This window comes from Pseudonaja textilis, chromosome Z (assembly GCF_049901715.1).
Source record: "Pseudonaja textilis isolate UNSWEBS1 chromosome Z, rPseTex1.2, whole genome shotgun sequence".
Lineage (NCBI taxonomy): Eukaryota > Metazoa > Chordata > Lepidosauria > Squamata > Elapidae > Pseudonaja > Pseudonaja textilis.
In genome coordinates this window covers 36,627,488-36,771,666 of record NC_142008.1, presented here as the reverse complement: position 1 = coordinate 36,771,666, position 144,179 = coordinate 36,627,488, and the positions used below count along the sequence as shown (strand labels likewise).

The following is a 144,179-nucleotide window of genomic DNA, read 5'->3' as shown; positions in this document are numbered from 1 at the left end:
GCTGAAAAATAACATTTGGCCTAAGTCAAGAGATCAATATTCAACCGTATGGATCTCTTTTTGCTTCTGAGTTGAAGGAATGTTCAAATTAAGCTTTTATGATCCTTGTTTGCTTCATGAAATATATTGGAAGGGAATGGGACATAGGATAAAAGGGTGGTAAAACTATGTTTGAAAGTAGCCAACAGAAGCTGAATGTTGTAGGGGTTGTGTGGGGAAGCATCAGACAGGAATTCAGCCCCTCCTCATATCTGTCAGCCATTGTTCAGGTTGTTAGCTATTTTGGCTGATTAAGATCTCCAAGCCAAAGACTGACTTGAAGACATCTGGGCTAAAGAGTCTAGACTCCTACTTCATCTGTCCCTTTTTTCACTCCGGGCAACTGATCCCTGGCCTGAAGAGACAGAAAGTAACAAGAAGACAAGTTCTGAGTGATGGTTACAACATCTTGTTTTCCTGTTAGCTGGTAAAATTGAGAAGATATGGAGAAGTAGGCCGTGTCAAATTTTTCAACTTTCAATTTCCAAACATTAGGGGTGCTCAAACATTGTGACATGCCTTGGAGATTGTAAAGATATTTTGGTTACTTTAATTTAATTTGGGTGTACTTTGATAAATAACTCCATCAATATTATAACTTGTCAGATCAGCAATTCCCCAGCAAGCAATTCAGATCAGCAATTCTCCAATATCATCAAAGGAGAACATTACTCTGTGTCAGTAAGCCAGGTGGAAGATATCTTGATCATTTCACTCCAGAGAAAGGCTCAAAAACACAAAAACCTGCTCAAGTGATTGCAGATAATCTGGTATATTTCATGAAGAAGAAAAGCTTGAAAGCCATTGGAGGAGATTCTACAAATGTTAATATTGGCTGTGGAGGTAGTGCCATGCACTGGGTAGAGGTAAAGCCAGAACATCCACTCTGAGTTGATTAACCAGTCTGAAGGTGTATACAAGTCATCTCTGCAAACTGACTACTGCGGAAATAAAGAAGTTCATTGATGAACCACAGTGGCCCCGTCATGCTCAATCAATAGAGAGATGTGTGAAACAGGTCACAGAGGCTGCAAGCAGAGTATGTACACACAAAAAAATGTGAGGGTTATATTAGAGGCCAAGAAACAAGTCAATGGCTGATGTTGAAGAATGAATCAAAATTAGACTTGATGAAACTTGCATAAACATTTTTGTAATTCAGATAATTGCTTTCTGATGTTGGTTATGACTGCATGGATTATTTTTGCTTAGCTAGATAAGATTCATGCAGAAAAAACTTTAATTTTTATAGCACAAGGTGTAATTTTGAGAAGATCAAGTATTTGTGGGGTATATGATCAGACATGGATTTAACATACCAAGCTAAATGTTGTATAATTGCAAAAACAACAGCAGATTTGAATTATTGTAAAAACACATTTTTTAGAATCCCCTCACTGAAAAAATTGCAAAAATTAATTTTTACTCCATGAAATGAGATAACAATTGGAGAAGGTAGTCTTTCCTGAAAGAGAAATAGGAACTGTCCTCCAGTTACAGTCCAAAACGGAGCAATTGTGTTGACACAAGGATAAGAAAAATCCATGCTGGTTTTATTTTCCATTGACTAGCAAATTGGAGGAGAGCATTTTTATCTAAGCCAAGGGGAAGAACCCTTGCTAAATTACTGATTCTAATCATGTATCAGAAAACAGAACCACCAGACTTATTTACATACCTATTTTTAACATCTGGAATGTTTATAAGAAAAACCAAACACAAGTGATGGTATCTTAAGAGCAACCTGGGTAAGCTGGAAAAGAATTTGGAAATGCCCAGAACAACTTTAGGCAGATTTCAGGTTTTTTCCCATCTGGCTTCAAATTCAGTACTGATTCAAATGGGATAATATTAAACTTTGCATATATTTCAACACTCTTCTAACACATTTTCTGAGCTAGATAAGAACAACTAGAACTCTCCGCATATATCTCATATATGGTGAATGTTTTGCCCATCTTTGGAGTTTTATCAGATATTTATGGGGACAGATTCTAATCAAGTTTCATGTTCTTTTATTGACTATAGTACAATTTTAAATAAATTGAACATGCAACTTTTTCTATTTAATGAGATAACAACACAGTAACTCCAGAATCCACTTCAACATGAATATCATGTAATCTTAACTAATTTTCTGCATTGAACATATTAATTAATGTTGATTAATGTATGCGTGTCTTGGCCTTCTGTAAAACTGACAGTAGGCAAAAAGGCTAAATTTTGCCTAATACACTGAGGTAGGCTAAAATGTGGTTATGTTGTGCCACCAGGTTTTCATAGTTGTGAACAAAGTCATCATGAGAAACCATAATAAAGTAGAATTTTGGGGGAAAAATATGTTATGTGAGTATAATAGTTATGGTTGTTCTGTTCAGTGCATTCAGTTCAGTCTGCTATGTAAATCAGCTAATCAGTTATCTAATTCTAAACCAAGCAGACTCTATAAGTAAAATTGAAGTGTTGTGAAGAATCATTTATTTTTTGGAATATTTTTAAGGAGCATCATCATTTTCATATAAACAAATAGTGATCTGCATGTGATAATCCATTTTTTGAATTTATTTTTCAATATTAATATTCTGTGAGGCAAAAAGACACAAGAATACAAGATAACAGCCCAGAATAATATATCTCAACATTCAATCATATATTACATATAACACTTAACATCAATAGATTATTATTAGCATGGATATAAACTTGCTAGAACTAATAAAAAGTAAATAATTTTGTAGCTAGTAGTAAGAATACAATAAACTCCTTTAAATTAGAATCACCTGCCTAAAATATATAATAATTCCAACTCTCTTCTTCTTCTTCTTCTTCTTCTTCTTCTTCTTCTTCTTCTTCTTCTTCTTCTTCTTCTTCTTCTTCTTCTTCTTCTTCTTCTTCTTCTTCTTCTTCTTCTTCTTCTTCTTCTTCTTCTTCTCCTTCTCCTTCTCCTTCTCCTCCTCCTCCTCCTCCTCCTCCTCCTCCTCCTCCCCTCCTCCTCCTCCTCCTCCTCCTCCTCCTCCTCCTATGTTAGAATAACCTCTTCCAGTAAGGCATCATTTTCATAGGTCAAGTACATATACTTCCTTCCCATCTATAGCACCTTCTCCAAAATTCTAATGTATTTTGGCTAGCGGGGTCCAGGAGGAAGACCTTCTTTGCTGTTGTTCCTGCTCTATGGAATATCTTGCCCCTCGATGTGAGGTTGGCCCAAACCCTCCTATCCTTTCATAAAGTCATAGGGCCCCACTGCGGAAGCAATATAATGGAGGTGGTTGATCGAGGAACAACAGATCTCACCTCCCCCGTTCTGCCCCTGTCCTCCACATGTGTCCTTGATTTTTAATTCTTGCTTTTAATTTATTTAATGTTTTAATGGATATATTTCTTTGACTATAAGCTGCCCAGGGTTACCTTATGGTAAGATGGGCAGCCAATAAATTTGATAAACAAACAAACTATGGGCAATTTCAGCTTATCTAGTTGGAATTAAATGCTGATGACATATATTAACTATCTTAACTGGAATCTTATATTCTTTTAGTTCCAAAGCCAACTTTCTAAGCTTAATCTTTCTGACCCCCACAGACATGCCAACCTAGTGTTATTTGTTTGATAACAATGCTGATAGGAATGATCAAAAGTAGCTGCAGCACAATTATTGTATGCAAACAATAATATAGGTATTCCTCAGCTTACAACCACAACTGAATCCAAAAATTTTGTTGCTAAGCAAAACTCATAACTAAGAGAGTTTTGATCTTTTTATGACTTTTCTTGCCACAGTGAATCACTGCAGTTGTTAAGTCAATAACATGAATGCAAAGTGAGTCTTGTTTCCCCATTGACTTTGCTTGTCATAAATAGGAACCAGTTGCCAAGCAATAAAAATTTGAACATATGACCATGGGGATGCTGCAACAGTCATAAGTATGAGCAACAGTCATGTCATTTTTTCAGTGCCATTATAGCTTTGAATGGTCACTAAATGAATGGTTGTAAGTCAAGGACTACTAGTTCTGTATATACAGTGAAAGATTCAATCATAAAATAAACTTACATAAAAAGTGAAGTAGATCAGTTTAGAGAAAAAAAACAGCAAAGAGTATTTTGACTGGCAATTTTATATGGCCTTTTTGTTAGAAGAAAAGACTGAATTAATGATTTCTGGATTTGGGCATTAAAAAGAGTTAACAAAGATGAGAAAAAGAATAAGATGACAATTACTCAACAAAAAGAAAAGTAGAAGGCACTACTGTTTTTTCTCTCTATTTTTAATCCTTTTCTTTTTCATACTTTTTCATACTTTTGTTTTATTTATCTGTACTGCATTGAAAAATTCTAATTTCAAATCAATTATAATATGAATGAATGAATGACAGGATATACCACTGAGATCTTCTAAAGGACAGGAGGTGGAAAGGCAATACGTAGTTTAAGCATAATCCTTTTGCAAAAAAAAGGAGAACTGAAATTATGAATGATTCAAATATCTGAATAACATATTTTCTCAATTCATTCACATTTCTCTTCATTAGCAAACATTCTTCCTCTATCCTTATCCTGACCCTATCTATTTTCAGTTTTCAGGGACAATGTTACATGTTCCTGTTAGGCAATCAGGTTTATACACAGTTGGGCAAGGCATGAATTACGCTACTGTTGCTATGAAGAGGGGGGGGAAATATTAACCAGTAAGCAGGAAATGCAACAGCCATTCTAGGAATATAGGATGTTGCTTCTACCAGTGTATAATTCTTGTTATCGGGGTTAGATGTAGGCTAAAGCGGGCATTAGGCACCAAATTTTAGGCGGAATCAAAATTTATGTATTTATTTATTTGATTTGATTTGTCAATTGCTTACAAGATAATAGATATGAGTATAAACATGAGTAAGAATACAGGAAATAGGTACGAATAAATTGGGACAATAGGACAGGAATGGTAGACACGATTGTGCATTTATGCACATCTCTTACAGACCTCTTAGGAATGGGGTGAGGTCAATAGTGGATAGTTTAAGATTAAAGGAGAGGATGTAACAGAGTCAGGAAGTGCATTCCAGGCATTGACCACTCTGTTGCTGAAGTCGTACTTTCTGCAATCAATTTGTATCTGTTGCGTTCTCTTGTATTTTTGTGGTTGAAGCTGAAGTATTCATTGATTGGTAGGACATTGTAGCAGTTAATTTTGTGTACTATGCTTAAGTCCAACTGTAGGTGGCATAGTTCAAGGTTGTCCAAGCCCAAAATTTCAAGCCTGGTGATATAGGGTATTCTGTTGCAAGCAGAGGAGTGTAGTACTCTTCTTGTGAAATATCTCTGGTCTCGCTCAGTTGTATTAATGTCTGAAATACAGTGTTGATTCCAGACAGATGAACTGTATTTGAGTATTGGTCTACCAAAGGTTTTGTATGCCCTAGTTAGCAATTCTATATTTCCGGAGGAGAAGCTTTGTAAAATTAGATTTACAACTCTTAATGCCTTTTTGGCAATGCTGTTACAATGAGCTGTGGTGCTTTGGTCATTAGATATGAGTACTCCGAGGTCCTTGACAGAGTGAGGGTTGTCAATGAGGCCATATCCACCTAGCTTGTATTTGGTGAACTGATTTTTTTTACCAATGTGTAGGACAGATCATTTGTTGGTCGAGATTTGGAGATGCCAATTTTTTGACCATTCAGACATATAATCAAGGTCGCTTTAAAGGACAGTAGCATTGTTGTTGGTGTTGAATAGTTTTATATCATCTGCGAAGAGGATGTAGTTGCTTATAAGGTGATCACAAAGGTCATTTACATAGAGTATAGGTCCTAGAACTGCCTTGGGGGACACCGCTGTTAACTAGAACAGGTTTGATATAGCACTCCCTATTCTTACTATTTGTTGACTGTTTGACAGGAATGCAGTAATCCACTTATGAAGGGATCCAGAAATGCCGTAAGAGTTTAGTTTTAACAGTAGTTTGTCATGTACCGCTGAATCACGGCTTTACAGAAGTCTATGTAAATTGCATCTATTGCTTTATCCTGGTCAAGTAGAATAGTCCATATGTTTTTGCAGTGTAGGAGTTGTAGATTTCAGGACAATTTTTCCTGAAACCAAATTGTTTTTTTGGAGAGTAGGCTGTTTGACTCTAAGTGGGGGGTGATGACTTGGTTAATAATTGATTCCATGACTTTGCATGTGACATAACACAGTGAGATTGGTCTATAGTCAATGTATAGGTTAGTATTTCCTTGTTCTTGGAGTCTTTTGAGCTCAGAGCATAGTTCGCAGGATCGTACATATTGCTGTAAGGTTAGGTCAGGGCGAGAATGAAGGTTCTTATGCTTGGTGTTGCTCTTGATGAGTGAGTGTATATTGTAAATGAATTTTCATTTGCTTGATTCATTTTTGAAAATGACCCTGCAGAAACTGTTTTTGAACTCTGGGCTGATGTGGGAAATGTCAAGTATTTCATCAGGGGAGAGGGTTGATGCTTGATAGTCACTGATGATGTTGCAGACATTTATGATGTCATCATTGTCATTGTTGTCATCTAGACCAAATAAGATGGCATTGGGACGTTTCCATTTGCACTCGACAGCTTCCTTGATGAAGATTGTGATATCATTATTCATTGGATTTGTGGTTTTTTGTGGATTGGGTTCTGGTTGGGTTGTTGAGTAGAGATGTAGTTTGTAGCTATTGGATGTTTGGTTTTTTTGGCTTATGTCTTTTTTTTCATGGCTAGTTAATCTTGCTTTTATAGTGTGCAGGGATTCTACTATGGTGTCAAGGAGTGCTATTCGTGTTTCTATGGTATCAACTCTTTTGAACAGGGCAATATATTTGTCCAGTTTGGGTCTGCACGGTGGGCAGAAATATGGAAATGCATGGTTGGATGATTCTAGGAATTGAGCTAACTGCTTGGGTAATCCCAAGCAGCCATGGTGAACATAATTGCCACATAGGGAACATTGGATGGAATGTTCATTCGCCTTTAAAGTTTCTTTACATATAAGCCAGGAGTCTTATGGTTCATTGGTGGGGATTTCTTTCTTTTTGGGTTGTGGATTGGTTTGGCGTTGGATTTATTTCCTGGCATGGCGGGTTTGTTGAGATGGTTCATTGATTAAATTGTTGAATCAAAAAATTGAAGAGATTTCTGAAAAATAGAATTAAAAAAGTGAAATGTATTAACAGTGCGCTCCATGAACCATCCATCAAGGACTAAATATAATTTTGGATAATGATGATATAATAACAATGGGTACTAATGTAATTAAAATTACTTATTGTGTAAATCAGGTGAAAATGTCTGAGAAAAGGAAAAAAGGCATTGGACAACTAAGATTTTACTTCCTGAATACTTTGGGGTGTATTTTATAGATTTTGGGTTGATAATGAACCTGTCACAAAAATAACCTGTAATTTGGTTACACTGCACTTAGGAAAACTGTTGTTGAAGCTTATCCAGTACACCAAGTATAACTGCAATACGTATGCAGGTCTAAAATTAGTTCTCTGTTGTTTTGAATGCAGCTTGGATATACCAAGTATTGTTGTTCCATATGTGAATAAGATAGCATTTAAGAGAGTCATATTACATTAAAAAGAAATATCCATTCTAAAAGAATTTGATTCCAAGACAAAAAATTGTGGCACATGTACCACTTGTTGACTTGACAAAATATTTTTGCCTATGCTTCATATAAAATGTGGACTGATGAAAGCAACAAGAATAAGGAAGATAAATAGATATTTCCAAGAATAACTGATACCAAGGTTTAAAAAAGCCATTTTCATTGGCACACAGATCAGATACATCATCAGTGACACATTGTTCGAAGATCTGTTAGTGGAGCCAGAGAAAATTTCCTGGAAAGCATTCAATAATGTCATTCAGAATTTTTTTGGCATCATGGAACACCAAACTACATCCAACTGGTTGACAAATTTTTTACAACACACAATCTTGGATGCAATATGTCAGTGGAGATAGATTTTTCTGGACAATTCTTTAATTCTTCTTCCTCCTTTCCTTAGAGAAGTTGTCTATAACAGCTTCTCCCATCTTCGTGACTTGGTGGTCCTAAGGGAGTGGAGAGAGGAACCGGGTTGTATGAGAAGCAGGCTGGAGTGCACGTGGTTTGCCAGCATAAGCAGCAGGCTGGCACATACACACACAAGTGCCCTCTGGCTTGCTTGTGCAAGTTGAGCTGTAGTCATGTATGCGTGCTCCAGCCAGCCACTTACATAGCCCAATTCTGAGTAGGTCATGGTCAATAGTGATCCAGGGCTTGGGGGTTGAGGACTCCTGGTCTATGTCAGTTCTTGGGCTACTACTTTATACTGTTTTGAGGTTTTATTGTTCCTTAAGAACTCCCATTGGGCCATCATTTCAAAGATATTTCATTATCAGAGTTGTCAATGCCTTTAACAATGGAAGTTTCAGGGTTCCGCCCAATGCCCCAATTAAATCATGAGCCTCAGGCCAAGCTTCAAAAGAAAACCAGTTATTTATTAGGAGCTTCATGTTGGCATGGACCAAGTGAAGCCAACTCTGACCTCACTTAATTCGTGCCTTGGCTCTGACCCTGTTTCCCCCTCCCCCAAAGGTGTGTCATCAGTCAATGAAGCAATTTTGCGGGTTGTAGAAATCAGTCCCTTGCCACTGTGGATCTCTGTAGAGATGATATTGACATTGCCGGCTGAAGTGCTTTGTTTTGACTGAAATGCAAGTTCCTTGATGCAGCTGCGAGGCTCACTTCCCCATCCCGCTGCCTATGGCAATTCAAGAGCCAGTCAGGAATTCTTTATGAGTTGGCAGGCAAAGCTTCTAATGCAAGGATATCAAACTCAAGGCCCATGGGGTTCTTAGATCTGGCCCATGGGACTTCCCTGGAAACAGCAAAAGACCAGCCCACAGTGCCTCTGCCAGAGAAACTGGAGCTCAGGAGGGCCATGTTTTCACTGGCAGAGTGCTGGAGGAAGCTGTTGCAGCTGAAAATGGGTGCCCGACATGAGTGATATCAAACTGGCCATGCCTTCTGGCTATGCCCCCCACCCACAAGGTCAAACACAACCTTGATGTGGCCCTCAATAAAATCAAGTTGAAAATAGCCCATGTTGAATTGTATAGTACAGTCAACAGAAAGTTCTGACCATATGATAAGCAATAAAATGTTTTATAATAACTTTGTGATATACATGTTTTATAAAAGTTCAATTCTACAGGAATCATGGGTTCTAGATTTTAGATGCATTCTATAAATTAGCCCATTTTAGGTACCTTGGTTCAAAAATTGTTATCTTACAATGCACTTAGATTTATATACCACTTCATAGTGCTTTTACAGTCCTCTCTAAATAGTTACAGAATCAGCATATTGCGCCCAACAATCTGGGTCCTCATTTTACTGACCTTGGAAGGATGGAAGGCTGAGTCGATCTTGAACCTGGTGAGATTTGAACTGCCAAATTGCAGGCAGCCAGCAGTCAGCAGAAGTATTGTGCAATCATACACTCTAACCCAGTGGTGGGATTCCAATTTTTTTTACTACTGGTTCTGTGGGCATGGCAGGGGAAGGATAGTGTAAAATCTCCAGTCAGAGGTGGTATTCGCCAGTTCTCCAAACTACTCAAAATTTCCTCTACTGGTTCTCCAGAACTGGTCAGAACCTGCTGAATACCACCTCTGCTCTAACCACTGTGCCACCGCAACTCTTTAGCTCAATTAAAGGTTATAAACAGGAGAGTTTTAATAGGATATAGATAATGAACAAACAAAATCCTATCCATGCTTTATTTTTTATCTTGGATAAATATATATACACATGCTGTATAAATTTACATTACTTTAGTTTGTGATGATTACTTTAGTTTGTGACACTGTGATGATGTTTTCTGAGATACAATGACACTATAACAGTAATGATTATAAGCTATAGTTATATAAACTCTCAGGTAATATAACTCTTTCAGTCTCTGTTGTATTAAGATATATATGATATTTTTCAGGTCCTATCCTAAGTGGGATAATATAGATTATTTTCTAATTAATATTAATTATGTTCAATATAGTTTATATAAAAGTAAGTGTGGGTGTTATATTAAGACAATATGTATTAAAAAATATGTTAAAAAATCAAGGATCTCAAAGGAAATTGAATGAAACATTATTTCAAATGTTTTACATATACAGGTTACTGTTTCTCTTGGGAGCTCTAAATTTTGATGACATTTAAAATCAATATTACTGTGGGAATCTCATAGACTTGTAACAGAATTCTTTTTCTTTAATTCATTCCACTAGAGGGTGCTAGTTATTACTTCTTTCAAAGGCAAAGAAGGAAGCCGCACATTTTTTTCTAACCAAAAGACAATTCTACGTTTATAGTAATTGTGTTCTGTCTACATGTTATATAATTTAAATCATGAAGTTGTGCAGGATCCACAATATTTCACAATTTTTGCAATCTATAAATCAATTAGACACGTGCATAAGCGCACCAATCGTGCCTACTGTCCCTATCCTATTGTTTCTTTTTATTTTTCTTATACATATCCATCTCATGTATTCATAACTATGTTTATACTTATACCTGTTAACTTGTAAGCAATTGACAAATAAATAAATAAAGTTTCCTTTTGAAAGGAAATGCTAATATCTAGTTTCTTAAAAAAAAAAGTAATAAAAGTTTGATTTGTACAACCAAACCCATATAGCATGAACATTATATATCATATGGGTTCTGTTTCTTGAACTGTGGCCACAATGATGTGGTGATAATGTCGAAATTATTCCAGGATATTTTAACTTTATATCTGCATTGTCAATGTACAACCAAGTTTTGGTAACTTTGCATATGATCCTTAAGGAAATGTAGTCACATAACATTTTTAAAACCTGATAAAATTGAACAAGCTTTTGTTCAGAGAGCCAATCCAGCAATCTATGTGGTAGCTGGAAGTAATGGGACATGAAACATCTTTTAGTCCTAGATTGCTTTTTTCTTCTTCTTTTCATTCTAATACTATAGAGCTAGATTATTATTTATTTATTAAATTTTTATGCTGTCCATCTCTTCTATAAGATGACTGGGCAGCTTACAAGTTATTATAATTATTATAATTTACAGCAATAGATTATTTTATTTTACTAGGATAAATGGCATTGTTCTCAGTATACCAAATCTCAGTTAGTGTTTACAAAACATATCATAGTAGAATAAGAGTGTGGCATTTGTTTCTTGTGTACACTAAAGGCAAAGTAATCCATTCTAGTAAACTTCAGGGATTAAATTCAGTTAAAAATTATTCTGATACATTGATTAATGCTATATATCTTGTCCTTCAGGAAAAAAAAATCAGAGAAGGAAAGAAGCTTTTTCATTATCAAATTCACTATCAAAGTATAAATGCTGACCAAGGGCATTGACAAATAATGTCCATTGTTAACTGCTGGACCAAAGTCCTGGATCCCAGAGCCCCACGGACTCAAATCCAGTCGGTCTTACCAGAGTCCAGTCAAAGCCTGTTGTCCCTCATCCAGGCCCTCATAACCTCCAGGCACAGCAAAAGTGTGGCCACAACATCACTTGGGTCACCAAGAATGGAAATATAGAGTTGATATTTTACCAATGCCGTTTTTATCCTTCAGTATTCTGATGTACTTGCAATATTTGATGCCCACTTATTTTCCTTGGTAAATAGAGTTTGTCAACATCATTGCAAGGATGAAGGGCATGATTTATTGTTATTATTTTTCTGGTCTTCCTGTCTAGTTAAGCTGCCATCAAAAAAGTATATACTGCAACTGCCATTATCATCTCATGTTATGGATGGGAGGACAATGAGAGAGGTGGCAGAGGGCTGGTTGTTAGAATGACTGCACAGCTTTGAATTGAAACAAAGGGGGATAAATGTTAGATATCTTTGTAAAACTGGGGTATTAAAGGAGGTTGTGGATCATAGTTTCTATGCAGTGGTGGTATGCTACCAGTTCGGCCCGGTTCTGCCGAGATGGTAGCAACTATGAGCAACGGAGACCGAAATGGTTCTCTCTGCTGCTCTGCTGTTGGGCCCACCCACCCACCAGGGCTCCCGTACTCACCTTTATCTTCTACTTTTGAAGCGCAGCTGCTTTGAGCAGCACAGAGAGTGCTGCACAGCAGCTGCTGAAGCAACCAGAAGAGTGCAGGCTTGCAGGAGGTGAGTTGGAATGCCTCTGTGCCTACGCAAACACCTCTACATCTACACAAAGTATTTTTAATATTTAGAATTTATTTGATTTGTCAATCACTTACAAGATACAGGTATAAGAATAAATATAGTTTTGAATACACGAGATAGATACTTCTAAGAAAAATAAAATAAACAATAGGACAGGGATGGTAGGCACGATTGGTGCATTTATGCACGCCCCCTACAGGCCTCTTAGGAAGGGGATGAGGTCAATAGTAGACAGTCTAAGGTTAAAGTTTTTGGGATTTGGGGAAGAAATCACAGAGTCAGGTAGAGTATTCCAAACATTGACCACTGTTGCTGAAGTCGTATTTCCTGCAATCAAGTTTGGCGCGATTAACCTTGAGTTTGTATCTATTGTTTGCTCTTGTGTTGTTATGATTAAAGCTGAAGTATTCATTTGCAGGTAGGACACTGCAATGTATGGTTTTATATACTATATTTAGATCGGATTGGAGGCGGTGTAGTTCTAGGTTTTCTAGGTCTAGCATTTCAAGTCTGGTGGCATAAGGTATTCTGCAATGAGTAGAGGAGCCGAGAACTCTTCTTGTGAAATATTTCTGGACTTTCTCAATTGTATTAACATCAGATACATAATGCAGGTTCCAGATTGATGAGCTGTATTCAATATAGGTCTAGCAAATGTTTTGTATGCTCTAGTTAGTAGTGTGATGTTACCAGAGAAGAAGCTATGTAGGATTAGATTTACAACTCTTAATGTCTTTTTGGCATGCAAAGTGTGTGCACATGCACAAAGCGCACCCACCAAGCCATGCCCACCGAACTGGTGATAAACGTTTTTGAATCCCATCACTGTTTCTATGGCACCATGCCCCTGGGACAGTGTGATATCCCATAAAAGAGTTTTCCTTTATTCTTCTCCAAAACTGGAGTGAGAAGAATATTGAATATGAACCATGGTGATGCAATGGTTAGAGTGCATGACTGCTATTTCTGCAGACTGCCAACTGCCTGCAATTTGGCAGTTCAAATCTCACCAGGCTCAAGGTTGACTAAGCCTCCCATCCTTCTGAGGTGGGTAAAATGAGGACTCAGATTGTTGGGGGCAAAATGCTGACTCTGTAAACCACTTAGAGAGGGTTGTAAAGCACTGTGAAGCCATATATAAGTCTAAGTGCTATTGATATTGATATTGAAACAGGTTAGATTTTCTAAATTTAGGAAATAGAAGTTAGTATAAATAAGAATTCAAAACATTTTTTGTTTATGAATATAGCCATGAAAGAACATCAGATTCTAACAGATCTTCTAGAGACACAAATCCTTTGTCTTAAAATTGATTTAGTTTCATCTGGTTCTAAGGGTAAATCTGCATCACAGATGAAAACCATTGTAATTCAATTTCTTCAGGTTATATTTTTCCAAGTGGTTTTTAAACTGTCTGCCCAATCCAACTGGATTATTGAATAATTTAGCTAGTATGTAAAACATTTATCCAGAGAGTGGGTTTGGCTTTGCTGCTTTCTGATGGAACATTGTATCTGGAATCCAGAAAGAGAACTGGAAGATATTTTTCAAAGATTTGGTTTGTATTCTTTCTGGAATAGCTGTATTACTGTACAATCCTAGTTAAGCCCAGATAGCAGTTCTGTCAGAGGTTTTGTTTCAAATTAATTACAGGTATGAATTGTACTTTCAAGCAAAACAATTAACCTAATAGTTAAATTTCCTTATTGTTACATGAATAATCCAGGTGAATATTTGGGCTTCCAGAGGCTTGAAAATCTACAGAAATTTCAGATTTTATCAAGTTCAAAAATTTAATATGTTTTAGCATGCATTTTGCTGATGTGATTCTATAGAATAATTGGATATGCTAGCAGGACAATATTTTTTAACCTTTCTTGAATATTGGAATTATAAAAACTAAGACTCAGTCTATGGAATTCTGGTGAAGTGATATATTGTTTAAAAAAAAAGAAGCCAGCACTGGGAGCTACAACTCAACATTGCTGTTTATAAATAATGAAAGCTTTCCTGCTTAAACCAGGAAAATGATTATGGCTTTAATTTCTCCTTAATGTCTCCTTCTTGCTCACACAACAAATACTGTTTCACTTTCCAAAGAGCCCTCAACTCTCTCACAAACTTACAGGATGCTAGCCATATAAATACAGATGGATGCTGGTAGACAGAGGCAGAATTTCCCCTCCTTATTTTCCTCCCCAAAAACTAAGCCCAAGCATATAGTCTAGTTAGTAATATGTTGACAATGGCTACCTATATGACTTAATTCCAGAGAGGCAATTGAAGTTTTTTCCTGGAAGGGAAAAACAGAATTGAACAGTCACTTTGTTGGAAATAAATCTATGAATCTGGAAGTTGACTGATTTGGAAGAAAGTCTTATCTCTGGACAGAACTGCACTTTCCACAAAGAGCAGATTTTCGGTTCAAGGTTTCTTTTAGATCAGGACTGTCAAACTCGTGGCCTGTGGCCTGGATGCATCGTGTGCTGGCCCAATTTAGCAAAGGGGGAAAAGGTCCTGATATGTCACACGAGTTTGACACCCTTGTCTTAGATGAATGGCTCCTGATGGAAGAGCAGATGATAGCTGTGGCCATGAAGAGCATTGAAACTTGTGGGAGCAACTTCCCCACTTTTGCCAGCCTCCCCACTGACTTTGCTTGTTGGAAGCCAATGATGATCATATGATCATGGACTGCTGCAGTCATCATAACTGTGATCCAGTTGCCAAGTGCCTGAATTGCAATCATATGAATGTGGAAATGCTGAAACAGCTGCAACTTTGAGGACCAATTATAAATCCCTTGTGTTCAGCACTGCCACAACTTTGAACAGTTGCAGCACAGGTAGTCATAAACTGAGGACTACCTGTATATCTTATTCCTTATATCTCTGTTTTTGATTTCCTACTTTTGTATAGGAGAGTCAGTTTGGTGTAGTGTTTAAGGCATCAGGTATAAACTGGGAGACTGTGAGTTCTTAGGCACAAAGCTAGCTGGATGACTTTGAGCTGCGCTCTCTCTCTCTCTCTCTCTCTCTCTCTCTCTCTCCTATAGAAAGTGGACTTGGCAAACCATTTCTGGATGCCTTGCCAAGAAAATTGTAGAGGCATGCCAAGGCAATCACTAGGAGTCAACACTAACTAGAAGGCACCAGCTGCTGCCCCCATCCAACTTTTGTATAATGCTTTCACAATGCTAAAATAAGCAAAACTTTTAAAAATACTAACGAGAAAACTCTGCCAAATTTATTAAAAAGGGACAAAAATAATACATTAAATAAATGCTTTCATAATGTATATTTTTAATGAAGGCCCAGTAGGAGAGAGTTTCTGAACTGAGGCAGGCTTTTGGTTTTGGAAAAGTGGGGGAGATAAGATTTGGCAGTACAATTTCTTAATTAACTGAACTATAAATAGAAAAGTATCCTTTTCTTGCAAGGACTACTCTTATTTAATATTAATTGTTGATGTGGTTGTTGTATATAATATTTATTAGAAAATCTCAATTTCTAATTGTTAGTATTAATATTATATAGTAATGTACCTCTACACGCACACACACACACATGCCATTTCCCTCCAAATAAGATATATCCTGAAAATAAGCCCTAGCATGTTTTAATGTGTGTGCCCAATAGAAACCCTACCCCCAAAACTAGTCCTACTTAAGAGCCTGTATAGCCAGCCACCTGCCATTCCATCTAGTTGCTCGTGGTGCCACAGCCATGAAGCAAGACAGGGAGGTGATGCTCCTCACTGGCTTACCTCAGGATCCCCACAACAAGGCCATCCACATCTGACATCTGCCTCACAGTGGCAGCATGTGCAGCAGGAGCCCATGTGGCTGCTGGCTCACTTCTTCTGCTTGCTTGCAGCAACAATGAAACAGGAGGCTGAGTGGTGTGCTGGTGCCTTAGCCTCAAGGTGAAGCATAGAGGGCCTGGCTGCGGCGGCCCTGAGGTAAACCAGTGCGGAGAGCATGGGGCAGATTCACCCCTCCTGCCTTGCAATGGTGCCATTGGTGCTCTGCATGGCCTCCTGCTCCATTGCAAGCAAGTAGAAGTGGGTCTCCCATATCTGAAAAAAAAAAAGACACCCCTTGAAAATATGCCCTAGTTGCTTATTTTCTTTTGGGCCCCAAAAGAAAATAAGACCTGGTCTTATTTTCATGGAAACCCAGGTAAACACACATGCACATATAAAAATACTGAAATCACTAACATATTTCCTTCCAAATACTCACAATTTTTATATAAATATGCATATGAACGCATGGAAGGATGACATCAAAAATTTGTCGTTTATTCAGCTTAAATTTTATAGTCAGTCCTATTTTTTTTCAGTCCTGAGAGTCTCAACTAGAAGCTAACTGAGTCCCTTTTTGCCTCCTGTTTCATTGCTTATCCTTCCATGTAGAGCCCTGGGGAAATAATGTTTGTGTCTTTTATCCTGTAGATTTAATTGCTTGAATATATCTGTTGCATGTTGCTCAATACCAATGACATATTTTGTAACAATTACTAACAGAGTATGTCCATTGACAGCAAGTAATTTAGAGCCCTAGGATGTGAGCTGAAAGTTTCTCTCCTGCACTGAAGTAAGAGATCCTGAAATATTTTAATTGAATGTTCCTTATAATTAAATGTAGGGCTTTCATTACTTTTTGTGTAAAATGCAATGATATCTATGCAGCTTTCATTGTCTTGGCAGCATGCCCAGTCCTCAACACACCTTCATCTTCAGTGCCCTGATCAAATTTTAGCTAAATTTACTGTAGTTAATTTTCTAGTTAACTTTATGTAGAAAAATTAATTTCTACCTGAACTTGTGGGAAGTTTCTTAAATACGTATGTTTTATCTATTCTAATCTTATGTTTGAAGTGGATATAATTTTGGTATTAGTCATATTAAGTGCAGGAATCATTTATCAAATATCTGCATTTTTCAAAACCTCATGTGCCATTGTCTGTCTTTTTTATTTTACAAATAAGAAGAAATACCCTTTTTTCTGCATCAGCTGCAACTTGAAGAAATTGCTGGTAGTACTTGAGCTTTAGTTCTGGAACTGTAAGACTTTATTTTCTTCCCCCACTATGTTTGAACAATCTCCTTCATACTCAAGTTTGAAGCTTGCAGAATTCTTTTCTTTTTATTTTTAGAATAAAAGTTTCATATGCATACTTTATTTAGTTTTGTGAGAGTATCTTGCAATTAGGCCCTTGCAAATAATAGAAATTAGCTTCTTGTAGCCATCTTTTTTATTTATTTTATTTGGTTTGTCAATTGCTTATAAGATAATAAGTATAAGTAAAAACATAGTTATGAATACATGGATACATATAATAAAAATAAAAATAAAAGAAACAATAGGACGGGGATGGTAGGCACGTTGTGCACTTATGCACGCCCCCTACAGACCTCTTAGGAAAGGGGTGAGGTCAATAGTAGACAGTCTATGGTTAAAGTTTTTGGGTTTGGGGAAGAAACCACAGTCAGGTAGAGAGTATTCCAGACATTGACCACTCTGTTGCTGAAGTCATATTTCCTGCAATCAATTTTGGTGCGATTAACCTTGAGTTTGTATCTATTGTTTGCTCTTGTATTGTTATGGTTGAAGCTGAAGTGTTCATTGACAGGTAGGACATTGCAATGTATGATTTTATATACTATACTTAGATTGGACCGAAGGCGGCCTAGTTCTAAGTTTTCTAGGTCTAGAATTTCGAGTCTGGTGGCATAAGGTATTCTGCAATGAGTAGAGGAGTGGAGAACTCTTCTTGTGAAATATTTCTGGACTTTCTCAACTGTGTTAATATCAGACACATAATGTGGGTTCTAGACTGATGAGCTGTATTCAAATATTGGTCTAGCAAATGTTTTGTATGCTCTAGTTAGTAGTGTAATATTACCAGAGAAAAAGCTACGTAAGATTAGGTTAACAACTCTTAATGTCTTTTTGGCTATGTAGTTACAGTGGGCTCTAGCACTTAGATCATTAGAGATGAGTACTCCAAGATCCTTGACAGAGTTTGGATCATCAACAAGGTCATGATTATTCAGTCTGTATTTTATTTTCTGATTTTGCCAATACGTAAGACAGCATTTATTTGTTGAGATTTGAAGTTACCATCTGTTTGACCATTCTGATACATAGTCAAGGTCTTTTTGAAGGGTAGCAGTATTGTCTGTGGTGGTGAATAGCTTTACATCGTCAGTGAAGAGAACGCAGTTGCTCTTAATATGATCACAGAGGTCATTTATGTAGAGTATGAAAAGAGTTGGTCCTAGAACACTGCCTTGGGGGACACCACTGTTGACAGGTATAGAATTTGGTAGGATGCTCCCAATTTTGACCATTTGTTGTCTGTTTGACAGGAATGCTTCTATCCAGTTATGCAGGTGTCCAGAGATACTGTAAGATTTTAATTTTATGAGTAGTTTGTCGTGTACCACTGAATCAAAGGCTTTACAGAAGTCTATGTAGATTGCATCTATTGCTTTGCCCTGATCAAGTTGTGTAGTCCACATGTTTTTGCAGTGTAAGAGTTGCAGATTGCAGGATAGTTTTTTTTCTGAAACTGAATTGTTTATCAGAAAGTAGGTTGCTTGTCTCTAAGTGGAGGATAATGGATTGGTTAATAATTGATTGCATGACTTTACAGGTGACACAGCATAAAGAGATTGGTCTGTCATTTTCAACTAGGCTGGGGTCTCCTTTTTGAACATGGGGATGACTGTGGCTAGTGACTATAGTTTTGGCAAGGAGCTGGTCCTGAAAGATTTTTTCAAAGATTATGCTTAGAGGTTTGGCTATGGCAGTGGATAGCTTTTTTAAGAAGTAGGCACATATTCCATCTGGTCCAATAGATAGAGATAGTTTTAGACAGTGTAGTGCTTTTTCAACATTGTCTACTGTAAAATCAATATGTATTAGATCAGTGGCCCCCAACCTTTTTTGTGCCACGGCCCAGTACCGGCATCACGTAATGATCCACGGCCCGGTACCAGCATCAGCATGCATGACAAGGCAAGGCGAGCCGAGCGACTGGCCAGCCAGCTGTCCCCCACTTCCCTCCGCCACCTTCAACTCCTCCTTTGTACCTTTGTCGATGGGCTTCACTTCGGGACAGCTTCGGGGCAGTTGCTCGGCTCACCTTGACTTGGGTGCTGAAAGAATCCTCGCACCTTAGTTTCATTCAAAGCCCCCCCCTTCGGTGAAACTAAGATGTGAGGATTCCTTCAGGACCCAAACGCCGCTTTCCAACCAGAAAAGCTCACCCAGAAGCACTTTCTCGTCAAACAAGATGGTGGTGCCCAGCAAACCGGCGGCCCGGTAGGAAAGGTTCCATGGACTGGTACCGGTCCGCGGCCCGGTGGTTGGGGACCCCTGTATTAGATCATTGTAGTTGTCTGTGGTTCGACTAGGAAATACTGGGCATGATCCATTGCTATTTACAAATACTGAGCCAAAGAATGTGTTACAGAGATTGGCTTTAATAGTGTCGTCGTTGCATTCTTTACCATTAGGTCCTTTCAGGGGTGGGATGGACATTGAGTCTTTTAGTTTGAAGAGCTTGAAGAGCTGCCAAACCACAATGTGCATCAGCTCTGAGTAAGATAGCTACAGCATGACATTTTGCTAAGTGTAACTATCACTGCCTTCAGTTGCTGCAATTGATCTTTAGTACCAATTCTATGAGCCTTAACTTATTAAATCATCTAAAAATTATCTAATCAGCATGTGAGAGCAAGAGCTAATAATTTGCATATGGAGTTACAACACAACAACTGCATCTGATCCTGAATCGTATGATAAATCAGTAATCTGAGAAAGGAAAACCCACTAAATTCTCTACTAAACCCAGTTAGGGTTAGGGTTAGGGTTTTAGTCTTAAAATGATATCCAATTTGGAATAGTTTTGAATGGTATTCTGGGGATCTCTAGAAGGGATTTACCCATCTTTTATCAAGAAATAGTTCCCCATATGGGTTTTTACTCTTCTAAATTTCAAATCTTTATAATCATGTTAGAAATTAGCTAAAACTTAAGGATTTATCTGCATAGTCCAGGATCATTTTCATGAGCTACGCACCAAAAATGGGTTCAACAAGTTGATAAGCCATCATATGGTCCAGTTGAAGCCAAGCAGATAACTTTCCCTAAGTCAGGGCTGTTAAACTCCTGGCCTGCAAGCCATATGCATCACATGCTGGTCACACCCATGCCTGGTTTAACAAAGAGGGGAAAAGTTCTGATATGTGACGATGTGAGTTTGACACCCCTGCCCTAAGAGCATCACTTCAAGATGTCTTCACAGGCCTTGTCTGAATAGATATACCCCCATTTTCCTAGGAAAGTATTATATTTCATGTTAAAACTGTACTAATTTCACTCTACCTCAACAGCCAGAACCCCAACCCTAAAAGTTGTAAAGATGTGTATGTACTCAACGAACAGAAGTTCTTGCTACAGTAAAGGGTATGCATTGAGATTAACATTCAAATTAGATTAAATTAAATTAGATTAAAGTTAAAATACAATGATCCTCATCCATTCTTTATAACTAGCTAAAAACTTTAAAAAGAAAAAAGGAGGGTTGAGGATTTGTCCACACCTAAGAAGGATTTGAGTACCCTTGATCATTATTAAGCTTCATTGTCATGAGAATAAAAAAAATTATTATACTATTGTTATTATTTTGATCAGCAAGATATACTTTGATTTTGGAAAATATTTTAATTTAACTATCTCTTAGAATAATTCAAGAAAGCATCTATCAGGCTGTGAAATATTTAAGAAGTTTATCAGATCTAGATATCTTGACCGCATTAATGTGATGTCTTGATTTTTCCATGAAATGAAACATCAGTGGAACAGAGGTTTGTGCACATGAAGCAGCTTAATTCAAGGTTGTTTCTTGTCTAGCCACCTGGGTGCTTGACCTATTTAGTTTCATTTGTTTAAATTAGTAGCAAAGAGCCACAATTATTGCAGGTGTTGAGAACTTAGAATGGTAAAAGAAGTACACATGGGCAAAAAGTTATTTCTCCTCCCTTCCCTTTCCCTTTTGAGATGTTAAGCCAAAGTTCCCTGATTCTTATCTACAGCTTGCAGAACTCTTTGAATGAGGTCATCCAGGAAATGTAATCAGTCCTGTATCATTGTCACTACATCCTAGACGTTTGTATTGTAGAACACTGCCTGCTTCTATGACCTAATTTACTACACCATTAACACATCTGTTTTAAAAGTTACTGCATACAACAGACATACCATTATATGCCCTTTCCCATACTAATATTCCAAACCATCAACTTTTTGCCTCATGAAAGTAAATGTCAAAATTAGTAGAACAATGCATGGTAGCTGTTAGTTTGTCCTATGTTTGAATGGCATGTTGAGGGATTTCCTCCCAAAATAACTGCATAGATCCTACTTTTAAAAAGGATGAAATGGGTGACTTGAATCTTAAGACTCCCAATTTGCTCCTGATGTCCCCAGTTAAAAAAAAAAAGGTTTCCAAAATTTGGGTGGGTTTGAAGACAAAAAAAGGAAATCTGGAAAATGCCCTTGGTATTTTTTTACATCCCCCCCCAACCCCAGTATTGTGGAAACTTAAGGAAAACTAGTGTGTGGGCGGGGTGGGAATAATGGGAAATCCCAAGTTAAAAAAAAGCACCAAAGTTGAAATCCTGGCATTACTTTTTATAATGCATTTTTATTACTGCTGTCCTGCCATTCCCTCAATGTACCAAAAAACTCCATCAATCATCCCTGTTTTAGAAAACTTTGAAAGGTTTGGCAAAACTGTCTCACAGGCTCTCTATTTTATGTATCTGCACAGACAACACTCATAAAAACTGCCAAGCAGAAAAGCATCATGCTAATAGATAGGGACAACTTTTAAAATATTCACCCAACTTTTCTGAACACTTGTTTTCAAGCTTAGCAACTTTAAGGCATGTGGATTTCCCACGCTGGCTGAAAATTCTTGAAGTCCACATATGTTGTATTTGTTTAGGTTGCGAAATACTAGAGGCTCTATCTAGAGACTGCCTTAACAATTTGATTACAATTCCTTCTCACATTAGTAGGCTTTGCAAAATATCCCTTTCATAAATTTTGTATAGCCTACTTCTTTTACTAGAAATGGACTGAAGATAGAATCAAGATCACATGAAATGTTAGTACTGCTTTATAATGCGTTGGTAAGATCCATACTTGGATTCTTGCATCCAGTTTTGATTCTGTGATATGAAAAAGATGTCGAGACTCTAGAACAGTGAAGGCTAATCTTTTCAGCACCGAATGCTCAAAGCGTGCACATCTGAGCGCACCCTCAAAATGCAATGCACTTGCATCCCCTGTGCATGTGCCCTGTCCTGCCATGCGCTCCACCCTCTGTGCAAGCATGGCAGACACCTGAAGACCAGCTGCCTGATGGGAGGTGCACATACATGCATGGCAGAATTGATCTGGGGCGATGGCTCACGTGCCCACAGAGGGGGCTCAGCATGATACTTCTGGCATGTGTTCCATAGGTTCGCCATCATGGCTTTAGAAAGATTGCTGAAAAGAGTAAGAATGTTTGCAGGAATTGGGTATGTCTAGTCTAATGAAAAGAAGGACATGTAGCAGTCTTTCAATATTTGAAGGGGTGTCACAAAGAAGAGAAAGTCAGTTTATTCTCCAAAGCATTTGAAGGCAGGACAAGAAAAATGGTTGCAAACTAATAGAATACAGATCCAACATAGAACTAACGAATTATTTCATGAAGTGAGAATAATTAATCAGTGGAATGTTTTGCCTCTAGAAATTGTGGGTGCTCTATCACTGGAGTTTTTAAAGAGATTAGACAGCCATTTGTCTGAAATGGTATAGATCTGCTGCTTGAGGTGGGGGTTGCACTAGAAGACATTCAAGCCCCATTCCAACTCTGTTATTTATGTTTCATATTTATTATGAAAATAGAACCTAAATGGGTAGGAGCCCACTGAACTCTTCATGTGGAATACTGAAGGATAATTAACATAGGTTAATCCCTATTCAAATCTAAAAAGCAACAAGAGTTATAGGACATAAAACAGCTTTGTTAAACTGTGGTTAAATATAATGCTAAATTAGAATGCCAGTTTGGCCAAGAGTTTAAGGCAACATGATAGAAAATGAGAGTTCAAGTTCTACCTTTGTCATGAAAGTCAGCTGGGTGACTTTGGTGATTCTCTCAGCCCAACTCACTCATAAGATTGTTGTTATGAGGAAAATAGAAGAAGAAAGGTATGTTGGACCAACTTGACTTATAGGCAGGGGTGGGTTTCTACTGGTTGTGTCCACCTCTGTAGAACCGGTAGCTCTGAAGAGCAGCAGACATAGAACCGGTTCTATGTCTGCTGATGTTTTTGCCCACCCGCCCACTCGGGGTCTTACCTGATCTTTATTTCCTGATTTTTCAACTTCAGCTGCCGAACGAGGCACAGCTGCAATTAAAAAAAAGCAGGAAAAGAAGGCTGTTTCAAAGGCTGCTTCTCTGCACGTAGCATGTTGATGACAATTTACAGGCGTGCAGCTCGCAGCGTGCAGGGAAGCACATCATAAATCACCGAACCTCGTAAATCTCGAACCGGTAGCTAACCCTGTTGTATCCCACCCCTGGTTATAGGTAACCCGCAACTTATAATCATTCATTTAGTGACCATTCAAAGTTACAATGGCACTGAAAAAAGTGACATAGAACCAATCCTTGCACTTACAACCAATGTAGCATCTCCACAGTCACATAATCAAAATTTGGGTGCTTGACAACTGGCATGTATTTAAAATGTTGCAGATCCCAGGATCATATGAGTGCTATTTGCAACCTTCCCAGCTGTCTCCTGGCAAGCAAAGTCAATGGAGATACCAGATTCACTTAATGACCACATGATTCACTTAACTTCTGCATAATAATTTGCTTAACAACCACCTCGCTTCACAACAGAAATTCTGGTCTCAACTGTGGTTGTAAATTGAGAACAATCTGTAAAAATAATAGATGGGATACAAATAAATAAAAATTGAACATATTTAAGCCAAGTTTAATCTTTCTGTAACCTAGATCTATAAGCAGAAATGCTTTACCAAGCAGGTTTCTGAAAAACTCTTTCAGATTTTCTAGCAAAAATGCCATATTAATTATCATTTCAAGATCTTTTTGCAATAGTCATTATGCTTAGTTTTGACTGTAAGGGCTAGATGTTATCTGATAGCATTAACACTAGGAATGGATTCAATACACAATCAGTCTCTAAGGACTAATATGACTGATAAATAGCCTAATTTAAGGGTTTTCTTGTTCCTCCCCTTCTCACCTTTTAAGTAGTATTTTCTTGATTCAAGAGCAGCTAAAATGAAAAAAACGGAGTAAAAGGAAAACAAGAAATAAATAATTCCAAGTAATATCTTGGAATGATAATGTAAGAGTGTTGGATTTCAAAGCACATGCAAAGGTTTCTAGAAAGCTAGACAAAGTGAGAAAAAAAATATCTCTGGCTTCCTGACTAAATAAAACCAGGAAGACCCTAAGTAAAGTAACACCAACTCTCAGTGGGAATAAGAGAAAACGAGCTCTTTAGCATAAATATTTATACCACCCTCTTCTTTAAGTATCAGAAATCAGACAATGATTCAGAAGCTAAATTTTTATTTTTTTACATTACCATCACCTTGTCTTCTGTCTTTTCAGAAACAAGCTCTTCAAATTCAGAGTTATTCTCAGTTAAATAAATACAGTATTGTACAAGTTTTTAAGTCTGCACCATTATAGAGATTCAATATACTATATTTTTTATGAATTGTTTTACTTGTAATTAAGTGTATAACTTGAAAGGAATATCTAAACAAACAAGTAGATAAAAAGAAAGCCAAATAAAAATTATTGTAGAATACAGGACTGTGTAGGAAGTTAAAACCCACCCCTCTTCTAGAAAAATAAAATATTCTAGGAAATATTAAAAGGATAGAATATTTCTCCAAAAAGAGAAGTAGAAACTCAGAGAGGCAGAAACTCACCCCCACCTTTGTTAATGGGCCATTAAGGCCTGGGGCAGCCTATTCTACATAACAAAGATCTACCTCCTTCAGGCAGAGCCATTTAATTGCCCTTCATTGCACCACCAAGTTTCAACCAAACTTAGCACACAGATAACCCACAAAGCTAGCTATGACTTCTGACAGCAACCAATCAGGATACTCTTCTTGTGTCCCAGGAAGTTCAAAGCCAGAGAAGGTAAAAAAAAACAAACAGGGTCTCTCAACATTCCTTCCCTTTTCTTTGCCCAAGTGCTCCACAGCATGTGATCTTGTCCACCATAAACCATCTTTCCAAGCAGCCACCATGTTTCCAGTGTCTTTCTTCCCACTTGGAACTGAACCCAGAAGGATATTTCTTCCAACAACTGTAATGGACAACATCAAATTGGGCTACAAGGTGAGAAAACTAGTATTTGGGTGGGATTTTTGACGTGTTGTATTATTAAGCATATTTACATATTTACACGTGGTTTTAATTCTCTGAAGGTCCCAAAGAAACTACTTCAGTATCTTTCTTGGAAGCAGTTCAATGCAAATATTGCCCACAAATTCTATAACTGATTGGAATGCTTAGGAAAATTGCAGATCAGTTAGAAGGAATAGGGGAATGGGGATACATAAAATAGAAACCAGGGCCTTCTCATTAAACAATGTATCAGTATGTCATGTTCATACAACACACAATGTTATGATTTCTTTGGATTCAGCATAGTGTTCAATGATTGTATCATGTTTTACAAATCACAGTAACAGCTGTGCATCTAATACACCTATATGTTGTCTTTCAGTAGCTTTTGATTCTTTGTAACTATAATCCTTTAAAAACATACTCTGAAGAATATTAGCGACTACAGCTGCTTTGAAAACTGTTCTTGGCTATTTCTGCAAGCACATTAATCTTTGCTGTCTGTGAAAGTGTATCTACACATGCACTGATAAGCAGAAACAGCTTCTGAAGACAAGAAGAATTCCTTGCAAAAAAATGGCCCTTAACTGGAGAAGTACTTTATTTGCCCCAATGCATCTTCAAATGTGCCCACATAGACCTAATGGTCCATAGTTCATATACTCAATCTGGTTTTGCAAATTAACTCATCACACCTGAACACCAGGTGTTCAGCTAAACTATTTTAGTTAGTGATGTACTTAATGCTCTATTTTTCCCAGCATTCTAGCCTTCATTTCTTTACAATCATCTGGATGGTATCCATACAGTCAATATAATAACCCTGATAGTTGTGTTTCATTTAATAAACAATAGCTAAATACTTAAGAGTCTGAAAACCCACTCTTGTAACTTTTATCTGTGTACTGCTATGGTTTTACTGACTGTTAATACTATTTGCAATTCTCCTGGGAAGACGTGTATTCTGAAGAGTAGCACACCAAGAAGCCACATCGTACTACATTCAGCACACCACTGCTCCTTCCGAGCCCCTTCCTTTGACTTTTGTTTGTTCCCGTCATAGCAGTTGAGGAAAAACAGCGTCAAAAGGGGAGGGGCCACGAGAGTAGCGAAAGGTGGAGGCCATAAGAAAGATTGGGTTCCTGGCGCATTATCTGCACCTGAGTGGTAAACGCCTTATCCTGAGTATTTTGGTTAGGGAAACCGACCTTCTCGCACAATTTGATTTTCGGGCAGGTGGAGAGCAGTGTATATGCGGGTTTCTTTCTCTTTTCCTTCCCAATTCCCGTGAGGAGAAGGAAGAGGAGGACGCCACTGTTGCTGGTGTGGCCAATTCATTTGCCTGAAAGTCGTGTTTTGCATAACAAGAGAAAGGTGTGCGTCGTGCATGCCCGGGGACAAGCATTGAAGCAGCGGGGGAGGAGGCTTCTCCGGCAAGTAGCATGCATGGCTGGAAGCTCCGTTAAGATGCAACCTGCATGTGACAGGGCCGACTCGCTGCTCCATGACCGTAACGCCACAGACGCCAGAGGCCAGGAGCAGCAAGTGCAGTTGCGGCAGAGGCTGAGGGAACTACCGACGCTCCTCCGGAGTGGACTCACGCTGCGGAGAAAGCGCTCAGACGGCGGAGGCCGGGTGAGTGAACGACGCCGGGGGCCGCGTGCTCCCAAGAATTTTCTCCTCCCTGTTAACAGAGCTTGGCCTCAGCAAGCCGGTGGGTGACTTGGTATCCAAGGGAGAACCCTCGTTTTTATGTGTGCTGTGAGGCATTTTGCACTTTGCTTATTTTTAAAGTTAAAAAAGAGCCCCGACACGCAATTGATACCCTGCTATTTCATGCATAACTACTACGAAAATAAAATAATTGGCATTAGGAATGGACAGTAATGATATCTAGTAAGAGGGACGTATTCCAGCCTTTAAACCGCCATAAGGGAAGTCTGCTTTAATCCACGTGAGATGTGCAAACATGTAATGTGTGTAGCATGTAATGTTTGAGGGGAGGGGACTATTGACCTGAGTTCTGTGAAATTAGGCATCCGCGACAGCAATTGGAATGGAGGCCATGTTGCCGGGAAGATGTGAAGAGATAATGCAGTTCTTTGGGAATAATAGTTCACTCAAGAGCAGCAAGGTTTGCAGCTGTGGGTTATATGCATCACCGAATTCAATGAAATTGTATCCTAAGTAAACATAGATTGTATCCAACAATGTAACATTTTTTTTAAAAAAAAGAATGGCCTTGAAGCTTGGGCTGGGAGAGTTGAAACAGCCTTAGAGTTCAATCAATTTATCAGGGTAACAAGTTTCACCTGGCTATATAGTTTAGCATTTCTAGTCAATTTCTTGATTCAGTGAAATATTTACTGTTAACTATCTACACTAAAATAAGCCACTTGATCTGTGAGGTACATCAGTCAATATATATATTGATATCTTTCACTTATTTACAATTTAACTTTATATATAATTGCTAAGGCTATCCATTGCAAAGGTTAGTCTTCCTAATCAGACCCAGGCCTCACATAGAAGCATGTGAGTTGGCCAGTTTGAAGAAGCTTTAATGCAAATATTAAAGAATATTCATGGATATGGGCAACATACCTAGAATTAGGAATTGTAGCTGGTTGGTACAGTCAGTATCCCTAGTACAGAAGTAGCCTGAAGCTATTAATTACTAGTTTTGTATTTTGCTCCACAATTGTGTATGCCGCATATAGTTAGTCTTAGATTACTACCACATTTGAGCCGAACATTTGTTGCTAAGTGAGATGTTTGTTAAGTGAGTTTTGCCCAATTTCATAACCTTGTTTTGCCACAATTAAGTCAATTACTGCAGTTGTTAAGTGAATTTGGCTTTTCCTTTGACTTTGCTTGTTTAACAGTTGCAAAAGTGGTTACAGGACAGCAGGAGATATTCCAGCCAAGCATCTGAATTTTAATCACATGACCATGGGGATGCTGCAACAGTCATAAGGGTGAAAAATGGTCATAGACTTTTTTTTTTTAGTGCCATAATTTCAAACAGTCACTAAACAAACTGTTGTAAGCATATATTTTTTCTAGATCTGATGTAGTTTTCCTGACATTTCTGGACAAAAATGAGGATGTAGAGTTGAACTTGAGATTTAAAATTGAACTTGGACAATCAAATCTCTGGAGCCACATCTTTTCCTTCTCCCCTAGATGTAGCAAGCATGTGTTGCACTGTGCATTATTAGAAGATTATCCTGTAAGAAAAATGGAGGATATCTCCTAAAATGATGTTTCCTGTCAGCAGTTTGAATAGGCATTTCTAATTAAACTAAGAATTGAAAAAAGTTTCCTATTTAGATTGAGAAATCCTTCAGAAGAGGGTGGTGGAATAGCTGTAATTTTGTAGACCTCTTGTTCAGTGTCATTAACTGAGTACCCATAGTTAATAACAAGCAGTTGTAATTGCACTCAAAAGCCAACCTGGCAACAAGTGCAGTTTATATACCAATAGTAATACCCAGCAGGTACCATTGTTCTTCATGTTGCAGCATTCTGAACTAGTGGTAGCTTCCATGTGATCTTCAAGGGCGCCCTATGTAGATTGTATGGCAATAATTCTGTCTTTAGGTGACCACATATGAAGAGCCTCTCAACTGAGCAAAGGATACTCCAGGAGAACCTAGACAAGGCCCACCTGGCCACAGCTTTCACCTATCTTTCAGCAGTAGCTGCAAGTCCAAAAGGACCCCCAATTATTTATTTATTTATTTATTACAATTATATAGCTGCCCATCTCACAAAAATAAATTCGAGTGGCATTCAACAATGAATTAAAACAATACATAAAAATAGTCATTGTAAAAATTTCACACAAACATTAAAAAAATAGAAATGGTACAGCACAGGAGAAAGTAATTATCAATCACCATGATGGAATTATCATTTCACTGATCCCCTGAGACACCAAGGCCTGGTGACAAAGCCAGGCCTTGAGAGGTATAAACAGCAGGCTTTGGGTTAGCCTCACTTCAGGGAGGGGATAATATTTTACAAGGTAGGCCCGTAGCAAGTTGCCCAACAGTGTTGAATGTGGAAGATGTAGCCTGATCCAAGATCAAGAATGGTAATATCCCTGACCCCTAGAGAACCAAATGGTCATGTTAGGATTGAGCCAGAGTTTTTTTGTCCATTCAAATTTTGTCCATTCATTCTTATTTGACAGTATTTCACTATTTAATGTTCTGTCAAGTTCTCTTACAAGCCTGTATGTTTCTGTATACATAAGAGTTATTTGACTGCACTGTGATATAAGGTAAACATTTTCTTTGAATATTATTTGCTCACATGAATGATATGTGATTGCCCATCCACATGACAAAGAGCTATAAACATAGGGGGTTTGGGGTTAATTTCCGGACATTCCTTTATCCAATAAGCATAGACAGTGGAGAAAGGAACACAGGCGATGGTACAGTTTTCATTATCTCTAAAATGATGCCATACATGAATATATGGAAAGAGTCTTATCAGATTGGTGGGAAAGATTATTTTCTGGTATTCATTATTGCACTACAGTAACGAATATAAGAAAGTACTCCAGAAGGTACATTTTTTCCAGAACAACTTTTTCTTTCAGTGGAAAAAATGTGAGGAAATTTGTGCCTTGATCCTTCCTTCTGAATCTGGATGTAATTGTAAGCTTCTGTTGATTATATTTGGCTTGAAATATTATTAATAAATCTAAAACATACATAGGTAGCCATGATCTAAGCTGTTGCACAGCCATATCTCTTTTCCCTTATTTTTATTTTGTTCTGATCAAAGAACACTCCTGGAAAGAGTTTTAATAGGAATGTATTCTTACTCTTGTAAGAAATTGCCAGGATACTAATTGGGATTCAAGACCTTAATGGAACTAGTAATCTGTAAAAGAATAAATGGGAAATTATTTTGTATAAACGTAAACCACTGTACTGCACGGAGAAAAATTATATTCATGAAAGCTTATGCATAAATTTCAGGAATATAATGAAACTTTGTACAGTAGAACAGTACCATAGAACAGTAGACCTGTCAACATCTTATTTTGAAAAAGATGATTCCTTATTTAGAAGAATCTCTTCTAATATAAAATGAATTTAGACTAGCACTAGTCATTATCAAATTGGCAGGCTGCAGGCTACTAAAAAGATTCTTAGACCATCCAACTTGGATTGGAGGTGACTGATGAGGAAGAGAAGGAACAGCTGGGTCCAGTGCCTGACACGTGAATGTGTAGAAGGCAGAGAAGAGGAGAGCAGTGGAAATGTGTGGGCTGATCCTTGGGAAGGAAGAGCCACCACTGCTAACAAAGTCCCACCCTAGCTGTGCTGTCCCAGCCAGTCTATGGGAATTGGATAGTTACTTAGGAATTACGAGCTATCACCCTTAAGGGAATGGTAAATGTAGTTAGAGGTATCCTGGGAAATGTAGTTCATGTCACATGGCCACATCTATAATCCCAATTGGTCACTAATTTGACCCTCGATGGGTTGGGGGAGTTTTTTCTCACTTTGCCTGAACTCCAAAAGTCCCGGTGCGCAGCCCATTCCTGCATTCCAAGCGCCCAGGCCAAGCTGCAGCTGTCCCTCTCTTGCCAGTGCCATCTCCAACAATAGCAGCAGCAGCGGCGGGAACCATGGAAGCATTTCAGCTGCTTCTCGGGTGGGGGAGCCACCTCTGTAACTTCCATGGTTCCCGCCACTGCTGCCGCTGTTGTTTCAGATGCCTCAACAAAGGCAGTAGCAGCTGTGGCATACCTCAAAGTCTACGGCAGAGAGAACAACGTATATGTCGGATTTGTCATGGGAAGGGCAAAGCTAGCACTGCAAAAAGTTCATACTATACTGCGGGTGGAACTTTGTGGAGCGGTGCTGGCAGCAGAACTATCAGACACAATAACGAAGATGATAGGTCTTCCCTTAGAACCCACCACCTTCTATACAGACAGCAGAGTGGTACTGGGTTATATCTACAATGAGAGTAGATGCTTCTATGTCTATCGTGAGCAACAGAGTTGAGCGGATCAGGAGATCTTCTAAACCAGTTGCAGTGGCGATATGTTCCAATGAATCAGAACCCTGCAGATCATGTGACAAGGTCTATTCCTGCATCACAGTTATCAACTTCTACCTGGCTAAAAGGCCCCGGGTTCTTGCGGTGTACAGACGCCTTGAAGCCAGGCACACCTGATTTGTATGAACTCCTAGATCCAGATAATGATGGTGACATTCAACCCCTAGTCAAGAAGGTTGAACCGGTTGTCTGCCTAGCAACGATGTTCCAACACGAGAAGATAGGTCCCTTAAAACCAGCTTGCTTTAAACAATTCTCCCAATGGAAACTTCTCGTACTGGGAATAACTGCTCGTCCACACAGTCGTCTGTCTCCTTGGTCACCAGAAAGGCTTCAAGTCGTACTTTCCAGACCACTGTACTCATGCTGAGAGATGAATATTGACGAGTGTACAACAAGATGCATATCGATCGGAATACGGCTGCCTGAGTGTGGGGAAGCCCATGCTACAATCTAGTCCACTTCTGAGACTGAACCCCTACCTCGACAACTAGGAGGTACTGTGAGTAGGAGGTCGCCTACACAAAGCAGAAATAGACCCACCAAGCAAGCACCCCATCATCCTTCCGGTCAATCATCATGTAACAAGGCTGTTAGTACAACACCACCACGAATTAATCTATCAAGGTCGACACTTCACAGAAGGTGCCCTCAGAGAGAGTGGACTCTGGATCGTAGGCGCCAAAAGATGTATTTCAATTGTTCTGCAGTCTTGCTTCCGTTGTCTCAAGCAACGAGGCCAGACTCAACACCAGATGATGGCTGACCTACCACCTGAGCACTTGAGCTCTGAACCACTGTTCACCATTGTAGGCCTTGATGTATTCAGCCCTTGGTATATGTATGCCCAATGGACCAGGGGTGGTTAAGCTAACAGCAAATGATGGGCAGTACTCTTCACATGCCTCAGTATTCGAACGGTCCATATCAAAGTCATCAAATCTATGGATGCCTCTTGCTTCATCAATGCCCTGAGAAGGTTTCAAGCCCACAGAGGCCAAGTCAAGCTATTCAGATTTGACTGTGGAATGAACTTTGTAGGTACTTGTAAAGAACTACAAATTGAAGATAGCATTCGCCCTGACTCGCCATTCGACGGCTACCTTAAAGCTAACAAATGCACATAGATATTAAATCCTCCCCACGCATCTCACATGGGAGAAGCGTGGGAACGCATGATTGGAATAGCTCGTCGGATCCTTGATTCGATGCTGGCGAAAGCACCTAAACTGACACATGAGACTCTGTCTACCCTTATGGCAGAAGTTGCAGCCATCATAAATGGTTGACCTTTAGTTCTGGTCTCTTCAGATCCTGAGAATCTGACTATTCTCACTCCAGCTGCCTTGCTAACTTAGAAGATGGGTGATTGGCCCGCACCGTTAGGGAACTTTGATTCTAAGGACTTATACAAACAACAATGGAGACAAGTTCAACAGCTCGCCAACACCTTTTGGAACCGTTGGAAGCAAGAGTACTTGTCTGCCCTACAAGATCACCATAAATGGAAGACCAAAGAACCGAACCTCAAAGAGGGAGACCTTGTCTTGCTGAAAGACAAGGATGTGCATCGCAACGCGTGGCCTATGGGACTTGTGCATCAAACCCTGCCCAGCTCTGATGGGGTAATCCACAAAGTCAAGGCCCTGAAAGTGAAGTCGTTAGACTCCTCATGTGACCAGCGGACTTTCACTACGAAGTTCTACACCAGACCAATCACCGACCTTGTGCTGCTGTGGAAAAAGGCTGAATTTGAAGATTGAACCTCAAGCTTTTCATGCTTTGCTTTGTTTGATGCTTTATTAATGTTTACTGTTTTTCTTAGTTACATAGCTAACTGTTTATCTTAGTTATATACACTGCTCAAAAAAATAAAGGGAACACAAAAATAAGACATCCTAGATTTGAATGAATGAAATATTCTTATTAAACGCTTTGTTCATCGCATAGTTGAATGTGCTGACAACAAAATCACACAAAAATTATCAATGGAAATCAAATTTAGCAACCCATGGAGGTCTGGATTTGGAGTTACACTCAAAATTAAAGTGGATAAAAACACTACAGGCTGATCCAACTTTGATGTAATGTCCTTAAAACAAGTCAAAATGAGGCTCAGTAGTGTGTGTGGCCTCCACGTCCCTGTATGATCTCCCTACAATGCCTCGGCATGCTCCTGATGAGATGGCAGATGGTCTCCTGAGGAATCTCCTTCCACATCTGGACTAAAGCATCCCCCAACTCCTGGACAGTCTGTGGTGCAATGTGGCTTTGGTGGATGGAGCGAGATATGATGCCCCAGATGTGCTCAATTGGATTCAGGTCTGGGGAACAGGTGGGCCAGTCCATAGCATCAATGCCTTTGTGTTGCAGGAACTGCTGACACACTCCAGCCACATGAGGTCTAGCATTGTCATGCATTAGGAGGAACCCAGGGCCAACCGCAATGCACTGACAAGGGGTCTGAGGATCTCATCTCAGTACCTAATGGCAGTCAGGCTACCTCTAGCAAGCACATGGAGGGCTGTGCGGCCCCCTAAAGAAATGCCACCCCACACCATTACTGACCCACTGCCAAGCCGGTGATGCTGGAGGATGTTGCAGGCAGCAGAATGTTCTCCACAGCATCTCCAGACCCCGTCACATCTGTCACATGTGCTCAATGTGAACCTGCTTTCATCTGTGAAGAACACAGTGCCAGTGGCGAATTTGCCAATCTTGGTGTTCTCTGGCAAATGCCAAACATCCTGCACAATGTTGGGCTGTAAGCACAACCCCCACCTGTGGACGTTGGGCCCTCATGCCACCCTCATGGAGTCTGTTTCTGACCGTTTGAGCAGCCACATGCACATTTGTGGCCCGCTGGAGGTCATTTTGCAGGGCTCTGGCAGTGCTCCTCCTGTCCCTCCTTGTACAAAGGCAGAGGTAGCAGTCCTGATGCTGGGTTGTTGCCCTCCTACGGCCTCCTCCACGTCTCCTGATGTACTGGCCTGTCTCCTGGTAGTGCCTCCATGCTCTGGACACTACACTGACAGACACAGCAACCCTTTTTGCCACAGCTTGCATTTATGTGCCATCCTGGATGAGCTGCACTACCTGAACCACTTGTGTGGGTTGTAGACTCTGTATCATGCTACCACTAGAGTGAAAGCACCACCAGCATTCAAAAGTGACCAAACCATCAGCCAGAAAGCATAGGAACTGAGAAGTGGTCTGTGGTCACCACCTGCAGAACCACTCCTTTATTGGGGATGTCTTGCTAACTGCCTATTCTTTCAACCTGTTGTTTATTCCATTTGCACAACAGCATGTGAAATTGATTGTCAATCAGTGTTGCTACCTAAGTGGCCAGTTTGATTTCACAGAAGTGTGATTGACTTGGAGTTACATTGTGTTGTTTAAGTGTTCCCTTTATTTTTTTGAGCAATGTAGTTATCTGCTATTCATGGTATTACTGTCTACTGCTTATCTTAGTTTATAGTTAATTTTTTTTCTCTTCCTTTAATAGTGGAATTTACAATTCCAGGTGGGGAATGTGCTGTCCCAGCCAGTCTATGGGAATTGGATAGTTACTTAGGAATTATGAACAATTTTTTTTTGGAAATATTCTTTTTATTTGATCCTAATAAGATTTTATCTAAATATTGTAATTTGCTATAGATTCCAAATTCTTTGATATCTTGTTTGTATCTGCTATGGATTTGTATATATAACCACTGGTCAATTTTAAATCCCTGTTCCTGTAAATCCTGTCGAGTTCTTAATTTTCCTAGAGGGTCTAATAAATCTTTATATTTAGTCATTTTTGTTATATCCAAATTGTTGGGATGAACCATTGCCTCCATTGTTGAAAGCCAAATCGGAATTTTTAAATAATGTTTTTTGCATATTTTTTTCCAATTAGTTAATAATGAATCTCTAATAAGGTGTCTATGAAAATACGACTGTTTAGTTTTCCCCACTTCCCATAGAAATGCATGCCACCCTCTCTGAAGATCGTGCCCTTCTAAGGCTAAGGTTCTTTTATTGAGTAAATTAACCCAGTCTTTTAACCATAATAAGTTGGCTGCCCAATAATATAATTTCCAATTTGGGAGCGCTAGCCCCCCCTCTACTTTTTGCATCTTGTAAAGCCTTAATATTGATTCTAGCTTTTTTCCCTTGCCAAATAAATGTAAGTGTTACCTTATTTATATCTTCAAAAAAATTTTTTGGTAATTTAATTGGGATTGTCTGGAATAAGTAAAGGAATTTTGGTAGGATGTACATTTTGATCGTGGCAATCCTGCCCAGTAGAGAAAGCTGCAGCTTATTCCAGGATTCTAGGTCTTTCTTAATTTGCTGTAATAGTTTATTGTAATTATTCTCTTTGGGCGATTTACTATGTGGTGTTAACCATATGCCTAAATATTTGACCTTTTTTGTTGCCTGTATCCCTATGGTTTTTTCTAATTCTTTCCTCTGATTCTCTGTTAGATTTTTAGTCATTAATTTTGTCTTATTTCTATTGATCTTTAATCCTGCTACTGAACCAAATTGATCTAGTTCTTTTATTAGGTTATGTCCTTTTTCCATGGGTTCCTCTAGGAAGAAAACCATATCGTCTGCGAACGCCTGTAGTTTATATTCCTCTGCTTTGACCCTTACTCCTTGGATTTCAGAGTTTTGTCTTATCCGCGTTAACAGTGATTCTAAAGCAAGTACAAATAGGAGGGGTGAGAGGGGGCAACCCTGGCTGACGCCCTTTTCAATGTTTAATGGGCCTGTTTGTTCACCATTAATTAGTATGTTGGCCTGTTGGGTGTTGTAAATTGTTGTGATAATGTTCTCGAATTTAGTGCCCAGACTCATGTTATAGATTTTTGTATTAAAAAGTGCCAATGTAGATTATCAAATGCTTTCTCAGCATCTAAAAACATGAGTGCAAATTGTTTCTCTGGATGAACTTCATAATATTCTAAGACGTCAATAATGGTTCGTAGATTATTTTTGATTTGGCGGGACGGAAGGAAACCATTTTGATCTTCATGAATGTATAAATTTAAAACTTGTTTTACTCTATTCGCTATAATTGAGGTAAATAATTTATAATCAGCGTTTAAAAGTGAAATTGGTCTATAATTGTTGATATATCGGGCATCTACATCCTCCTTCAGAATTAATGAAATCAACGCCCCCCTCCATGAGTCTGGCATTTTGGCTGCCAAAAGTATTTCATTAAACACTTCCAGCATCAGTGGCCCTACTAACTCTATTGTAGCTTTGTACAATTTTACTGGAATCCCATCTGGACCAGGGGATTTATTATTACTTTGGTTCTCCATTGCAGATTTCAACTCAGACCATGTAATATCCTTATTTAATAATTCTTTCTCTCCTTCCCTATTGTTTTATCATTCGTATTCTCCAGATAAGTTCTTATTTTGTCTTCATTGATTTCTTCTTTTTATATAATCTTTGAAAATAGTTTAATATAATATCCTTTTTCTTCTCAATCTCATGTTGTGGTATGCCTTTCTCGTCTATTAGTTGGTGTATCAGTCTCTTTTCTTTTTCTTTTTTAAGTTTATAAGATAGCCATCTTCCTGGTCTATTAGCATGTTCAAAATAATTTTGTTTGGACCTTCTCAAACTAACTTCTATTTTATCTTGTTCAATTAAATTCAGCTTATGTTTGGCTAATATTAACTGGTTTAGTATTCCTTGGATCTTAGGGGTTTTTTGTAATTGTATTTCTAAGTCTTTGATTTGTTTTTGTAATACGTTTTGTCGGGCATAAGTTCTCTTGTTTCTCATAGCATTATAGGAAATTGTTGTACCTGTTATAATTGCTTTCATAGTATCCCAAATATTCTGTTTTGAAGTTGTTTCATTATTATTATCTTTTAGGAAATAGTTTAGCTCCTCTTTCAGCTTATTGATATACTCTTCTTCATTTACTATTTGGGTATTTAGTGTCCATCTTTTTTTTATTCCTCTCCTGTCTCTCCAAATTAGCTGTATTGGGTTGTGGTCAGCCCATTCATTTGGTAGGATTTTAATTTCTTTTATTTCATTAGCCAAATCCAAATCCATCCAAGCCATATCTATTCTAGTCCAAGTCTTATATGGATTGGAATAGTATGTAAATTGTTTCTCTTCCAGGTTCCGTTCCCTGTTGCAATATCATGACACATCAGTAGGAAGTCACGTACACAGAAAACCCAATACACATACAATACACATATAGGGCGACATTGTGGAACAGCAACGTGCAAAACGTGAATTGGCTATAGCATAAGGTGTAGCCATATATGGCAATATTCCCTATTCCTGTCTAACTTCCTCATGTGTAACATAACCCCCCCCCCTGCTTGCTGCATAATAAAAGAGAGGTGCATAGTACCATCTGGGCTTCCTCTCACTGAAAGAAACCTTTGTGTCTCTGTCATCTTTGCCGCTAAGAGGAGCCCGCCCGGACAGTCTGCCCGGGTGCAGGTCGTCAGCTGACTAACTCATCCCGGTAGCGGGACCCGCAACGCATCAACGGGGGACCCCGACGTGATCGTCTCAGTGATACGTCCCCGACAAAGCGCGATTCTTGTCTAGGAAGGCGCTTCCTTCACTCCTGTACTACACACCTGGAATAGGCTCGTGCATTGTAAGTATGGGCTCCTCACTTTCTCAAGTTCAGCTCAAGCATAGGGATGAACTTCTCGCTTTAGTGAAGAAGGCAAATTATTTGCAGAAGGCTAACGGCACAAATGTATATCCTCTGTCAACAAAGCATTTGAATGACTTTTTGAGTTATGTCCAACAACACTGCCCCGCGTATCCCACGGAAGGCACTCTTAAACGTTCCTCTTGGGAACGGATGGGGAAATGGATGCATGAACCACCCAGGGCTCCACCTCAGATTATTTGTTCTTGGCGTGCCGTTATGGCCGCCCTTAATATTCTCTTTCCTGATGATTCTATTCCGTCTTCCCCAGACCCACCTTCCGCTGAACTCTGTCCTGTTGCTGCCTCAGCACCTCCGCCCTACTCCACCCCACCCCTTGACTCTTCTCCGAACCCCTCTTCTCCATCGCCTCCTTCCGCCGCGGCGACAGATCCTCCCATCTGTAATGCCTTTCAATCAGCTTTGGCAGAAGGAAAGCTATCTGCGGATGATCTTTCTTGTTTCCCTATGATTCTTCAAACCCTCGCTGCCGGGGGTAATCCTGTCCCTCATTATACCCCATTGGAGTGGACTTTGTTAAAGGAATTAAAAACCGCTGCTTCTAAGTATGGCATCTGATGCGTTGCGGGTCCCAGTGCCGGGATGAATCAGCTGACGACCTGCACCCAGGCAGACTGTCTGGGTGGGCTCCTCTTGATGGCAAAGATGACAGCGACACAAAGGTTTCTTTTGGTGAGAGGAAGCACAGATAGTACTACGCACCTCTCTTTTATTGTGCAGCAAGCGGGGGGTTTACACATGAGGTTAGACAGGAAGAGGAAACACTGCCATATATGGCTAATCCTTATGCTGTAGTTGACTCAGGTTTTACACAGGAACAGCAAACATTGCCATATATGGCTAATCCTTAGCTGACTCAGGTTTTACACAGGAACAGGAAACATTGCCATATATGGCTAATCCTTAGCTGACTCAGGTTTTACACAGGAACAGGAAACATTGCCATATATGGCTAATCCTTAGCTGACTCAGGTTTTACACATTGCTGTTCCTATAGTGTCGCCCTATATGTGTATTGGGTTGTCTGTGTACGTGACTTCCTACTGATGTGTCATGATATTGCAACAGGCATCGACTCCCTGTATACCCGCCAACTTTTAGCCAACATTTCTACGCATCATCTGGTTCTCGCTTCAGAGTGGAAAGCTATTGCTTCTATGCTTCTCTCTCCCGCTTGGCTTGCCACCTGGCACAATGAATTTCACCTCGGTATTAACGCTGCTGCTGCAGCCGGACTACCAGCAGGAGTTACTCTCGATCATCTCTTATGCCAAGGTACGGTGCAAAACCCCGCGCAAGAGATCACTATGGGAGTGGGGGGGTACCCGATTATGAGGGAAGCTGCGCTAAACGCCTTTAAGCGACTCCCTAACACCTCGCAACCTACTCACTCTTTTACTTCTATCCTTCAAGGACCCTCTGAACCCTATACCTCCTTTATTGATCGTCTCACAGATGCCATTAGCAGGCAGGTGGATAATATTGCCACTCAGAGCGAACTTCTCATGCGTTTAGCCGTTGCTAATGCTAATGTGGATTGTCAGAAAATTCTCAAGCTCCTTCAAGCCTTGCCAACTCAAAATCTTGCGGATTATATTCGCACGTGTCAGGAAGTAGGCACGGAATCTCACCGCACTGCGGCTTTAGCTTCAGTTCTTTCTTCTACTCTTGCTTTGTCCACCTCTTGCCTGAAGGGAAATTGCTATAATTGGGGAAGCCTGGCCATTTTCGTTCACAGTGTGCGTGCTCTCCGGTGGTGGCGGAGCCCTCGTGGCGCGGCCAGCCCCGGTTCCAAACCAAAAACTGTGTGCCCGCGCTGCCAGCTGAACGGTTTCCATTGGGCCAGCCAGTGCCGCACCAATCCCCGCCCGGCTCAGCAACAGCCGGAAAACTAGTTTCGGGGCCAACAGCTAGCCCCACTCCAAAGGCTGTACCTACTTCCTTGCCAGTCCTTCTATCCGAATCCATTGTCTATGAAGATCCTGGATCTGTCGTCACCCTTCCGCTGACCGTAACATTACCTGTCCCTTCACAGCACCCTTTGCTGATTATTCCTAACTCCATCCTGACTATTGAAGGAGTGGTGGCAGCCCCGTTCCTCTATGATGATCAATCTTTAGCGAATCTTTCCCTGGCCTGCATAGGGGACCGCCCCTTCTCAATGGCCAAGGGTTCTATTGTCGCTACTCTTGTCATTCTTCCTCCCCCCTCTGATTTGTTAGCTTTGGATTGCCCAGTGGAAGGAAATAAGCCCATGATGACCGTCCAATTAAATGGTCGTCTCTTTACAGGGTTGGTTGATACAGGCGCAGACGTTTCCGTCATCCGTACCTCTGAGTGGCCCCCTACCTGGCCAACCAAAGAATCCCCCTCTGTCCGGGGAGTCGGCGGTGTTCAAACGGCAAAGGTCAGTTCTAAGTGGCTTTCTGCCACTTCTGCTGGCGTCTCCACTACTGCTTACATTCAACCTGTCATCCTTCCTCTTCACGTTAATCTGTGGGGACGGGACCTTCTCTCTCAATTTCATGCCACGCTAACCATTCCTTAGCCAATGGCAACTCTTACCCCTCTCAAACTTCAACTCAAATCTTCAACTCCAGTCTGGATTGATCAATGGCCACTACCTGTAGAAAAACGATCAGCCTTACAGGGTTTAGTCAAGGAACAACTTATTTTAGGTCACCTCGAACCATCACAAAGTCCTTATAATACTCCTGTCTTTGTCGTAAAAAAGAAATCAGGGAAATGGAGGCTTCTTCAGGATCTAAGGGCCATTAATGCCATCCTCCAACCCATGGGGGCATTACAATGCGGCTTGCCCAATCCTAATATTATTCCTCATAATTATGACCTCATTATAATTGATCTGAAGGACTGTTTTTTCTCTATACCTTTGAATAAAAGTGATCGCCTCTTGTTTGCATTTACGGTGCCAGAATATAACAATGCTAAACCTACCGCTAGATATCAGTGGAAGGTTTGACCCCAGGGCATGCTGAATAGCCCAACTATGTGCCAATACTATGTAGACCAGGTTCTCACCCCCTTTCGAGAAAGCCACCCCTCATTTTTAGTATATCATTACATGGATGACATTTTGATAGCAGCTGAAGGGCCAAAAGGCACCGTATAAAAAACCATTCCTGAACTCACACAGCAACTCACCACTGCAGGACTTCATGTAGCGCCCGAGAAGATACAAGCCCATTATCCCTTCCAATATTTAGGCCATAAACTCTTACGAGCTACTGCTTCACCAGATCTTCCTCTTATTAATCTTCCCCCTAGCCCCACACTGGTGCAACTCCAACAGTGTTTGGGTACTATCAATTGGGCCAGACCTTTCCTGTCCATCTCTACTAATGACCTCTCCCCATTATTTTCAGCTCTTACTGGCTGTCAACAACCAGCCCAGAAAATTCCACTAACCAAAGAACAGAAAGATTGCCTAACCAAAATTAACCTGGCTTTAAGAGAACAGTGGGTTGACCGCATACACCCAGATGTACCCGTTTCTCTAGCCATCCTTCCAACATGTGCTCTTTTTACAGCCATATTATTACAAATAGTCTCCTCCCGCAAGCGTATTACGATCATTGAATGGTTGCACTTACCGCACACCCCTCGTGCAACAATCACCACAAAACCCATGCAAATGGCCCTATTAATTCAAAAAGGCCGAACACGTCTCAAAGCCCTCATGGGCATAGAACCCAGCACTGTATACGTTCCCCTCAAACTACATACTTGGGAACAGCTCTTTCAAAATTCAGAGGATCTCCAATACGCATTAGCTGATTGGGTCGGATCAGTATCATGTCATCTGCCAGCTGATCCTCGCATTCAAATTATAAAGACCATACCCATCACTTTTCCTTCACCCCTCTCCACAAAACCTCTCTCTGAAGCTTTGACCATCTTTACTGATGGTTCCAAGACCATTGGTGCCTGTACTTGGCTGGAAGATGGCCAATGGCATTCCTGTCGTACAACGCTTCAGACCTCAGCTCAAAAAGCAGAATTAGCGGCCATCATCTTAGCCTTGGAAAAATTTTCTCACATCCCAATCAATCTTATTTCTGATAGCTTGTATGTCACTCAAGTAGTATCTCACATATATGGCTCTTATCTTTCCCCCTCCATGGAGACTTCCCTTTTAAAACTGTTTTCTTGCTTACAGCAGCTCATTACCGCTCGTCAACACCCTTTTTTTATTGCTCACATTCGGAGCCACCAGCACCTTCCGGGATACCTCTCCGAGGGAAATGTCAGAGCCGATACTGCTTGCCAACAGGTTTTTGCTGCTCAAACACAACCTGCCCCCTTAACGGCAGGAGAAATTCACGCTTATTTTCACCAAAATAAAAAGGCTCTGGTCAAACAATTTGGCATTACCATGGCTGAAGCAATTGCCATCATCCAACAATGCCCCACATGCAGTCTCCAAGCGAAAGCTATCCCTCAAGGGGTTAACCCCAGGGGACTTCAGGCGTGCGATACGTGGTAAATGGATGTTACTCAGTACCCTCCTTTTGCCCCATGGAAATATCTTCATGCTACCATTGATACTTATTCAGGATTCATATTGGCCACGCCCCAAAGGGGCGAAAATGCAAAACAGGTAATCAACCACTGTATTCGAACCTTTTCAGTGTTGGGATGTCCAAAAATATTAAAAATGGATAATGGACCTGCCTACACAAGCTCCGCTTTTTCGGAGTTTTGTCATCATTGGTCCATTAACCACAAATTTGGAATCCCTTTCAATAGCCAAGGGCAAGCTATTGTAGAAAGGGCAAACCAAACGCTCAAACAAGCCCTTGATCGGTACACGGGGTCAAAAGGGATTAGTCCCCCCAACCTCCTGACACTGCAATATCTGTTAAACGTCTGTTTGTATACTCTTAATTTCCTCAACCTCACTGGAAACCCTCCCTCGTCTGCTATGTCTCGTCATTTCACTAAACCCTCTCTCCCCACTGCAAGACCACTTGTCTATTACAGGCAACTCCCAGATCCAGCTTGGAAGGGTCCTGCTGAACTTATCACCTGGGGGCGAGGCTACACTGCAATTCAGTTACCTGAAAAAGTTCTCTGGATTCCTGGTCGCTGTGTGCGCCCTTGCCACACCTCCCCACCTGATCAGCCACAACCCAACGCAGACCCTCTGGATCTCCACTGGCTGAAGCTCCATGATGAATAACTGCCTCTTCTTCCTCACTGCATTATTTTCTTCCTTTTTCCTACAAACATTGCCTGCAAACCCCCTCAATCTACATCAGCCAGTGAAACAAACTTGGACAATATATGATGCCTATGATCGCGTCTTATTCTCCATTAGCAACACCACTCACCCATACACCTGGTGGCCTACCCTCAAAGCTGATGTCGGACAAATATTGGTAGGCCTCACCGCCTACATCAGCACGACCGAGATACCCACACCTTCTCCGGGATTCGTCCATCGCTATCGATTTTATATTTGCCCCGGACATAAGCAGACTCGCGAGAATATTCGCGTTTGCGAAGGCCCCGCAGACGCCTTCTGTGCCGCTTGGTCATGTCTCTCCACCGGTTCTATCTCCTGGTCGCCACCGATCAAAGACGATTATATCTTTGCCTTCCAAAATGGTTCTTGGCATCAAGCCATTTGCCCCTCAGGGGGCACATGGATTCCATGTAATCCCATGTATATTTTGTTTTCAGCAGGAGGGAAAAGGCTGACTACGCGGTGGGAGGCAGGTTTTACCTGGGGAATCCGGATCTATGCTGATGGGTACGACTATGGCAATACCTTTACCATAAAACTCGTCATTGAGCGGCCCGCTATCCAAGTAGGTCCCAATAGAAACATATCCCTGGTAGAATATCATCCAGGCCATACAGTTCCTCAACCTTTGCTATGGTTAATAAACTCTAGTAACCTCCTCCTCAATGCCAGCAACCCTGCAATTACCAATGATTGTTGGCTGTGTCTTAACGCAGGCCCCCCTTACTATGAGGCCGTCGGTAGCACCACCAATTTCACTGCCCAAAACTCACCTTCATCTTGTCGCTGGTCACAAGGTACTCAAACCATTGGTAACATTATAGGGACAGGATACTGCCTGGGAAATGTACCTAACATCACAAGTCATCATTGTAACCAGACTTACTTATGGCTCAATGGTACTTCAAGAGCACTTTGGAATACCGGAGGGAATTTCACTGCTGTTTTTCAGAACTTGTATTTTGTTCCGGACAACAATTCATGGTGGGCCTGTGACACTGGCCTCACCGCTTGTGCTCACGGCCCCACCATCACTCAAAGGAATGGTTACTGTGTTCTTGTTTCGATAGTCCCAAAAATAACTTACCACTCCGGCCAAACTTTTCTGCAGGATAACACCAATTTTGCTCGTCCTAAGAGAGAGGTAGTCACCACCCTTACCCTTGCTGTATTGCTAGGACTAGGAGCTACAGGTGCTGCTACGGGAATTGCCGGTCTAGCAGTTAGTAATAATCAATACCAAACTCTGCGTGCTGATATAGAGAAAGATCTCGAACTTCTCGAACAGTCTATTTCTCACCTTAAAACATCTCTTACATCCTTATCAGAAGTCGTTTTGCAGAATCGAAGGGGCCTTGATTTGTTGTTTTTAAAAGAAGGAGGGCTATGTGTAGCATTAAAAGAAGAATGTTGTATCTATGCCGATCATACCGGCTTAGTACAAGATTCATTAGATAAACTAAAAGAGCGGCTGGAAATATGCAAAAGGGAAAGAGAAGCAGGTAACTCTTAGTATCATAACATGTTTAATTTCTCCCCATGGCTCACAACACTTCTTTCTTCAATTGCCGGACCATTAATATTGCTCCTATTGCTGTGCGCCATGGGCCCTTGTATATTCGGGAAAATAATGCAATTCCTCAAAAAACGACTGGCCATTATTGATACTGAGATTACCAACATAAACATGCTTGTAAGAATAAGGTCCGAGATCAACACTCCAGCAGAAAAAAGGTCTCTACTGGCATTCACTTCGGACTCGGAGGAGAACGAAGATGAATACCCAGAAAAAGGAGACGGCCCTCGCATTCTAATATGCCGGCAGGACTTGGACTCGGAGGAGGACTAGATCTTGCAGCATAAGGATAGAGAGGTCTCAAAATAATAAAAACAGGAGATGTTGCAATATCATGACACATCAGTAGGAAGTCACATACACAGAAAACCCAATACACGTACAATACACATATAGGGCGACATTGTGGAACAGCAACGTGCAAAACGTGAATTGGCTATAGCATAAGGTGTAGCCATATATGGCAATATTCCCTATTCCTGTCTAACTTCCTCATGTGTAACATAACCCCCCCGCTTGCTGCATAATAAAGAGAGGTGCGTGTAGTACCATCTGGGCTTCCTCTCACCAAAAGAAACCTTTGTGTCGCTGTCATCTTTGCCGCTAAGAGGAGCCCACCCGGACAGTCTGCCCGGGTGCAGGTCGTCAGCTGACTAACTCATCCCGGTAGCGGGACCCGCAACGCATCAGTTCCCTCCATAAATCTTTTAAATTTAACTCTTTCATCATTTCGTTACATGCCGCAGAAAGTTCCCTTTTCCCCTTCTTGTTTTTTCCCATATTACTATGGGAAATGGATATGACGAAGAGAAATGATCCTTACAGACTCACAAAAAAAAAAAAAGAATTATGAGCTGTCCCCTTAAGGGAATGCATCATGGTTAAAGGTATTTTGGGAAATGTAGTTCATGTCACGTGGCCACATCTGTAATCCCAATTGGTCACTAATTTGACCCTCAATGGGTTGGGGGAGTTTTTCCTCACTTTGACTGTACTCACTAATTCATGGCAGCTGCTTTCTATCACTATGAGATGGGTTAGGAGATAACCATCTTTTACTACAAGGCAGATATACAAAGGATTAGTCATTAAAGAAGAACTTCGTCACAAATGTGATGAAGATGAGGATATCTGATGAACCAATAAATGTACTTTGTTATGGACATCTTGTTAAGTTATCTATCTGCATCTGTACAGTTTATAAATCCATCTCTGTACAGGGTACAGAAAACTAGCTCTGGGGATAAAAGGCAGCGGGTGGAGATGAATAGATATGGCAGACAACTATTCATCTTCCGGCTGGATTTGTTAGCCTGCGTTGAGAGATAAACTTTTTGCTGGCACTTCTAATAAAGGAATCTTTGAGTTCACTACAGAGGGTTTGTTGTGTTTGGGGAGCTGGGTCAGAACATTTTTCTCCTGGGGATCTTGTACTCTCTAGTACCCTCTGCCTATACTTCCTATTTCCTGCCCTCCCTCTGTAATGCCTACCTACAACACCTATTTGCCTGCATTCTGTAGCCCCAGCAACAGCACCCACCTGCCTGTAGCTTTCACCTATAGGCTTGCTTGTCTGGAATGCAGTTTCAGTGTCTCTTCCCACATTGCAGTTATGTTAGTTCTCACTTTAATCATGATAACAGGAAGTACCCAGATTGCTGTTGTTAAGTTATGCGATCACATGATGACATGTTTTAGGACTGCATTACTTAGCGATAGAAGTTCTAGTCCTAATTGTCCTAATAACAACATGGTGACTAAAATCTATTAGCAAAGACATTATCTTAAGCAGTCCTTTGAAATAGTGGTAGCTTCCTTTTGGCAACCTAGATAGGAGGAAAGAAAAGAAAAAAAAAAGAAAATCATATGATCTTTTTACTTTACAAAAAAGCGGATCTAAAACAATAGACTGCTAAAATTAGATTAATTGATAAGTAGAAGCATTTACCACGTTAAGGTAATGCTTAATTTAAAGTAATTATAAAGTAATAATGAAGAGCTATTTACAAAAGTAAATGAATTTTTAATTTTAAAAGTGTTGATAACAACCTGTCAATTTAAAGGGACCCAAAAAGTCACTGGAATTTAGGGAAGAATTAAACTTATATTTTAAAAAGTGCTACAAAAAGAACCTCACTATATGCAAAATATCAGTGCCAAGTGATTGGTAAGAAATGTTTTTATTTATCGTAGTTGCTTTAAATTATTCCTTATTGTTATACTTCTTGTTTTTATTTACAGAATGTGTCTAGGAGAATTTCAAATCCTTATGAGGAAAATCCTCCTATTAAGGTATTGTTACAATTGCTTCTATATTTGTATTATTATAGAAACTCCAATCACATTCTTTCCTTGTTTTGAGCAATTTAATGTTTAAATGCAGCAGTATTAACAGCTCTTTATTTTTGTGCCCAGAATTGCTGTGTGAAATGAATTTTTTATTTTGTATCTATTTATACATAAAAGCAAAATACCAGTCACACATCATCACAAAATCTCCAGAACTACAAACTTGAAATTTGGCACATATATTCCTCTTGGCTTCTAGGTGCTCACTAAGAAAGGATTTTTTAAAATGACTACCAGAGCATTAGTATTTTGTAGATTATTATTAACAAGCTCTGATGCTAAGGAGTTGTACTCTCCCTCTCCAGAAAATAAATCTGTTCCAAACGCAAAACACAAGCAGAGGAGAGGAGTTTCAGTTTCACAGCACCAAGCAGCTTTAGTACAGAACAGTTGAGCTAAGCCATGCTTGGGCTTCTTGCTGTCTCCTTTTTGCTCACACAGCAAATACTATTTCAGTTTCCAAACAGCCCTCAACTCTCTCACACACTGTCAGGACACCAGCCAGATGAATACAAATGGATGCTGGTAGGCAGAGGCACAATTTCCCACCTATTTCCTCCCTAAAAACTAAGTCTGACTACATAATTTTGTAGTAAAGCATGAGTATATAGAGCTAGTTTTTAATATTACTGCTAACTAAAACCATATTTTAAAAGGTTAATGAAATTGTGCTGTACTAGTTTGCTGTGTCTTGCAGCTTTCATGTAGTTGTAATGCTATATGTAACTGTGCAAACTACAAAAAAATATTGTCTTGTCCAATTTATCTTCCTTTAGAGTTATGAAGAGGATGCCTTGTGTGCTGGAAGAGCCCTCAGAAACGTTTTTCTGTTACAAGCTGCAGCTCTGATAAAAGATAGAATGTCTCTGATGGGGCTTTGCAGGTAACAGTGTATTTCTTATTTTAACTAAATATAATTTCTTCTTGCACCTTCATTCACTTGCATTGCATCTGAACTGGTCACCATGAATTTCTGAATTGGCTGATCTCTTTCTAAGTTGATACCTCTTAACTGAAAGCAATTCTATGAGCTGTGTAAATACAAAACAGAATAATATATTGAAATTTGTGATGAATTAACAGTGGGCTTTTAAAGTTTGCCTAATTTTATATACAGCATTACAGAATTTGGCTACATTGAGAAATAACTTCATATTGATCTGATAATAGTAGTTGAACAAAAAAAAACATTTCCCAGATTATTTATTAGGTAAGGTGTTATAAATTGATCCTGTGAGTCTTTATTGAAGATATAGTGTAGCAGGACATGAGCAAAAGTTTTACATTCACAGGGACCCAATCTCAGTTTGTATGGTACTTTTTGGTATCTGCCCACCAAAACTGCTGTAGGAAGTGTGTTGCAGTGTGCTATGATTACTGTCTTTTGGATTTTGGGGATGGTTATTATGTACATGTATGTATGTATGTATGTATGTATGCATGTATGCATGCATGCTTGTTTGTTTGTTTTAAAAGGGGAGTTTGCTCAAATAAATATTTTTGGGAAAATCAGCCCTATCTTTTTGGATTTCCAGATCTTTAATATGTTGTGAAGTGAGCTAAGTGCACACTCATACCTCATCATTAAAAGCACTTCGCTAGAGAAATCAAAATACTAGAATTTTTGTGAGATGGTCTTGAATCAAAGTCAAAGGCATTTAAAAAAAATCAGCTTTATTGGTAATCCAGCTTTCATAGTCTGTGTTCTACACTTTTAAGATTCTACCTTATCTATTTGCTGTCAGCTAGTGGTCATTCAGATATTTGCAGCTTGAAGACTGATCATTAATGTGAAACCCCAATTTAAATTGAGAGAAATTGAGTACAGCAGAAAAAGAGTGCAGAATCCTTCGTTAGAGTGAAGAAACACATTTTGAAGTCCACAAGTCTTAAAGTTGCCAAATTTGGGGAACCCTGGGTTAGATAGACAAGCTATGGGGGAATGAACTACAGGAATTAATTTTGGTAGTGATTCAAATGTGAGGGTCAAGGCCACGAGTCTTGCACAGGCAAAAGTAGAGTCCTGTCAGAAGTTTCCAGCTGTTACCCTGTCCAGGCAGAATGATAACAAGTTCTGACAGTGGTCCAAGTAATGTATACACCTGTTGTGTCTCAAATAATCATTCCCAAAGAAGGTTTTAATTGCTCTTTAAAGGATATTTGTTGGTATTGCTATTTTCCAAAATGGTAGGGACCGCTCAAATGCTTTAAAAGATGTACCATTAGCCTCCCCCAAAGCTGAGTGGTTTTACAGCTAACTAAGAGCCTTCCTTGAAATGCTCACAGTAAGATGTAGCAGAAAAAATACATAAATTGGGATTGTAGCCAACCAGGGTTTCTGTGACAACAGTAAACACTAGCAGATTTTTTCTTAACACATCTACCTGATTACTGAGCCTGAATGTTGCTAAATAGCTGAATTAGAATTGGATCTAGGCTATGAAAGTGTGGGCAAGCACTAGAAAAAGATTCAGAAGTCTAATATTTTGCTACTATTTAATGATTTTTACCTGGATTTTTGTTGCCTTAGGACGGCATAGTATTTGATTGTGAGTTAGTGTCTAGAATGTATGTGCAGTGTATATGCATAAAAAAGAGAACAGACCAGTTTACTTGATCAAATAAATAGGTGACCAGTCAGCAAAAGCATATTTGCACTAGGTCATCTCATCTTTCATTTCAGCACTAAATCAAGGAAATGAATCGCTCAGAGTAAATTGTTCACCACTGGACCAGCGTAGGACATATACCCCTCCCTCTTCTAATTTTCTTGCAATACATGTCCCTGTTTGGGGCAAGCACTTTCAGTTCTGTTGCCAAGCATACTTGCTCCCTGGAATCATGTGGAAATCTTGTTTCTTCACGTTCTTCCCCCTATAACTACAAACACAAAAGGCAATGAGAAATAACCAGAAGGGAACTGATATTTTTATGGAATCTTATTTAGTGATTCCAAATTCACAGCACACAATATCTGATGAACCTTGTGAATTTGGGCTAGAAGACATTGTAGACAATGTAGGAAGGCTTGAATCACCACATTGAATGAACCATGAGACTTCTGGAGGCAGAGCTGAAGCTATGTCAGACTTTGTATCAAGCTTTGAGTCATGATCTAAGCCTGGCCTGTCAAACTGGCAGCCCATGGGCCAGATATGGCCTGCGAAGGCCTCGACTCCACAAAGGCAAAAAAAATCATGATATGTCACAATAAGGCCCGCGATGCGATCAAATTTGACACCCCTGATCTACAGCTTGAAAATTCCCAAATTAGACATTTTTTTTCTTGTGGCCCTCTTAACTATCCAGCTATGAGAAGGTACTGGATTAGAATACTTGAAGATATTGTTGTATAAATTATGCAGAAAAGAAAGCAAAAGAAAAAATTAAGGCTAAAGGATTTATGAAGTTCATATATGAATTAAGCTAATCACAACTACCATATCTTTTTGGGTCTTTATAAGGAGAACAATAAGTACAGTTGTAGCTATTAGGCCTGTGCAAAGAGTTTAGAGTAGGATTTGCTCCTAGAAAATTCAACACATCAGGACTCCCAGCATTTTCTAGATAGATTTTAATTTACCAGCTGTTCTAATAAAATAGACTCATGGCAGCCACACAGAGATTCAAGTGACTGTTTTGATAGCTACTTCTTCTGAATATGTAAACTTCATGGCAGATGTGGTTAAACTTAAGGCCCAGGGGTCGCATCTGACCCATGGGGTGCTTAGATCTAGCCTGCGGGGCTGCCCTGGAAACAGTGAAAGTCTGGCCCACAATGACTCTGCCAGCAAAAATAGAACTCAGGAGAGATGCACACGGCCCCACTGAGCTCCGTTTTTGGCCAAGATGGCCTCCTTCAGCCTTCTGCCAGCAAAACTGGAGCTGTGGGGGTGGGTGTTCCATTTTCACTGGCAGAGGGCTGCAGGAGATCATCCCAGACAAAAACAAAACTTGGGAGCCCATTTTCACTGACAGAGTTTTCAGGCCACAGGTGCCCTTGACAAGAGTAATTTCACCCTGGCCCTGCCCACCCCCAAGGTCAAACACAACCAAGGGTGGGATTCTACCAGTTCTGACCGGTTTTATAGAACCCCTTGTTAACATTCTAAGCAGTTCGGAGAACGGATAGTTAGAAGAAATCTCCTTTTGTTTTTTCCCACCCTTATTACATTCTTGGCAGTATGCCTAGACTTACTGTCACCGAAGAAGGTTTTTTTAAAAAGCTTTCTACACTGCTGTTGGGAGGAGATACTCCCCTGGATATACTTCCAGCCACATACAACAATCAGCACTTTGAAGAAATAATTGAATAGCCGGAAAGGAGCTTTTGATAACAAGGAACCAAGTGACATTCAGCAAGGCTTCTTGGCTAGCTAGAAAGATTGACATTCAAACGCGAGTTTACAAACCCTTTCTGAGTTTTGGTCTAAAACTGTTTTTTTGGTGAAGTTTAATTCTGTCCTTGGTGATGCTTAATCCTGTGTTTATTGATGGGATAACTTTCCCTATTCAGCTTTGTTTGGAAGGAAAAAGGTTAATCTCTGTTCCTGAAAATAAACTGGGTTGAGAAATCTGGCTAGTTCCTGTGTCTATTTGTTCTGGTAATTGGTTTAACAAGCAACAGCTATTGTTGTGATTTAATTATTTGTATTGTGTTTAATTTTTTCCAGACTCATGGTTTCTTTTTCTATCTGGGGGAGGGGGTCTTCCTTCACTGCTTTAGTGGTATCTGGCACTGTCCTTTTGGGGTGTATCTCCAAGAGGCAGAATGTAAGTTTGGCACTGATTTTTTTTTACTGCCTTTCTGAGGGGCATGTGACCTTTCCTTAAATCTGGATGATTTCCTTAGGATATCTTGTGAGGTGAGTGAGACCAGCTGATATCTTTAAGTGGTGCAAATGGTTCTAAGGATTGCTTTTCCTGGGTGTGCTCTTTCTGGAGAGCTTAAATGACCTCTGGGTTTCACTTTATGTGTAAGTGTTGGCTGCTGAAAGTTATCATTGCATTTTAACTTATTTTAATTCCTCAAGGTGCTCTAGCAACCTGCCTGATTTGTAACTCTGGCTTGCAGGTATTTTTAATCTAATGATTGGTATTTAGGGAAGCTTTTTGCAAGCAAAGAAGCTTTTCATATTTTTGTACAGGTAATCTTTGACTTACAACAGTTCATTTAGTGACCATTCAAAGTTAAAATGGCACTGAAAAAAGTGACTTATGACAGTTTTTCACACTTACGACTGTTGTAGCGTCCTCACAGTCACGAGAAGCCAGGCGAGGAGAAGCACCCCTCAATGTGAGTGACATTGAGTAGGCCATGCCCACCCAGTCACATGACCACGAAGCCACAACCACCAACTAAGCCAAGCCCACAGAACTAGTTGTTAAAAAATTTGAATCCCACACCCGAACACAACCCTGATGTGGCCCTCAAATAAATTGAGTTTGACACCCCTGTTGTAATGTAACCAATCTTTAGAGTGAACACAATTACACTAAACTGCAATCTTAGATATAAAAGCGTGTTCGTCATTTGTGTCACCTGGATTCATTAAATATATGCTACATTTCTATTTAGGTAAGTGTATTTCAGTGTGATATAAATCAAAGTGCAATATATTTTTATTCAAATATAAGCCTGAAATGAACACTGAACATATTTTCTTGTAAATGCTTTAGGATTACAACTTTGGTCTTTGTTTTGTTAGGCAAAGTTGCATTGGATCTGAACTGGTAGATTGGCTTTTGAGGTGCTGTACTTTCATTAACAGCAGATCTACAGCAGCTGGTATCTGGCAGCTACTACTGAATATGGGAATTGTGTTTTCAGGTCAGTTTTACAGTAGAAAGTCCAAACTGTTGTGCAAAGCATTCAATTTGTCTTGTTTTACTTTTTATTGGAACATTAGTTTTACAATATATGCAAAAGAAATTAGAAAAAAAAAGAGGGGGTATTATTTTGAAAATAGTTTCCTTTTAATCAACTTGTAACTTTCACATTCTAGATAATTGCAAAGGTATATTTGCTAGATATTTATACATGCCAGTATATGCCAGTTTTCATAATATACCTATATATCATCCTGGCTATTTTTATCATCTTTTTATGGACACTGCTTCTATTAAATTTCTAAAATCTGGATAATAGTTTCACTGTATGCTTATGGTATTTGAAAATATTTTTTTTGACTGAATATACATTCCTTATTTATCTCTTCCTCCTCTTCAATCATTTTTAATGATATTTTTTTATAATAAGGCCCTTTGGGGAAGGCAGTTTCTTGTATTCAAAGGTGCCATGCACATCCATACACATTAATAGATATATTGCTTTGATATATACAGTGTATCTGTGTTTACATGTTACCACATTTATTATCCCACACTTTTTTCACATGTTACCACATTTATCATGGACCCATCCACATCAAAGCCATTGCTAAGTCTGGTCTCTCCACCTACCTTTATTTATATGAGAGATGAAGAGGTTCACCTTGTTCATCTCTCATATAAATAAAGGTAGGTGGACCTCTTGTTCATCTCACCTCTATATCTTTTTACATTGTTTACCTGTTTTCTTCAGGTAGCTCAGTATGAATTGTTTAATATAATGTTTCATTACTTTTTATGGAATATTGTGCTTACTGTACTCTGCAAGCCTTTGAATTATTATTGAATGAGTTCAGCATGACTCTTGAAAAACACTTAAGATATATTTTTCTTCTCTAACGTGGGAGATTTTTTTTTACAACATAGGGCTTGTATAATTAATGCAGGTTCATCCATCGGCATATTTGTTGCATGAATTTTTGTTTTGTTTTGTTCAAGCCAGTCTAAAATAGAGCCATTTTTCAGTAATAGCTTGTTACAATCATATTTCCCCCCAGCCGTATGCTCAAAATATGTATGCAGTTTATTTTTTCCTTTCAGTGAAGAAGTTCTACACTGCAAAATGGAACCATTTCATTTGCGTGTAGGCTGTGAGAATAGTTTCCTAGTTAACATGGCTTTGTTTGCTGAACAGAGTGCTTTTTAATAATGTTACTCCTAATTAGCATCATGTAATGAATAGACAAGGTAGTTCATAGCTAGTTTATCATGAAAGAGTTTTTCAGAAAACGAAATGTTTTTTTAAGGAGGCACAACTCATTGATAGTGTGATAAGTAGTCAAATGCTATTCAGGGAAAGCTGCACTGGCTTCTACCTACACAAAAGCTTGTGAAGAAATAATTGGTTGGCATTTGTGTCTTTGCCGTCTTCTTCTTGACAACATACAATAGTGTTTCTGAGCTTTAATACATGTGAACTCCAACAGCAAGAATTCTCCAACCAGCATGCTGGAGGTTGCTGTGGTTGAGAAAAAATGATGTAAACAAACTCATGTTATTTATGTCTTGAAGTGGTTTGGAAGTGTTGTTTCCCTTTGTTTTATGCCATTCTCAGAATATTTGCTTTTTACCTTTCTATCTAGTCTACAGCACTGGAATTTTTGGGGAAGATGTTCTGCTAATACAAATATTCCCCTAACTCTGTACAGTTTTTAAGTTTATACACAGACTGCCAGGTCTTTCCACTTGATGAATTGTAACTAAAGTTGCATATATGTATTTGACTTCTGATAACCATTTCTTTAAATATATATATAATCATTTTTTCTTTTTTTTTTAAACAGTGGATAAGCAGATATATTTTCTAGACAGATATGTTTTCTACCAGTTCTCATCTGATGAATGCACATACTTATTCTGTGAATATGAAGGAGAAAAAGGATGGATAAATGGTGTGAAATTTCTGTTGAAGATGGTGCCTGTTACTTCTCCAAGGATTAATATGTGTAACCTGTAAGTATATTTCTATTAGTTACTGGCTGGCTTGCTTCACATTTACATTATATGTTTTGAATTTTGCAGCATGTTATGAGTCCATTTCTTATGATTTACCTTTTCAAACATTTTAAATAAGATTTAAAAATATTGCAATTTTTTTTTTGAAAAAACCTAAATCATTACTGTGAACTATTATATATAAATACCAATATAATTACCATTATAAAAATGACTATATACTATACTTAGGCTTATAAAAATAAATCTGAAGCATTATGTTAAGAGTATTTTTTTCTTATTTTTTTCTTTTATACAGGAAAGTATAAACTTAATATTATATATGAACAGGATATTTGCTTGTGAATAAAAATAAACCCTATCATTTTACTTTCTGCTTTCTACATTTTATAAAGCCCAGTACTACTTATGTAGCTTCATAATCAAGTATATCACAGAATCTAACAAGCATGCATATTTTATTTTCCTCATTTTTAAAGCAATTTTAGTTAAACTAAAAGCTTACTATCTTGGTTTTAATTAGGAGTTAGATTTGCATTAAGCAATGGGCAAAAAACATCAAACCCAATGTATGTTATGTATACAGATAGCACTAATGTCATAATCGAGGCTGTTTAGTTTTGGCTTAATTTGACCTGTGATCTCAATAATCTCCACCATAATATAAATCTGTATTGTGATTATTTAACAATCTTGATTAAAGAATCTATGAGTTAGGACAACATATGAACTTCATCACATCATGCTACTTTAAAATAATGATAAATTAAAAAGCAGGACTGTTAAACTAATCAGTGGGTAATGACAAATAGGACAGCAGAACATGAGATTTAAAAGAAATCTTATATTGCAAGAAACTTACTGATGGGAGAAACTGAGATTAAAACATCAGATACAGTGATCTGGTGGGTTCCTTGTATTTTATGTCATGTACCCACCCATTGGAGGCAAAGTCAGTGGCTTTCTTGATTCCATCTGTTGATCACAAGAAGCTAATAACTGAGGTTCATAACTTTAATTCTTTTTCCTTTACATTAAACTAAAGAGTTTATTTCCTGAGGGTGCCATTCTTAAATTGAAGTTGCTGTTCAGTATGTCATTCCAGGAAACTTAATAACAAATCTATAACATTATATTTTCTTAGTATAAACATATTTGGTAAAAATAAAGGCATTTAGTTCTACTAGTGTTAGGAACATTTTAATCATTTATATTATTTAGTTAAAAAAGTTTTATATAACCACCCATCTTATATCGAACTCTGGGTGGTTTCCAATCAGCAATTAAAATACCAATAACAAAATAATATAATATATAAATATATTAAAACCATAAACATTAAAAAAACCTCTAGTATAAAAGTTAATTTTCAACATAGAGTTCCTCATAAAATCCTCTTATCCACCACATCTCATCCCAGCACATATGGGAGAGCCAGATCTTCAGAGGTTTTTGGAAGGCTAGGAGGGTAAAGGCCTGCCAAACCTCAAAAGGAAGGGTATCATACAGGGATACAGGGCAAGGACTGCTATGAAAAAGGCATACTTCCTCGTTCCCATAATATGGTATTCCCATAATAATATGGGAAGGGATTAGGAGCGTGCCCATCTATGTTATCTGGTAGAATGGACGTTATGTTCTTAGGAAGAAGCGTTCAAGCAGATAAACTGACCCTGTGTGGGGTTTTAAAGATGATAACCAGGACCTGGAAGGAAAGTTAGAGCCAGTGGAGTTTGCATAGCAGAGATATAACATAGGCAACCTAGGGATTATGTCTTGGTCATAACCGTCTAATTCCCTGTTTCCCTGTGCCTTCAGGGGATTCAGACCAATCTTACATCTCAGATGTACCATGAGCTTTTATTTGCTTTTTGTTTCAAAAGGGATAACAGAAGAATAGAAGAAACAACTGAAACCAATGCAGAAATTCTTGCTCGTCTCACATCAGCAGTAAGCCTTTCTTAAAGATTAATTTGTGGGATGATTTTAATTAGTTCATAAACAAAGGTTTCTTGTATTTGTATCTGGACTGTAAATCCTCCACTACTATTAGCAGTGGGAAAAGCAACAGCAATTAATATTACTTGTAGAAGAGTGCTAGTTATTAAAATCAAGAAACTCAGTTAGGATAAATGTTGCTAAAATGCAAAGCAAGAATGTTAAAAAGCATGGACAGATATATTTTGATTTGAATTTCTAATAAAATTATCAATAGCAAGCTATTAACAGGAGAAGTTCTGAAACTGTTTCAGAGATGTGTGTTTGGACAGTAAGAGATATTACTGAAGTTGGGAGATATCTTTGAATAATAGAATATAATAGAATATGAAATACTTGTTTAGAGTATTTAAGGCATTGCTGAGAGATTTCTTTCAAAGGTCCCCTGAATTCAAGCCAGTTAGAAGAACTGGGCACGTACAACTGGTCTGCCTCAGCTTGGAACATCTTCACCAATTCTGACTTTAAGATCCCAAGCTCCCAAAATATCTTCAATTGGCAGCACTCTCTCCAGAAGAGTGTGCAGGCAAATCAGACATCAAACTATTAATTCAGATTCCTATCCACATGAAGATAGATATTTAATACCAAGAATTAGACCAAGACAATTTGAAAATGATCCCTACAGGCCATTATTTCTGCTGTAATGTTCATTTAATTTCAACTGAAATAAAGGTTAATAATTCAGCACTTGTTCCATGCAAACCCATTTAACAACAGAGAGCATATATAAGTAAAACCCCAAGAGAAAGAGTAAAGAATATCCTAAGCTTGTAAAAATGATACACTTAAAAAAATTGTTTAAAACAGGTACAATTTTTTTCTGTTCATTAATTGGCAGCATTAGAAGCCATGTGCCCAGGAGAATGTGTTTAACTTTCATAAATAGCTTTTACCCTCATATCTTCCAGCTTTTTGGGATTATAGGGCCCTTCATCCCTGATAGTTGATCAGTCATGCTGGTGCTGATGGAAATTGTAGTATTTATTTTTAAACATGCTTATAACAATTTCTTTGATTTTAGATAGCTTTCAAACACATTGTTTTTTGCTTAGCATGTAGAGTGAATTGTTTATTTTTATTGCTAGATCTGTCTGTTAACAGAATGAAGTATTGCAGATGTTTCTCCTTAATGCATCAGATAACACTTTATTTTGTAATTTTAATTAAAGAGATAGTCCTGCCAATTTTGCCCATTAATGCTTATCTTGCCACCCTTTCATTTTTAAAAAACTAAAACTTGAGTGCTGTCTTTGTTAAATGTATATTTTAATCCTAATATGAAAGAAAAAGCTAGATATAAATATTTTAAAATAAAATTGAACCAATTGAGAATGAAATTTTCTTCATAAAAGGTAAGGGAATAAACTGTAATCGCATTATTAAACTAAAAATAAATTATTCAGTAATTATGCAGAAGAAACCTTTATGTTTGGAATAGATAGCAGCAAAACAGACAGTATAATGAGCACTTATCAGAGATCTGGAGGCGTCTAGACTTAAAGATCTGGAGAATAGCTCATTTCTTATTCCTGTCATGGATATTTATGCCAGAATTAGGCAGAAAAATTAAATACTGAAAAACTGATCATGCAGTTTTCGTCCAAAATGGATCAGAAATTGCTCAATAGAACAGTGTTTTATAAACTTGGCAACTTTAAGATATGTGGATTCAGGTTCCAAAATTTTTCAGTCAGAATCCTGGTTTTGGAATTCTGGGAACTGAAGTCTATACATTGTAAAATTGCTGAATCTGAAAAAAATGCATTACACTACATTACAAAAACATTGCATTATGCTAATCAGTACATTGAATACAATTAGGGAACTGCTTTCATATCAGCCTGAGAAGGAATCTTAGGGAAGAGGAGGTGACACTGCCCTGGCACTTATATTTCTTAATAGAATACTATTTTATAAATCAGAAACTGGTAAAGTGGTTCATCGGGTATTGTTGGATTTCAAGTTCGACAATTCCTCACATTTTGCTATAATTAAGAACTATGGTGGCACAGTGCTTAGAATGCAATACTGCAGGCAATTTCTGTTGACTGCTGGCTGCCTGCAATTTGGCAGTTCGAATCTTAACAGGCTCATGGTGGATTCAGCCTTCCATCCTTCCAAGGTGGGTGTTATGTCCTTGGGGCTGACACCAGTTCCCCATCAGGTCCGCAATTCCTGCGGGGGCGTTCTTAGTCCCCATTGGCTGGCTCCCTTCGACAGTCGGCTATAAAAGCCGGCTGCTAGGTTGAGCCAGCTGCTGTTCGCTGGTAGGTCTGCTGTTAGCTGCAGACGCGACAGCCCCCTTTATTCCCACGAATAAAGTGTGTTATGACTGAAGCTCTGGTGTGGCCTCCCTCCTTTCCGAACTTAACATTGGCGACGAGGATGGGATGTGGCCAACCAGCAGCTATACAAGAGCTGAATATCATAAATCTGAAGTGCTGAACCGTAGCCGCGACGGTGAGAGCTCGGTCAGCCATTTGAGAAGGAATCAAAGCGGAGCGTGTAGCCGCTCAAGAACACAAACTAGCTACAAGAGAGTGGGCGCTGAGAGCCTCAGCCGCCCAAAAGCAAACTTGCCAGAATTGCGTGTAGCGAAGCTCCAGCGCGACGCTCACGACCGCTAAATCTAGGCGCAAAATTCAAATCGCTGTCAGCGCGCAGCTGCAGCATCGCCCCCTCGCTCTTGTAAGGGCGTGAATTTCAAACAGACGTCAGTTATAGCGTCTGTTCCCAGCCGCCAAGGGCTGCAGAGAGCGAGAAAACCCAGAGAGATTCCACGAGCTGAATCACCAGACCGAAATTGCACTGCGAGCGCAGCTGCTATCTGTACAACCCAGAGAGAACTCAGAAGCTGAACACTTGTTTAACAGCACTACAAACTGTAGCTGCTACCCTTTCCAGGGCCTGTATTCCCAGTGAGACTTGTTTTACCTGCCACAAGCTGAACCAGTCATGAATGCGAATCCGGCGTTCCAGCCATTTAAACCAGACGAAGATAAATGGGACTCTTATAAAAACCGGTTTAACCATTATATTGATGCTGTGGGTCTGGCTGACGCTACAGACAACAAAAAGAAGTCCTTCTTCCTGAGCTACTGTGGGGCCACCGTATTTGACACGGCAACAGCACTGTTCACCCCAAGAGAACTCAAGAATGTCCCATGGTCTGAGCTACTGGAGACCCTCTCCAATCATTATTCGCCGAAACCGTCACAGATTGCGAGACGCTTCGCCTTTCGCATGAGGAAGCAAGCGGAGGGAGAAACCATAAACCAATATATGGGAGCCCTCAGAACCGCAGCCCTGCACTGTGAATTTAAAGGCTACCTTGATGACATGCTCCTGGACCAACTTGTCTACGGAGTCAAGGATACAAGACTACAGAGGCGGTTGTTGGCAAGGAAGGACCTCAACCTCGCACAAGCCATCGAGGAAGCCCTGGCTGCAGAATTGGCAATATAGTCAGCGGCTGAAATACAGGGAAGCACCCCCAAAGGTAATCCAGTCACTGTACATTCTGAGGAGGCAGTGAACGAAGAAGAGCCCATCGAGCAATCTGAGGTACACCGTCTCAAACCATTCAAGCAGCCACAGGTAGGAACTAGACCAAGAGAAGGCAACGTACCTAGGCACACCCCGCTGTGCCTCTCCTGTGGGGGTCCCCATACCAGAGCAACGTGCATGTTCAAAAGTGCCACCTGCAACAACTGCAGCAGAAGAGGACACATCGCTAGGGTGTGCCAGGCAGCGCACGTGGCTCCACAAAAGCCACCATCTTACGCCCCCTCGGGGCCATCCAGGCAAGTAGAAAATTGTTTTACATGCTATCAAGCTAACCATACCTTCTTAACACCCAATATAATTAAACTCTCCATTCATTTAGAAGGTAGACCCTGCCTAATGGAGGTCGATACCGGGTCAGCGCTCTCGATCATTTCATGGAGCACGCTCAAGAAAATACATCCCAGCCTGTCCAGGAAACAGCTGCAGAAGAGTCGCTTATCCTTACAAGACTACCAAGGGAAGAACATTCCAGTAATCGGAACAGGCAAGTTCCTAGTCAAATTCAGAACCTTTAAAGGCCACCTGCCATTAGTGGTAGTTGATGGTGCCCTTCCTAGTCTTTTGGGGTTGGATTGGTTCCCCTCTCTCGGCCTTAACTTAACGGGGGTTCATGCTGTCTCATCCTCTGACACCGACTCACTGTTCTCTGATTACGCTAACGTTTTCAGCGATGAATTAGGGTGCTACAAGGGCACACCTATTTCATTCTCAGTGGACCCCCAGGCAGTTCCCATCCGCTTGAAACCGCGGAGAGTGCCATTCGCTCTCGCGTTCTAAGCTGGATGCGAACTAGACAAATTGTTAAAACAAGGGTAATCGAACCCACGGATTTTGCTAAGTGGGAGACACCTATTGTCACACCCTCAAAAAAAGATGGTAGTATAAGGATGTGTTCAGACTACAAGACCACAATAAATCGCTATTTACAGACTAGCGCATACCCAGTGCCAGTAATCCAGCATTTACTGCACACATTCGAACCCGAACGATATTCGCCAAATTGGATATGTCACAGGCTTACCAACAGTTTCCTGTGGACAACCAAGCGGCCGAATTGCAAACCATTGTTACCCACAGAGGGGCCTTCCGATGCAAGCGCCTCCAATTTGGTGTGAGTGTCGCCTGGGCATATTCCAGTCGTTAATGGAACGGATCCTACAGGGCCTCCCTGGCGTGGTTCCGTGCTTTGATGACATCTTGGTTTCCTCCCGGGACAGAACACAGCTTTTCCTCAGAGTTAGAGGGTGTTGGACAGATTCAGACAGCATGGCCTCAAACTAAAAAAGAAAAATGCACCATAGCCACTAAGCAGGTGGACTTTCTCGGTACCGAATAGACGCCTCTGGCATCCACCCGGTAGAATCAAAGGTTAAAGCCATTCACGAGGCACCCACGCCGTGCGTCCAAACCAGAACTACAAGCCTTCCTAGGCCTGCTGAATTTCTATGCATCATTTCTGTCGCACAAGGCATCAGTGGCAGAACCACTGCATAGACTCTTAGATAAAAATGTTCCATGGCACTGGGGACCCAAAGAGGAATACGCCTTCAGGGCAGTCAAGTCACTCCTCACTTCAGACGCTGTACTGATCCAATTCAACCAGAACCTACCACTAGTTTTGGCAGCAGATGCCTCACCTTCGGGATTGGGGCCGTATTAAGTCATAGACTGCCCAACGGGTCCGAAGCCCCATTGCGTTTCTTCTCTAGAACATTTTCAACGACAGAACGCAACTATAGCCAAATCGACAAAGAGGCCCTAGCTGCCGTAGCTGCTGTTAAAAAATTTCATGAATTTCTGTTTGGCCACAACTTCGAACTGGTTACAGATCACAAACCGTTGTTGGGACTTCTCTCCGGAGAGAAGCAAACACCACAAGTCTTGTCTCCCCGAATGACAAGATGGACCTTATTCCTGGCAGCATATTCATACAAATTAGTTCACCGTCCAGGAAAGAATCTCAGCCATGCAGACGCCCTCAGCCGGTGCCCGCTACCAACACCCGTGGAGGATCCGGCCCCAGTCCACACCATCTTTGACACCAGTGAGTTCAGAATTCCAGTCACTGCGAGAGACATTGCCTTCCAATCCAGGAAGGACAGACTGATCGCCCAGGTCCTGGACTGGAGTACGGAGGGGGTGGCGGGTAGTAACCCTTCTAACGAATTTTCACCCTTTAAAGTCCGCCAACAGGAACTTTCCAGTTTACAGGGTTGTCTGCTATGGGGGACCAGAGTTGTCATTCCGGAATCACTACGCAGACCCGTCCTGAAGGCATTACACGAGGGGCACCCGGCATTGTACGAATGAAGGCGTTGGCACGGAGCTATGTATGGTGGCCGGGCATGGACGACGAAATTGCGAAATGGGTAAGCTCCTGCCGTCCCTGTCAAGAATCCCGCCAGCACCCCCAGTAACCCCTCCCACCAAATGGGAAAGCGCCAACGCACCATGGTCTCGTCTACATGTTGACCTGGCCGCCCATTCCATGGCAAGACATTCCTAATAGTAGTAGACTCATTTTCTAAATGGATCGATGTGGCACTCCTACTCTCAACCACCACACGAGCAATCGCCCAAGCACTGACTCGTTTGTTCGTCACACACGGTCTCCCGGACACTATTGTGTCGGATAACGGTCCTCAATTTACGTCCACAGACTTCAGCCGGTATGTCGCCAACCTAGGCTCCCTTTCACCCCTCGAGCAATGGGTTGGCTGAAAGAGCAGTCAGAACAACCAAAGAGGCCCTCGCCAGGTTCACCCAAGATGACTGGCATTCCAGACTCTCTAGATTCCTTATAAGCCAACACTCGACCCCGTGCACGGTCACAAACAAGTCGCCGGCAGAGCTACTGATGGGCAGACGCTTAAGGACAATACTAGACAGGCTGCACCCTCACTATTGCCCAGACACACCCATTGGGTCTAACAGTAGGGTCAGGAGTTTTGTCTTACAGGATCAAGTCTTCACCAGAAATTACGCGGGAGACCCGTTGTGGGTACCTGGCAGGATCGTGGCCATCACGGGGCCCAGATCGTACCACGTCCAGTTAGAAGACGGGCGCATTTGGCGGAGACGCCTGGATCAGTTGAGGAGCCGGCAGAACGAGCACGCCACCACCGACCCAGAGACCACAGCAACATTCCAGGCACCGCATCTGGCACCTAGCTGGGACACTCAGAGTAACCTGCCTCCACCAACCGAACCGAGGGAGCAGACGACTGACCATCCTACAGAACCAGCAACCATCCCCAGCAGTTCCTCTACCACACCGGGAGACCGAAGCGACTCGACAACCCGGCCGGCGACCGGCGAGCAAGGTCGGGTGGCTGGACAGCTACCAAGGGACCAAATCCCCGCTGTCCCGAACTCTGTGCCACCCGCTCCTACACCCGAACTAAGACGATCAGAGCGGCAACACAAACCGCCTTCATATCTTAAAGACTACTCATGTTCGTATCTGGGGGGAAGGGGTGTTATGTCCTTGGGGCTGACACCAGTTCCCCATCAGGTCCGCAATTCCTGCGGGGGCGTTCTTAGTCCCCATTGGCTGGCTCCCTTCGACAGTCGGCTATAAAAGCCGGCTGCTAGGTTGAGCCAGCTGCTGTTCGCTGGTAGGTCTGCTGTTAGCTGCAGACGCGACAGCCCCCTTTATTCCCACGAATAAAGTGTGTTATGACTGAAGCTCTGGTGTGGCCTCCCTCCTTTCCGAACTTAACAGTGGGTAAAATGAGGACCCAGATTGTTGGAGGCAATATGTTGACTCTATGCAACCACTTAGAGAGGGCTGTAAAAGCACTGTGAAGTGGAATATAAGTGTAAGTGCTATTGCTATTGCAAGAACAGATTTAAATTGAAGCTCAACAAAATCTGAAGAACCATGTAGTGGTCTTTCATGGCATGTTTGGCATAGCAGTCTCCTGTTGATCTTTATAATCAGTAAAGCAATGCCACTGCATAATAAAATCTAAATGTTTAGAAGATGATTAAATAGTAAATTTATTAATAATAAAATGGCAACCATGATGGACTGCTCCTTGATACTTCTCAGGCTGATTTTACTAACCTATTACACATCCAAGACATCAGGCACATAGAAACAGAAGGAAAAAGCTAAATCATTAAGGCACGTTGTAAGATAACAATTTTGCCAGCTGCAAGCTATTAGAAATAAATTGTGAGATGGAAAGAGGGAAACAGATCAGCAGAAGCCATTAATGATGTCTGGAGAACTGTGCAGTGCTATGGCCCAGATTTAGAGCACCACTTGGCTATGAATGTTTCCTGAGGTTAATGGCTTTGGACTGGTGGCTGCCATTTTATCTCTCTCTTTTTTTTTATCTATAGATGGTCAACAGATGGTACTCCTAAGAAGGCTTTGTCTTGATTATAGAAAGACTGAGATACTGGTTGCTTTCTTCAGTTGGTCTCTACTCTAGGAAAACACTGTGACATTCAGGTTGCTCTGAAAATTGTTTCAGAACAGTTGTATGCTGAGTGAGTCTTATAAACACTGACAGGATTAATAAGAGTGCAGGTATTTGACAGCAAAGACTTGGATTTCTGTTGGCTTTAGTCGTTACGTCTTCTCAGTAAAAATTTCAAAAGGTCATCTTTAGGATTGGAGTTTGGTTTGGAGTCAGAGGACTGTACCTGGGTGACATTAGGATTACCACTGTCATTTGAATTTTGAATGAGAATAGCACAGGGGAATAGGTGGAAGTGGAGTTAGAAATTGGATTGAAGGGCTTCAAATTCTGGAAATATTTTGACTGATCCTGGTACTAGATGGCAGAGATTTTTGGGCTGTAGCGGGTGATGCAGTCCAGGATGGACTTTTGTGAAATGAGAAATGAGTGAAATGAGATTATAGTTGGCACTAAGAGGTAAAATGGAATACTGAGAGCAGGCTACCATTGGAGGAGAGTTTGGTAGCTCTTATTAATCCCCTCCTTCAGGTTCTTAGTCTTCTTCACAAGAACCAGGGATTCTGACTTGCCAGTTGCAAAGGATCAGAATCATTCCTTAAGTAGTGGCACAGAAAACTTATTCAAGCCTATTCACAAGTATCTGGTCAACTAAAGATCAGTGCTAAGATGGTGCCAGATAAGAGTCAACAGAATTTAGGAGTGGTTGAACTTGGACCATTTATGGAAATGTAATGACTCTTAAGCTGATGATATATTTAATTCTGCCCTCTAACTGCCTCCTTTTCTCTTACTAGGTTTGTCTGTAAAAAATCACTAGGTTTGTCTGTAAAAAAGAAAAATCCTCACCCACCATTTAATTGTGATAGGATGTGATCACTGGGTTATATTTCAAAAACCTGGAGGAGAGGTCAGTGTATAGGAACTAATGGCTGTGGAGTTTAATGTATAACTCTCTCTGCTGTGAGGAAGAATCTGTTAGATCAGTCTATCCCAGATACTTATTGGTTTTTCAGAAGGTGCTTAGAGACTTACATTCTGATGGGCAGTTTGATTGAGACCATAATCATTAGTTAAAGGGACGACTAAGGTGTTTGACCAGACTGCAGTAACTTCCTTCTCGTGGATCTTTGGTTAACTGAGAAACTCAGCAAGTTCTGGAGGGTATGGCTATCCCATACTTTCTCCTTCCCTTCTTTTAAGGTGCTCCTCTTTCAGAGTCCAGAAAAGCAATTAAGACATGATTATTCTATCCAAAGTGCATGCTGTGTTTCAACGTCTACATTGCCAGACTTGTGTTTTTGTACACCTTTCTTTTGCTGTATTTTAATACTGTATTTAGTTTGTTTTATGGGAGAGTTTTATTAATATTTTTGAGGATGGATTTTGCTTGGTGGTATTTTTGATTAAAAGCTGCCCAGAATCATCAGGGAATGGGTAATATACAAATAAACAATATATAATGTATAAATAAAGTAAAAATGCATTTATTTGTTTAGGGTTAGAGTTATATGGAATCAATAGATTGAGCTTACCAAAAGCATTTAGTAATTTTCTAAGTTAAGCCCTGTTAACCAATAATAATATTTAAATGTAAAATATTAATTGAATTATAGCTGCATAAAGTAAAATAAAGGTGTAATGTATAACTAATATATGCCTGTGTGAGTGATATGGCTCTTCAACTTAATCTTTTCACTTTCTTTCTCCAGCTCAGGGTCTACTTTTGGTTATGTACAATTTTTTCTAAGTACTTATTTCTTGATGAGTCAGACTGAAACCTGTAAATAAAGGAAATGCATGTTCTCTCCAAACAAAGGAAGGGCGAGGAACTGTTGAATGAGAACAGCTGTGTTGAATAATGCCAACTTAGTTCAAGTGCAGGAAATAACTGCAAAGGGTGCACTTTTGGTCAAAGGTAGTTTATTTCAGTTAGTTAAAATAATATGTAAAAGTTGTACATAAGGCAATGAATGATGCTAGTAGGTCAGGAAACTTCTAAAAGGGTGTGTGTGTGTGTATATACCATATATTACCCTGGCTTAATCAAGTTTGTTGATAAGTGACTTCTGGGAAGACGTTTGATGAAATGAGGGAACTCTATGTGCCAAATGTAATGAAAATTATATATTTTCCCAACATCTTACCCAATTTTTTTAGACTTATAGCTTTGTTATAATCTTGCTGAAGTTAAAATACTTTTTTCATGAAGCTAATACCTATAGCATTTAATTACTGCTATAGTTCAGCCCCATTGCATTCAGCGGAGCATACATTTCAATAAATATAATTAGGCTTGAAGCTGAACTCCATGCTGGTATTAAATTTAGGATGCTGGAAAGAGAAAATTCCGTCTGTTTATATTACTGTTCCTTGTATAGGCAGTAGACAAACTGTGGGAGTTTCACTGTAAACAACATAAATAGTAAACTAAATTTATATATGTATTCCATCAGCATATTTATAACACAATTTTCTTGATGTGCTAGGTGCAGAGAGAACTGGCAGCTGTTCTTGCTGTGAAAGCAAGAAAATCAGGTGAATATACCAATTTTTTGACTAAGTACAACATTTTAAAAATATAATTAGAGAAAGAAAAACTAGAATTGATTATCTGAATTTGACAAGAAATATTGTTGATATCTGATACATATGAATTATGTCAGACATTTTTCATTTTATATTCAGCCAATTAATATTTACTTGATGTATTATAGGTAGTCCTCAGCTTACAGCTAGAACTGAGCTCAAAATTTCTGTGGCTAAGGGAGACAGTTCTTCAATGAGTTTTGCCCCATTTACAACTTTCTTGCCATAGTTAAGTGAATCACTGCAGTTGTTAAGTGAGTAAGTAAGTAAGAGGTTTATTGAATAGTCATAAGACCTTACCAGTAACATAACATAAATATATAACAAGACAAAATACAGATAAGTTAGATGTATAAAAATCCAATAATAAAAACGTGTGGAAAACCAGGGAGTCAAAAATCGGATAATAGATCACCCTTGCAGGATACACCAATTTGTTCAATATATTGGGTTCTTAGGACCGCTGCCTTGATTATAAACTTAGCAGTCCTACGGACGATGTGTACATTAGAGGCCCGGAGGAAATATCTGTGGTTTGATTCCCAATGGGCTGTTCTTTCCAGTAGAAATGATAAATATTTAAGCCTAATGGGGGCATATATTTGGCAGTTGAACAAGATGTGGGAAATATCTTCAATGGCAGATGAACCACATAAGCAGGTTCTCTCGTAGTATGGTACATGGTGAAAGCGCCCATGTCTGGACATGGAATCCAGTAACTCAAATCTAGCTCTGCTATAGGCTCTTCTCTGTAATTGTGGCATACCCATTGAAAGGTATTTTTCAGGTTGGAAGATGTTTTTATTCTTAGCCAACCATCTTATAGATCTGTTTTTTGCTAATAATTCTATGTCAGTCTGGGCACTAATATCCAAGACTCTCTGTTTAAAAATTTCCCTTGCCTGGGAAACCCTTGTCAATAAAAATTGAGTAGAAAACCCATGTCTTAAGATGGCTCTGTGGAGTATTTAGGGCAAAAATAGTTCCAATGTTGACATATGGTACAGAACTGTGGGGTTTAAATAAAGCCTCCCCACTTGAACAAACACAGACCTGCTTTTTAAGACACTTATTGGGGACTGATAAGAACACTTCTGCTTCAGCAGTCAGAGTGGAATTGGGTATCCACTCCTTACATAGCCACTTAATAATTAAAACATTTACATACTGGCTAAAGATACTATCAATGGATTCGGATAGATTTCCCAAACTAGGCCTAACTGAACAGTTAAATAAGTTCCAATTTAAGTTCTGGGCCAGTCAACTCCACAGAGCCATCTTAAGACATGGGTTTTCTACTCAATTTTTATTGACAAGGGTTTCCCAGGCAAGGGAAATTTTTAAACAGAGAGTCTTGGATATTAGTGCCCAGACTGACATAGAATTATTAGCAAAAAACAGATCTATAAGATGGTTGGCTAAGAATAAAAACATCTTCCAACCCGAAAAATACCTTTCAATGGGTATACCACAATTACAGAGAAGAGCCTATAGCAGAGCTAGATTTGAGTTACTGGATTCCATGTCCAGACATGGGCGCTTCCACCATGTGCTATACCACAAGAGAACCTGCTTATGTGGTTCATCTGCCATTGAAGATATTTCCAACATCTTGTTCAACTGCCCCCATTAGGCCTAAATATTTATCATTTCTACTGGAAAGAACAGCCCATTGGGAATCAAACCATAGATTGTTATATTTTCTCCAGGCCTCTAATGTACACATCGTCCATAGGACTGCTAAGTTTATAATCAAGGCAGTGGTCCTAAGAACCCAATATATTGAACAAATTGGTGTATCCTGCAAGGGTGATCTATTATCCGATTTTTGACTCCCTGGTTTTCCACATATGTTTTTATTATTGTATTCTTATACATCTAAGTTATCTATATTTTGTCTTGTTATATATTTATGTTATGTTATTGATAAGGTCTTATGACTATTCAATAAATCTCTTATCACTGCAGTTATTAAGTGAATAACATGGTTGTAAAGTGAATCTGGCTTTCTCATTTACTTTGTCAGAAGGTTAAAAAAAGTCACATAATCTATGAAGAACAGGATCTCTTCTAATCTCATGTAAAGTCATTGAAATAGAACCAGTTTTCAAAGGAAAAGCTATTAAAAATTTGAAATGGATACATAAAAGCAATGCTCATTTCACAATAAGGTGAAAACTAAAGAGAACAAGCAGCTTGTTCTATCCCTGTTCCCATGGGTTATTTGTATCAGTTACATTTAGAAGCAAATTTCTGTATTCCTTGAAAGAACAAAAGACAGTGCCCTCCCAGCTCCTATAACAGAGCCTTCTCAAGCTAGTGCTGTGATATATTCTCTGATGGTAATTTCTAAAATTGCTTCAGCTGTCTAGTTTGAGTTATATCCCAAGATATCTGGAAGATGACAGGATAGGGAGAGCTTCAGTAAGAATTCATTATGTTTTAAGAATTTATTTAAAAAAATTAGCTAAAAAACCTATGAGAGAACAAAGAGGTTTTTCAAATCAAGCAAATGCCATTGCAGTTGAAATCACAATTCATTAAAATATTTGTTTATAATGTATATCTATATCGATATCTATATCTATATGTAAAAGTGAAATATCATCACAAAATCTCCAGAACCGTAAAGCCTACAAACTTGAAATGTGTTCCTTTTGGCTTCTAGATGCTTGCTAACAAAGGGTTTTTCAAAATGACCATCAGAGCATTAGTATTTTGTATATTATTATTATTAACACACACTGATGCTAAGGAGTTCTACACCCCCACCCCACCTGAAAAGAATTCCAAATGCAAAACACAAGCAGAGGAGAGGAGTTTCAGTTTCAGTTTTACAGCACCAAGCAGCTTTAGTACAAAACAGTTGAGCTAAGCCATGCCCAGGCTCCTTGCTGTCTCTCCTTGCTCACACAGCAAATACTGTTTCAGTTTCCAAACAGTCACACACACTGTCAGGACGCTAGCCAGATGAATATTGATATATGCTGGTAGGCGGAGGCAGAATCACCCCCCTTATTTTCTTCCCCCAAAACTAAGCCCAACCACATAGTTTCATAGCAAAGCACAGGTATCGAGCTAGTGTAATATAATATACATTCCTGATAAAAATAAATATTAAATAATTTAAAAATATATGAAAGAAATAATGTTAGTACTATGATTGTGGTAAAAACCTCAGGCTTTTAAGTCATTTGGGGTACATATCTGAGAAACTTCCTGTGCAGGTTGTAAATCCATTTGTTCAGTGCCATCATGATTTTGAATAGTTGCTGAACTAAGGGTTGTAAATTGAGGATTTGAGGATTATCGATACTTTGGACACAATTATTAATTTTAAAAATATGAAAACTTGAGATGAAAGATGACCATTCAACTGATGAATGATGCTAATCCAGAAATCTTGTTTTCCATTTCTATTTAACCATCTTCTACTTCTCTAATTAATTGTGCACTATTTTCAAAGCAAAACCATTTTCTGTTCGGATTGTTAATGGTGTTTTGGAAGCAGTGTGATAAATACAGTTTTCCAGTTAATATTTGTTTGATGCTTTAATATTTATTTTTATTTATTTTATTTTATTTATTTGTCAATTGTTTACAAGATAATAAGTATAAGTGTATACATAGTTATGAATACATGAAATGGGTACATATAAGAAAAATAAAAGAAACAATAGGACAGGGACGGTAGGCACGTTGAGTATAATATTATAATAATATAATATTGAGTATAATGCGTAAGATAAACATTTGATATGACTGGTTGGAAATGAGATACTTTCCCATGTTTTTATTCAGGAATACATACAATTTGAGCTATAGAATACTTGGAAAGTTCAGTTTATACAACCTGGTGCTTTCTGGATAAGTTTGTCTCCATGCTAGCTGTGAAGTTTGTAATCCAACACGTTCAGAATATGCAACATTGGAAAAAGCTGTTATCTTCTTTAAAACTTTGAGTTCTTTTCCTGTTTGAGTCAGTGAAGGGAAGCTTTCTCCAATTAACGTTTCCAACAATTGATTTGTCTGTCACTTTATTATGAGCTTTACAAAGTAGTTAGCATTTATATTAAATGTTCACTCTGTAAAACTTAAAGAAAGGAAGTTGACACTTTCCTTGGTTATATTGTTCCATTCTGTTTGGTTTAAGAATATATAGGATACAAGTAATTAGTCTGTGTTTAAAAATTTATCTCTGAAGTCTATAGTAATAAATTTAAAAATTCATTTCTGTACAATATAGCAGAATTGTGTTTTCTAACCTGATATCTTCCCAATGAAGTTTGTAGGAGAACCAAATACTATGAATTAAATTTTAATACCGAGATAAATAAATACTTAGAGAAACATATTCTGTTCTTGAGTGAAAATACCCAATACACTAAAATATTCCTTTTATAATAACTGTCTCTTGTGTACCATAATATTGCACCTGAGTATACATTTTTCATGCATTCAGTTCCAAGTTACTGTTTCTGCTAAAAATTCCTCTATGCTTTCATAACTGTTAGTGGTAGCATCCATAATTTCTATTCAGAGTCTTTAATCCTAACATTTAAACAAAATCTTGAAAAGCACCTTTAGGGCTATGATCTGTACATAAACTTATCAAAGGTAGTCTTCATAATTCAAGTTTTTCCTCAAATGTACTGCAGCCAATTCTGATAATAGACAATGGCATATTTCTTCTTTAAATCCATTGTAAGCCATCTTGTGGAAGTAAATTTAATTTCAATTTTGTTTTGCATAGCTTTCAATTTGGCATAGGATTTTTTTTCTGGTAAACCAATAAAAATCTATAATGGAATTACTATGAAGTAATCTTCATTTTAACTGGAAAAAAACATATCATGCATCTTAAGTGAATCTTCCATTAAGGATAGAGAAGACTATTCTTATTGAATAAATTAAACAAACCTTGCTTAGCAAGAATAGTAATCCATTTTGTTAGTAAAGTATATCTAGACTCTTTTTCATTACTTGTTTTATGTTAAAAATCTTTAAGGAAAATGCTTCTTGCTGCCCACAAGGGAATAATGAAATAAAAACAAGGCATGGCATCCTGATCTCTTAAGTGGCTATTAAAAAAATCATCCTAAATTTCTTAGGCTTATGGGGATATGAATGCTTTTGAAATTATACTTCAGCAAACTGATGTTGCTTAACATTCTACCCATTCATGGAGCTCAGCCTTATTACACGGATAAAGCAAAAAAAAATATTATAGGTATAATAAACAAGGTGTGTCTGTAATAAAACTGACTGGATTCTTTGTTCTTTGGCATTATTGAACTGATGTATGGCTCTATATAGTTTTTGTATTCCAATTATAAAAATACCTTCTTTTGTTTTAAACAAGGGAATGAGCAGATTCTTTCAGTTGCTATAATAGTCATTTCTATTGGAAGTCTTATTACAACCCAAAGATTCTCAAGCATTGCTACAGGCAAAGTTTTCTAGAATATTCAAATTTTCAATGTTTGTGAAAATCAAGATTTTGAAACCATTTGAGGGGCATTTTATGGGCTACTGAAGAGAAGATTTCGCTGGTCAGAGGCTTCCCGTATTTATATTTACCTGTATTAATCAAACCTGGGCCAAAATTAGTCTGAAATATTATATGTGAGTCATTTGGAGTGTGGTTTAAAGATAGGAGCACATTTGCAATTTTGAAGTAAAAAAATGAAAAAGGATCAAATTGTCAAAATTCATTATTATTTTTTTTACAACTTAGGCTACAAATGAGACATGATCGGAGTACAAATAGTGCTCGCTTATTGAATGCTCATTCAGCAATCATTGCAATAATCCTGAAAAAGGATTTTTACAATGGAGAAAGATATCTATATATTCAATAATTTCCCATGAATATTTACATATATGCTCATGTCTTCTTGTATATGCAGAAAAGGAACCTGGACTTGTTTAGAATTCAAGCTGTATAACTGCTTTATTTTCCACATACAGTATATTCAGAATCTTAGAAAATAATTCTTAGACTAACTGATTTTAATAGGCTGCACTTTGTACCACTTCCCTTTTATACCCATGTGTGTGCACACATGCACACAAACACACAGAGAGGGAGGGTAGAAGAGAGGGAAGGAGGGGGGAGAGAGGGAGAGAGAGAAAGAAAGAGAGTCACGCACGCACACAGAGAAATACATGCACTCATATATTATTTAAAAAGTTAAGAAAATTTAACTAATATAGAATAAGAAAAAGAAAAGGATAAACAAAATCAACGAAGGAACTGAAAGTTTGAAAGCAAAGAAGGAAAAAAGACAAGTAGCCATTTCCGATTTTCCTTAGAGCAGTTATTACAATTATAAATTAATACTTGCTCTATGGTTGCAAAATAACTCTGTTTTCTACATTCTTTCCAATAATCAAAACTATAAATTATACATTTCTTTTTGTCTGTTTCATTCAAAAAGTCTGTAAAATGTTTCATGTCAGCAATAAACTTTCTTTTCTCTAATCAAAGTAGTCAATTTGGTTAAATTCAATTATCTTTAACAACTATTCATTGTTTTTAAGTAACTTTTTTTACATATTTTGCATTTTATAATTTATGAACATTATATAAAAGCAAAAGTCCATGAGTATTTCATCTATTTTCCCCCAAATGTCTCCAGTTTCAATTGTATATTAATTTGTAAAATTCTCTAATTGAAAGTAAAAAGAATTTGTAGTTCTGAACATTGTAAGGCTGAGTTTGAAGTAAAGCTATGTACAGATAACGAGTATGTTGTTACTAAAATATGTAAACTAATATGTGGAACAGAAAAACAAGAAGTGAAAGTGTATAATAATAAATTTGGTCAAAAAATAAAATAGAACAATGGGAAAATACAAGGTTGAAAGGACTGAATTTACTTTATTTTTTTTATTAAAATCTATCATTAGTATAGGTCATCAGAGAAATTGTCTAGAATTTAAAAAAATTATGGTGGAAGTGTGAATAAGAAGGGGCACTTTATGAATGAGTTAGAACATTACATTATACCATAATGTACTTCGTTTGATATAGAACATTGAGTGATGAAGTCATTGTAGCTTGGAAAGGATGTTTGTAGCTTAATTCAATGTGTGAACTGTATCAGTATGCTAGTATTCTGCTATTGTTAGCACTCTTTATGTATTTTAGTATGTGTCTTTATGTAGTCAGCAATCTCTTTAATGATTAGAATGTTAGAGTAGGACCCAGAAAGCTTGTCTTTTACTGTAGAAAGGGATGAAGCTGTGAAGCTCATTGGATAGTGTAGGTAGTCCTTAACTTACAGCAGTTCGCTTAATTGACTGTTCAAAGTTACACCATAACTGAAAAAAGTGACATGACCATTTTTCACATTTATGACCAATGTAACATCCTCGTGGTTATGTGGTTTACATTTGGATGCTTGGCAACTCACATTTATGATGGCTACATTGTAATAAAAATATTTCTTGAAGATTGTGAATTATATTGAATGTTGTAGTAAGAAGTTGCTTTTAAAATTGCTGGCAGGTATATAGATACAATGTTAGTTTTCATAGTTCCTGTTAGAAGCTCTTATATGTATCTTGTTTTCTTTTTCTTTAGCAATGAATCAAAGTTATGACATCTGCAGTGGAGAGGCAACAGTGCAAAAAACCCCAAAGGCTATCTGTGATGCACAGGTAGAAAATCATTACTCATGCATGATAGAGATTGGGGATCCTCTTTTTACAAATGTCATTGCTAATACTTATAACTAACTCACAATCCAGCTATACAATATATAATATGCAAAACTACATGGTTTTGTTTGGGTCTTTCTGCTATTTAAGGGTCAAACCTTCTGAAAATCAGGTGTGTGGTTACACTTCTACATTTATCCTTTTAGATCAATTTGTAGTATTGTCACATTCTATTTTCTTGGATTAAAATGAGTATGACTGAATTAAATACATTATTTTGGGGCAATATAATTTACAGGTGTTATAGGAAATGCAAAGATTAAATCTTCATTGCACCACATGTAAAAAGATAATGGTTTCTAGTCTAATTCTTGAAAAGGAATTTAACATTTGGTCCAGTCTGGAAACTTGTGCTCAAGGAACACATTTTGCTTAGTTAGTATTGAAATATAGTTTGATATTGAGTAGAAGGTGAAAAAATATGTCCCTATCAAGTGGACAGTGCTTTTCTGTTGAAAGATGGAAGTTACTTGTCCATTAATACAAAAAATTATATCACAGCTATTTTTCTGGAATTTATCCTACCCTGCTTAATAAGAACATTATTTTAAAAAATTGGGAAGAAAAAAATGAGACATTTTGTTAATTGTCAGTTTAGCCGTATTTTTAAAAATTCCTTCTTCAAATCTTATTGCATTTATTTTCTTGTAGCAGGCTGACTCTATCACTAATTAAGATGTGCTTTTGAATTAAAGGATTTGGCAACCTAGCCCTTGAGGATATGGATGATTTCCCCTGTTGACTGTTTAAAATTCAATAAAATGGAAACAAATTTACCTCCTTCGTTGTTTGATAAATGATAGCTGCCTTCTACTTGATGTTGAATTGAGATAACAGATGGGGTGGATTAGGCCACATTAACTAACTATTATGGGAGTTGGATCATGTTGTTTGAAGAAAGCTGATAGTAATTGCAGTAAAATTTTATAAGATCAAACCTGACACATAATGGACTGTGTTGACTGTTTCTGTTTTGGGCAAATACTACCTGTGAAGTTCTCACTACTGGTAGAAGGTAGCTTAACTGTTTGGTCATCATATGTAATGATGAGTATATTTTAATAAGTTTTTTAATTAGTTGGTTTAATATGTATGCACCCCAAATTGCAAGTCAACTAAGTGGCCATATAAATTGAATATATGAATAAATAAATATATCTTTCTAAATTTAATCCCTTTCTTCTGTTTGCTCCATATGGGAAAATAGATAGGATCTTTTGCAAGATCCTGTTTAGCTACCCAAATGTTACCATAATCCTTATATCTGGTGGCTTTCAATTGTGTTAGTCCAGCGCTTCCACCAATTTATCCAGAAAGGGCAAAAGTGGAATAGCTGTATTAGGAAAACTATAAATAATGGTAGCATGCTATTCATTTCAATAGATAAATGAATATGTTATATTTATAATATATTTATAATATTTACTACAGAGCAGGTAACATATTTATCATTTGGTTGCACGTCATGTCCATACCATTAGGTTGATTCTTTTTGTTGTCCGTGTTGAGTTTATTTAAATGCCATTTCAAGGCTTTGTTGTTCGAGATTTAAAAACAAAGGAATTCATTAAGCATTCATTTTCTCTAATAAGCAGCATAGTAATAAGATTATGTGAGTGAATTATAGGAAACAAAAGTATCTCAATCCAGACATTTAATTGGTTTGAAAACTACTTTGGACATTTGCAAATTTGATAACATGCAAATTAACTAATACCCCATTTTTTATTTTAAAGAAATTATTGGGTGTGTTGAACTGAAATGAAACAGATAAATCCACATAAGACCATGTATTAATTTGCATATTTGACCATTTGGTAGCACTAATGAATATATTTTTCCTGTAAACAAAATTATTATTGGACACTGCTTACAATGTATTAATTTACCAATTGTGTATATAATCGTTCTGTTCAATAAGGCAGTAGATTTTATTGGTTGCCAAGTATGAATCAGAATCCTAACAATTTTCTTGCTTCTCTAAATTTCTCATTATGTCTTGGAGTGTCTTACCTGACAGAACAATACTAACGCTAAACCATTGTAGTTAGTGGTATAGCCCAGAAGTGTCAAACTCAATTTCATTGTGTGATCTTGAGGTGCCAGGTGGGCATGACCGAATGGGTAGGCATGGCTAGTTTGATGCCACTCTCCAAACTGCTGGCATATTTCCTCTTTACATTGGATAGACCAGTCCAAAGCCAGGCTGGCCCGATCTTTCCTCTTCACATTAGGTAGACCAGGACGGCCCTGGGGGCTGGATCCAACCACATTGCAGGCTGGATCTGGCCTGTGGGCCTTGAGTTTGACACCCCCTGGTATAGCCTGATTCACCAAGCTAATCAATTCTGATTTATTTAATAAAACATAAAAAATTTGGACTAGACACTGCTTCAGCCCAATCATGTCACATGATTGTTGTTATGGGGGAAAATAGAAGGAGGAAGGAGTATTAGGTATGTTCACTGCCTTTTGTTAGTTATAAGAATAATAAAGATGAGGTAAGAAAATTGGGGGAGAGAAAAACCGGATGTCTGTGCTGTTTCAAGTGTTCTTCACAGATTGTTAGATATCCAGTTTGTTGAGTATAATTAAAGTGTACATTCATGATCATGCAATTAGGTGACTTTGGGCCAGACACTCTCCTTCAGCCACAGAATCCATTCAATTTTTATTATGATATAATTGGTGATTAAAAGCAGGATAAGTAAATCTATATATATAAAAGCAAAATGCCACTCACGCATCATTACAGAATCTCCAGAACCTACAAACTTGAAATTTGGTGCGTGTGTTCCTCTTGACTTCTAGATGCTCACTAAGAAAGGATTTCTTGAAATGACCATCAGACAATTAGTATTTCATATTATTATTATTATTATTATTATTATTATTATTATTATTATTATTATTATTATTATTATTATTATTATTATTATTATTATTCTCTGATGCTAAGGAGTTCTATTTCCCCTCCCCACCTGAAAAGAAATCTGTTCCAAATTCAAAACACAAGCAGAGGAGAGGAATTTCAGTTTCAGTTTCAGAGCACCAAGCAGCTTTAGTACAGAACATGTCCAGGCTATCTCCTTGTTCACACAGCAAATACTGTTTCAGTTTCCACACAGCCTTCAACTCTCTCAAACACTGACTGAACGCTAGCCAAATGATGATACTGGTAGACAGAGGCACATTTCCCCCCCCCTTATTTTCCTCCCCCAAAACTAATCCCGATCACAAAGTTTCATAGCGAAGCATGGGTATAGAGCTAGTAATGGATAAATGTAATTTTGTAGGAAATGAACTTGTGGAAAATCTGCTTAAAATATTCATTTTTTCACTTCATAATAAAGATATTTAAATTTTCACTTTGAACACACGGATAATCTTTACCTATCAGTGGTAATTTGGACTGGAGTTTTGTTGCTACATGATGTGGTAATAAAATACGACATGACTGGAGCTTAGAAATCACTGCACTTCTGGCTGCTGTCATTAAGTGAATCATTGCCAGTTACCAAGGTCATGTAGTCATGTACGTGTAGTTCCTGCTTGAGACCTCCTGTTGGTTTCCCCATTTACTTTGCTTGTTGGAAGTTGGCAGAAAAGGTTGCAAGTGGCAATCACATGACTCCATGATGTTGTGATGTCATAATTGCGAGCTGGGCATCAAGTTGTAATAAGCTCATTCTGCATTGTTTTGATTTCTCCCTTTGTCCTACTTAACATAAACCTGACATATTAAGATTTACTACTAGATCCATATGTGGCATTTGATTCCCAAAAAAGATGGCACACCAACTTTAGGGTACCTTTATTTTTGAGTTAGTTTTTCGGGGTCTGTAGTACTTCAAAGAGTAAACAGGATCATGACAGAAACAAAATGTATTTTTTTAATTAAATGCAGATTTTACTACTTTCTCATAACTGATTTAAATTACTACATTTGGGAAAAACGTCTGGAACAGTTTTATTGATTGTTGCATTCATATTCTACCTTTTGGTAAGTTTAGGGTGATGTTTTCTCTTCATTCTTTCTGAAGTGAGATTGGCTAAGAAAGAATAATTGATCAGAATCACCCAATGAACTCTGCACTTTAGAGAGTAACTTGAATTTGGAGGATCTTGATAATAAGTCCAATTTCTTTAACACTATGCTATCAATATGAAAAGACACCTGGTGTCTTTTATATTCTTAAATTGTGTCTGTATGCACATAGAGACATTAGTATATCAAAATGCTGCTAATTATCTTTCACAGACACTTGATAATATCTCCATGCAAAATATTTTTACAGACTGCCATGTCTGAAACAACAAAAATCAAATTTATATACATATCCTTTGTTCTTTTATCTAACATATTTTAATAGTTATATGTTATACATACAAAGAAGGGTGGAGTATGTGAAATAGAAGCTTATGCTGTTATTTTTAGGAATGACGGACTCTCTTTCTCTCCATTCTTTTCCAGGGCTGATCTTGGCTAACTTTCCAATGAATTTGTAACTTTTACTGTGGTTCTCTTATGTAACAGGAAACAAGTTGACGGGAACAAATGCACTGCCTGCATATTAGCTGCATCCATAACAGCAGCTTACTTAGTTCAGCATTGGCTCTGCTATGTTGAACAGATAGCATCACATAGGAGGAGGAGATTTTGTGACTTGTTTGGTGCCCGTTTTGTTTTTTTAAGCAAGAAACAACAGTTTGCTCAGCATAAAATTGAAACAATTCAGAGGGTGAAATGGAGAAGATGAAATTTTGGTGAAATTCAAAGTTTGTGAGTGTCATGTCCTGGGACTGTGGATTTAAATATCTTTTTCCTTTTCCACCAACATTGAAGGCAGGAGTTATGTGCAAGATTCAGGAACAAGAAGATATTGGGCACATCGAACTTGTCCAGAAATTTGCAAAAGAAAATTGTCATGTTCCACAGGCAAACAAAAGAGAACCAGTGAATACAGATCAGGTAGGACATTTTTCCATTTTTTCCAGATATTAAATAGTAAAGTAACACTGGACAGTCTAGGAATGATTCATAGTGGAGTCAATGAAATTGAATTTTGAATGTAATTTTATGAATACTTACTTAAAAGTAAGTGCTGTTTAAATAACTACATGCATGCATACATACATACATACATACAGGAGAGAATGGGAGAGAGAAAGAGAGAGTCATAACTGATGACATTTCACATCTTTGAATGGTACTCATAATTTACTTTTTTCATCTGGCATTTTTTCAGATTCTTCCCTTTCAAAATGAAAGTGAACTTTGAACCAGACTTCTCAACTTGGCACCTTCCAGATGTGTTCCCAGCAGATTGGGAAGGTGCTAGGATGAGGAAGAGTTTCCTTGAGCTGTTTAGGCTAATAGACAAAAAGTAATGTGTCTAAAGTGTTGCAGTTGCATGAATATACTGGCTGGGAATTTAAGAATTATAGTCTCAGGGACATGGTCCATGTTAAAGCCTGAATTAAATTAAGTAACTCACATGACATTCAAATCTTTAGCATTTAAATAAAGATGTGATGTAATTATATTAACTATTGATTACCAATATATGCTTGAGTGTGGGGTTTTTTGGTGTTTAGGAAATCCAACCCAGGTGTTCAGGTATTTTAAGAAGTTTTACATTCTTGAAATATGTGATAGACCCTGCATTTTTGCATACTGACAGTTCCTGCAAAATATTGTTTCTTAACTTTGAATCCCAGGCATTTAAATCGAAGCAGTCTATCTTCTTCACTCAGTTAAGAGATCATTTTTCCTATGGTTCAATCCTGTCCTTCCTGTTAATACATTTAATGTACTAAATTTTGAAGGATTTTCTACTCCAATCATTTCTTCTTCTTCTTCTTATTAACTATGTTGATAGGGGCTGATGCTAATTCAAAATAATGGAATATACCCTTTATTATACTATTTTTAGGATTAATTAAATGTATACTTGCATTATTGGGCAACACTGGAATAAATGGTAATAGTGATGGCAAAGAGAATCCATTTTCAGATATTTAAAACTGGCAAAGGACTGCAAGTTGTTTTTTTTTTACTCTTAGGAGTTAATCATATTTGGGAGTACACTGTGTTGTCTTGATCTCTAGAAAAGGACATTTGTGGAGTCCGATTTCTATCTGTAAAGCAAAATACTTTTCTGTGTACAGTATTCCACCAGCCCATGATTTCTTTTATCAACTTTTAGTGTGCTTTTTAAAAGTTATTTTTCTCTCTCCCTTTTTTCCCAGTAATGCTGCTTGTTCATATTATTCATTTATTTATTTAATCACATTTGTATAACTGCCAGTTCACATAGTTACTCTGGGAAGTATGCAAAATAAAACAGTCAAAATATATCAAATCATTAAAACATCTAACTGAAGTTAAAATATAAAATAAAAGCAAGATTAAGAGAATGGTGTTGAAATGTGCAAAATTGCATTCAGTTGCCATATAGCCATCTAGCAGGCTCCATTTTGTCATAGTTTTAGGGCTTTCTGCCAGTCTGATAGGGTTGGGACCAGCCTCACCATAGGGAGGGGATGATGTTTCACAGAATGGGGGCATGGCAGAACTGGTTTTCCTTCTAGGTCCTGCCTGATTAAACTCCTACAAAACGCATTTCCTGCTGGAGCAGATAGAACAGGGAGATTTAAGTGGGAAAAGGTCCCTCAAATGTCCCCTTGTATGCCATCCCATTATTATTTAATTGGTTGGTTTTTTTAATCATCATGTTTTTCAAATGTGATAATTTACATTAAATTGATGCTTCTTTAAATGATATTAAAAATAAGTTCATAAAATATCCTACTAGAAACATTATTTTATTTATTTATTTAGCATATGGCACATGTGCTAAATAAAGGGATTACCGAGGTGGCTGCCTGCCTCTGTGAAAGGAATTTTTTCGGGCGGTGTTATCTTTACCCATGGGATGCTCGAATGCCAGTAGGTATTCAGGGGAGGTCCTTTCTTGTCCCTGTGCAGTTTATTCGCTCATGGGAATTGAGCCACCGAACAGCCAATATCAGCGGGTGAGCAAGCCCAGCATCTTTCCACATGAGCCACCGTGGCCCTGACTAGAAACAAATCAAGTAGAATGCAGGGGAATAATTGTTAATTTGTTTTTGTTTTTACGTTTTCTCAAAACTCCGTTTCTGCAATAGTGTTGTGATGACTTTTTTTTATCTTTGGTGGGAAACAATGCAAAAATAATGCATAAATACTTAGCGCATTTAAAAATGCTAAAAATCACTTTAGCTTGCACAGGTGGGTCATGCTATGCTCTGAAATCATTTGGTACCAATGTGCAACAAATAATAATAAACCTGTGGCCAGTGCTGCAAAAAATTGCCATCTATATAGTGAAGGCTTTGGTTCAACACTTGATAATTTACATAATTAGCATAATTACAAAAGGAAAGGTATCTAAAGTATATGGGAAATGATGGCATATCAGAAATGGAATGGGACATCTTGGCACTGTCATCTCAGCTCCACCAGCTTGCCATGGCCATGTTGCCATGGACCTTGGTGTGGCCATCTTAGTGCGGGACAAATTGCCATGGGAAACTTGCCATTGGGAAAACTCTATGGGCCTCCTGCAGCACCTCCTTTCACTGGAGGCAGCCATTGACCATGGTGTCATGACAGACCACATCTCTGGATCTGACATTCCGTGGGCACCTCTGCTCGGTCAGATCAGAGCATGTCTGTTCTGCATGACTATCTGTGTCAACATTGCTAACTGCAAGAGAGTAAGGCATCCAGCCTACTGCCACCAGGCAAGGCTACTGCCTATTCCACATTCAGCCTCTTCTTTTTCCCTGTGGACCCTCATGGGAGGGTGGCATCCACACCCATCTTGGTGTTGCAGATCTCTCCTTCAGCATGCTGCCCAGCAGAGAGAGGGGCAAGCAGGGATGATGACATTGTATGGCAACTGTCAGTGATTTCAGTTGTCCTGCATCAAGTTTTCTGTGGTGATTTTCCTGTGCAAAGATGGCTGTGGATATGTGGTTATCCGTGGTCTCAGTGTAGATGAGAATGTCATTTAAATAGACAAGGACCCCCTTATAGAGATGCTCGTGTAACACCTCATTTATTAACTGCATAAACACTCTCTTGCTAGGTTTTTGTCTATATATTTGCACATTTCTTAGGGCAACTTCTGGAATCTTGATACCCAATACATCACATGACGCTGCCATGATGGTGTGAGTTTGACAGCCCTGTCATAGACCCTAACAGAAAGTAACATAAATACATGTATATTGGTCTCAAGTCATGATATGTTATATGGGTAAACTTTTGAACCTTTAGCTAGGGTTCAGTTGCTTGCAAGAACCCATAAAATTGTATAAAACTATATCAATGATCTCATCTTATTCACATTAAAAAGTTTCAAGCCTTTTAGAAAATCTCAACAAATTGAATGTGATTTAACACATCACATTTATTAATTGATTAGACATTTATAGTGTCATATATAACCTGCACTTGCATCACTCAATTTTCTCCTCCCTTTTCCTCCCTCCAATATATTCCCATTTAAATTCTAATCAAACTGTGGTTCTTGAAAGCTTGTGCCTTTAATTAACATTTATTGTCTGAAAAAGAACTAGTAGATTTTAATTTTTTCCTCATTAGATATTCAGTTGAATTATGTACTATGGTATATTGAAATTCATTTGAAAGAAAAAGATTATTGAAATTGCTGACCTTAACTAATAGAAAATATTAGAAGAACAGATTGTTTTTTTTTCTCTCACACTGAATTTGGAAACAATAGTTGCCTTCTTTTGCTTGCTTATGGAAGAGGTAGCTATTGAAATAGTTGACAAATAAAAATACTTAACACTTATTATTGCATTGTTAGATAAAGTGTTTTTTGCTTCCAGTTTATATATATATATTTGTAAATTTTGTATATGTGCTGTGCAAGCAAGCACTATATTTGTAAATTGGAAAATATCTTTCTGCTATAAACTAATTTAGGATGTTTCCCAGAAATCAAAACAAAACTCTAGAAACATAGGACATGCATAATATTCACTCATTATTTAAACCCACAGTCTGGTTTCACAAAATTTTTGTGGCAAACTGAAGAAATAGCTGTCCATAAATAAAGCATTTAGCTTTTACTATACAAATACAGGAAATGAAATCACACTTAAGGGCATAGGATTGCTTCATTTGTTTGTGTGCTTTTGGATGAAAATTGATCCTTTACTGACCTACTGTATTGTATCTTTTAAACAGTTTGGGTCTTTAACCTTGTGCTCTATAGATGTTTTGGGATTACAGTGTTTGAAATTTTCAGTTAAATTGATTATAAATTTGAGAATTGTAGCTGTAACCTCTAGACAGCACTAGGTTAGAAAAGGCTGTGTTATGCAACAAGTGGTTAAGTTATGTCTGAAATTTGTGACTTACCCTTCAACTGAAGCAAGTACTAAAATGATTAACAGAAAGAAAACCCATAAAGGAAATTAGAATCAAAATTAGTAATGTAATCAATATAATAAATGAAAACAAGTCAAACAATTAGAACTTTGGTGAAACAAATACATTTTTACAGTTTCCAAATGCAGTTTCCAAATGAATATATTCATAGTCTGAATGAAGTGGGGAAGAAAGGCTTTCCCCCACTGTTAGCCTAAGATTGTGAAAACATCTTCAGAAGGTCAGTCCTTTGGATATTAAGGCTGGAGAGGTTCATAATACCGTATTTCCCCATGTATAAGCACCCCCTTTGTATAAGCCACCCCCCCAATTTTTGGACTGTGAAGTTTTGAAAAAAATATTTTATTAGAGAAACAAGTTATGAAGAAAGAAAATTTACAAAGAAACAAAATTCGACGTCTAGATCTACAACTTCGGTCATGACGCCGAAAGTGGTGCGGGCGACGCTAGCAATCTACGCATCGGAACGAGAGTAGGAACGAAGCATTCAGGCCGATGCCTAGCGTATGCATTTCTATCGCGTACTCGCACTCGTAATCGTATCATCACGTACAATTTTTACAAAAAAGTATAGCATACTGCTGGAAAACCAGTTTATTCCTACTTTATTATTTTATGCATTTTTCACGTATAAAAAGTGTACATGTACACTTTTGTATATGCCACCCCCCTACTTTTTGGGCTTGAAAATTTTGGAAAAAAGGGGTGGCTTATACATGGGGAAATACGGTAGATAAATCCAATAAGAAAAGGCCTGTCAAACTGTGAGCCAGATGTGTCATATATAGGCCATACTCACCCCAGCTTCACAAAGGCAAAAAACAGTGATATATCACAATACGTCACATGGTGCAATCAAATTTAACACTTGTTTACTAAGCATGTCTGGGTTTTAGGCATTAATATAAAACTTTAAATTGAGTCCAGAAAATACATGTTTTCACATCCTGTACATTCCATTAGTTAGCAACCTAATTTAATTTAGTTTGCAGCAATTGCAACTTCTGGGACAGTTTTTAAAGAAGGCATCACACAAATCATCACAGTAGGGTTCAGTTATTTAATGAATTAATTTCTATAGCTGCTCAGTTGGGTGACCTTGGGTGGCTTACAGAGAAATCAATATGTTGATAAACTACAGGTGGTCCTCAACTGACAACAGTTCCTTTAGTGACCCTTCAAAGTTACAATGACACTGAGAAAAGTGACATGACCATTTTTCACACTTACAACTTTCGTTGCATTCCCATGCTTATGTGACACTTGGCAACTGATTCAAACTTAAGACCATTGCTGTGTCCTAAATTCACTCAATCACCGTTTGCGATCTTTTGACAAGAAAAGTCAATGGGGAAACCAAAACCATGTGACTAACTTAATAAGGATTCACTTAACAATCATGGCAAGAAAGGTGGTAAAATGGGGAAAAACTCAATAAATGTATCACTTAACACAGGGGTCCCCAACCACCGGTCCCTGGACCGGTACCGGTCCGTGGATCATTTTTTACCGGGCCTCAAAGCTTGGGCGCTGCCATCTTGTTTCGACAGCGCTTCCGGGTTTTCAGTTGGAAAGTGGCGTTTGGGTGCTCGCACCTTAGTTTCGTCGAAGGGGGGTGGTGGCTTCGAACAAAGAGCTGCCCCGATGGCGGTGGAGTCTCATGTTACTCAGGTACTGGTCCATGGAAGAATAAATAATTGTGAAACTGGTCCCTGGTTCAAAAAGGATTGGGGGCCACTGACTTAACAGACATTTTTGGCTCAATTGTGGTTGTAAGTCGAGGACTACCTATACATGTGGAAGTTGTTGAATCTCAGATTTTTTCATGAGAGAGGCTAAAAAGCAGGAGACCTTGAGTTTAAGTCACATCTTAGCCATGAAAACCAGCTGGGTGACCTTCTCAGCCAACCCATCGCACAGGGGAAGAAAGTATATTGTATGTGTTTGCCACCTTGAGTTATTTGTAAAAATAATAAATTAATTAAAAAAATAAAGATTTTAAGATATGTCAACAATCAGCAGTTGTCCAGCCTCAAAGAAGCATAGAATGATAAATGAATTCAGCCAAAGAGTTTCTGGGGGGAAAAGAGACCCCAGTGCCAGAAATCACAAGGGAGGAAATTCTACCTTATGCTTACAGGCCGATCAGCTATTTTAGAAATCTGCAAAACCCAGAGTCCCAAAGGTGCTTTAAAAAAGGCAGCTGGACAGAAATGTCCCAGTTCTAAAGAAGTTTCTTGGATGAGAAGTGAAACATTTTCAAGAAAAAATGATGACAAATTGCCTTTTGAAAAGCACTTTTGGGGAATAATCATGATCTGGGTGACTGAGAATCCTCACAGACATTCAACCTATAGAGCTTAGTCAAGCTGGGCCAAATCAAGTGTCAAGAAATTTCTGAGTTTTTTCCAATGAATCTGATGCTGCATATTAATACCATACTTTCAGCTGATTATTCAGTGAGGAACATATTAAACAATAATACTTCATGCTTTGGAGGCAAAGTAATTTATGCAGCATTACCATATGTAGCAATTCTACTTAATTTACATAATTAAGCCTGGCTGCAGAATTTGAGTTTCTTAGAACAGAAATAAATGATGTTTCACCATTATATTAGCCTTGAGTTCAGGGTCATGCATAAAGAAGAATTCCATTTGCATGATGAGAAAACATTCATTTGGAGCAAGTTACAGATTTTGATATCTGACACTAAATATATACTAAGAAATACTTAAAATTGAAATTGTATTATGTTTGATTTCGTTTGCTATGCATTCTGAACCCTGAGCAAGTAACACCTGTAAAGTTTCATTTTTAAGCTATAGGTGAAAGTACTATTCTGAACATAAAGATCACTATATTTTGGAGACATTGCTATTCTTTTTAATTAATTTGCCATTTATGAAGGGAAACATTAAATTATGTTCCTTTCATTTATTCAGCTGTTGAATGAAACTTACTATGCACATGGCTTACTCAATACATTAGTTAAAATCTTTGCAGAGAGAATCGGACAAATGTGTGCTTGTAATTATGTAATTTCTGCCTTTTGTTCTTCTGCTTAGCCAGAACTTGTTGCAAGAGGAAGTGGCCCTTAAATTAATTCCCCTGAATGTCCCCGAGGGTTTACTCCTTATCCAATTCTAGGACCTCTTTTAGCTGTTTTATACTTGTTCTTAAATGTTAATTTTAAAATATATTTAATTTGATTTGCATAAATAATCTAGGTGCATCATGAAGACATTTGTGTTATAAATGGGCCATTATGTTGCTCTAGAAATTATTTAGCTTTTATTTCTTCAGAGTCTGCTTTGCTGTATGAAGCTTCTGTAAGAAGTAAGAATATTGGTGGAAAAAAAACCAGAAAAAAGTATAATTTTAAACATTCAGGAATTAATGCAAGACAATATGATAGTATAGCTTTAAATAAAACTCATTTAAAAAGCTAGTTGATGTGAAATATTACTTTGATAAAAGTTTTGCATTAAATGAGCAGCTGTTTATATCAATACAGATTTGTGTCTATTATAGAAGACAATATTTGTTATGTAAATTTCCCATGAATTAACATTTCAATCTGTCACATAATGAAGAATTTCTCTATATCTTGGTATCTCTATTTGGATTGTTGATTCTATCTGTTTTCTTCCATTATATTTTGCTGTTTAAAGTATTCAAGTGACAAGAAAGTAAACAAAAATTACTGAAGCAACTGATTAGATTTGAACATAAGCAAAATTCATATGTTGAAAATGCATATTATCAATTTTGTATTCAATAACAGTATTGATAAAGGCAAATTTTCTTTTCTTTTTTTTTTAAGAAAAACTTTATTAATTTTACCATTAAAAACAGCACATCTACAAATTATATACAGGCCTTGGCAGAGGCAAGGGGGGAAAGAGAGGAAGGCGGGTGGGAGAAGAGAGGGAAGGGTAAGGGAAGGGGGGGTAGAATGGGGAAGACAGTTAAAATAAAACCATATCTTTTGTGACTGTAAGATCCTTTCTTCTTCAAGTATATCGTCAGCGGTACTTTTCATTATCTCTACTTAGGTAGCCCTTGGCTACAATTTTTCTCGAAGTGGTCTATCTTTGATTTAGCCAATTATACCAAGGATTCCAATTGTTATAATAGGTTGAGGATTCTTTATTTTTTAATGATTGGGTTAGTTTGTCCATTTCGGCACATTCTAAAATTTTCTGGATGATCATTTGTTCAGTGGGGATAGAAGGTAATTTCCAGCACTGAGCGAATGCCAGTCTAGCCACGGTTAGGATGTGAATTATAATATACTTTGATTTTTTGGATACTTGTTTATCAAAAATTCCTAGAAGGAAGGACTCTGGTTTGTACTCAATTTGTTCCTTAGTTATCTCCTCTAGCCAATGCCTAATTTTTTGCCAATATTTCTGAGTTTCCTTGCATGACCACCACATATGGAAGAAGGTACCTTCTATGTTTTGACATTTCCAACATTTGGGACTCTTGTTGGGGTGCATTTTCGCCAATCTCGAAGGGGACAGGTGCCATCTATAAAACATTTTGTATGAGTTTTCTTTATAAGCTGCTGATGTTCCTATTCCAGATCCTTTCCCATTCTGCTAGGGTGATACTCCGTCCCACGTTTCTGCTCCACGCAATCATATTTCCTTTAACAATCTCTTGTTCTAGTTCCGTTTCCAATAAGTGTTTGTAGAATTTGGATATATTTTTTTTATTTGGTCCTAATAGAATTTTGTCTAAAGTCTGCAATTTATTGTAGATTCCGAATTCCTTAATGTCTTGTTTATATCTACTATGGATTTGAAGGTACACCCACTGATCAATTATAAATCCTCGCTCTTGTAATTCTTGTTGTGTTTTCAGTTTTCCTTGTGGGTCTAATAGATTTTTGTATTTAATCATTTTAGTTATATCCAAATTATTAGGGTGTACTATTGCTTCCATTGGAGATAGCCAAATTGGTATTTTTAGATAGAGTTTTTTACGTACTTTTTTCCAATTGGTTAGTAGAGAGTCCCTAATAAGGTGCCTATGGAAATATGATTGCCTGGGTTTCCCAGTTTCCCACAGGAAGGTGTGCCATCCTTTCTGCGTATTGTGGCCTTCTAATATTAGTGTTCTTTTGTTGGTTAGATTCACCCATTCCTTTATCCATAGTAAAATGGCTGCCGTATGATATATTTCCCAGTTTGGCAGGGCTAACCCTCCTCTCCTTTTCAAATCTTGTAAGGGTTTTATGTTGATCCTAGCTTTTTTCCCCTGCCAAATAAATTTTAGCATAATCTTATTTAATTCTATAAAAAAATTTTTTTATTTAATTTGATTGGAATTGTCTGGAATAAATATAGAAATTTTGGAAGTATATTCATCTTAATCAAAGCAATCCTGCCCAGTAAAGAAAGCTGTAATTTACTCCAGGAATCTAAATCTTTCTTAGATTGTTGGAGTAGTTTGTCATAATTGTTTTCTTTTAATGATTTGCTTTGTGGAGTTAGCCAAATTCCTAGGTATTTAATTTTTTTTGTCACCTGTGTTCCCATTGATGTCTCTAACTCTTTATTCTGGTCTCCTGTTAAGTTTTTGGTCATTAGTTTCGTTTTTTTCCTATTAATTTTGAGTCCTGCGACTTCTCCAAATCGTTCTAATTCTTCTAATAAATTATATCCTTTTTCTATAGGCTCCTCCACAAAGAAAACCATATCATCAGCGAAAGCTTGTACTTTATACTCTTCTGATTTAATCCTCTGTCCTCTAATTCTTGAATTTTGGATAAAGGCAAATTTTCATAATTGTATTTCATTTTCTTCAATTTTAGAGTTTCAGAAAACGGGGAAGATTAGGGGGAAAATCACGGAGTCACTCTTAGTCACAATGTTCAGTAATGACATACAGTGATTTTATTATTGCAAGATTTCAGAAAAGAAGTCAAAGTTCTTTAAGAGAATGAGTAAGACATCTTCCCAAAGCTTATTTTTTAATATGGGTGGTACACTCACTCATATGCACTCTCACACAGTACACATAGGCATTTTCATATTAGAGATTTAAGATTATTAAATCTTGCATGATTTCACTAAAATAATATTAAAGCTTTTGAACCTTTGAACCTTTGTGTGTATGTTTTGTAGGCTTTTTGAAAATATGTGTATAACCAATTGGAAGCGCTATGTGAATGTGCATACTTATATGGACAATAGATGGAACAGCTTTCAAAGTGATTTAGCAAATGATTCAAAAATTTCCGCTGCTACAAGGAACACATTTTCAGACAGCCCACAGAACTTCCACGCTCTCTTTTGCTTCTTCAAGAGAAATCCAAAGTATAAATTTAAACTCCACCCAGTATATGAGAAGTCATTGTTTTGTGTAAGAGGCTAATTGCATGGTCATCATTCTTGCAGAAGAGACTCTAATAATTTTGCTGCGTGTTGCAGCATTCAATTTCCTGAGTAAAGGAAATCCTGCATTCAAATAATAGTGACCTGTCACTTCAGACATCACTTCTTTGTATGTTAAAGGAAGGGTGGGAAAATGGGCATATTCTCAAACTGCTTCTAATCAGTCAATGTTTTCTGGATGTCAGATTTTGAAAATTTCTGAAAATTTTGAAGTAATCATAGCTGTACCAGGCATGGGACAAGTAGGGCTGTTTCTGATTTGTATGAGAGTTGATTCCTTTGAATTCCTATTAACAAAAATATAAGCAATATACCAAAAGACATATTGCAAACTAGAAAACCTATGTTCTGAATATATACACATTTATTAGCAATTGTTGTTGCAATTTACTTTTAAAATATCTTAAACTAATTCTCCCTGGCAATCATAAGGAAGTATTTTCTGAAAGAATTTTTTTTCAGTACTAATTCAGAATATAAAACAGTTAAGAATTAGATATCTTTTTAAAAAATAGTTGCCATTCTAAAGAGAAAACTAGTTTAGGATTGTTTTACTTTTTAATTGTTTACAAGGCTTTTATGAGAAGCTATAAAAATTTAAGCTTATCAGCTAAATGTTAATATCTAAGTTTTGATGTACTTTTAGTCAGAAGAGACCAAATAAAATGAACTGGACTTAAGCAGTTGCTAAATTTAATACCCAAAGAGATTAAGAATGTTGGTATTGACATACTTTTAGGCAGGTATACAATCCCAGATTGAGTGTTGTAAAAAATAAAATAAAAGTCAACTTTTAAGCAATTTATTCAGTATGAACTCACATTATAGCTTGAAGTTTGGAAAGATTCCAGGGAAGGTACATCAGCTTTTAATGAAGATGCCTGTTTTCCATAGTCAAATTTTTATAGTACTAATAGGATGCCTGTTGTAGAGCGATGGAAGGAAGAGGCGAGAGCCAGAGTGAACAACGAACAGGCTTTATTACAGGGAATAAAGGGTTGCCGCATCTGCCTTCTAACTAGCAGGTTAGCTGGCGACAAGGGGCTGGCTCTGCTCGACAGCCGGCTTTTATAGCCGACTGTCAAACGGAGCCAGCCAATGGGAGCGGCTGGTGCTCCCGCTCAAACAGCGGACCTGGTTGGGGACTCCAACCAGTTCCAAAGACATAACAATGTCCATAGTCAGAATATGAGTATTACTCTATAGCAAATAGCCCTTACATGCATTCTGTCTTTAAAACACTAATGATAAATATGCATTGATATGATATCTGTCATGAAAGCCATTCAAGTTGGTATCCATCACTAAATTTGTCAAATTCTATAATTCAGTTTGATGAAGTAGTCCCAAAGTTATTCAGTACATTTTTAAAATTGAAACAAAGCCTAATCCTGCAGTCTGTGAGCACCTTCTGAAAAGATAGCTTCTTCATATTGAATTCTGTCACATCCCTTGTTTAATACAATGTTTGAATGCTAATTTTGCATCTAAAATATGCAAAATAAATAAAAAATATTTAATCAGTTAGTTAAAAACATTTTTCTAAGATAACATCCCTAAAATGAATATTTCTTCAGATAGATCAACATTAAGTGCCTTTTTAACGTTGCTTTGTTTTGAAACATAGGTTTGCATTTAAAGTTTCATTCCTATTATTAGAAAAAAATGCCTTTCAATAAACTCTTTCAGTGGTAGTGATAAGTAACATTTCTCAACTATTGGTTCCGATGCTTTATGATTTTAGGTTTCAATCAGTAAATATTGAATTATACTAATATTAATTATATTAATAATATATTATATAGTAGTATCAATGAATTATATTAGTATCAATGAATCAATACATTTTCAGGCATGGGATGTCAAAAAAGGGAAGGATAATAGAAATAATTATTTCCCTCTTTTTATTCAATGAACTCTGGATCAAAATCATTATTTATTTGGTTTATTACTTAAAAGACTTAGAAAACTTCAGGCAAGAATATTATCTAACAACAACCTTTATGTTAAATTTACTGACTATAAAACTTGATTTCATTTTTTTTAAAGCAAGATTTTAAAAAGATGTCTAGGTAATATTCCTACAAGGCAAGAATGGATTGATTTTATATATCTATTAAACATCATCTTTTGTATGTAGTATGCATACCCTTGTTGAATCTACATGGCGAACCATCATTGATTTGAGGAGGTTTTGTTTGACATGATGTAGATTCTTAGTGATAAAACTATTTCATCTTGATTTACAATGTTCTCAGACTATAAAGTACACATGTAGTAATTGGCAATTTTAATTAGCTTTGCATTTTTGTTGCATGGCTATAAAGTTTTATGACATCAGGTGCAAGGCTAGGGAAGATTTGGTCCTTACATGTCAGTAGGGATTTACTACATTGGATTAATATGTAAAATCCTTTGTTATTTTTTAATTAGTATTTCTGGACTCATCTGTGGTGCCTTTTTATTAAAATACACATGGCAAGTCTGTCCGTAGACTGACAGACTACTCCATGGAGAATACATGTTATACTATAAACTATACTATTTTTTTGATTTGGTTGATACAGAAGGGAAGAACATTTCTTGTGAGCCTTAATTTTTTGTATAAAAATAATCAGTTTATGTCACATGATTTATAGGACTTAGGTAAGATATTTTTATAATTTGTGGGCAATATTTTTAATTTCAGAGAACAGAGATAAAAATATCTTCACTTTTAAAACTTTCATTCATTAAGATTATGCTTTTCCCCACATATTTAAGAATAATTGTGCTTATTTTTTTAGGATTTGATATGTAAAATAATACATCAAATGCAACCCTGTAATTATCCTATTACAGTAATGTAATCTTCATTAACATATTCCTTACTGTTGAACAAAATACTAATTTTCAATGAAATTCTTGAATTATTTAAAATTAAATGTCAGCCCTCTGTAAGAAAAACTAAAATTACTGTGACAGGAAACACACTCTTTTTCTTTGAAAATAAAACTCCTTTCTGTGACCATACCATAGAATGGGTTGGATTCAAACTAGGTTAAAGCAGGTAAAGATTTCCCTGTCCAATTGTATCCAGCTCTAAGGAGCAATGCTTGTCTCCACTTCTTAGTTGAAGGAGACAGCATTATCCGAAAACCTTTCTATCATCAGCATGACTATACACTGAGACGCATGGAAAGCGATTACCTTCCCACTGATATAGTACCTATTTATCTACTCGCATTTCAGGCTTTTGAACTGCTATAGTTTGGCAGGAGGAGCAGGGGCAAGTAAAGAGAGCTCACCCTGTTCTGGTCACGAACCTGGCTACCAACTTTCTAGCTGAAAAAGCTCAGTGTGTTTAACCACCGAAATGTTGTGCTCCCTTTCCAAATTAGATTAGTCATGTTTTAATCAATGGCATTTTTAGACTAGGCACTGCAAACATATCCCATTGGATTCTAACAGTTTTGATTCTAATTTTAGCTCATATCTAATCCAATGCCATTTAAAAATGCAAAAGACATATTACTGTTGGACCATTAATTTTATTATTTAACACTACTTCTGTTGATTTATATCAAATAGATGTGCTAAATATGTAGAAATCATACACAACTATATAATTGCATTATTATTATTTTACTTTAAATATTCAATAAACCAAGCAATATTTTTGTATGTATACTTGCGTATGTATATTACTTAAAAGGTTCTGGTAATTATTTATGTGGTTTACCTACCAGCATTCACTTGCAGATAACCATAAGTGTTTATGAAATGGGAATTAAAGGGTGGAACTTTAGTGTCTTGGAAAAATGATGAAAAAAACAACAATGTTTTTTAGACAAGTCAGAGAAGAGTGCTCAGCTGACCCATACTCTCCTCCCGATTAGCTAAAAAATTGGGATTTTTTTTTCTTATTCCATTTTAGGAAACATAGGTTTTGTTCTGCTTACAGGAATTTGAGTTTCTTAACCGGTGTAATGCATATAAGAATATTAATTTTTTATGAATTAACATTTTCATTTTAAAATGTTAATTCATATAGATGAAAAGACTTTAGGCTTAAATTTTAATGTTTCTAACTTATTAGTTTTCGATTTAAATAATAGTATCTCTTTTAAGATGTATGTATATAGTGTTATTACCTGTTTATATCTGAAATACTATGGAAATTTATTCAATTAAATTTCTGGCTTTTTTGCATTGTTCCTGGCATCAGAAAAGTGAAATTATCCATGGTAGTAGCCAAAACTATAATGAGCACATTTTTCTTGTTATTAATGAAGCAAGGGTATAACATCTGCTTACAGAACAGAAAATTATCACATTTAAAACTTGCCGTGGCCTATAATTTTAGAATCAATCAGTTGCTGGAATTCCTAGAGATATCTGTCTGCTCATTTATGATCCCCTGACAAAATCTTTATACCAAACTGATATTGTTGATGCTGTAGTGTTCTTGAAATTGTGAAACTACACCTAATGACTTGCAAGTCATGCTTAACACCTTGAATCATAAGCACCTATAGAACTACAGAAATTTCTCATAGATTACTAGTTCACTTAGTGATGTATTCATCTGGATTTCTGTTAATATACTGGGGACCTTTTTCATTTGTTGAGATGGGAATTGTGTTGATAGAACATCCTAGTGAAACTAACATGCCAGATACCATATTTATAGCTTCATTTTTTTTGCAGGGCTGTTAGACTCATTTATGTTTTAACATTATGCACTAAATAAGGAGGTATTTCCAATTTTGCAAGGATAACTTTTTGTACAAACATTCATTTTCTGTTGTGCACTTTCCTATTGGAATTCTAAAGAAGGCTACAGATCATTTGGAAACTGAAATTTCTGTGGTATGCCTGCTCAATTTTAAGAAACTATTATGCCAGCTTACTATATGTAGTTAGAATGCAGATAGCCCTGGAATCACTTTGCAGACAGAAGTCTGGAATCATGACCCCTCATTATGGGGGATCAATACTTCTGTTCCAATGCAAGATATAGAATTGCTTGGAACATCATACAACAAAACATGTATATGTGAAAAGAAATACCATGAAAAGTGTATCAAGTGTATAATTACCAAATGGTGATATGTGAAACTATAGATAATTGGACTCCAGTAAGTTCTCTACAGATTCGCTTTCTGGAAATTGCACACTTTTTCATATTTTAATATCACAAGTACTATTTGTTCAAGAAAGCAGATAATATTTTTAAAAGTATCTTGTTTTAAAAGATGCATGTTATATATTGGAGATGCCACTGCCTCCAGTTTTGTCGAATATTGCACATATTTGTGGTATTCCCAAAATAAATAAATAAACTTTAATGAGCTAAAAAGTGTGATTTGTGAGAATTTATTGTTTATTGATTTATTGTTTGAAGTTTAACCTATCAGCCTTCCATTCTTCTGAGGTTGGTAAAATGAGAATCCAGATTGTTGGGGGCAATATGCTGACTCTGTAAACTGCTTAGGGCCCTAAAGCACTGTGAAATGTTATATAAGTAAATGCTGCTGCTAATATACTGTATGTAGAATGGAATTTTTTTTCTTGAAAACTATATCAAAAGCATAATCCCTTGTAGAATAAATGGAACTGATACCAGGCTTTCATTTCTGGTTTGGATGAAGTCAGAGCTAGGAAGGTAGTGTCAGTGTGGTTTTTACGACAATAGCTTCAATCCTTTTATAGCAGTTCACCTCCAATTTGCTATGTACATGTGGTACTCGTGATGCCTAACTCCCTGCTTCTTTTTATAGTCAATGTAGCTAATGTACCTCAACTTAATTACTTTGTTTGGTAAGGGAAGCTTATATTAAATGAGTTGGGGCTTTTATAAAAATGAAAAACAATAGGGATCTCCTCCCCAATGCAAAACAGAAATCTGTCCATCATTTAATTAACTCCTATATCCCATAGTAAAATGGAGAATACGTTATAAAGTTCTATTTATAACATTCTTATCACATTTTATTGTTTGTCATATATAAAGCTTTTGCAATGACAAAAGCAAATGCTAGCTAGAAAGGGCCATATTGTTTCTTTTGCAAATAGATTATAATATTTATGTTCTATAATTATGTTAAGGTACACATAATTGTGTGGCACACATTTTGCACAAATGATTTCTAGGTACACTAGCTATAAAACATTAATGGGTATATAGTATTTTAAAATCTCTATGAAAGCCTCTATTTCTAGGTCTACAACACTCTAGTGTTGTGATCTAAAATATATCACTAAAATATACACTGCCCTTCAACCAAGATGGAAAATGTGAAAAAAATATGGATAATCCCTCTCTCCATGTATAGTGGGACCTAACTCAGACTTAAAAGGAAAATACAGTACATGGCTGCCTAGCTTTTGCTTGAAAACAGTAAAGATTTAAAGTAATGATTGACTAAGAGCCATAGGGAGGTACTTGTTAGATTTTGATTATTCAATCAGTTGCCCTTTTGAATAGGGTGATATAGATCACATTGGAGGAAGAAAATGTCAGGGTATATATGTACTTATTGGAGACTTGGAAAGGGCTCTTGCTATAGATGTGAAGACAAACATCTCAGTTTGTTGCAGGATCTATTTTCTATATTTGTATCATTGTCCTGTTGTTTTTTGTGCCTATGAGAATTTTTTTCAGGTTGGTTGGTTGCCTTTGTGCAAGTATGGCTTGCTACCCAAAATTAAGACATTCCCCATTGCTTCCTAAATTCACTTGCTTTCTGAAATATGCATAAAAATAAATATAAGAGACAAGATCAGTAAGGAACTAGTCCTCAGGGGAAAGCAGTGTCTTAATCTTTGCTGCATCTTTCAGCGCATATTAATTGATCTAAAGCTTAAAAAAACACTGTAAAACCGTTGTAGCATCTTTTAAAATGCTCTCAAGATCCAGGTTGATGAAACAAAGCATAGTAAAACTGAATATCACTCTTGACAAGTGTGAATTAGTTTGTAAAAGAATTTCAGAATTATATATAATGGTTCTGTTTTGATGGTGATGGTTCTGTTACTTATCCCCAGTTAAGTGATAATTAACAGAAATTGTTAAGTATCGATGATATTTTCAAGGCAGACTTCTACTTATGTTTAAAATCTTGGGTGGAAAAAGTGATATTTGGAATGTAGACAAAGACTGTACTTCCACATTAGAAATAGTAGGACAAAAAACCCTAATGGATGTCCCCTGCATAGGCAATATACTTTAAATGAAAATTTCAATACACAATAGATATTAGCTGTGAGACACTTTCATCGAACTATTCATATTCCTGAAATTCTTTGTAGATCAAGGGTTCATTAGAAAGAAATTGCCAATTAAAATGCCATTAGCACAACGCTGTGTTGTAAATCTGTAATATCACAATGTTTGAAATATTGAACACATGTTAGGCTTTAAATAGAATGGGAAAATGCAGAAAGCAGAATCATAATGATCAAGAATGAAGAGCAGTTCCTCTATAATAATAATTAATGTATATGTTGCCCAACTCCCAGCAACTATGCTTTTTAGAAATAAAAACAAATAGATCTATGAGAAATAACAGTATGTCATATATTTTTATTACATAAAACTAAAACCACTGGATCATCCAATGATGGAAACTCCAGAAGAGATAAAAGAAGGCATTTCTTCATGTAACACAATTTAACCATGAAATTCATTGCAAGGTGCTCACTAACTTGGATGGCTTTAAGTAGGGAGAATGAAAAAAGCTATTTGGAGAAATGATTTGTTGAAGATGGTTGTGACATTCTGACCTTGGTGGTGATGTCTTCTTGTTGATCCTATCAAATTTTGTACCTGTCAACAGTGGTGTCCCCCAAGGCAGTGTTCTTGGACCAACTCTCTTCATACTCTACATAAATGACCTCTGTGATAATATTAAGAGCAACTGCGTTCTCTTCGCTGATGATGTAAAGCTGTTCAATACCACAAACAATACTGCTACCCTTCAAAAAGATCTTGATTATGTATCAGAATGGTCAAACAAATGGCAACTTCAAATCTCAACAAATAAATGCTCTGTCTTACATATTGGCAAAAAAATATATATCAGAAAGTAAGATACAAGCTGAATAGTCAAGACCTTGTTGATGATCCAAACTCTGTCAAGGACCTTGGAATACTCATTTCTTATGATCTAAGTGCTAGAGCCCACTGTAACTACATAGCCAAAAAGGCATTAAGAGTTGTTAACCTAACCCTACGTAGCTTTTTCTCTGATAATATCACACTACTAACTAGAGCATACAAAACATTTGCTAGACCAATACTCGAATACAGCTCATCAGTCTGGAACCCAGATTACGTATCTGATAATTAGCACAGTTGAGAAAGTCCAGAAATATTTCACAAGAAGAGTTCTCCTCTCCTCTCCTTGTTGTAGAATACCTTATGCCACCAGACTTGAAATTCTAGACCTAGAAAACCTTGAATTACGCTGTCTTCGGTCTGATCTAAGTATGGTATATAAAATCATACATTGCAATGACTTACCTGTCAATGAATACTTTAGCTTCAACCATAACAACACAAGAGCACACAATAGATACAAACTCAAGGTTAACCGCACCAAACTTGATTGCAGGAAATACGACTTCAGCAACAGAGTGGTCAATGTCTGGAATACTCTACCTGACTCTGTGGTTTCTTCCCCAAACCCCAAAAACTTTAACCTTAGATTGTCTACTATTGACCTCACCCCTTTCCTAAGAGATCTGTAGGGGGCGTGCATAAGCGCACCAACGTGCCTACCATCCCTGTCCTATTGTTTCTTTTATTTTTCTTATATGTACCCATTTCATGTATTCATAGCTATGTATATACTTATACCTATTATCTTGTAAGCGATTGACAAATCAAAATAAATAAAAATAAAATAAATAAATACTGATCATAAATATTGTAAGTAATGAAATACACTATTAATTAAGTTTACCTTTTGTTTCTTATTAAATGATTTTAAAGACCAGAGTTATGGATAACAGACATATTAATGACAACTGGTTGGAATGTTTTATTACAGACAATATCATAGATACAATTGTATACTTGTAAGTATCACTGGGTAAGGAAATGTATACGGTAAGGTGCTTTTGTGCTTGTTTCTTTCCTGTGCTTCCCATTAATATCTAGGTGGCCTCTGTAATAGAATTCTGAACTAGACAGTCTTTGGTTTGATCCAGGGGATTTAAACCTAGCTGAAATATAGCCACTTTAAAGATAATGAGGCAATTGTTTCATCTGAAATTCAGAATATTACAATTTTATTATGGTCATTTCTATAAGCAAACAAGAGTTATACAATTGCAACCTTTTTGTATAAGACTTTTGTATAAGACTCAGTTTTAAAAGTGTGCTTTTTAATTTTTCTTAAACCTGCTACCAACTGTGATGGTATTTTTATTGCTAAACGTTGTTAATCTATTATGCAGAGAGTTAAAAAGCAAGCTGTAAGTGGTAGATGACTGTACTTGAACAAATTAGTTTTAAATCAGTGAGACCAGCTCCCTCAATATTCAATTTTTAGTAGAACCATGGGTGGGAGGAAGCTATCTATGTGCAAGACCACCATATGTATCCTCAGTAAATCTGAATTGTGTGCTTTCAGAATTATTTTGTATTCTGGTTTTTGTGCTTTGCTTATTAGGCCAAATGGAAACTAATTGGATGCAAGTAGTTTATCCACCTTTCCACAGGCATTTCTTTTTCAGCCATTCCTCTCATTAAGGACCTTAGTCCTATCCTAATGTAACAATTGTTCATGAAGAAGAAATAGACACACTATTTATTTATCGTATTAAATAAAACTCTCAGTGGTATAGGCTTAGTGTACTTAAATGGTACTATTTTAGAGTGATTCGATATGTTCATCTAGCCTTGTTCCAGTTAAAAGGATTTTACTAATAGTACCAATAGTACTTATTGTAACTCTAACCATTAAGATGATAACATCAGCAATTTTGGTACATGTACTATCTTGTTTAATCTTCTGTTTTTTTAAAAAATGGCACATGACAGTTTTATTTTAGATAAACAAGACTTTCTTGTTTTGATATTTTAGAGAAGCTAAGTATTTCGTTATGGGTGGGTTTTAAGTTAGGCGAAGGACTTTTTACAGTGGAGATGAATACTTATCATGAAGCCAATTAAGCATCACCACTTGAGAATTGTATTTTACAAATACAAAATGTTATTTTTATCATAGTTTTTTATACTGTCAGATTCTTGTAGTTTTGTTTGTTCCAAAGTGGGATTATTTCATAGTATATTTACAGCAAAAAAAATACAAATAAAGAAAGTTGTAATTTCACAAAGCAGGTTGAAACATATTTTTGAGCTTTCAAGTCAAAAAGACAAATTTAACAGACACAGAAATTTAATTTCACATTGCTTTCAGAGAAATGCAAGACTGTATTAGCATCTTCTGTTTTCCTAAACATGCTGCTTTTCAATAGGGGCCCTCTATAACTTGTGGAGCTTTTTGCATGCTCTGCAAATGCATTCTTTGCTTTGTGCTCAAGGTCATATCCAGGTACCAGCATCACATTGTGGGAAGATGAAAAATAGATTATTGCTAGATGTATAATTATTAGTTTTAGCTAATGCAGCAGTGAAATAAATTTTCCTGTTCAATGTGGCCTTACATTAAATTTCTCACTGAAGTGAATTAATGCATGTTGTAATTTTATGTTCCTAAACAATTATTATACTACTCCTTCATGGAAAGTCTCTCTTGGTATTTTGAAATCACTAATGATCCAGAAATTTAAGGAAAAATGTATGTAGTTTAAAAATATTTAACTAAAGTAGTTAATTTATGGTTTCATCTTTCTTTTTGCTAGTTCTTAAATAGGCAGGGTGAGATTTTCTCTGAATTGTCCATTTAAGGATTTTTAATAAAAGCAATGTTTCAAAAGAAAAAGAAACTACCTGGCAAGTTCAAGAGAAGTGGGCACAATATTTGTGGTATACACAACATAGTAAACATAGTAAACACAATACAAGACACTGCCAGATACTATAACCAACACAGCACAGGGAGGCAAATATTATATAGATTAGGGGTCACCAACCTTTTGGACCTCAGGGACCACCAAACTCATAATTTTAAATCCCTCTGACCACTAATATGAATCCAGCATGCTGCTCACTGAAGCACCTGGATTCCTGCTAACAGCATGGGGTGCTTCGGGCACTGAGCTTGGCTGCCTATTTCTGCAACCTTAAATACTCAGAGTCATTTGGACCCATTTCCCACAGAAAACAAAACACCAGGATCTCTCATCTCTCTTTCTTCCCCTCCCTCACTCTCTGTCTCTGTCTCTCTCTCTCTCTCTTTCCCTCCCCCCTTTCTCCCTTTCTCCCTCTTTCTCTCTCTCTCTCTTTTTTCCTCCCCCCCTCCTTCTCCCTTTCTCCTGTTTCCTCTTTCTCTCCCTCTCCCTTTCCTCTCCTCTTTCTATCCCTGGGGATGGGGGAAAAGGAACCTCTGAACTGGTGTTGGGTGATAATCTGATGTTTGGAGGTCGATGAACCATGGCTGGCAGGGAGGTGGGGCAACAGGGGTGATACCAGTGGTGGATGGACTGATACACGCGGGATACCATAGCGTCTGAGCCCTTCCTGGGTGTTCTCTGGCCTGCGAGGGGAGGGCATGATCTCCCACGCCCTCCCCTTAGAAGCTTCTCATCCTCCTAACCAGAAGCACTCACACGCAAAGCACTCACTGCCCCTCTGGCACCCGCCAAGCCTTCTCCTTCCCGCTGGGTATATGAGCACTCTGGGGAGGGGGAAGAGAAGCTCCTGAGGGGAGAGGGTTGAGCCTCCCCCTCACATCTCCCCCCTCACAGCCACTTCCTGCGGCTCAGGAGATCCATGCTCTTCCTGCTGCTGCTCGGCCTCCTCGATGCTCTGAAGCAAGAGGCAGCAGGCACAACACAGGTTTGCTAGGAGGACTGCAGGATTACCTCATGTCCCCGCCATGGTCTTCACCATGATCTTCAGCATGTGGCATCTGAAAGTAATAGTGTCTATTTTGAAAGCTAGTGCAATATGGGGTATTGAGGTATTGGAGTTGGACAGTTAGATTCAAGTTCTTACTTGACTAAGAAACTCATTTTGACCAGACACACACACACACACACACACGTATGTGTGTCATTTATTCATATATATCCTGTGTGTGTGTGTACACACACACAAAGTATGTATATGTATGAATAAATAACACACACACAAACACACAGGAGTTATTCACAGAGCTATTGTGGGTGATATAGTAAGGGGTTTATCCAATACACCATTTTGAGATCTTAGAGGAAAGTTGAGATATAAATGTGACTGTAATAGATTAGAATTAAATGCATCTATGTGGATAGTTCAAAAAAAAATGAGAAGGTTGTCTTTTAATATATTTTAATGGAATAATGTTAGTGATTTTACATAGCTTACTGTTTTATGTCTGACTTGCAAATTGTGGGCAACAAAAGCGTATACCGTGAAATAGAAAATTACAGTTGTACATTGGTATTCCTGAAACATTATGTCTTTATCTCCCAAGGGAATTTTCCAACAAAAGGTTTATGTTAATTGATTTAGTACCTGCATATCTGAACCTGAAAAAAATTAATAATTATGTTCCCTCCCCCCTCCCCCCTCTCCTTTATATAAATAAAGGTGTGCAGATATGACTTCATATATATGTGACTCCTCTGGCACCAATATATAGTTCTATTGCTGATTTGTGTTCAAATTCCTTCATGTTATGAAAAAATGATGACCAAGAGAAAATTAAACATCAAATAATTTATAATTCTTTATGTTTTCTCATGTATACAACCAGTTTGCTTTTGTCAAATGGTCTGGACCTATGTGTTGCATTGTCTTATGGGATGTGAGAAGTATTTACATTTGAACATAGCCAAAAGGATGCAGATTGCCTCATTTAATTTAAATAATATCAGAGTGTGTTGTATGCAAGATATTTCTAGGAAGCTCTTGGGAGAAATGAGAATTCTTCACAAAGCAATATAGTTCCTTCAGGCTGTTTAGTCAATAAGCCTGCTCTATAGAGTCACCCTTTTAAGACTGTTATTATAATAGGCTGTATGTCTATGAATAATCCCTTCATTTAATAGGCTCTAAAGTAAAGAAAGTCAGTGCAACAAACAGTGATACTTATTTTTCAAGAGACAATCTTTTATAAATTTTATCCCATGCGTTTAGTGGGCTTTGATTTTCAGAAGTTATTTTTTCGTTATGTGGGCTCAGCATGCAAGAATGAATATTGTATTCTTTGACATAGTCATTGCTTGAATAGTTTTATAGGATAGTCTGTTATATTAAGTTAGCAATTAAACTCACTGAAATTCTGTAAAGTGGCATAATATGGTTATAACTTCTTCAACAATTTTAAGTTGTAGGCAAGAACAGGATGTAACTTCGATCAAGCAGAAAGCAAACTAAATGCTCCTCTTTCTATTATTAACTGTCATCCTTTCATTTAAGTGTTAAATCTAATAATTTGTAATTAACAGCTTTGTTATACGCTATGAATGCCCCCGGGAAAAGAAAGCACTGCTCAAATTCTGGTGCATTGTGAATTTTTTGAATGTAAATCAAAGGCAGTGCCTGCTGCGGATGGCAGCCCTGATAGAGAGAAAAAACGCAGCACTAATCAAAGCTATTCCCCACCCCTTCTTTCTTTCAGCCCCTTGAGATTATATTCATTTTTCTCTTTGTTGTTTATCTCTCTCTCCAAATTAAAGCTGGATGATGAAGTGACCACTGCTCAAGTGAAGGAACTCGACCAAGATGTGCTGGTGCTTAGGAGAGTGTTGTCACAGAGCCCAACCCCCACATCTCGGAGTGCAGAGAATGATTGGAGGTAAGAGTTTTTCCTTGGTGCTCAGACTCAGCTAGAGTCATGCTGACGCAGAGCTCTTAGCAGCTGGCTGAATTCAGTTGCTGGCAACCCAAGTGAGAGGGCAGCATTGAGGGAATGTCATTTTCATTTGCCATACAATATGGGAAGTTCAAGGCTGAGGATCTTTGACCCTCACATAGAGAAGAAGGATTCTGCTTTGTTTCCAGGCAGAGAATTGCCTTTGCACACATTTGATGTACCTTATTTTAAATACATTGATGAAGAAGATGAGGAAGATGAATGGAGCAGTCGTTCTCAGTCTTCAACAGAGGATGACACTGTGGACTCTCTCCTTTCTGACAGATATGTTGTGGTGTCAGGGACACCAGAGAAGATTTTGGAGCATCTCCTGAATGACTTGCACCTGGAAGAAGTACAGGACAAAGACACAGGTACATTGTAATAACATCATGCTCATGAAAAGCAGTTTCTCTGTATCCACTTGTGTTCTTAGCAAACAGAGTTGATCAGCTACTATGCAAATATATATATAATATGGTATTTTTCCTAGCAGCATTTTACCTAAAATTATTATAATTTTACAATGTTTTGGATAACACTGTTTCAAATACATAGCATTCGTAGTAACATCTTACTGTGTTAATATAGTGCATTATTATATTTAACAATAAAAACATTAAACTTGAAAATGAGTTTTTTAAAAAAGTCTCATTAACTTTCAGTGTGTGTGTGTATATAAAGATAAAAGAAAACAATTTAGCAATGTGTGTGTGATAATAGGCAATCAGAGGATAACAAGCTGGGTTATATAGCTGTAAGGTTTATAAGTTAGCAATTATTTAAAGTACTCCAAAGCTACTTGTTTAGTTCCAACTGTTTCTTAATTTTTTATCATTAATAGCTTACCTACATCACATAATGTACAACAGAATAGCCACCTTTAGCAATTGGCTGCCTTCAGCTAGAGATTGTACTTTTGTTTCAGCCTGGAGTAATTATTATATTGATCAGGCTGCTTGACGTGCAGGTTATTTTTCAGCTGTAATGTTGTCAACGCTCTTTCAGTAGTTTATCAAGACCACCTACAATTTACTTACAGTTTTAATTAAAGCAGACGGTTAGCTGTCCTGAAACATTCCCTATACAGTTGAAGGAGGAATGTGAAATACAGAGAGCTGGAAATGGAATTAATATTTTTATTGTTCTCAGAGGAATGCTAATCCCAAATGAGATTATTAAAAAAATAAACACATTTGGAAGAATTTAAAAAATAAAAGCATAAATAACATTGCTGAATTCTTAGGCATTCCTGAGTCAGATTTTCTAGCTGCAAATCAGTAGGTCATAGTTAGGCATAAGGTATTTGTCGTTATTATGTAGGTTTTCTAAATTATAAGTAGAAAGAAAGAACTAGTGCTTGATTTATTGTGCTATTCACTGATCTACTTCTCTGTGAATAGGGATTAATACTTTGTGCCTGGAAACCATGCCTGTGTAATTGCTGTGCTTCCTCAGGCATAATCATAGTAATGTTGTATGTAATTTCTCTAGCACCAAATCATAGGCTACATAAAAAAGTGGCGGGCCATGTCAGGATTGTCTTAGCTAGGCACCATGAATCCCATTGTGTTCTTAACATTTGAATATTTGTATGGAGTAATCTCTCCTGTAGATTTATTTGTGCATCTTTCACAAATCCTATAGAACATATTGGACTCCCCAATCATTATGCATTATGGTTACTTATTTTTAACATCTGAAAAAAAGTATAAATTAATGTTCATTTATCCAGTAACTCTTTGTTACTTTCCTATTCCCCTTCCCATTTCTCACACTTATTCCACTGCTCATTCTGTATGCCGCCTTTCCAGATTAAGGTGAAAAATAAGTATCCAAGCATAATCGGCTGCAATGAAATATATTCAATGATATACTTCCCTGAACATTTTTGCAAATATCTCTACTTCTCAAAAGAGCTGACAATAACAGCCTTGTTGTATGATCAGTAGAGCCCTGATTAATAGTAAAATAACACAAAATTTATGTATTAAAATAATTAAATAGCTGCGGTGGTTGATCTCAGTATATTTATAGATGCAAACGTAACAGCTGAAGTGTAAAAACTTACACAGCACATTTTGATGGTGGTACTGTAGCAATATCCCATATTAGCTATAGTTCCTTCTAATATAGGTAGTCCTTGACAATTCATTTAGTGACCGTTGAAGTTACAACGACACTGAAAAATGTGATGGCCATTTTTTATACTTACAACCATTGTAGCATCCCTATGGTCATACAATCAAAATTCAGATGCTTGCTAACTGACCCATATTTATGACGGTTGCCCTTTTGCAACTTTCTGAGAAGCAAGATCAGTGAGGAAGCTTAACTTACTTAACAGCCATGTTAACAGTATAACTTAAGAATGGCAGTGATTCACTTAACAACTGTGGCAAGAAAGGCTGTAAAATGGGGCAAAACTCAATAAATGCCTCACTTAACAGCAGAAATTTTGGGTTCTGGGAATACATCCGTTCTAAGGCCTTTGATCAATAAAATGCCTCCCCCTAAACATTTTAACATTTGCTATGAAATACTAATATTTAGGCAGCTATCAGCTGGATGACGGACTTAAACATTGAAATGATAGCAATAGCATTCAGACTTATATACCATCCCATAGTGCTTCACAGCACTCTCTGGACAATGTATAAGCATACATTCCCAACAATCTGGGTCCTCATTTTACTGACCTCAGAAGGATGGAAGGCCGAGTCAACCTTGAGCTCCATCAGGTTCGAACTCCTGGCTGTGGACAGAGTTTGCTTGCAATAGTGTATTTAAACACTCTGCCACAAGGGCTCCTAAATGATGACCTGGGTGCAACTGCTGAGAAAGTATTAGAAGGCATTCTTCAGGCTTTTTAACTTCAGTAGTGGTCAGCCTTTGCTGTTTCTTTTGATTTATTTGCCTTATGCCTTCTCTTACAATCATTCTCTGCTTATGTTGCCTTCTTGGGAAAGAACCTAACTACAGATCACACAGAAGATTATCTGATTATTTCCTGACAGCCTGATGATGTTTTGGAAGCATTTTGTCCTTTTTGTTTCTCAGTGATTTATTCAATTTACCTGAAGATAGCAAATGAGTGCATACAATAAACTTAAACCAGAGTTCTACCACCATCTTTTGGGAACCCTTTAGACAATATTTAGCTCAATATTTATACTAATATATATCTCCAAAAAGTATATATCAACTCTAGATGATAGCTGTGCAATCTTTTTACATGTTTTAACACCATAGGCAAATTCATAGTATTTTTCCAACAAATGTATTAATAAGATATAGAAAGTCCATAAAAAGTTAAGATTTATTCACATAACTCAATTTTAACTATTTTGATATATGGTAGTTTTTTAAAGCCTTCGGTAAAAGTCATTCATTGTTGGGGTCCCAAGATTTAATTACAAATATTAGACATTAGAAAATTGAAATAAACTGTTGTTTAAGTTATTAATGTCTACTGTTTCAAGTACATGCTTTGAAAAAAATAGGAAGCAGTCTTTGATTCTTGATCTGTTATGCTATTCCTTGATCACACTATTTATATGCATGAAGTTAAATTATTTATTATAAGCAATGAAAAAGAAGAGGATTAGAGTTTGATCTAAACTAGCGACCACATGAACTTAAAGCAGGGGTGTCAAACTTGCATTGTCAGGTGATGCATCAGGACTTTTTCCCCCCTTCTCTAATTCCAGGGCAGAGGGAAGCGTATGACGCATCTGGCCCGTGGGCCATGAGTTTGACACTCCTGGCTTAAAGAATTGAAAACGTCCACTCAACCAAATGGATTCTAAACCACCTTTTTGTGTTTGAATCTAAAGCTCTGATGAAAAACCTGTCACCGCTGACTGTAGTTGAGAGAAAAGGCTTGAAATCTTAGATGAAATAAGTTCAAAGGTTTTTCATAACCTTCCTATGTTTTATCAGATACTATCAGTTATAGTACTAGAAGAATATATAAAGTACTGTATATCATCTTTAATTCAAAAAGGGAATATTTTTATAATGTTTAATACTATGTAAGTTTCTTATAAGATACTAGTAAGATACAGCAGATTTTCCTAAAAATCTTTCAGAAAATTATTTCAGCTTTGAACTTGATGAATTATATGAGAACTCTTTGTGATAAGGCATTTTGTTTAAATCTGTTTTAGCAAACATACAAGGCCATGATCTGTGGTTGGTATTACACATTCACTAAAATTAGTTCTCTAAATATTAACATTTTAAAATTATTGTGGTGGAATAGTAAGCAAACTAATACATATCTTCATTTTTTTAGAAATCAAAATAGTGAGTACTATTAGTTTGTTGAACAAATTGTATAAATTGATGTCAGGTAAAAGAAATTAAATAGTTTTCTGTTATTAACTGCTATATTTATTCCCCCCCCGCCCAAATATTATAAAATCTTTTATATCAGTGAGAAATTACTTACTGAGATATAACACAATAACAATGAAGTTTGTAATATTCTTTGGATGAGGATAATTTTTTTTGGATGTGGTCATAATCTCCTATCTATATTATTAAGGATTTTTTTTAATTCAGATATTCTTTCTTCATCTGTCTGGGTTAAAGAGTTGGAAGAAATAATTGAAATAGATATTTAAATGTTGGTATTTCTGCTTATTTGGGAACTTGTACTTCCTTTTATTTGCGAATATATATATACATCACAAGTTTCTTTTTTTCCTTTTATTTATTTATCTGCATCTCGCCCTTATTATTTTTACAGGTAACTCAAGGTCGAGAACATACGTAATACTCCTTCTTCCTCCAATTTTCCCCACAATAACCCTGTGAGGTGGGTTGAGTTGGGCTAGAGAGAGGGACTGGGCCAGCAATCCCCAGCTGGCTTTCATGGCTAAGACAGGACTAGAATTCGTGGTCTTCCAATTTCTAGTTTCGTGCCTTAACCACTAAACCAACCTGGCTCCCTTATTACTTTTGTTTTTATTCCAGTTAATTTATTTGGATAATTGCAAGTATTTAGGATGATTTAAAAAGGGAGAAAGGAAAAAAAAACATGCTTATATGTTAGTTGAGTGAGCATTGAACTGACCTGTACAGTTCAATGCAAAGTTCTTGGTGATGTCTGAGCTTGGTTGTTTGCTGGCAGGCATGTCATTATCCAACACCATCAGACAGTTGTTACTTAGGTGGATAATGAATTGTCTGCAAGCAAACACTCAAGTTCAGACTGCACCAAAAGCTCATAATTCACCTCTGAACTGCAGATATTTATCTTTCCTATTGAAACTATTCAATGTATTGTGATTGTCATACTGGATCTCACTATAGGCTGATTAGATCTGGCACTGACTGAATAGAGAAATTGAGTAAATGGCCACTCTGAACCAAGCAGATGTCATTTGCCAGAAAGGGAATCATAATAAGTTACAACATGATCGTGTGTATACAAAATTCCATTCTTGATATCTATGTTTCAATCTGATTATGCCTTCTTTTGCAATATTTAAGGAACTGGATGCTAAATAAATTGCAATTCAGTGTTTTTAATTATCTTGTGTTCATGAATATACTTCATTTCTAAGCTGCAGCTTGACTCCAATATATTGATGTATATTTTATATACATAATCAGAATGTGTATAGAAACTGCTGTGTCAGAGACTGTGGGATTTTAAATTGGTACATTAGATGTATAAATACACACAAATTTAATTCAAAATATATTCAAAATGTGGAAAACTTTAGGAGATTGCTGTATCTATTCAAAAGTAGAGTTTTATTTTTTAATGAACTAATGCCCTTGAATGAACTATTTGGTGCCAATTTATCAGGGCTGTGCAAATCCTTTAAAATAGTGATGCCTTTTACACGTAGCTATTTCAAACACTGCCTGTCACATAGAGTATCATGTGATCTGAAGTATTTATTTTGAAAGATTTGCTCAAATGTAGTATTGATGATTGAATATAATAACACAATTGTAATCTTTATTATACTTATCAAAATACTAGGTGAAGCTCTCTGCCTAATTTTATAGATAATGAGACTTACTTATCAGAAAGCTTGGGTATCATCAGTAAAAATTTAAGGTTAGAGGAGAATTTTAATAAATTGATTCTTATTTCTGCTTCTGGCTTTGCCAATAATGTGGCAATGTGATTTACCTTAACAGCGACAATCTTATCTAGATTCTGATTATGCTGAGTTTGAAGTTTTTCCATAAAGAACAGAAGTCTTTCTTTTCTTTTCATATTGTTTTATATAGTATTATTAACTAATTAAACTGTTTAATTAATTAAACATACACACACAAACACACACACACACCTGTCTAAATTCCTGTAAGTTGCATATATAAATAAAACATATTCATTTTGCTGCTTGATTTATGACATTTTAAAAGTTTCATATTTTTAAAAATATTAAATGATGTTAGTAAAGCTATGTGGAGAAAAATCCAGTTGTCTTTTTTCAGACAGCACTGTCATTCTGTCAGCATTTTATAGATAAAGGTTGGTTTCAATCTTATAGAACACAGAACATAGAATTCTTTATTGGCCAAGTGTGATTGGACACACAAGGAATTTGTCTTGTTGTAAATACTCTCAGTATACATAAAGAAAAGATACATTTGTTAAAAATCAAGAATCATAATGTACAACATTAATGATAGTCATAGGGTACAATCAACAATCAAATCATACTAGGAAACAGTCAATATAAATCGTAAGGATAAAGCGAAAAAGTTACAGTCCTACAATCTCAAGTGGGAAGGGATGAGTGAGAAGGGTTGATGAGAAGATTAACAGTAATAGTAGTGTGCACTTTTTAATAGTTGAACAGTGTTGAGGGAATTATTTGTTTAGCAGAGTGATGGCTTTCGGGGAAAAACTGTTCTTGTGTCTAGTTGTTCTGGTGTGCAGTGCTCTATAACATCATTTTGAAGATAGAAGCAGTTTATGTCTGGGATGTGAGGGGTCTGTAAATATTTTCACAGCCCTCTTTTTGACTTGTGCAGTATACAGGTCCTCAATTGAAGGCAGGTAGGTAGTAACTTTTTTCTGCAGTCCTATATTCAGAGGTGTACGCATTCACATCTAGAATCCACAAATTGATGTATGATGTATTGATATTGTAACGGTCAAAACCCAAATTATTTACCTATTATCAATATCAATTTCATCCAGATAAATTGAGAGTAGACATTGTAGCTTTTTAATATGAAGAGTTTCATAGCAGTCCATTGAACTAGAATGGAGATTTTGACTGGATAAGAATATTTCAAATAGACATGCAGGATGACTGAGTACAGATAGTCCTCAACTTATGACCACAACTGAGCCCAAAATTTATGCTGCTACGTAAGAAATTTGTTAAGTCAGTTTTGCCCCATTTTAATCACTTAACAAATAGTAATTGTGATGACCCGTAGTCTCTCAAAATAATCCCAAACCCAAAACATATATTAAAGTCCGGTAAGGCCTTCAACTTAACTTCACTGTTTTATTAGGCACAGTTTAAAGTCACAAAAATAAATAATGAGGCAAACAGAAAACCAAAACAAACCACATTGTTGAGAGTTCCAAAGCAAGCCAAGATAACTAATCATAAACTCCAGGAAAATAACCGAGAAAAGTCCATGGGAAAAACACCATGTTTCCATTAAATGCCATGAAGATGGTCCTTTGGATTATGAAAATGTTAGAATGTCTATCTGATTGGTTGAGCCTTAAAATAAAGGTGATTGAAAATTTCAGATAGCTAATTGAGACACTTAGGATGATTGGAATATTGCATCTTTCATATCAGCTTCTTGGAGTCATTGCCTCTTTTTAAAGCACTTAGTTAAACATTTGAAGGGGAAGTTGCTGTGGTCATTTAAAAAAATGCTATTCCCTACGGTCCTTGGCCTTTGCTGTGATCATTAACATGGCGTTCCCACTGAAAAAATTTAGTTGTAGAAGTACAATTGTCTGTGTTAATTAAAACAAATTTGCTTATTTGATATGTGACCTTCATTTATGTATTTTAATGTTATATATTTATATATTTTAATGCTTAAAATACTGCATGAACTGTTTTAAGAGAGAAATCATTGAAAAAGGGATATCCTTTGTTTGAAATTCAACATATGTATTGTTCATATTAACCAACATTCCAAGTTGGAGCAAGTTGCATGTATAAATACAACAGATTGTAGAACATGTCCCTTTTCATCTTTCAGCTATTTATAGTTGGTGATTGAGAATTTTCAAAGCTGCAAGAAATCTTTTTGAGCTTTGAAAACACCAGCTTACTTGACTCATCATATATAAAAATACTGCTGGATATAAGAATAATGAATACACCAAATAACAGAACAAAACCTTACTTTTAAGCAGAGAATACAACTCCGTTACTGTGTTCATTGTGCACATTTGTTTCAGTGTTTCCAGTGTTTTCTGTACTCAAAGGTTTTTAATACAAAGATTTTCTTGTCTCTGATGTTTTTCTGTAAAAAATAAAAGACTATATTCATTTCCCTCCCAAAGCATGTGAAAGATGGCAAAGTTAAAAAAAAAGCATCCCTTTGCAATGTTTCCAGCCATTTCTTCCATCTGAAAATATCTATACATAGGTTTTAAATTTAACCACTTTTCTGCAGATCATTATCTCAAGTTTGTCACTCAGTCACTCAATTTTGTCACTCAGTTGGAGATAAAATGTTTTCTAACAATATATCTCAACAAGTCTTCAGAGTTGGGTTTTTTTTAGTTAGCATACATACATATAACAGCATGTTTTTCATACCTGTGTTCTGGTTTATAGTGTTCAAAGTGAGTAATCATCAACAGAAAATTCTCAGATTGCTCAAAGATTTAATAATTCAATAAAGTTATGATTTCTTTCTTCATTTATGTAGTGTTATCATCAGAATTTGGACTGGTATATTGGCTGTGGTACTGTATTTATTTAATATATTTGCCACCCATCTCATTTCAAAATGACTCTATAGAAGGAAGAGTTTCAATCTCATATTTGTTTTAATCTTTTAGAGTATTAAAATAGAGTATTAAAATACATTAAGCTTATTTTATTTTGGACTTTAAGAAAAGGATGTAAAATTGTTCTCTTGTATTTTGGAAGCTTGGTACTGACCTTTTTGAGCATGAGTTTTGGGGATTCCAGGATTACAAAATTAGAGCAGGGGTTTGCAAGAAAGTTGCAATTTGCTCTTTCTGATTTAAGGATTTGTAGCATATAACAAGATGATATATCCTTTTCCTTGTAAGGAATTTCAAAACTTCAAAATCTGATTTCTGCTGTCTTTGATTTGTGTGGCTCTTCAGATGCAATAATTTAAAACCCAAGCTAGGTTGAATTTTGCACATAAACTATTCAGCCCTTTGGTAATTGCTGAGAATAATACATATATCTGGATGGAGAGCCTGAACTATCATTGGACTGAATATTTTATACTTTTAATTACATGAGACTACTGAGGAATATGTATTAGAGAAAGGAAGTACATATTTTCAGAATTATAGTAAATGGCATACTCTTGTGAAAATGAAATCTTGTTATATATCTTTGAAACTGTAAAATTAAGATGGTTTAGTCAAAATATATCTAAATGTGCTGCAATAAAGCCTGAAAAATATTAAAAATGGATATAAACACACATCTTGTTCGTAAGTGACTAACTGCAATATATCAGTTTTAAGGTCTTGGTGAAATGAAATCACAAAAAGTATTTCTGAATTGAATAAGCTTTATCAGTTGTATAAGCAATACTTCTAAGTAAATATCATATGGTGGCACATATCTGAGTTTCTGCCTCTTTAAAGATAGAAATGTAACTTGACTGACATAAGAATAAAAGAGCTCTTTCATGAAGGTGTAGCATTGATCAATTGCTTAGAGCAGATGGCTGAAGGGAACAATGAAGGGTGCATAGTGGTTTCCCCCCCACAATAATACTGTGCTTTTTCTTTCTGAAATTGCAGCTCTAGCAGTTGTGAATTGTCTTTGCCTACTAAAATTTATCTTGCTTATGTCTATGAGTATTACCATTATACAGTAAGCAAATATATTTGTTTTATTATTCCCTCTAGTGCAGTATCATCATGAGCTTTTACATAAGCCTGCAATTTAAATTGTCACTGTATTCTTATCTACAAGTAAATATTTTATTATACTTCCATATTTGTAAAGGTTGTCTTTGACAAATATGTATTAGTATGTACCATTATGATACATGTGCATTTATGTGGCTTATCATTTTATGTCATTGATGATAATTCATTTTGGATACTTTTATTTAAAGCACAAAATAAACTAAAGTGGAACTAGGACACTTTAAAATAAGGTGGGGGGGGGACCCTGCTGTTTTCCTTTCTAACATTTGCTTAGATAGGAAGAATATCATTATATTGGAAGATAACTAAACAAAGAAAGATGCTGAATGAAAGAACATTAAAGAACAAAGAAAAAAACTTCAGAGAACATTTAGCTATTCTCATTCTTTCGCTCTCCTTCACCCCACCTCTATATATAGTTGCCCATCTTACAAAAACGTACTCTGGGCATAGTTACCCATCTTTCAAAAAGCTATTGCCAGTCTTAATAGAAGTATGGTTTCCTCCTGGATGTTTCCTTGATTAAGGTTTTACTTCCTCCCTGATTGTTTATTTGGCGGTATTTCTTACTTCTGGCGGTATTGGCTTCTGGAGGATGTGTAATCTAGGCTATTCTTTTTGGTTCTATCCTTTAAGTGGTATTTAAAGGGGTTTATTTCTGTGTATCTGCTGACAACTGATTTGTCTGAAAGCCAAGCTACCACAATTCCTTAGCAGTTTTAGATTTGGCTTCATCTAAAAATTTAAATTTCTGGTTGAGACTCTGGTTGAGCTATTCATATGTTGCAGAAATGGAGTTTTTAATCATGTTTTTCTGCTGCCAGTTGATGTTTATGGGTACAGTCTGGCAGTCTTCTACCTTTCTGTCCCATGTAGTGATAGTTATAGTCCTAACATTTTATGTGGGAAATGACTCCTGTTTTTTCTTTTTCAATTATTTGCTTTGTGTATTTGCTTCAGGAATAAGCAAGATTCTTGTTTCAGTACTATGTGCCAGTAGATAAATGTCTTTAAAAATCTTTCTTTCTTTCTTTCTTTCTTTCTTTCTTTCTTTCTTTCTTTCTTTCTTTCTTTCTTTCTTTCTTTCTTTCTTTCTTTCTTTCTTTCCTTCCTTCCTTCCTTCCTTCCTTCCTTCCTTCCTTCCTTCCTTCCTTCATTCATTCTGAGAGTCACTCCCACTTATTGAAGAGAAACACGGCTTTCTTTTTCAAAATGCTGATTAGAAAATCCTGAAAGTTAAACCTCCTGAGGTCTTATTATCCAGCCAATTTCACGCTTGCATGTTGAGTTCAGTTGAAATTGGAGTGTGCAAAACGATGTGGAAATTGGAACCATGGAGTTTCATGGCTACAGTGTAGGGTACTTTCTATCCAACGAGTGACTGCTTTTTGATTCTTTAAACTGAAAGCTCTCTTTGAAATCAGTGGGATGGTTGAGGCTGTGAAAATAGCACAGGCTTAATGCATTTTTTCTGCTTATCTATTATCACATTTTAAATTTTGCTGTTTGAAATAGTTCGATGGGAGGTATAGATACATTGTAACCATCAACAATTGAAAAGTAGTTGGTTTCTTTTTCATTAGGAAGATAAATAATATCATATATGGTGGCCAGGCAGCAGCCAACATAAAACTATTAGTAAAAATATTGATTTATTTATCTTAGGAGTAACAAACATTGAGATATTATTTGAAAAATGGTTCTTATTCTTGCAGTATACAGATTCATCAATCAATCAGAAGGGACCTTGAAGGTCTTGTAGTCCAACTTCCCTGACTCAAGCTATACCATTTCAGACAAATGGCTTAAAAATCTCCAGTGATGAAGCACCCACAACGTCTGGAGGCAAGCTGTCCCACTGATTAATTGTCTTCACTGTTAAGAAGTTTCTCCTTAATTCCAGGTTGTTTATCTCCTTGATTAGTTTCCATTCATTGTTTCTTGTCCTGCCCGCTGGTGCTTTGGAGAATAGGTTAACCACCTCTTCTTTATGGCAGCCCCTTAGATAGTGGAACACTGCTATTGTATCACCCCTATTCCTCCTTTTCATTAAACTAGATGATTTTCAATTTCAAGAAAGGTCTAGGTATATTTTTTAAAACATACAGTGTAGGACTTAACTCTTAACTCCAATTTCCAATGCTGAGATCCTAATCCAGATCGGATCCCTTTCCCTTTTTCTTTTTTTTTAATTTAAAAAATAAACTTTGTTAAACATTAAAAAATATATACATAATACAAAACATTTCATTAAATACAAAACCAAAAAAGATAAACATAACCAATAAACATAAAACATAAACATTTCTAATTGCTTAGATGGCATTCTTATCAAACAATTTTCCAATACTTATTTCCCATATCTGATAAATACTCCTACCATAACCTCTTTATATTTTCCCTTCCCTATCTATTTACCGCTGGTTTCTATTCTTTATCCAATTACACCAGTTTTCCCAAACTATAATATTTTGAGCCTTCATTATCTTTTTAACTTTTGGGTGAATTTATCCATTTCCGCTCAGTCATAGATCTGGATTATCAGATTCCCTTCCCTTCTTGATAGCTTTTATTATAACCTGTGAACGTCTTTAGTCTGATTAATTGATCCATTTGATCTGCTCCTGCTTTTAATGTTTGTTTATTGTAAAGACCACCTTTGGTATGTACGTGCTATTATTGTAAAGACCACCAGTGGTATGTACGTGCCATTTTATATTTAATGACTACTCTAGTTGTGCAGGTAGTCCTTGAATTACAAGCATTCATTTAGTGACCATTCAAAATTACAATGCATTCAAAAAAACGACTTACAACTATTCCTCGCACTTAATCACCCTTATCATCCCCATGATTATGTGATAAAAATTTGGATATTTGTCAACCAGCATGTACTTATGACTGTTGCAGCATCCTGGAATCATGTGATCACCATTTGAAACCTTTTCCAGCCAGCTTCTGAGAAGCAAAGTCAACGGGGAAAGCCAGATTCACTTAACAACTACATGATCCACTTTACTTCAGTGATTCACTTAATAATCACTGGCAAAAAGTTTGTAAATTGGGTGCGACTCACTAAACATACACCTTGCTTAGCAACAAAAATTCTGGTCTCAATTATGGTCATAACTCGAGGACTACCTATATTTTCCATTTGGTCAAAACAAAGTAGAATACAGAATATACATGAAATCAAGAAATCAATGTGCTTTACAGTTAATAACTTAGAAAGTAAAAACCTTTTGGAAAGAGTAAATATTTAAGAGCAAATTTGGAATGTGGGTATGGTGGATGAAAAGATAGTTTTCTGGGAAGGTAAAAGGTAACAGAATTGTGTTAATGTAAACTCTATTTAGCGGTATTTTTAATCTCATCTAACTTTTTTGGCTTTCTATATTTCCTTACTTTCTGGGCTTTGAATAACTTTGTTAGTTGACAAGGAATAGGATATTTTTATATTTTCAGAAGTATGGGTACAATTGGGATTTTTAAAAAAATGGTATTAAGCTTCTTTTAGGAATTATGCTATGATTTCTACATCCCCCTCCCCTTCTTTCTTAGGCTTCATGGCAACCTTGCTTCCTCTGGCTACTGATAGCTCTCCCCAGCTGCCCCCATCCCCAATATGGTAACTAAGACGGGAAAGGGGCAAAAATCATGGTGACCTTTATTTCTTCCACTCCCCTTTTTGGGACCCAGCAGCAACACCAGCATCAGTAGCAAAGGTTGTGCAGGAGCTGGGCTCAGATGTCTCAGCCAGCCGCTCATCCTTCTCTTTCTCCTTTTCACAGAGCCCCCAGTGGCCTTGGCCCCACCTGAGGGAGACACTAAAGAAGTAGGCAGGCCAGCCGGCAATAGTCAAGGGTGAAGGCAGCTTCCCCCACAGAGGTGATAGCAGGAGAGATACCGGGGCAGCAGTCAGGAAAAGAAAATAGGGTTCCAAATTTATTTGAATGGGGGTGCTGTCAAGGAAGGGGTGGGGTGCAGAGGGCCAGAAAGAGACCCAGATGGTTGGGGTGGGCCAATCCCTCATCATCTCCAAGACAGACCTCTAAATGCATGGCAGGCCTGTGAGCCTTAAGTATGATATTTATATATATTAAGTATATATTTATATATATTAAGTATAATATGTCTGCTGTATAATGTCTGTTTGCCATCTTGAGTCACTTATAAAGTAATAAAGGCAGGATAAAAGTATAATAAATAAATAAATTTTACTGGAACAATAGGACATTGTAAATAATACAGGTTGATGCAGGATCCAATCTGGGCCTATCACCGGCACCAGAGGTTTTGTCTTTCAATATTTTGGACTCGTGCTGGAGCTCATCTTCAGGGAACTTGTCTCTAGCACCAAGTGCATGGTATTTCTACTATCTGTTGTATGTGACTTTTTAGATGTTGATTGAGGTGTATTGACGGCTGGCTTTTTAATACAGGTTGATCATCACCCCTCTACTAACGTATCTCTAGTTAAATTTAGTGGACCTTGCTTTTGAATACGTACACACAATATCACATTGCAAGTTATCTTTCAATGAAGTACATTACATTTTGTAAAGTATTTAAAAAGCTGAAGTCAATTTTATATGTGCTGTAGCAATTCTTTTTAAATAGAAATTATCTTTTGTATTTTGTTTTGGGAGACCCATATCCTTTTGAAGTTCATATCCATTTTCAGATTTACATATTTATCTGAAACTTTGCTGTTGTATTTATTGTGACTTTCTTATTGGTCGTAGCTTCAGCTTTATTAATAATATCCTTATATAATGCTCCAGTTGTTTTGTACATTTTTTAAAATCAGTTTTTGTTTTTCTTCTCCTTTGTAGAAACTCTTCTGGATGACTTCCTCCTTACATACACAGTGTTCATGACAACAGATGACTTATGTCAAGCTCTGCTGAGACAATATCCTTCTCTATAGACTAAGAGGGAATCATTCATTCAGGCCTAATTGTATCGAATGATTTTTATACATTAGATAAAAGACAAATCTACACAGCTTCTTTGCCCCTGTTAAGGAGAATTTATTAATCATTGCAGTAGATACATCTATGTACCACTGCTTAATCTCAATTTTCATACAACCATGCAACCTCTCCTCACCCGTAGACCCCACTGTGCCCCATGGTTTATAGGGGAATTGAAAGGGATGAAATGTATGAGGAGACGTTTAGAGCACCGTTGGCGGAAAACAAGGGATGAACTCGACCAAACACGGGTAAGAGCTGCTAGTAAGGCCTATCTCGTGGCGATTCGTGTGGCGAAGTGTACATACTTCTCCATACTAATTGCATCTGCAGATAATCGCCCAGTGACCCTCTTTAAGGTGAGCTGCATTCTCCTGGAGAAGGAGGAGATTGAGGTCTACCTGAAGGGATGTGCTGAAGAATTTGTGGATTTTCTGGAAGACAAAATTGCTCAACTTCATTCCCAGTTAGATGCCAGCATGGTTGCTGGTCTGGTGGAAGTCCCTGAGGCAGGCTCTTGCCCCATTATTTGGGAACAGTTTGATCCTATTCTCCGAATGGAAATGGACAGGATCCTAGGGAGTATGCATGCAAGCCTATGTTTTAGACCCATGTCCCTTCTGGCTCGTGAAGGCTTCCCTGGAGGTGACAGGCAGGTGAACTCTGGCGGTGATTAATGCTTCCCTACAAGAGGGGGTGGTGCTTCAAGTACTTTAAGGAGGCTATGGTCTATTCTCTTGTTAAGAAGCCTTCACTGCCTTCACCCAGTTGGACTTCACCCAGTTGGACACTGGACTTAACCGGTTGGACAGTTTTAACTTTCATACAGAGTTAATGGAAGGACAGGTGTAGCATTACAAAATAATTTACTCCAATCTGCCCTTTTGGGGGAAGGTTGTTGAGAAGGTGGTTGCGCAGCAGCTCCAGAGGTTTCTGGATGAAATGGATTATCTAGACCCTTATGAGTCAGGATAAAAGGCCTGGTTTTGGGACAGAAATGTCACTGATCACACTCTTTGATGACCTCTGATGGGAACGGGATGGGGGTAGTGTATCCATCCTTGCTCTACTTGACCTCTCGGTGGCTTTCAATACCATTGACCATGGTATTCTCCTGGAATGGATTTGGGGGATGGGAGTGGGTGTGCTATCCTGATTCACTTTCTTCCTCTGCAGCTGCTCTCAATCAGTGCTGATAGGAGGGAAGAGATCCAAGCCTCGCCCACTGCTTTACAGGGTTCCACAGAGCTCGGTACTCTGTTCAACATTTATATGAAGCTGGTGGGTGAGATTATCCCCCACCATGGACTGAGGTATCACCAATATGCTGATGATACTCAGCTGTATGTCTCGGCCATGGTGAGTTAAGTGATGTGATGTCCTCCCTCTCACAGTGCCTGGAGGCTGTTAGGAGTTGGATGGGGAGCAACGGGTTGAAACTAAACTCTGGCAAGACTGATTGGCTTTGGGTTTGGGGCTTGTTGGCTAAGGGAAAATTCCCATCTTTGGTCCTGGATGGCGTGGCATTACCCCAAACAGATCCTGTGCTTAATCTGGAGATTCTCCTGGATTCATGACTCCTGCTTGAAGAGTAGGTGATGATTACAACCAGGAGGACCTTCGCGCAACTGTGGGTTGTGCCAATTAAGCCCATTCCTGGACCAACAATCCCTACTCACAGTCACTCATGCCTTAGTCACTTTCCATCTTGACTATTGTGATGCACTCTACATGGGGCTGCTTTTGAAGAGCATCTGGAAACTCCAGTTGATGCAAAATGCAGCAGCCTGCACAGTTTTGTGCAGACCCTGGTGTGCACATGTATCACCTCTCCTGCAGGAGCTGCATTGGATGCTGATTTGCTTCTGGTGCAATTCAAGGTGCTGGTTGTCACCTTTAAAGCCCTTCATGGCTTGGGACCGGGTTATCTGAGGGACCGTCTCTTGCTGATCACATCTATCTGACCCATCAGAACGGGGAGGCAGGGAACGTTGCGATCCCATCCTTGAGGGAGATACACCTGGTGGGATCCAGAAGAAGGTATTTCTCCATGGTGGCCCCTCCCTCTGGAACATCATTTCCCCAGAAATTAGACTGGCCCCACTCTGATTCTCTTCTGGAAGGCATTGAAGACCTGATTCTGCCAGTGGGCCTGGGGAACCCAGACTAGCATGGAGCCCATTAAATGGCTCATGTAATCTGCTGTTGCTGGGGGGAGGTGGGGGGTGAATTTACTATATTAATTTATTTGATTTTATGAGTTTTATTGTTTTTAAATTGTGGTTCTACTTGTAGTAAGCTGCCTTGAGTTGCCACGGCAAATAGGCGGCAGTACAAATCTAATTAATAAATAATAAAATAAATAATATAGCCATTACTTTAATTTCAACATAGCCTAATAGCATTTGAGAATTTCACTGGCAGTGTTATATTAAATATAGCTTTAATTTAATAATTTAAGATCAAATATAAATTATTTATTAATAAAGTTTATATGCTACCCATCTCACTGTATAAATCATTCTGAAAAGCTTGTACTGATTCTTTAATGGTGTTTTTGTTTAATTATATTTGTCTTTTATTTATTTTTATCATTTCTGTATTAAGAAAAAAAACAAGACAACCTAGATTAATACTTAATGTTTGGGAAATTACAATCCCTTGCAATGTTCTGTTTATCCGAGATAAGATGGAAAACGCTTATCCTGATCTTAGAGGGAAGATGGAATGAAAATGTAAAAAAAAAGCTATATATAAATAAAAGATGAGAAAAAATTTTAGATTTTTTTTTTTAAATGTATATAGGAAATGCTACTATCTTTTGTATTTTAAGCTTTAGCTTCCAACAAGAGACAGCTCTTTCCATCCAATACTTAGTATGTAAGAAAGATTTTTGTTTACTAAATTTTAGCTTCTGACAAGAGATAGTTGCTTTCACATATTACTTAGTATACAACAAATATTTCACCTTAATTTGCCTCCACTTATTGTGCTAAGAACCATCAGGACAAGGATGAAATCATTGATGTTCCCTGCAGAAAACGAAAAGTCTTGCATTTAGTGTCCCAGTGGACTTCACTCTACAAAGACTGGTTGCATGAAGATGAGCATTTGAAGCAGTTTCTTATGGTATGTTTATTTAGATACTTTCTGATACAGAACAGTAATTATAAATTTTTAAAAATCCAAAACCATTCCTTAGTCTATGCAACCTGCAATAGTATACTTGAAGTAAACTCATTTATTGGATATAGGATCAGCATTTATAACGCGTTACCTCTTGAAAGTTCTACTGGGTGCTTCTAGATGAAGAATACATTATTCTAGATGAAGAATAACTGCTCTTCTGTTATGATCTAAAAGTGCATAATTAACTTAGATTCCAGAATTCAGAGAATCTAGTGTTCTAATAGTGGGTTATTATATAATGTCCATGGAGTGGTCACAAAATCCTTTACTTTTTCTTAATTTTTCACAATGGAAAAAGGTAGCCTTACATACAAAAAACAAGATAGAATAATAAATCTTGACCGGTTGTGGAAAGCATATAGATGATAAATTAGTTGTCATAAAATTTGATTGATTATGTGCCATTAAATTAATAGCTGCTCTTAGCAACTACGTATAAAGATTTTCTCCAAGACAATCTGTCACCAACTTGCCCCCTCAGATCTGCAGTAACTGAGTCCATCTATCTTGTTGCTGGTCATCATCTTTTTCTGTTTCCCTCTTATCTTTCCCACCATTATAGCCTTCCTCAGTCTCCTGTGTATTTCCTTTTGTGTTAGTAGGTGATTCTAAAAGGCAAAAGCTGTCTATCACTTTGGTGTTTCCATTGTCAGTTATTCAGCTGGTTTCTTGCTTGCTCTTCTTTATACTTAATCATGTACCATTTTTCCACCACACTCCTTGACTTTTATTACTGGAGCATTCAAATAACTTGTATTTTAAGCTATCAGAATACTGGCATCATTATAACACAATTATTGAATTCCTTTCTCCAATTTTAAAGCAACATTAATCTTTCTCTAATTCAGCTTTCTTCAGTATATGTTTAGTATATAGGTTGAATGAATGAATAAATAAAGCTAAGCAGCAGTGTTCCACTTCTTTGCCAATCTGCAGCCAATCTTTTACACCATGATGCTATCTGATTGTGCCTGGACTCACATTCTCTGCCTTAAACCACTACACCAACTGACTCTTTAAAAAAAATACTTGAAAGCCCTCTTTCCAACCTGAAAATCTTAACATGAAACATTTCTGAAGTATTGCTTTAATAGAATTTGCAAAAAAGTGTAGCACATATTTATTTGATTCTTTCTCCTCCCCCTTTTCTCTTAACTTCCCCTTTCCTTAGACAATATATAGAAATGTGTTAGATGATGTGTATGAATATCCTATATTGGAGAAAGACCTGAAAGAATTTCAGAAATTACTCGGAATGCATCGTCGTCAGTAAGTTTTTTTTTTGTCCTATTTTGTATTTCTTTCTTTAGGGTGTTATAATTAGTTTTTTCATCATTATAACTGGTTTTTTTGTAATATCAAGTATTCCGGTTTCAAGTATTTAATGTTTGTATAGGAAGCACTGATTTTGCATAATTTACAAGAGAATAACTTGAAATAATAGGTTTGATACACAAATGTTATTGCAATCTAATAGCCCATAGTATTGTAAAAAGGTTCGTTAATGGAGCTGTTGGATTAAAAATAATTAATAACAGCATAAGAGGTAGAGAGAAGGCAGTTTGAACAGATTTTTACTATATGGCACAATTTTTTTTCCTGCAAGAGTACTGGATAATCTGCATCAGTTTTGAGGTCTATTGTGCACAAATCTTATTTCTTGTCTCTTTGAAGCATGAGTACAATGAAGCAGTGGTTGCACAATAACTATTAACTTCATATTTTCGATGGAGTCAGTTGTTTTTTTGGTGTCAAGAGATTTATCCACGGACTTAAATCGACAGAATGTCGATTTGACATTTTAACAGAACTCAATATTCTTTTTCTTCCCATCGCACATAAACATTGCATTTATATAATTATTATACGAACACAACTATATTTGTTTAAATATAATTACATACTTTCATTTATATAATACAATTATTATAGAATTTACTATTAAATATTTTCAACTAAGAACTGACTGGCTGAAAATAATACTGCATAATATATAACATTTGATTTATTGTACCAAATAAATAGCACAGTATTGGAGGCATCTCTATATAGGGTTAGGGTTAGCTTTTATTTATGATTAGCTTTTATGTAGGTGATGAGTTTTGTGTAAACAACTGTTAAGAATATTGTTCCTACCAATGATTACTGTTACAACAATTGCTATTACAGATACTAGCTAATAACAACATATAGAATAAGTGATATCATTAGTCATATATGATAGTAACATAGCCAGAATCAGTGTGGTGTATTGTTAAAAGTGTTGAATTAAATGTGTGAAGATTGAACTTCTAGGCCATTAGATTCTATGCTGTTTTTTAGTAGAGATCTACACCAATACTGAAAACATTTTTATTACAAAAATGAATATTGTACATATTTTTCTTTCAGCACTGTAGATGAATATTCACCTCATAGAAAGGTAATAAGAAAAGATGCTAAAATTGTTTTAATTCTAATTTAGTAACTTCATGCCTTAGATTCTTTTAATTAATGAAAACAAACAGCCAAAATAAATAAATAGGCAAGCCACACTTTTCTGTTGGCATTGTTAAAACTGTTTGCTAATGATGTGACTCTGATTCGAACCATAGAAATGAAAAGATGTCTGTAGCAAAATTAAAGTGTAAAGCACATTAAAGCAAAATTGGTGTACATTGTGGAGAAACCACATAAATTTAAATAGATTCTAGACAAAGATATTGAATGCAAATGTTAGAGCAATGACAGAAAGAAATAGTATATATGTCTTTACCTATGTAAGTAATGTATCCCCAGATTTACATAATTGATACTAATTGATACATGATTGGTACTCTTCAGGAAAAAAGTATTTACTTATTTATTTAGAAAATGTATATGGTTGCACAATTCATTCCCAGTGATTCTGGGTGGTTTACAAAGATAAAACCCAAATACAACTCCCAGTACAAAAGCAAATAAATCACTCAATAAGTTCCCTATCACTTTAGGGTCCCCAGGCCTCTTGGCAGAACTACATCTTCAGGGATTTAAAAGACTGTCAAAGTAGGGGCCAGACTTATCTCTGCAGGGATGTGTATTCCATGGGAGGGAGCCATTAGGGAGAAGGCTTCTTGATTTCACTAGATGGATCTCTTTCGAAGAGTGGACTTGTAATATTCCCTGCTTCCTTACTCTGAAGGATAGGGTAAATATGACTGAGAAATAACTGTCCTTCAAATAACTTGATCCCAAGCCATCTAAGGCTTTAAAAGTGACAGCCAGCACCTTGAATTGGGCCTGGAAGCAAATCAGCAGCCAGCGTGGTTTCTGCAAAAGTGATGACATATGTACAGATCTTGGCTTGCACAAAGCCACCTCATTTTGAACCAGTTGAAACTTCCAAAATATTTTTAAGGCCAGCCCCTTGTTGAGCGCATTTGTAGTAGTCATGGGAGGTTACTAGGGTAACTGTGAACCATTTTTCAAATATGAATTCAATCATTCCAGAACTGGGGGGCCTTTGCTCCTAGTTACCTCTTATTTGGATTATTGCAACACTCCCTACATGGGGCTGGCCTTAATAAGTATTTGGAATATTCAATTGGTGCAAATTGAGGCTGCACAAGTAGTTAATGGTGCCGGTTATCCACCATGAGTAAAACCACTACTATGGGAGCTGCATTGGCTGCTAGAATGTTTCTAGGTGCAATTCAAAGTGTTGGTTGTCACATTTACAATGCTACATAGCTTGGGAGTAGGGTACATAAGGGAATGTTTTCTCCCAATAGTTTCTAACCATCCAACTCAGTCTAATAGATTGGCTGCAGGTCCCATCAGCCAAGAAATGTTAGCTAGTAGGGGGCAGGAGTTATATCTTCTTTGAGTAGCCCATGCCCTTAAACATCCTTCCTTTGGAGCTTAGGATGGCCCTGACCATGTTAGTTTTTTGCAAGGCTTTAAAGATCTGTCTATGCCCTGAATCTAGGTTCCCAAATATGTTAGGGGCTTTATTATCTGGTTGCACTGCCAATTTTTATGTAATTATTATGATAATTTTCTGTTGCCTATACATATAATTTGTAATCATTTTTTCTTTTATGTTTTTAACTATTGTGACACTCTCTACCTGCAGTAAATTGGATTGAGATTGGCAGCTATGGAAATGGAATGAATGAATAAATAATAAAATAAAAGTATCAGAAGCAGAAAAGGTTTTGTGAATGTTCTCATCAAATTTATCCCTCTCTCGCTCTGTATTCCTCTTTACGTCTCCTGTTTTCCATGAATAGAATGTGATTAGTTTATTCAGGAAAACTGTGCATAGACATTTTTCTTTGTTTCCTTTTTTAAAACATCCAATAATTTTGGCATTCTTTTTTTAAAAACTCTCTATAGCATAAAGCCATTTTACATCAATACAGCCTCAAGCAGAACTGGCTTCAGACTAAAGAATCTGTGAATGAAACAGAAGAAGGTAAGTATGAATGAAACACAAAAAGAAATAAATATCGTATTAACAGCATCTGCTATTTGGATGGAAAAGAAATTGATTCCTATTCCAACTTTTCCCTCATCCTTCCAGCCACAATCCAATGTCCTTGTCGAGTTAGGTTGATTCTGTTAAATGCCAGGCTTGTGATCTTGTCTCTCCACATGACCAATATAATTGAAAATTGGTTTGAGTTGAACAGTGATGAATGATACCTTTACCTCAAATCTTGCCAATTGGATTTTGGATAGTATACCAATCTTTACTACGTATGGGAGAAGGAGTGCCATTGCAATTCTTCAAGAATTTGTTTATTTCTGCTATGACAACTATGGCCTTTTCCCAAGGCATCACAACTTAACTCAACATTGAAGGCCACACATTTGATAAGGTGTTCATTTTGGAACAATTATACGGTCTGTAGGTGGAAGGCATTATCAACTGTGCTGTGTCATAGTTTTTCTGGAAAGATAGTCTTGTTAGATTGGCCCCAGGCACTGAACTGATTTGGCTTAAAACAGGGCTTTTCCAGTGACCTATTGTTGTGTCCATTTGGCTTCTACAAGTTTGTTTATATTTTAATGCAAAGTATTGCCACTTTGCAGTTTCAGATAATCTAAATTCTTGTAATACTTCACTTGTTTCAAAGAAAGAATTAAGAATATAACAGCCTCTCATAGTTTTGCCCAAGTACTTTTAAAGATGTATTTATCTAAAAATGTCAAATTACAATTATCTCAAAAATATAAATGTTATTTGTGTTCTGGGATCCATCTTAAACTTCCACCCTAAAATCTTCCAGATGTATCTTTCAGTCTTTAATAAATGAATTTGTTTAAAGGACAAATCAAGTAATAATTGTTAGTTGTGCTCAAATGGTTTCTGAGAAAAGAACCCACTTGTAGTTCACACTTATGTAGACATATACACAAACATTCTTAAAATATAAGACAAATGCAAAACTTGAAAATCCATAATTTTTGCAGCATAAGACTCTGGAATTTAAGATGCACATAGCTTTTGGGGAGGAAAACAAGAAAAAAAAATTGCCTCCCAGCAATTTGCCTCCTTGCAGCAAACAGCCTGGTCAGCTTCAGCACAGCCTGATTTACCATGAGCAGCTGATTGGTGGTTGGATTGGCCTCCCAAAATACCGCTGATCATCTATTCCAGGATGCAGGGATTGCCACCGCTAATTGCTGCCTCCGTGCGCTCGATTTTTGGCCTCCACATGTCATTCCAGGCAGCACCGTTGATCTGGAATGAGCCGAATATAGTGGAGGCCAAAAATGGGGGAATGTGAAGGCGGTGATGGGCAGCGGTGATCCCCACAGCTTGGAACAGCTGATTGGTGGTATTCTGGGAGGCTGACCCAACTGCCAATTAGCTGCTTGTGCTAAATCAGGCTGTGCTGAAGCTGACCAGGCTGTTTGCTGTTTGCTGCAAGGAGACAAATTGCTGGGAGGCAGAGACTGAAGAGTGGGGGCAGGCAGGTGGGTGGGGCTTAAGCAACATTCTCTCTATAAGATGCACAGACATTTCCATCCACTTTTTGGGGGGAGGAAATGTGCATCTTATAGTGTGAAAAATTTTCCACCTTTACATATACAGATAGTATACATATATACAAGATAGAATAACAAATGGGATAATTCCACCAAATAAAAGTTAGTACTTATGAGGGATAAGATTCCTCTTTATGTTTGTGATTATGCATGTGTTTAAGTTGTATTTAATAAGTTGTATTTATTTTAATAATGTTTCATTTTAAATCCATAGGAATATTGGCCATTGGTATCATTATTAATTTGTGTACAAGACTACAATATTTAAATTAGCAACTATATGTTTTATTAGGAATATTCCTACATATTTATTCATGAAAGAGACAATTTTTTAAAATTTCAAAAATTCTATTAGGTTCAAACCACTAGGCCAATGGTTCCAAATCTACATTAAATACAAGAGAAGTTAAAACGTATCTTTGATAACATTCACAAAATATGGGTGAAGTAATAATTCCTTTTATAATATAATAATTTGAAAAGTACACTCTCTTTGAATTCTATGGTTTTAAATATCAGGAAATAATAAAAATCATCTGGTTCATACCAGTTCTTAAAATTAGGTGAAAACAACCTCAGATGAATAACAGGATTACATGATGACTTATTATTCCAGGTCATCATTTGTTTTACAGAAATTACAGCTGCTGTACTCTGATCTTTAAGCAGATTCACTTTTCCAAATCCAAATCCTACAGTACCTGTAATTTCCTTTATCAAAAAATGACAGGCAAGCCATCCAGAACAGTGCGATCCTTAAAGTTTTTATATCTTTCAATAAGAATTCCTTTTGCTGATGGAATGATTTTCCTCTGTTTGCAGTTTTTTGCCGTGTATATATAACACAACATTCTTACATCAGTGTAAAAACTAAATTATCCACTTCAGTTCAAGAGATTTTGAAAATTGTAGCAGAGAAGCTCCAACATTCTCAGGAAGATCTGGCTTTAGTAGCTCTTTCATTCTCTGATGGTAAATGATTTTCAGCTATTAATATTCTAATACTATTTTTAGTATCTTATCTGTAAATTATTTTCTAGTGCAGATGTAGGTCTCCTCCAGTGGTCCACAGCTGGATGGCCAAAGTTACAATAAAGAGCTGTTCAGCAGAAAGTAGTTTCCATGACAACTGCTAATACTTTAGTTCTGTTGTGTAATACATTCCACTTCGTTTCTACATTGAAAAAGATTTTACTCCTTCAGAAACATGTTGTAAGATTTCCATTTACAGATAATGGTAGACTGTAAGGTTTGCAATTTAAAACTGTATAACAAAAATGCACTCTGGAAAATGGTTTCTAATTTGAAGTAATCAAATGGTATTTAGACATAAAGGCAAATTGTGGGAAATATTTCTTTTAGAAAATGAATGTTTTCTAAATATAATCCTTGACTTATGACTACAATTGAGTCCAAAGTTTCTGTTGCTAAGTGAAACATTTGTTAAGTGAGTTTTGCCTCATTTTATGACCTTTCTTGCTCCAGTTGAATCACTGCAGTCCTTAAGTTGGTAACACAGTTATCAAATGAATCTGGCTTGCCCATTGACTTGGCTTGTCAGAAGGTCTCAAGCATGATCCCAGGACACTGCAACTGTCAAACGCGAGTCAGTTGCCAAGCATCTGAATTTCGATCATGTGATCATGGGAATACTGCAATGGTTGTATATGTGAAAAATGGTCATAAGTTATGTTGCAACTTTGAATGGTCCATTAAATGAAGTGTTGTAAATCGAGGACTATCTGTATTGAAAGTAATTTTTTTAAAAGTTTAAATTCTTAATTTAGACTTTAGATATCAATATGTAAAAATAAATTATATATTCCATTTTTTTAATTAAATAAGTCAAATTGCTTACTTTTTGAAGTAAATTATATAGCTCAGAAATACCCAGTCTTGATTTATTGATCATCCTGGTCCCAATATTATGGATTCAGAAAAGCTATAGTTATAAATGTGATATATTTAATCAAAATTTCTTACTATGATTCTTTTCTCTACTCTTAAAGAAAAACACGAATTGCGACCATATGATCTAGCAATCTCCAAATCTCTTGAGTTATCTGCTCGTTTGTTTGTATTTCGAAAGGATCTGACAGATACTTTGGTAAGTCTTTGTGGTTCTTGTTTTTAGATGACTTGAAGTTTTAAACTGCATTAACTGTATTACTCTCCTATAAACCCAGTATGAAGAGAGGCTAGGGAAATCATTAACTAGAGCATTTCTCCCCACACTTATGATCCTTCCAGGTACGTATATGGACTTAAATTTTACCATAAACTAAGCCATGTGGAGAATTCAGGGCCTGAATTAGAATACTATTAGTACAGCATGCTTGTTTAGGTCTTAGAAAAACAATTTACAATTTACTTCTAGTAAAATTTTATTGGTATGAAAAAATTGAGATGATTGCTTCAATATGGTCCTCATGTATCTTGTTGATTATTATTGTTTGTTTATATTTATATAGTTGCAAATATAGATATTTATCTTAATGTGTTCCAAATAAGACATAGGGTGCTGCTCTTAATATTAAAATTAATTAGAGGCCATCATGATTTCAATGCAAAAATATTTAAAACATTTCTTACAGCTAACTTTGCATTGTATATGCTTCTTTTTTTATCTGTGTGTCTTGATTTAGATCCCTTTTGCTGAAAATGAGGAAATCCACCAACGATCAGTGAAAATTCTGGGGATTAACACCTGGGACCTTGCTTTAGAATTAACAATTTTTGACTGGAATCTTTTCAATTTGGTTCATGAAGTAAGATGATGAATCTGCACACTAACTATAATCTGAGTTTTGTTTAGCTTTGATGAATCACAACATGTTTTCTCATGTAATTATTTATTTGTAATTATTTTGGGTCATTCCACAGGCTTATTGCCAAATGCAGGCTTTACTTCAAGGTTCCCCAATGTTTTTGGCTTTGTGGATTGGTGGGGGAGGGCAGAGGGTGGTTCCGTGACCATGGTGGGAAAATGTGCATATACACACAGTTCCATTTGTACAAATGGTGGGCATATTCACCTGCTGCTTGTGCAAATGGAGTGTATGTGCTTGCCCACTGCTTGTGTGAGTGGGGATGTGCACAAGCTCACCCACCACTTCCGCGGCCCAGTTCTGAAGGGCTCAAGGCCGGTAGTGCGCCATGGCCCAAGAGTTATATCTTTATTAAAAAAAGAAAAACAGATTTAATCCTGTTCTCAAAAGCATTTCAAACTGAAACCTGCAATGATTAATAGATATTAAGTCACAAACAATCTTATTATTACATTTTTATAGTTTTAATTAAAAAAAGTAATTGCCAAAATACTTTACTGTTCAAGTTAGTAATATGGGTTATCTGACTAAGCAACAATAATTACATTTTTCATATTATTAAATTCTAATTTGCATTTTACATTCTTTTAAACTGTCTTCCAGCAAGAACTGATATATTTCACCTTCAGCCGTCAAGGCAGTGGGAAAAACACTGTGAATCTTAGTCTTCTGCTTCAAAGATGCAATGAAGTTCAACTTTGGGTTGCCACAGAAATACTACTCTGCAACCAGCTCTGTAAACGTGTACAACTAGTGAAAAAATTCATTAAAATTGCTGCTCAGTAAGTTAAAAATTAAATGAATATTGATAGCTGGTTTCTGTTGAATCCACTGAACAAAAAGTAATGAAAGAAAATATTCTATAATTTGACTTTGCCCATTGAAATATGCATAGAAAAGCTATGCTTGATTAAAGAATTTTGTGCTGTATCCAAAATTTATTGCGCAGTGATAATTTCTTTACACTTCGCTATAGTTTCATTTGTTTATATATACACGATTTATTTCTCCAATTGCTTTTCTGTTTGGAACTGTACTTTTGTACATGTAGTGATTCTAAGCAAAGCCCTACTCAACTACCAAGCATTATTAAAAGTATATTAGTTTCATTTAATTTCCTTTAATTTCTTCATGGCCTATTTCAGTTGTATACAGAGGATATTAAAAAAAAATCTCTGTACTATTAAAATGTCAGGTTTTTATAATGTAAAAAATTAGATCAAAATAAATCATTTCAGAATTTTTTCCACCTTTAATATAAGTTACATAATTCAATTTAAAAACAAATCAAAACCTCCTAGGAGGAAAAGTAACAATAAATAACTTACAATGTTGTGGTTGCATAAGTATGCACACCCTTAAACTAATACTTACTGAAACATATTTTGTTATTATGAAGTATCCAGTATTTTGGAGTAGGAGCCTATCAATTTCAGTTTGAATTTTGAATTTTTATTGGTTGGAATTATCAAAATTATGGGGTGATTTTCAAAGAATGGAGCAGTATTTTCTTTTAAAAAATAAAGTTTAGAAAAAAATAACTTTGCATACATTTTATCTGAAAATAATGTATAAATTCAGTACTCTATTTTAAACAACAGAGGGATAAGTGACTTTGAATACCACAAGTAAATTACTTTTCTGATATTATTTCATAGCTGCAAAGCCCAGCGAAATCTGAATTCATTTTTTGCCATTGTCATGGGGCTCAACACTGCCTCTATCAGCCGACTTTCTCAGACATGGGAGGTAATATGAGAATTTTATTGTTTTACTTTTTTTCTAGATATTTATTTTTAATCATATTATTTTTCAGCAGTTTGATATATATGAAAAGAAAAGGTTTCACTTTAGTTCAAGCATGCATTATTAACTTTCTCATCATTATTACTGATATTGAAAGAAGATATTTAAGAAACCTCTTTTTAGGGAAGTAAATCCAAAACAAAATTTATAAACTGATTTGGAAGCTGATAATGTCTTTTAAGTTGTTTTTCTTTTAGTATGAGTTGCAAGACATGGAACTACCGTGGAAAATTCTACCCATTTAACAAAAGTTAATTCCTAGGAAGTTATACGACAAAACCTTACTTAAGATCTGTACATATAGATATTGTTAGTTAATTGTGTACACTATTACTATGATGAAATTTGGTATAACCAATGTAAGTTCAAAAAGCTTAATTGAACTCAGTTTATTGGAGAGGACAATTTTCTTGCATAAGGACTACCGGAGTCCCAAGTGTTTTCTAACATAATATTTCTGTATTTCTGCTGGATATTTCAGTTTTCTTGTAATTGTGCTGTCATTATTATTATTTTTTGGTTGAGAAAAATGCATTTGATAAATCTCATCATATAAATATAACACCAGTGATTTTCTCTTTAATATTCCAGTAAGCCTAATGTGATAAAATCAGTGATCATAGCATTCGCTCTTCAACAAAAGTGATCATGTGATGACAATCTTTTTCCTCTTCCTCTAAAGATAATATTAAATAAATGCAAATTCAAGTGCTTATAAGCAGTATTAAATAATACATATGAATTGTAACAAATTGTTATGTCACTCTCGAACGTTATTTGTTAAAAAAACTCTAAGAAAGATAGTACCAGGCAAAGTTTATGTCTTTAATATACTACAAATGAGTCACTGATTAAATCAAACGTTTAATTCCAATTCCAGTTTTTTAATATGCAATATTTTATTTCAGAGAATGCCTGGAAAGTTTAAGAAACTCTTTGCTGAACTTGAAAGTTTGACAGTAAGTTGGTTTTATGTAAAAGCCTTTAATTTTCTTATCTGTGTATTTTTGTTGCTAAATGGAAGCATTATTACATATTCTATTACTATATATCTATAATTATCTAACTTTTGATGTGTTGCACTTAACATGTAGCTTTTCACATATGTGATATATTTTAGATAAGAATATATACAATTTCACCTAGTTCTCTTTAAGAAACTGTTTCTGCCTTATTTTTCAAAAAGGAAATACTTTTGTATCTATACATATTGAAGCTTATACCAATATAAACTGCTATTCCTAATAAAGTCAAATCATTTAACAGGATCCCTCTCTGAACCACAAAGCCTATAGGGATGCATTCAAGAAAATGAAGTCCCCAAAGATCCCTTTCATGCCTTTACTCCTCAAAGGTAAATTTAAGCATGCCTGCAATCCTAAACTTAGAGGCTTTGTCTTGGTCAAATGTAATGGGTTTTAATAAAGTTCAGTAATACTTAGGATTATATTTGTAGGCATTGAAAAGTAAAGTAACTTTTAAGACATACCTCTCTAGGCTGCAATCTTACATAGATCTATTAGCCTGGAGTCCCCCAATCTTTCTGCTTTTTTTGCAGATAGCCGGAGTGGTGGGTTGGAGGTGGAGGGGTTTTCTGCGCAAGCAGCCAGCAAGCAGCCTGGTTCCAAATAGGTTGTGGCCCAAGAGTTGGGGACCCCTGTACTAGCCAGGAAAGCTGACAAAATAATTGGGCTTTATTTCTAAGTAAATATGTACATGCTTAGGTTGTAACTATGGTATATGCATTTATTTTGTGTCAGGTTTAATTTCAAATTTGGTCTTCTTGAATAATTGGAGGAAGATCTCCTTTTGAATCCTACAGAGGATTCAAATTTATTGATTTATAGTAAAATGTGTTCCTGTTTCCCTGATTTGTTTTACCAATAATATTAAATTTTAAAATTGAACCACTTTTTTAGATTATTAGTTCTGTAGTACATCATTTAAATTAATTGAATTTCTACAACAAAATCACAATTAATTGCTTTTTAACTCTAGTTTGTTTATCTTGCTCTTACAATGCAGCTCAGAGGCAGTTATCTGCTCCACAGGATTTGTTTCTGCTTGTAATTGTTGGCAACAATGCAGATTTCTTATTTCAACCTTTCTTTCCAAGGCTTTCAGTTATATCTTGATTTGAACATTATTAAGAAAAAAGCTGTTAAAACTTTCATTATTACATTGACAGTAACACAATCGCTAATGAAACGGTATACATATCATAGAATATTATAATACAATATAAGTTCCAGGAGAGAAAAAATGCCAATTATTGTGGAAAAGGAGACAGATGGGTGGCATTTGAGAGAAGAAAAGCTATTAAGGGAAATCAACATAATAATTAAAGGGATTGTTATATTTAAATGTTATTACATTAACATTTTTAAAATTAAAAATTGTTTTTGTCTCAGTCATACCTATCACTTTTAGAGAAAGAGCCTTTAGACTATTATTTGAAGTTCAGATGTAACCCTCAACTCACTAAAGTTGTTTTTATAGATGGATATGGCACGAAGATGTCTTCCTCCCCCTGCCAGCCATTTAAATTAAAATTGCAGGAAGAAAATTACTTAGGTTGCCCTTAGTCAGTGCAAAAGTTAAAGAGAAATCTATTCAATCAAAAGTTGAACAGAAATAAAATTTTCTACCCCCTTCACCAGAAGGTTCTGAAGTAGTAACCACTATTTAAACAGCACATCTACATTGCAATAATATTAGAATGAACAACTGTGAAGTGCAGTTGCATTGTATTATTTTCCACAAATCCATTTCATGCTACGTTAATCTAATTTATGTTTTAGAAGGCTGCTGTTTTAATTTTCCTAACCTAAGCATTTTATTGAGCTTCTTCCCTTTGGTTTTGAAAAAAACCAACAAGATACACTATAAATTCCGTCCAGTTAATCTGCTTCCTCCCCCCCCACATTCCATTTGAGAGATGGGTATAGGGATCTTTAGCTTAAAGAATTAGAGAAAATGATGTTTCTTTGGGATATCAAGCAGACAGTCACCTCCCTAACTTAATTGTGCTGAGCTTTTGGTATGAGAATAAAATCTGAATGAAAGTTATGCCTAAGGTGAACTACCATGAATCGGACTGGGTGGTGGTATAAACGAAGAAGGAATATTGATAGTTGTGGTTGTGCTGAGTCTATTGACAATGGGGAATACAAAATTTGGTGCCTCCAATCACCAGGTAACAGGAGAAGCGTAACCAATAGGAACTAGAGACTGATGCACATTAGATATATTTCCAGAAAATTACCTTATCCATATATAATGATTTCAAATATTTCACTTAGAAGTCCAAAAATTGAACAGTTTGGAGTATTTTTTATCACAAGTAAATTTTCTGAATACTTACTTATGCATGAAACTGTAACAATTACCATTGTCTTTTGTTATTGTTACTATGTGGACATGGAAAGTTAAGTTGAAAAATATATAATTGTCTCTTTTTAGATGTAACATTTATACATGAAGGAAACAAAACATTTCTGGATAATCTTGTAAATTTTGAAAAGCTGGTATGTATCATTCCCCACTAATTCCAACATAATAAAAAGTCAAACTTCCGTTTCTTAGTATTGTACATCCTCCTTTCTTCTTAGTCTTATTTCTTCAAATTAAAGTTGAATTTAATTCTCTTTGCTTCAGCTTTCCATTGAGTATTCTCCCCCGTGAAGTAATTAACTTGATATTCAAGCTTAGTTAATATTTTATATTCTAAATTTCACACATTGTTAATTAATTACCATATTTATTCCTAATTATCTGCTTCCTTCCATACTCAAAATAAAATACCTAGACATCACCATTAATTTTAGTTCTCTGTTTTGCATGGGTTTGTTCTTCTCTTGAAGAAATATTCATATTTTTATTGGTTGGAGTAAATGTTTATAACAGGGATTATTAGATTATTATACTGTATATAAATAGAAAGCACACATTTGAAGAAGTAAAAACATCTGCATAATTAACATTTCTACCAAACCAATAATTATGGTTATGTTAGCCTATGTTAATGTAGGAAAATATTATTGTTATATTTTTAGGAAGTTAGGCATTTTGGGCTGTTTATTCTATATGCTCCCATATGGCTAATTTGTAGACCTATCTGTTCATTGCTCTATAAATTTGGCCTACGTTGATTAAGAGATTGCAGCTATGATTGAATAATAACTTTAAAAATATATATATTTTCCAAGAATAAATCAGTGAATATTAATGGAGATATCAGCCAGACATCTGATCATGCATGTGTATTTTTTCTTTCTTTGATAACATATATTTGTGATCTACCTAGGAAAAAATGGCATAGGACTCATTCTTTTAAATTTTAAATTTAAATTTTATTTTATTTTTTAAAAACTATTAAATCCCAAGGCCTGCAGTTCCCAGATATATTGGGTAGAATTATTTCACGACTTCTTCAATTTCTGATGCCATATTTCCTGCTTTTTGCTAGCTAAAATATTTTCTGTTCACATTAATTACTATTCTGCTTTTGGAAGGAATGGAAGTTGGAGGGTTTTTGGAAAAATAAAACAAACTTTGGATGCCTGCTCAGCCACCTCTTCCCACAAATATGATAAGGCAGAATTCAAATGGTATCCTATAGCCCCTGTAATAAAACCTGCAACCATGAGTTAATGTTTGAAATAATCTGTATAAGGATTACTGGAGCAAATACAATCCAGATTTCCATTTTATGGCGGATCCCCTCCTTCCCTCATAATTTGGAGCTTGTACATGCTGGTCATTCCCATATTTATTGGCTCATTAATCTGTGTATTTTATCTTCACAGCACATGATTGCAGACACAGTCCGATCATTGAGGCATTGTAGGCGTAACCAATTTGGTAAGTGAATGATATTTTGAGAGATTCCCCTATCTCTCCCCCATACATCTATCTTAAACACTTGGGAATCAGAGCCTACCTCTCTCTGTTTTTGTTTTTACATACTAAAGCAGGAATACTTCATTTAGCCCTAATGACTCTCCTTTTTTATTGGTATCTTCTTCTTGTGCCATATCTGTCATCAGACATTGCCTATTAGGCTGGCAATACTATTTTTAACAACAGCTGCACATATTTTATTGGTATGCCTGTAGCTACACCCTTAAGATTAATAGATGAATTATAAGAACTTTTGGTTTTATTTAAATTACACTTAAAAAGAAATAATATGATTGTCTCTAGTTATATATTAATAATTATTTCTGTCATATTAATATGACAAATTAATAATCCATTTTGGAGTTTAAACTTCAATTTCCAATATCCTTTAGCAGCTAATACCAACATATTCCAAGTACCAATATGGCTGATGAGCATTAAATTAATAACATCTGGTGTCTCACTTTTTTTACAAATCAACATACATACACCAAATACATGCAAATCATGGAAGAAAACAAATGTCAAGAAATGAAATTCACATAAATAGTTGTTAGTATTTTTAATTTGCTCAAAATCATTTCCACATCTTGAGTGTTTTATCTAGTACATGAACCAGCATACAATGAAAAGATTGGAAGAACAGCTTTTTCAATATAATCTTTATAGATTTTTTGGGCTGCAGTTTTATCTCGGTTAATGGTGAAAAGTTTGTTCATGTTTGTGCAGTCTTCACATACTGAATAATGTAATGACAGGCCTACTTTATATTCTTCATTAATGGAGAAGTCACACAGAGCATTCATAGATCACTATGAAATTAGAAATCATTAGAAAATTTCCATTATTTTCTAGAAATAAAAATGTGAAGTTCAGGAGTTCCTTAAGGCAAATTGTTGATTAAACTTCAAAGTATGCTGCAGGGTGACTGATCTATTATTTTTCTCTTGACAAAACTGTAGGAAATGATATACCCTCCAAAGAGCACGAAGAGCTGAAGCCCTATGTCCATTATTTGCATATCATTGACAACCAGCAGATGTTGTTTGAGCTTTCTCACAGGATAGAACCTCGTACATGAATTCATACTTACATAATTCCAGCACTTTCAGTACAGTGAATATTTATGTGCCAAACATGTTGTTTTCCTAAGAAATTGATGATTACTGAGTTTTATCAGTAATTGGTGCCACACTACACATTGGCCTTTCATGCAAAGCAAGAGGAAATGATCTTCACAACAAACTTCCAAGATGAAAAGTGCCAAATCTACTTAGCTACAGAGTGAAGAAATGATTCACCATATTGAAAACCTTATTTTCTTTGAACACTTTTGTTCAAAACAGCTTTCAGTCCCAACTCAGTGTAAATTGAAATAAAATGTTCTATCCTTATAAGGGTCTAGCAGCACTGTTTTGAGGAAGATGTTGATAATTTGGCACATGGGGATATACCTCACTAATCATAAGCTGCCCTAAGTATTTATTCTGGTGCCAAAAAGAAAGTATAGGGCAGTATTGATGAATCATCCCCAAGATATGTGCTGGCATCCACTTTATGATTAAAGCATAAAGAAAGACAAATTGTTAGAATATAGATACCTAACAGAATTTAAAATGTAAGCACAGTTAATACTTTAACATCTTGTACAGTATTTCAAAATGTGCTGTCTAATAAAGCAAAATTCACAAGCATCAATTATGGTAATCTATTATGTGCTTTCATGCTGGATTAGAATTTAGAGCACTCTGCCTTTAATATTTCTTGTGGGTAATGCTTTTTAAACTTTAGAACCACCTAAGTGTTTGGTCCTTTTCTTAGTATTTCTATTAGAGGCAAGCAGTGTCACGAAAGTGTTGTGCCTATAGCTTTATTACAAACAAATATAGTTTATTTTATTCTATGTTCACTTCACTGTGCTATTACTAATTACTGTTATCTTCACATTGGTGCACGTTGATTGCAGAACAGTACTAAATTGATAAGAAAGAACCTGTCATACTGTGGGATTGTTGCTTGCAACTTGGAAAACTACAGTGGAATCTCCAGAATTACTTTTTTTAAAAAGAAGAAAGTAAAAGTGCTATGGCATACTTACTGACATTATTAACATTTAAAGTAATAATTTATAGCTATTAAATCTGATCTTATCAGTCATAAACATAATTTACAAACAAAAATGAAAAAAGTTCATACAATGTATTAAGCCAAATTCATGAATCTGACCATAGACGAATTATACTTTGAGAAACAGACATATTGTTGTTTTTTCCTTACAAGGTTAAAAGCTGGGGTTGAATTCCAATATACAGGATGAGGAGGACTCTGTCATAAGAGAACTTGCATTGGAAATGAATGGAAGATTTTCAAAGTGTGTCTGAGAAAAAAAAATCTTAGCATTTTTTCTTTAAGATGCAATTACAAAAGAGAAAAGGTGAAGACTTGTGGGTTTCATACTGACAGCAGATTTTCATTCATGTTGCTGTAAAGACAAGTTATGCCATCAAAGTCACAGCCTAACGCAGCACAGAAAACTAAACTGATATGAGTAACACTTTCTAGCAACTTGTATGACATTTTAATTAGCATACTATTTTAATTAGAATATTCATTCTGGATTCATAGTAATCTATGATTAAAAAAAGGTTTTCTGAAGAGAAAGATTTAAAACCTATAACAAATTTGTGAGAGAATCACAGATTTGTTGCAATGTATTTGAATGTAATTTGAACATGTGACTTAAAAGTGGCAGCTTTGGTGTAATATTTCTTGCGCCTCAGTTTTCATGTTGAGATATCAAAACTACGCTTACATTCTTGAAATCATGTTTGCAATTTGTTCCTATCTTCAGAATGTCTTCTTTATTCTTCTATTAAGTATTCTCAAAAAATTGCCTAAAGAATGCAGTAAATAGAATGTATTCCACTGTGCATAAAGGAATGCTATATGCAGCTTTATACAAAATAGACATCCACAGGGTGATACTAGTTGACAATAGAGGCTATGTTAAAAATTAGACCTCCCTTTTGGAAACACCTGAATTGTTTTCTTTGTTGTACTGCTTGCAACATTTATTCAAGAACTTTTTCTACAAAAGATTCTTCATAGAAAATTGACAGACAAAATCAGTTTTAAGTGATAAGGAATGCTTTTTGTTTGCAATGAAGTAAGAGTTTTTCCATTAGATTTGACCTGTCTCAAAAAATTGAAAACCATGTACAGGTATAGTATATAAACAATGTACATTTCTGAACTTAATATACTAGTTATTCAATGTCTTCTAGGAATTATTTGATAGAAATCATCACAATATTTCCTTAGATAGTTGAACAAATTAGAAACAGCATAGATAAATTATTTAGGAAATTTCACTATGTTTTTCTTATAGCAACTTAGCTGAAGAAGCAGTATGTTTGTTAGCTGAAGAGCAACTGTTTGGTTCAGGAGTAGGAATTGTAGTAAAAATATGTTATAAGCTTTATTTTTATTCACACACAAAAATAGCATTTGCAGTGGGAGAAGTCCCATCTGTTGTAAATAAGCTTTCTATGCGCACAAATAAACTACACCTTTAGAAATGAAATTGAACATTTTGAAAAAAAGGCATTGCAATTTGGCTTGCTTCATAACGCCACTGAAGGTTATATTTGAAGGGAAGAATTCAAGCTTTTGTTCAGTCCATGTATTAGGATGAGCCTCTGTTAAGTGGTTGAGTTTAAACTATTCTTATCAAATAAGAATTCTACATTTGTAGTTCTAGAATAAATTAACTGGAAAAGGTGAGATTTGCAGGGAAGGATTAGTAGATTAAAAACTAATAATGTATAACACGAAGTGGCTGGTTCTTATTTCTAAATATTGTCTTGCCTTTATATATCCATTAACAGCTTCATATAATTGCAGTCTTAAGACACCAAAAGATTTATAGAAATTCGAATCTGGCTTTTCTATTTTGCTACCATTCTGAAACCTGTTACTACTTTTAATGAGCAAGCTTAATGTTTAGTGAAGTAAAGCAAAAACTGGATAATTTTCAAACCTCATGAGCTGGACTATCTGGTGCCAGATGTTGTAAGCAGCATTACTTGAGTTCTTCATTTCAGTGGTCTCTTAGTCATTATTTAGCTAAAGGGACTATTCGGAATTATGAGCCAAATATTTCCTAAAAATAAGCTATGGTTATAACTTGGGTCTCATTTTACCTATGCAAGAGTATATAGCAGTTGACTGGACTTTAGATAATTTAAGATATATTAAAACAAGGGAAAACAAATATATTGATTTAGGGCAATAATGTATTACCTGCTAAGCAGTTTTGTATTTGTTACTTTAGAGCTAAATAACTAGATAATTGCATTTCTGTGGAAGTGCATTCTGACTGTAGATTGTAAAAATGAACAATTTTCTCTCCAAGGTTATGTTCAGGGGAAAAAAAGAACACAATTTGCCACAATTTGGGGAGTCTGAAGCCAGATTTGTAGTGTATAATCTCCATTTTATCCTACTTCTGATACATTCATGTAACTATCTCTTGAAAGGAGGCCAACTTTAAGACAACGACTGAGTCAGCCTTAAGATCATTAAGATATACTTTTGTCTAACAAAGAAACAGTCCCTGCATTGAGTCTTTTGTGT

The 144,179-nt window shown here is 36.8% G+C and overlaps 1 protein-coding gene across 2 annotated transcripts; it reads left to right on the top strand.

Annotated features, from left to right (window-relative positions):
- Window positions 1-26,805: 26,805 nt before the first annotated feature.
- Window positions 26,806-141,242, top strand: RAPGEF5 (Rap guanine nucleotide exchange factor 5). 2 transcript variants are annotated; one of them, XM_026706384.2, is made up of 26 exons: window positions 26,806-27,362; window positions 47,625-47,675; window positions 48,509-48,615; window positions 53,441-53,562; window positions 55,406-55,574; window positions 57,461-57,527; window positions 68,065-68,113; window positions 75,753-75,829; window positions 80,736-80,861; window positions 105,542-105,660; window positions 106,003-106,091; window positions 120,661-120,739; window positions 123,786-123,930; window positions 125,162-125,259; window positions 126,382-126,412; window positions 128,350-128,428; window positions 130,831-130,980; window positions 132,018-132,115; window positions 132,654-132,776; window positions 133,440-133,618; window positions 134,495-134,585; window positions 135,551-135,601; window positions 135,909-135,996; window positions 138,105-138,169; window positions 139,451-139,505; window positions 140,507-141,242. In XM_026706384.2, exons 1-26 carry the CDS (start codon window positions 27,174-27,176, stop codon window positions 140,623-140,625), a joined length of 2,616 nt encoding a protein of 871 aa, XP_026562169.1. In that variant the 5' UTR covers window positions 26,806-27,173; the 3' UTR covers window positions 140,626-141,242. The 2 variants fall into 2 exon arrangements, with proteins under 2 accessions (XP_026562169.1, XP_087772622.1); XM_087916496.1 differs by lacking the exon at window positions 130,831-130,980.
- Window positions 141,243-144,179: the final 2,937 nt, after the last annotated feature.

Coding starts and splice junctions, on each gene's coding strand:
- RAPGEF5 (XM_026706384.2), top strand. CDS start 27,174: ATGGCTGGAAGCTCCGTTAAGATGCAACCTGCATGTGACAGGGCCGAC. Junction 48,616..53,440: donor TCTCTGATGGGGCTTTGCAG/GTAACAGTGTAT, acceptor TTGTTTTGTTAG/GCAAAGTTGCATTGGATCTG. Junction 133,619..134,494: donor TTCATTAAAATTGCTGCTCA/GTAAGTTAAAAA, acceptor ATTATTTCATAG/CTGCAAAGCCCAGCGAAATC.